Raw genomic sequence first — 144179 nt, 5'->3', positions numbered from 1 at the left:
CCATGAGTCTGAGTCACAGCCGGAGCACAAGTGGATGTTCGTAGGGTTGCCAATTTTCCCCTTTTTGGACACTAAAACTTGGAGCTGACATAGGAAGTGTTTTATTTAGATTAGACTGTTAAGAGCATGATATATTAAGACGGACAAAAGCTTCACAGCGCTTCCTCAGCCAAAACAAAAAAGAAATCATATAAACACACACACACACCGTGTGATTGGTTGGTTAGCAAATATTTAGAATTAGTTTAATTCATTCTCTTATGTTGATTGTGCACCTTTTTAGACCTTTTTTCGGCCCCTTTCTTAAATTCTTATACTGGAGACCAGTCTGTTACAGAACAGACGTTAAGGTGCTATTACTGGTTATAAATGTCTTAATGGTGTAGGACCAGAGTATTTATCAGATTGTCACACTTTTGCCTGTTTCTTGTTCTCCTGCTCTGTTTGTTTCCTTTGTCCTACCATGTGAGCCTTTAGCACATGGCTCTGCTTTTGTTTTGGTTACTGTTTCCCTCCTTGTCTCTACCTTTGCTCCACCCTCTCTTCGTGCCTCCTTTGTGGTTCTGTCCCAGGTGTTCCTTGTCAGTGTTAGTTTATAAGCCCTGTCCTGAGTCTCAGTGTTTGTCCACCATTTACATTTGTGCCTCTCCCTATGTTAGGTGTCTGTTTGAATCAACCTTTCTAGGTCTTTGTTTAGTGGACATTCCTGATCCCCTTGTTTAAAGTATCTCTGTCTAGGTTTAGCATTACCTCTCTTTATTTAGGTGTAGCTTCAGCAGTTACGTTCCTGGTTCTCTGTGTCTAGGTCTCTCTCTGTGTTTAACTTTAGCTTTCCTGGTCTCTCTGTTTAACTATAACATTCCTGTCTCTCTATTTAGGTTAGATTTATTTTCCTTGTTTGTCTCCTTTGTATTCATGTCTTGTAATAAAACTTACCCTGCATTTACCTCTTACTCCCCGAATACATATCCTGACACAGATCTGCTACAGAGAGATGTTGTTTTTTTTTTTTTTGTATAATTTTTAAAAATATAATTTGTTTTAATAATGTTCTTTTACCTTATGTATTATCTTTTATTGCACTATTTTAATAGTTTTAAATGACATGATTTATATTCTTGCTCTCTTTTCTCTCTGTTTTTCTACTGTTTCTTTTGACTCTGTAAAGCACTTTTGAATTGCCCATGTATGAAAGGTGCTCTATAAATAAACTTGCATTGTCTAGACAATAATAGTGTGTTTATTCACTTGCAGGATTCTTCTACAAGATTCTACAAGAGAATCGAAATGCCTTTTCTCTCTCACCTTATACACAGATTTACAGACAAACATGTAAACGCACAATGGAGAGGGGGGCTTGGGCAGGGGGAGAGTAGATTATAATATCAAATGTGCAAATAGTAAAGTCCAAATACATTATAGAAATCATAACATTGGAGGTGCGTAGAATAGCAGCTCATGAAGAGTAATAGTGCAATTGATTGATAGCAGCAAATTTTTATTTTTTTTTTGTTGATGTATTGAGTGTGTTACAGTTCAAAAGAATGGGGAAGGTAGTGAATAGATTTCAGCCTCCTGACAGCCTGATGGATGAAGCTGTTCAGTAGTCTTGTGGAGCAGGCTCTGAGGCTCCGGTACATTTTCCCTGAGGGCAGAAGGCTGAAGAATGAAGAATGAGTGTGAAGGGTGGGAACAGTCTTCAGGGATGCTGATGACTCTACGGATGAGGCGGGAGTGGTAGATGTCTGAAAGGGAGCACTGAGGGGTACCAGTGATCTTGCTGGCAGTGTTCACTATGCATTGAAAAGTCTTCCGGCAAGAGGCATTGCAGCCTCCGTACCAGTGATGCAGCTAGTGATGATGCTCTTAATGGTGCCCCTGTAGAATGTGTGCATGATGGTGGGTGGAACCCGTGCATTCCACAGATTGTGGAGGAGGCAGAGGCAGCTATGAGATTTCTTGGCCAGCATAATGGTGTTGTTGAGCCAGGAGAGGTCTTCAGTGATGTGCACCCCTAAGAATTTGGTGCTGCTCACCCTCTCCACTGCAGCACCAATGATGAGTGACCTCTCCTGAAGGTGACCATGATCTCTTTGGTCTTCCTAACATTCAGGAGGAGATTGTGGTCTTTTCTCCACTGCCAGTTGGCTCACTTCGTTTCTATAATCGGCATCTTCATTGTTGTTAGTGATTGGGCCCACCACTGTCATTTCATCCGCAACTTGACAAAGTGGTTGGTGCTGTAGCTTGGTGTACAGTTGTGTTTCAACAGGGTGAAGAGCAGTGGGCTGAGCACACACACTTGTGGGGCACCTGTGCTCAGCATGATGATCCTGGAGGTGTTGTTGCCAACCTGCACGCTCTGTGGCCTCCTTGTAAGAAAGTCCAGCACTCAGTTACAGACCAAGGTGTTGAGTTCCATATGTCTGAGTTTTTGTTTTATTTGATGGGGAATAATTATGTTGAATGCTGAGCTGTAATGCAAGAACAGCATCCGCACGTAGGTGTTCCTTGAGTCCAGGTGAGTGAGGGCAGGGTGGAGAGCAGCAGAGATAGCATCCTCTGTGGATCTGTTTGATCTATAGGCAAACTGAAAGAGGTCATGGGAGGGAAGGAGGATGAAGTTGATGTGTGTCATAACCAGCCCCTCAAAGCACTTCATTATAGTCATTATAGCCAGACGGGAGGGGCTTCTTTGGCACAGGTATAATGCTTGTTATTTTGAGACATGCTGGAACAACAGCTTGGTTCAAGGAGATATTGAAGATGTCAGTGAAGGCGTCCTAGAGCTCCCTGGCACAGTCCTTCAAAACACGCCCTGGTATATTGTCGGGACCAGCAGCCCTGCATGGATTTATCCTGGAGAGGGTTCTCTCCACCTTGGCTTGGTTTTCTAAGAATCTACTGCACGAACTGTTACATTGTTTGTCATGTGGTAATATAATTTATACCAAAAACAGTGATTATCTGGTTAGTCAAATTGGACTGCTATTATTTTGAACACAATTGTAAGCTGGTATTAGTGTTCACCTTACTTCGTCCCCCTGGCTATCCCATCGGCGGGATATAACTGAAATTCCACCTAAACATGTATATAACTCTGCACGATTTTAACCTAGAAAAAAAAATCAACATACTTTGATTTTTTTTTGTTTTTTTCAATCTTTCATTGCTGACATTTAGAGATATGCTTAATAAATGGGTAATCTGTTACTCAGATCACCCTTCTTAGCTATATACTCAGTGCAAAGGGAGTACAAATGGACCCGAACAAGGTTTCAGCAATTACACAATGGCCTCAACCAAAAATCATTAAAAAGCTGCAAATATTCCTGGGCTTTGCAAATTTTTACTGAAGTTTCATATGTGGTTTCAGTGGTATAACAGTTCTTCTCACCTGTCTTCTCAGAGGGAAACCCAAGTTATTGAAATGGACTCCAGAAGCCAGCACCTCCTTTGAGATGCTGAAGAAGCGTTTCACCAGTGCCATTCATTGTGGAGGTGGATGCTTCAGAAACAGGTATAGGGGCCGTACTATCCCACCGTCATGGAGAACCATCAAAATTACACCCCTGTGCTTTTTACTCTCACAAACTCAGTCCCACAGAAATGAACTATGATGTAGGTAATTGGGAGTTGCTGGCCATCAAAGCAGCTCTTGAAGAGTGGAGACACTGGCTAGAGGGCGCTCAATATCCTTTTGTTATTTTAACAGATCATTGTAACCTGGAGTATATCAAGTCTGCCAAACGACTGAACTCACGTCAAGCCAGGTGGTCCCTGTTCTTTACTAGATTCAACTTCACACTGATGTATAGACTGGGTTCCAAAAATGGGAAAGCTGATGCTTTGTCTCGTATGTTTGATAAAGAACAAAATAAACTGTCTAACCTTAACATTCTTTCTCCTTCTTGTATTGTTGCACCCAATGGGAAATAATGGAGGATATACAGAAAGCACAACACAATGACCCCCCGCCTTCAAACTGCTTACCGGGGAAGACATATGTGCCCGTAAGCATTCGCCCTGCTTTACTGCAATGGGTACACACATCCTTGAGCTCTGGTCATCCAGGTATTCAACGTACACTGTCTTTAGTACAGAATAAGTTCTGGTGGCCCACAGTAGTCCGAGATGTCACAGAGTACGTAAAGTCATGTTCAGTATGTGCCTGTAGTAAATCCTCCAATCAATGTCCTGCGGGTCTGCTGGAGCCTCTGCCTATCCCTTAGCGTCCCTGGTCTCACTTATCCATTGATTTCATTACTGATTTACCAGCATCTCAAGGAAATACCACTGTCTGTGTTATTATCGAGCGGTTCTCTAAAGCCTGTTGCTTAATTCCACTCTCTAAGCTTCCTTCTGCCTTAGAAATGGCTGAAGTCTTGTTCAGAGAAGTTTTTAAACTTTATGGCATTCCTGAGTATATTGTTTCAGATCAAGGTCCCCGGTTCACCTCAAGAGTTTGGAGGGCATTCTGTCATCTACTGAATATCTCTGTGAGTCTGACGACTGGATATCACCCACAGTCTAATGAACAAGTGGAAAGACTCAATAGAGAGGTGGGAAGGTTTTTACGATCATATTGCAGCATGATTCACAGCATGACTGGAGTCATTTTTTGCCTTGGGCAGAGTATGCTCAGAATTCATTGATCAATGCCTCCATGGGATTCAACCCTTTTCAGTGTGTTCTGGGCTACCAACCCCCCTTTTTCCCCTGGTCAGGTGGACCCTCAGACATACCAGCAGTGGACGACTGGATGCAACAGAGTGAACAGACATGGGAGTCAGCTCATGTGCACCTTCAGAGGGCTATCCGGAGACAAAAGATTCAGGCTGATTGTCGCCAGCAGGTGCATCCTACGTACCTTCCTGGGCAGGAGGTATAGCTAAGCACACATGATCTTCATCTCTGTCTACCATGTAAGAAGCTTAGTCCATGATACATAGGCCCTTTCAAAATAGTGAAACTAGTTAACCCAGTTTCCTACACACTCAAGCTACTCTCATCCTATCGTGTTTCTCCCACTTTTCATGTCTGCTGAAACCTGTCTCGCCCCCAGGCCTGATTCCCCAGCCCTTATCAACACCACCACCTTACTTTATTGTAGAAGCGATCTGGCCTATTCTGTCAATTCATTAATAGACTCAAGGCAAAGGTCTAGCCGTTTGTTTTATCTAGTGGACTGGGAGGGGTATGGCCCTGAAGAACGCAGTTGGGTGCCCGCGGAAGATATCCTTGACCCTTCTCTTATTGCAGATTTTCATCGTGCTCATCCCAATCGCCCTGCTCCCAGACCTCGGGGTCGGCCCCATCGTAGGGTCCCTTTGGCTTCTGGAGAAGCCTCTGGGAGGGGGGATTCTGTCATGTGCAATATCCAACTCAGTCACCAGAGGTCCCTGAGGTATGTTCAAGTAAAGTGTTCATAGTTATTTGCCCTCTTGTGTTTTGATCTCTGCCTGTCTTTTTGAATCTAGATTTTGGACTTTGTTTTGGAACTGTCTGTCTGTTTTTTTCTGATTACTGTTCTTGGTTTTGAACTCTTTGCTCTGTCCTTGACTTTGCTTTTTGGATTTGTGTTATTAAAGCCTGGATATGAATCCTACCAACATGTCAGCCTCACCTCATTACACTATGAAGGGAATGTGTAAGCTCTCTGTGATCAGTGGGTGTGGTACTGCCTTGGATATCAGAATTGTGTTTTAGTCTCAGAGTTCAGCATTTATTTACTTAAATACTTTCATATCTTCCGTATCACACGATACTCTTATGTACATGGATATTCCATTATGTCCATTATACAACTGGGTTTAGTCCTGAAATCATATTTAATACAGTAGTTAAAATGAATTTTATGGCACTCAAGTACTTGCACACACACACACTCACACACACACACACACAAGTTTCTAACGTGTCTTTAGCAGTTTGCACATTTTGTATGTGCTCCTGAACCATGCATCCATTATCAGAACCTGACCTCACTAATTGTTTGTGAATGTGGTTGCTATCAAATCCTCACAGCAATGTTCTGACATAGTGTAAAGTCTTCCCAGAAGAGCACAGACTGTTACCGCTGTACAGAGTTCACCCACAGTATTGGTGTCTCAGTGTTATACTGAACCCTGGTGGCCTGGATGTGTCGGTAATTCTGGACTAAACCTGTAATAAACAAGGCCACCTCTGTGTGCACGACCAATTCTGTGGAACATAAACTGATAAATATATGGACTACAAAGCATCTCATGATATTATCACTGTCATAAACATGGTTTACTGCATTTGTAAAGGTTGTTTTATCACATACTGAGCTTGTAGTGTAAAATATGAAAGTGGGGCTCATGACTGAGTTCTGAGAGTTCGCAGAGAGTCGTGACACTCCAGATGCATAGAGAGATCTGGTGAAGACAGAAACAGTGACACCTGAAAGTCTGGAGATTAACTGCTGTGATCATGGCATCTTCATAATTTTTTCCTGAAAAATATGAACTAGTAATGAAGGGTATCTTAGGTCATACTCTGTTTAGGCAATATTGAACTCTAACACTGATAAAGTATTGCCCTTTTTACTTCCACTTTTCATTAATTTTATTTAAAGGGTTTCATTTTGGTCTGAGGCTGAGTAGGCAGTTTTTAAATATCTTTTTATTACAACCTCTTGAGGACATAATAACAAGTCATAAACAATTCTGGTTATTCGGTACACATCAAGAACAGCATCTGGGAACTTTAACAACTGTCGGTGTTTTAATACTGAATCATTACATGGTCAGTGAGGATGTAAGAACACACAAAATCTCTCTGTGAAACAGCCAGTGTTTCTTTACCCATTTTAAACATGGCTGCCCCCATGTGGAATACATGCACTGTGGGGCATAAACATGTTCAAACATTTCAACAATTCAATTTCAAAATGGAAAACAATAAATAATTTTTGGAATTATTGTTTGCTGATAGTTGATAAAATGATTTTTATATTTTTCACTACAAAGTGAAACAAACAGAAGCAATGGCACAAATGCATTATTGAAATCTAGAGATTTTCTATTGGGTGCTGTGTGGGCTTTAGTTTTAATGACAGAGTGTTATGCTTCTAAACATTAAGCCCACCCCACAATTTTCTGTCACTGTCTCTTTTGTCTGTTCTCTCACTTTGTGTTGTCTCTCTCACTCCCTCTGCCAGGTTGTGAGTTGACTGAAGAACAGAATGAAGGAATCGTCCAAATAAAAAGTGAGTGTGATTCTTATCCTCCCTTCACATCAATAAAGATGTGGGCAAAAGTTTATAGTTGCACCTGCTCTTATGTTCATAAAGAAGTTCAAACATTCACCACAGAGAGACACACTTAAATGTAGCATTTTTTTCAATTTGTTTACATACAGTATAGCAATACTATAAAGATAAAATGAAATGCCTGGTAAGTTTACAACAGGCCAGAGTATTTATTTAATTATTTAATATTAGATTCATAGAATGTTTATAAATGAAACATATAATTGAAACAGGGATGCTGGAATAGTTGCTGAAACTCTCCCCAAGAGATGCCCCACTAACTCACCTCAAACCATCTCAGAGAGATAACCCACTGACTCACCTTAAAACCTCTCAGAGTGATATACCACTAACTCACCTCAATTTGTCTCAGAGAGATACTCCACTAACTCATTTCCAACCATCCTAGAGAGATACTCCACTGACTCACCTCAAACGGTCTCAGAGAGATACCCCACAGACTCACCTCGAACTGTCTCAAGGAAATTCCACACTGACTCACCTCAAACTGTCTCAGAGAGATAACCCACTGACTTAACTGAAACTGTCTCAGAGAGATTGCCAAATCACTTTATATTAGTAACAACTCAATGTGGGTAATTTCTCTCTTAGCTCAACTTGATGATAAGGATGAAGCTCAGAACGACAGTAAACACAGACTGATCAACAAAGGTGAGTCCATCACCTGTTTATAAAAGGAATGTTCACCAAACACTGAATTAAGTAATCAGAACAAAGGTTATATGGAAATAAATATATTCTGTACTCTTCTGTTAAATTTCTTAACCACAAACAACATCAATGAAGGCAATAGAGGTGAATTCTGAACATGCAGTAGCTCATTAACAAGTTGATTCTGATTGGCTTTTACCAAGGAGATCACTGTCATTTTTCTCAGTCTGCCTATAGCGGGTCTGTCTAGAAGAGGCCTATTGTCCTTCATTAGGCAGGGACCCACATGAAATGTTACATGAAACGCATGTCAGATTTAATTACACAGGACATTACCTACAAGTCTAAGTCATGCAAAAAGACTGTAATGCGAAAGAATTATATTTTATGCCTAAATTAACAACAGCCCCATTACTGAAATATTAGTGACACTTGTGTGACACATGATTTGCAGTTAGTGGCAGTCTGGCTAAACTAGGCTTGACGGGTCTTCTTCAAATATCAACTAAGCCCATTAATTAAATCCAGTTTCAGATATCTGAGATATCACCACATTAAATGTAATTTAATTCAATAAAATTTATATGTAATTCTGTTGTTTACTAAATATTTATTTCCATCACAGGTCGCCTCACTGCTTCCATGGATATTCCTCTAACTTTAGGTAATAATCTCCATTTTGATCTCTGTCTCTCTTTCTTGATCTCCTTCTCTCCATCTCTGCTGTTCACTGAATATTGATTTTTCTTTCACAGGGCAAACCGCTGCTTTGATGGATATTCCTTTTACTTTAGGCAATCATGGGCTCTCTGTTTCTTTCTTTCTCACACAATCTCTCTTTCTGAATTTGATACTGGATTTGGGGTTTTCATTAGTTGTCACTTATAATCATCAAATTTAAAGAAATAAACACTTGGAATATATCAGTCTGTGTGTAATAAATGAGTATAATATACAAGTTTCACTTTTTGAATGGAATTATTAAATCCAAATTGAATGGAATAATAAATCAACTTTTTCAAGATATTCTAATTTTATGACCTGCACCTGTATAATATACTACTACTACTGCAAAAAAAAAAAAAAAACTGTTAATTGAAGATTAAAAGAAGGATTTTATTGAGTCTGGAGTTTTCTTGCATCCTGAGTGAGGAAGAGCACCTCTAAATGGTTAATCAGCTTTTGTGATGCTCAGTGCCAGCAAATTTGTGTGACTGCGACACTACCTGCTGCGCCACCGTGCCGCCCTAAGAATGTAAGCCTGTAAGAATATTACAAAATATAAATTAAAATGAAAAAAAAATAGATGTGAATACAATAATAAAGTGACTAAAATTACCTTGGAGAAATGCTGATTTAAACAGACAGACATGTTTGTAGGCTGTTTTTGAAGGTGGAACACAGTTCGGGTTGTTAATGAAACGTCTGTGACCTGTTTTTGTCCAAACCCCACGAGCCACACAGCAGTGTTCTCCCCCTGTGTAAACAGCCCTGTTCAGAGCGCCCATTTTCAGCACCTGTTGCTTTAAATGATAATGAGCCGCTCGCTGTTCACACTGACCCCGAGCGCACAACAGTGAGGAGCGAAGAGCAGAAGCTCTGGTTTTTAGCCATTTTTGCTTGGTTCTCTCTTGGTTCTCCATTCTGGTTTTCTGAGTTTTTACTCAGTGCTCCTATTTCTCCACCACTTTGACTTTGTGCTCTCACAAATGCTTGTTTAAGACGCACACTGTAGACACAGACACTCCACTGCACACACACTGTGTATTATCTCTAAAAGCATGAAACTGAATGAAATTCTAGAGCCTATTACATGAGCCTAGGTTCATTGTGCTCAGTGCCAAGTGTGGTCTGGAGGGTTATAAAGCATGAAGTATAAAGACCCATTGGGCTGTTTAGTGGTGGAATTATATTCTCTGGAGTGATGGATGTGGTGGAGTGGTGTTTGTGATCCAGAAATAATCCTTCACCATCGGGGCCCGACCTCACTGATGTTTTGTGGGTGAATGGGGAGTAAATGATCACTTATGGTGTGTTACTTTTTGATCTGACCAAACGTTAATCACGAGAAGCATGATTCCATGCAGATGAAGACAATGCTGATGTGTTATGAACCTGTATGGGGTAAGAGGGCCACATGTGGTGTAGGTAAAAAGTGCTAATCAGAAACATGCAGGCACCAGAGTTTAAAGGTATACATATTTTATTATATACACATAATAAACAAATCCCCAACCTACCAAAAAAAAAAAGTCAAAAGAAAAAGAGAAAGAGATTACCTTAAATACTTGACTAACCAATGAGAAAAACCTTGTAAATAAAAAAGGCACTCCCTACAAACTGTGCTAAAGACAAACACATATAAACTATGGACAATATTTACAACATACTCTCAGAAATAACTGTCTCTTGGGTGATACTCTCAGGTGTACAAACAGAGTACACCTGAACATAACTGTACCATATTCTATTATAAAGGTAGTCCTGGAGATGAAATGGCAGATCTTTAGAGGTGTTTCCTAACATAATGCCTTGGGGAAAGGAAGGTCTTCGTTAATGTGCTTAAATAAAGAACCCAAGGGTGAATCCGCAGCTCTTATTCACTCAAATACACTGAAGGCACTGGAATCTTTTGCTCCCACATTTGCTACTTAGTGGCCAGTGTTCTGATTGGTCAGTGAATGGGCAGTGTCACAAAGTCTAGTTGTCACAAAGTCTAGTGAGCGATTGTATTTTTGTTTACCTCATATATTTTGAGGACATTTTGAAAATATTTGGCGGTGTGTCCTCTAAAATATATTGTGATTTGGGTTATTGTATCAAATATAATAGTCAGGGTGTGTACCATGTGCATCTATACGATAAGAACAGAAGCCATGGTGGATGTTAGTAGTGCATGTCGACATGTTGGATGTTTTATGCTTTAATCTGTATTAAAGTGCACTAAAATTCTTGGCTGAAATAAAACCTATATTTGTAATTTTAACCATATCCTTTGACCCACAATTATTTTATGATAGTTTTGATAATATGTAAAATATTGTTTTGCAAACAATTCTGTGTTTTTTGGCCAATTCTCACTAAAAAGGTATCAAAATATTTACAGTTCAGTTATTATTACAAAAAAAAGGCTTCCAACACATTACCTTCAAACACTGACTGTTGCATGATTATGTTTGTTCAAGGAAGGCCTTGCACTCTGAGCACTTCATAATATGTCACTTTATGAAAAATAAACAATGTGGTCAGTAATATCTTGAACACTGTTTTTAATAATTTCACAGTTGGAGGATGTTGGGAGTGTCTGATGTAGTACATATTGTTGTATGGATGTCACAAGCTGCTTCATCAGTGTTTACACATGTTTAAGCAGAAATGCACTGTGCAGTAAAAATGAGATTAAAACAAATTTGGAATATTTTATTTATTTAATTGTGAACACAATCCATCACATTGATGGTTACTGAACATATTCAACAACTGAAGTGATGTAATGATGAATGTGTTTGTAAATGCAGAGCCAACAGCAGAAGATTACATTTAAAGTAAAATCATGATCTGAAGCATCAAACAGGGCACAGAAACTCATTCTCTCAGCTCTACTGAGATCTCAGCTTCCACACTCTGGATCACTGGGGGCGGTGGTCTTTGCCGTCTTCATCGATCCAAACCCCTCCATCACTCTTCCTGAACTTGATCTCTTTCTTGGCGGTCACAATGACGCAGGCACCAAGGAGTACTTGATAATTCAGAGCAATGGTCTCAACGTACACCTCGCTGTCTTTTTCATCCGCAGCAAAGGCGCTGGCGAAGCCTTCCTCCAAGCTGGGACATTCCAGGTGCTCCTTTGGTGGCAGGTCGATGAAGTCGAAGCCTGTGTTAGGTTTGAACCTCTTGGTGTTACTGGAATCTGCTTTTGTCAACACATCTTCAACCTTTATCTTTTCTTTATGGTAGAAAATTTTCAGCTTCTTTCCTGTTGCATTGGCCACGGTGCTCTTTTCACTGTCAGGTGCACTGTGACAGCAGTGATGATAATGAGGATAACACACATATCGTCTAGGGCAACAGCCAAGGCGGTAGTCAGGATCACTGCTAGATTCACTGCTAGTCTCACTGCTAGCCTGAGAACCCATCTTCTCTCAGTGGATCTAAAAGTCTGTAATTAAACCATTTATTATTATTATTATTATTTTTAGAAATTTTGGGTATGGTAGTGCTAGATCGTATCATTATAATATATATATACTGTAACATATATAAGTAATGTATAATTAATATTTATAACATTATACGTGAAACAACACAATATGAAATATGTTTTATTTTGGTAAATTAATTTGGCATCAGTTCAAAATCTTTAATTTTGAAACAATATATAATGTACTGTGTTTTTTCAGTAGTGTGATACAAACCTAAATGAAACTGAAGACTATTAACACCTATACAACATCTCTCTCTATATATGTGTATACATACATATATAATTGTGGAGGGTGCTGTATATATACACAGTACTGTGTAACCATTTTAGGCAACAGAGATTATGAGATTTAAAATGCTATTTATCTGAGCAGTAAGTGTTTATTTGCTAAACAAAACAAACAAACAACAAACATTAGAATAAAACAAAATAACATTCTAGTAAGTGTGACATTCTTTCATTCATTCATTCATTCATTGTCTGTAACCCTTATCCAGTTCAGGGTCATGGTGGGGCCAGAGCCTACCCGGAATCACTGGGGGCAAGGTGGGAACACACCCTGGAGGGGGCGCCAGTCCTTCACAGTGCAACACAAACACACATTAACTTAAGTGTGAAATTCTGTGTGTGAATGTGTTTTTTCAAATAATTCCTTGTGGAATCCGTATTATTTGAGGTCATCATGCAATACCTAGATTTTCTGGTTAATAAATAATGTGTGCTGTTGATTAACAAATTCATGCAATCAAGGAGAATCTGAACAAACATTGTTCTTCAAACTCACTCTCACCTCCTACTTTACAGAACAAAAATCTCACATTTCTTATTTGTATTTTGTTATTATTATTTTGTATTTCCTTTTATTATATACATTTATACAAACACCACACCTCCTGAGAATGCATTAGTTTAAATTTAATTATCATAAGTGCCTAAGACTTATAACAGGTGAAAATTGATGAGTGACTTACTTTAACCCTTGGTCTCTTGTCTGGTCTGTTCTGGTCTCTGAAGTTGAGCAAGTGTTGCTCTAGGTGAGTAATTGCATGGATTTTATAGCAAGTTATGCTCCACCTCAGACGTCATTTGAATAATTCTTCATCTTTCTTTTGCAGTATTTTCAGTAGAAAATATTCATCCAGAGAATTTCAGCTGAATCTAAACACAGTGGAACATTGCACAATCATTCAGCGAATAATCATTCAGTGAATTATTATAAAGTGACAGCAAATTATCAAATATATCTCTTTCTGGGACCTGACTGAAATACACAAACATTTATGTGCACTTGAGGATGTAAATATGTTATTTGTGCAATTAATATTAACAAATAAATCCTGAAAGTCTTGTGCTGGTTTTGTGCAGTAAATAGGGCATGGCAGCATTTTTAAGTATTTATTTGTTATAAGAGTTTAGAAATAGCCATATATTTTTGACACAAATCATAAATGGTGTGTGTGTGTGGTGATGTGTGTGACAGGATTTGATGGTGTGTGTGAGAGCGTTTGGTGGTGCGTGTGAGAGTTTGATGGCGTGTGAAAGAGGTTTGATGGTGTGTGAAAGGGGTTTGATGATGTGTGTGAGAGGGCTTGATGGTGTGTGAAAGTGGATTGGTGGTGAGTATGAGAGAGTTTGATGGTGTGTGAGAGGGTTTGGTGGTGAGTATGAGAGGGTTTGGTGGTGTGTGTGAGAGGGTTTGGTGGTGTGTGTGAGAGGATTGATAGTAAGAAATACGTTTGAAATTTGGCCTAAACAGCCTCTCATACTTTTTGGCCTTATCTCATTGGACCTATTCTGATTGGAACATGGGTGTGCAACAGAGCTGTAACTTAGTTATTTTTATAATGTGTCATTTTTATTTTTATTCTCATTCTTGATGTACAACTGATTATCCAGAATTGACGAACATGTGTTATATGGATCTTAAGATCTGGAGAATGCACAAGTATGTCATCTATGTATGCAATTAAGAAATGGCACAGCATGTCTCTGAGCATGTCATTAATTAACACCATAAAGGGGGTGCTAGTAAGCCCAAACAGCATGAACCTACACTCATAGTGCCCCCTAGTACTGAAATATTTTAATTGTTTTATTGGACTTTTTTTTTATTCTGTCTTTTAATTCAACTGTTTCTTGTGTAAAGCACTTTGAATTGCTTTTGTATGAAAGATGCTCTATAAATAAATGTGCCTTGTCCAGTAGTAATGAAAGCTGTTTTCCACTCGTCTTCTTCTCTAATTCTAACTAAATGGTAAGCACAGCACAAGTCTACTTTGGTGAAGACGCCCCTCTTAACTGCTTCAAAGCCACCAGGAACAAAGGCTCTGGATAAGGGTATTTTCGAGATATAGCATTCTAACCCCTATAGTCTACACATGGTCTGAGACCCCATCTATCTTCTTAACAAAAAAAAACGTGATGTCATAGGAAAAGTGGAATATATACCTTGTTGTAGAGCCTCCAGTATGTACTTCTCCATCACCTGTTCCTCTGTCTGGGTTAAAAGGTAAATCCTGGCCTTAGGAAGATTAACCCCTTCTAGATCAATAACACAGTCACACAATCTATGTGGTGGCCTTTTCTTTATTAAAAATTGCCAGCAAATCCAGGTGATCATTAGGGATCTGTACTTTTATGTCAATATTGGGGCTCTCTATGGTGGTTGAACAAACAGATGTCTGAAGAAGTTTCAAACAGTTTTCAAAACAGAATGGAGATCACATAATCTCCTGAGTTTTCTCACAGTGTTAGTAGGTGGATGTAAACACTTTCCCCCAGTAGCAGCTTGGAATTCACTGGGGCAGATGGGGCATTTGGAAACACTATGTCCCGGGTTGTCACAGTACAATCACAGTGCCTCTCTCTTTTTGTGCTGTCTTGCTAGGTGTTAAATGGGAGGAGTCACACTGCATGGGTTCCACCAAGTATTCATAATTGTAATTGGAAAGACCCAGTTGAAGGTGTTTCTGTGACAGTCCCTGAACCTCAGTAAGAAGTTGGGTCAGTTGTTCCTGCTATTGGATGATCGTTCCTGGAGAGTGAGCTGATCAACCTGTTGTTGGTGCAGGTCCAAGAATTGCCCCTGAGAGCTAACGGTTCTTCGTAGAACATCCCTTTCTGCTATTTGCATGAAGTAGGATACTATGATGTTAGCAGAATCCAGACGAGACAGACATCTGCAGAGAGGATAATGAATTTAATAAGTGTACAAACTTGGAAAAGACACATGACGACAGGTACAATATTATGGAAAGGTCTGTTCTGAAGATGCCATGTAAATAGTCCGACTGAAGCCTGACACTTTTATTGGAGGGCTCAGGACTGCGTAGCTCCTCATGGCCAAATGGGGACTCCTGTGCACTTGAGTCCACAAGAGGAGCTGTGACAGGGAGAGAGGCAGGTGCAACAAAGGATGGTGTAAGAAAAAGCAATGAACAATGCCCATTATTAAAATAGTAAATAAAAAAATATAAACATAACAAACCAAATAGTTATTGGTGCAATGTTCTGTTTTAAACAAAAAAGTAAAGCAAGTCATGATAAAATTTATACGTGTCCTGGCTGAGCAGGACATAAACGCACGGAATTTTATTTAACAAAGACAGAATCAAAATAAAACATGGGTAATACATACAGACTGAATAAAACAAGACTAAACTAAACACAGTTAAACAAGGACGGACAGGGAAGAGCCATGAACCAGGGTAGACACGTAAACAGAAAGACTGAGAAACACACATCTATGCACACAACACCAGGCAAAGGAGCACTCAAACCACAGGGGTATATAAAGATAGGACAAATAAGGAACACCTGCAGACAATAATGGGACAGAGGCAGGACTAAGACGGGACAAGGGTGGAGACAGGAACAAATCAATAACAGAGCCATGTGCTCCTAGCACATGGCAAACAAAGCAACAAGACAGACAGATATCAAGTCAATGATAGACATTCTGCACGTGTTACAACAGCGTGGCTTCATAGTAAAAGAGCGTGGGTACTAGACTGGCCTGTCTGCAGTCCAGACCTGTCTCCCATTGAAAATGTGTGCCGCATTATTAAGCACAAAATACGACAATGGAGACCCTGGACTGTTGATCAACTGAAGTTGTACATCAAGCAAAAATGGGAAAGAATTCCACATACAAAGCTTGAACAATTAGTTTCCTCATTTCCCAAACACTTTTTGAGTGTTGTTAAAAGGAAAAGTGATGTAACACAGTGGTAAACATGCCACTTTCCCAACTCTTTCAGAACGTGTTGAAGGCCTCAAATTGAAAATGAGTAAATAATTGAAAAAAAAAAACAATAAAGTTTATATGTTTGAACATTAAACTTGTCTTTGTAGTGTATTCAATTGAAATTTGATGATACTTTTTGATGCTCCGTTTTATATTTCTATATTCATCTGTCATTGAAGAATGTTTTAAAATGGTGTTCTGCCCCAGTTCCAATTATTTTGGCATGTGGTCCATGCATTACATTAAACTTTTTTAGATTTACCAAATAAAATATATGTTTTGACTAAAAAAATTTGACATTTTTTGAGACTTTACAGAAATTTAGAGAACTAATTATAATAACATAGTTTTGTGTCTAATGATGAATAATAATGATGAATTTATATGTGCTAAATTGGTGTTTCTTAACTTTAGCAGTTACTTCGCATGCTCTAGTCCTGTGAAAGCATGGTTTCATTAGACATGGGAAAGTGAAGAAACACGACAAGTTGACGCAATCATGTTACAAAATTAACGCATCATACAACCCACACCTGGCACTGGGAGTGCTTCCACACCTGCAGCAGGCCACACCAGAGTCCATTAGAAGTGAACCCCAAACCCCTGATTACAGAAGGACAGTAGATCAGGCACAAGTTTGGAAAAAAAAAGTTCTAGTGTGATAAAAACATGACACACGATAAGAAAATAAGACAAATAAGACAAAGACAAAAAAGAAATGTATTTATGGTTTAGCAAATTCCTTAAATTCATTAATCATTTATTTCCACAACATTAACCACCACTTACTGAAATAATGTATTTGTATTTAAGATTTGCTATTGCTACATGAATCAATATGAATACCTCTTTGATAAGAAATCATCCAAACCATATTAATGTGCTTCATGATTTAAATATCACATTTCTATCAATTATTCTGCAGGGTGGGCCATTTATATGGATACACCTTAATACAATGAGAATGGTTGGTGATATTAACTTCCTGTTTGTGGCACATTAGTATATTGGAGGGGGGAAGCTCTTCAAGATGGGTGGTGACCATGGTGGCCATTTTGAAGTCAGCCATTCAGGGAATGTGCCAGCTTCAGTGCATAAAGAGGGAAACACATCATCCTGTAGCAATTTCGCATATCCAGTGGCCTTGAGGTTTCTATTGATGAATAATGGCCCCACTATCTTTGTACCCCATATACCACACCATATCATCAGTTTTTTTGTCCCAACAATCTTGGAGGGATCTATCTAATGTGGGTTAGTGTCAGACCAATAGCTGTGGTTGAGGTTTTTTCATTTGTGACAATTTCCATGCGTCCACATTTTGGCAAATCCAACACTGAACCAGTTTCACGAAACTTGGCAAGCAGTTTGCTAATTGTAGCATGGCAGATGGGTGGTTTCGCAGGGTGTCTAGTATTGAAATCTGCTGCAATGACCCAGTTACTGCATTTATCAGACATCAACACAATTTCTATCTGCTCATCATGTGTTAGCCTCTGGGACATGTCAATGGCTGTAAACAAAGAGAAACTTGTAAATAACTCACGAAAGAATAAAGTTACATTAAAAGCAAGCACCATTGTTTTTCTTGTGAAATTATAATAATAAGTTTGATGTGTCACATGACCCTCTTTCTATTGAAAAAACAAAAGTTGGATCCAAAATTGCCGACTTCAAAATGGCCGTCATGGTCACCACCCATCTTGAAAAAAATGTGCCACAAACAGGATGTTAATATCACCAACCATTCTCATTTTATTAAGGTGTATCCATATCAATAGCCCACCCTGTATGACATATGAAGCATTTGAAATAATCCCCTATTGGACACAATAAATATTCTTCTGATATGATTTAGAATGTGAAAATATAATTCAATATTACAGTATATAGAAATAAATTCAATTATGCAGTTGCAAACTAACATTGCCACTGTACATTTATTGTTGGTTTATTATGAGTTCTGTTGTCTTTTAAATTAGTTTTTGGTCCTGCTTTCATCACTGGAATTTTTTCTAGAAAATACAGGAGGGGACTCGAACAGTAAAGATAAAATTAAGTGCACAGAGGTCTCTTCCTAGACAGTTTTATAGTCCCAGTTTCTCCTTTGTTCACCACAGTTGGTCAGGAGAGAATCTGATAGCCCCCAAACCAGATGTTGGTGTGGTCTTCTTATCATCAAAAGACTTACAGGACCTCCAAAACATCATATATTTCAAAGGGTTATTTCAATATAAATGAGGGGGAGAGTATCGAAGGTTTGTCTGTAACTAAAGTCAATAATGACAGGGGGACAAGGAAAGTAATACAAAATGGGGTAATATCCAGTGGTGGACAAAGTAGACAAACCATGTGCTTGAGTAAAAATACAGATACTCGAGGCAAAATATTACTTCAGTAAATGTTCTCATTGTAGATCTGTACTTGAGTAAAAGTACAAAAGTATTTACCTTCAAATGTACATAAGTATTGAAATTAAAAGTACTATGACGTATTATGGCTCTAATGTCCTTTTATTATTTTTGTAGCAAGACTCACGTTTAACACACTGTAGGTGAAAAGACTCTAGTGTCACTCTTGGTTTCCCAGTCTTTTAATAGGATATCATTAATGAGTCTGACAGTGAACACAACAGAAATGGCCAAAGATTAAATACAATGAATTATGTTATATCAGCTATTACACACACCCAAGGTCACTGTTGCCTGAATATTATACCCAGTTTATGCTTCTGTGTTGAACCTATGCCATAGGCAGCGTGGCCTGACGTGCACTTCTACAAATGCAACTTTTTTACACATTTAGGGACACTAGGCAAGATTTGTGTTTTTTCTGCTCCTGTGCTTTCCCCTAGTGCAATTAACTTTTACAGCCCTTTACTGAAATTGGTAGGGAAGGAAATGGATGTTTCCCTGCCCTCCTCAAATGTTACATAGTGCAGTTTCTGCCGTGCTGACCTGATAATAGCAACAACAGAGGCTCTGTTCTCCCTACTATAAGTCAGTGAAGTATCACAATGATTTTAAAGCTGTAATTTTAAGGTAAAAATATTTCAAAGTGCTCCTTTAAGCTCTCTGTTTTGTCTACATAGTTGCAGAGCATATATTGAGCAATACTGAAACACCTGTTTTTTAAATTGCCTGTGCTTTTGTTTTCCTAACTTCTGTCTGATACTCATCTTTGTCTTGTGTACTTGTTTATCTCTCTGTACTGGATTTTGGAATATTTCTTCTGGTTTTGACCTTGCTTTACATTCATTCATTCATTCATTATCTGTAACCGCTTATCCAATTCAGGGTCGCGGTGGGTCCAGAGCCTACCTGGAATCATTGGGCACAAGGCGGGAATACACCCTGGAGGGGGCGCCAGTCCTTAACAAGGCAACACAGACACACACACACACACTCACACTCACACCTACGGACACTTTTGAGTCGCCAATCCACCTGCAACGTGTGTTTTTGGACTGTGGGAGGAAACTGGAGCACCCAGAGGAAACCCACGCGGACACGGGGAGAACACACCAACTCCTCACAGACAGTCACCCGGAGCGGGAATCGAACCCACAACCTTCAGGCCCCTGGAGCTGTGTGACTGCGACACTACCTGCTGCGCCCTTGCTTTACATATTGTTTTTAATAAACTTCTAACTGATTCTCACCCTCGGTGAGTGATTTGTGACATCTACAGATGCGTAAACCATGTATAAGAATGATTAACAGTTACTGATGACTTAATTACAGCCAAATACTAAACATAATTCATAATGTCTAAGAACTGAAAGTGATTACTTACAATCGCAAATTCACACAACCCTTGATAAAAAAAAAACTTGGTTTTAGGTAGAGAAATATTTTCACTTGTTTTGGAACGGTGATTATGTTCATCTCCTAGTAATGGTACCGCTGTGTTGCGTGGAGAGCTGTGGGGAGATTTGTTCAGACACGTTACGGTTTTATTCACACAGATTTTCATAATGTAGTGAAGTAAAAAGTAAGATATTTGACTTTGAAATGTAATGGAGTAAGAGTAAAATGTCGCCCAAAATGGAAATATTTCATTAAAGTACAGACACACGAAAAAAGTACTTAAGTACAGTAACAAATTACATTTTCTTTGTTACTGTCAACCACTCGTACTATCACAGATTATTATAATATAAAGTAAAACACAAAGAAAGGAATACCACAATAAGTATGTATGAAAACAATATTTTAAACAGTTCTGATCAAAAGGAACCAAAAACATACAGTATGTAATTTATTAATTAATCTGATGTTTTTTAAATTTATTAACAGTTATTAACAACACTTAGAAATTACGAATCCGGAAAAATTGACTGGCCCCAGCCAGTCAATGAAATATTTCATAGTTTGGTATGGACAAATCCAGTTTTTTTGTTGTTGTTGTTTATTTTTTTCATCATTCACATACATTGATTAAAAACATGAAATTATTTATAAAACTTTCCACCAGGTTTTTGTCAGGTCCTGTCACGTTTACATAAAACACTACCTAAAAAAATGTGCGATGAGCCTTAAAGGATATTACTCAGAGGGAGTGACATTATTAGACCACTGGGAATGCAGACATTGAGGAAAGTTGAATTTTATCATTAAATGTTATAATTTTAAGCTAGTTTTTTCATGTTTTTATTTATGGGGATGAGCTAAAGGGAGAGATATAAGAGCTAGAAAAGGAAGAAAAGTATTACCATATTTGTCAAATATTACATTAACATAAAATGGTAATAAAATAGGAATACTGAATTTAAAATAAAAATAAAAACACTAAACTTAACTTTTCCTACATCAAAAAATATTCAGTTATCACATCTTCAGTGCTGTCAGAATACTGTCAGCCGTATCACACAAGACATTATGATATAAAAATAACTACAATACTACAATAACCTGTTTGTAGCAATCTCAATATATATATATATATATATATATATATATATATATATATATTTTTTTTTTACAAATACATGATTGCTTTGCAGCTACTCTGTTATTATCATCCAATACACTTTACTAAATTGTTGCTTATATTGCTTATAGGAATTACAGAACCATGTTAGAAATAATCAGGGGCACTACATTAGTAAGAAAATGCTATTTGTGCCAAAAAATGTCACTATTATATAATTGTAAGCTCCCCATTGTCTAAAATCCAGATGGTAATTAATCAACAATTCTGATGTCTTTTAGAGAATACCACCTAAAGGATTTGGACGCTTAGTCAACCATTTCTTCTGAAATTAAGACAACATCTTTTACTGTTCCAGGAAAGCTTTATACTAAATGTTGAAATATTGCTGTTAAGATTATGCTATGTGTCTCACTTAGATAAGAACAAAGCATGTGTCTGTGTTTAATATGTGCAGAAGAATCAGCATGAATTTGCAAAATATCAGATTGTTGCTAAGCAAGTAATGATGTTTGCAAAACTAAGGTTTTAAACTATTTTAAACAAAGTGCATAATTGGGGCTCAAGCATGCAGTGCTGAATCATATTTGTTAGAATTGTTAGGGTTGTTTTTATTATTAATTTTATACTAAATAATTTGGCCAGACTGTATAATAAGTGGCGGCACGGTGGCGCAGCAGGTAGTGTTGCAGTCACACAGCTCCAGGGACCTGGAGGTTTGATTCCCGTTCCGGGGTCTGTGAGGATTTGGTGTGTTTTCCCTGTGTCCGCATGGGTTTCCTCCCACGGTCCATAAACACACATTGGTAGGTGGGTTGGTGACTCAAAAGTGTCCGTAGGTGTGAGTGTGTTAGTGAATGTGCGAGTGTGTGTGTTGCCCTTTGCCCATCCTTCCAGAAGTGCATTTGTGAGGTCAGAGACTGATTTTGGATGAGAAGTTCTGGCTCACAGTCTCTGCTTTAATTCATCTCAAAGGTGTTCTATCAGGTTCAGGTCAGGGCTCTGTGCAGGACTGTCAAGTTTTTCCACACCAAACTCGCTCATCAATGTCTTTATGGACCTTGCTTTGTGAACTGGTGCACAGTCATTATGGAACAGGAAGGGGCCATCTCCAAACTGTTCCCACAAAGTTGGGAGCATGAAATTGTCTAAAATCTCTTGGTGTGCTGAAGCTTTAAGAATTAATTTCACTGGAACTAAGGGGCTGAGCCCAGCTCCTGAAAAACAACACCACACCATAATCTCCCCTCCATCAATCTTTACACATGGCACAATGCAGTCAGACAAGTATGGTTCTCCTGGCAATGACCAAACCCAGACTCATCCATCTGATCACCAGACAAAGCATCGTGATTCGTCACTCCACAGAACACATCTCCACTGCTTTAGAGTCCAGTGATGGCATGCTTTACACAACTGCATCAGAAGCTTTGCATTGTTCTTGGTGATGCAAGGCAGTTGTCCGGCTGTGGAAACCCATTCCATGATGTTCCCTGTGCACTGTTCTTGAGCAAATCTGAAGGCCACATGAAGTCTGGAGGTCTGTAGCAATTGACTCTGCAGAATGTTGGCAACTTTTGTGCACTATCTGCCTCAGCATCCGCTGAATCTGCTCTGAATTGTTTTATGTGGCCTACCATTTCATGGATGAGTTGTTGTCATTCCCAATCACTTCCATTTTCTTATAATAACATATAATAAAATTTGTTAAAATCACAGGGACAGAGTTGGGGGGGGGGGGGGGGGGTTGCCACCTTCACAGGGACAGGAGTGGCGGATGCTGCCTTCACAGGAACAGGAGCGTCTGGTTTCATTGCCATCACATGGACAGGAGGGACAGAAGCGGCAGAGGAAGCCACCATCACAAGAACAGGAGTGGCAGGGTTGGCTGCCTTCACTGGAACAGGAGACTCTGGGGAGACACCTTCTGAAGCAGGGGACCCTGCAGAGACACCCTCTGAAGCAGGGGGCCCTGCGGATATGTCCTCGGGAGCAGGGGTTCCTGCAGAGACGTCCTCAGGAGCAGGCTGGGGTTCTGGTTCCTTGATCGTAGCCTAGGGCTCAGGGTCCTCTGGAGCAGCCTGGGAGAATCTTACCCTCAAAAGTTCACAAAAAGACTCCACCTTAAGATCCAGCACTCTTTCTTTAAGCAGTTGATCTGCCCACTGTAATGATTCTCCTCTGAGGAGGGATCTCACAAACATGACCTGGATCTTTATTTATTAAATCAAATGGAAGCAATATGGTAAGTGTAAGGCCAACATTTGAGAGCACACATCCCTGCATCACACAGAACCAAAAAAAAGTGCACCTGTAGCAGCAAGCTTATAGTAAATAATTACATTTCAGCAAATGCAAATTTCTAACCAACATTATGTGCAATGAACAATAAATCAGGTTAAATAACCCCCAAAAATATGCTGTACCAAAACCACAGCTTTCACAAACAGATTTCTGTACCAGAAGCTCTCATATTAAAATAATGCTTGTTGGCTTCAGCTTATTCTGAATAACTAAACATACAAATCTGCACTTATAGAAAAATAGAGTCCAATACTTCTGACTTAGAACAATATCCTGAGAATACAACTCCTCAGACAAAAAGGGCCAAAATCACAAACAACTTTCATTCAAAAACACAGAATTCTAAATATTACATTAAAAACATATAATTCCTCAGACACAAATGATGTTTGCTTTATACCAATCAACAAAAAGCCTCCATACTAAACATATATATCTAAATAAACATCTGCAGAGAGGAGAGTTTTTTACAGCATACTATAATGTTAAAGTTAACAATAACAAAGCAGCTCTCATGAAAAAAATACAAAATAGGCCACAATGACATGAGGCCAATGTGTGGTAATGCAGATGTGCTTAGCTAGTGAGTGCTAATGTGCAAGTTCATGTTTAAGAACAGGAGGTCTGCTGCACTGCGCTGTGTGGTTACAATATCTCTTGCAATTGAAAACACACTCTCTGCAGGGACACTGGTGTCAGGAAAACACAAATATTTCTTGGTCAAATTGGAAATCAGTGGAAAGATCTGCTGTGTAATGGAGCACTACAGTACTTGGTCACTTCCTTGGTCTACTCCTGTGGCATAGACAGAGACAGGGTTTTGCTGGACTCAAGCATCAGTAAACTTGTGCCCCAGAAGTTCGAACAGAGAACATGATGACAGCCTTCTTTTGGGAGCAGGGTTTTGTTCCTCTGCCTCAGTGGCTGGGGGGGTCTTTTTACCTCAATGTGTTGTGCTCTGTGTTTTCATCCTCTTCTACACTCACCTCTTGCTGTAGATAAAGACAATGGGATGAACAGAAAAAAACAAAAGCCTTACTTTTAGAAATTATTAAGACTATATTTTCATTCTTCGCAAGTTGGATTCACGAGGGGATGTGCTTAGGGTTGCAACCATCCACTTTTTGGACACTAAACGCTGTCTTTTGGCAACTGATATAGGACATGTTTTATTCAGGTTAGAGTGTTAAGACCATGATTTTTTTTTAAGACAGACAAAAGCTCCACAGCTCTCCCTAAGCCACAAAACACTATCTTCTTCTCCTCAAATGATACACTACAGCTCTGCTAAAGGGACTGGGGGAGGGCTAAAAATGCATCACATACTTTGAATTCACTTGCAAATGTTGTGGACATATGAGCATGGCCTAACCCTAACCCTATCACACACACACACACACACACATACAAACGCTCAGGCACACTCGTACCTGTGCATGCTGACACACACAGACACACACACACACACACACACACAAACATATATATATACACACAAACAAGCACAGGCTGCACAAATGCACATGCACGTGAACGTACCTACCACACCACCACTGTGTGATTCATCGATTAGTAAATATTTAGAATGAGTTGAATCCATTATTGATTATTTAGCTATTTTTTATTTTGTTGATTGTACATCATTTTTTAGATAATAATAGTGTGTTTATTCACTTGCGGGATTCTTCTACATGTTTGTTGTCCTGCTCCCACTGTCACTGCACTGGTGAACCGCCTGCTTAATAGTGACTATTAAAACTGTCACTAAGATATTGTGATGAGACCGGCAAGTGACCTCTACAGTGTAGTGCAATCTCATTTACTTAGTGTCAGCATCTTATCTAGATCAGATAAATACAGTTCCTTTGAACTAAGAAACTGTAGCACAGTTGAAGACATTGCAATAACAGCTTTGACCCCAGGATTCTACTAGGAAACAAAAAGGAGCAGGACATATTTTGGCCTCAAAAAATTATTTGTTTTACCCTTCGATTTTCCATATTCACTGCCCACTCCTTTTGTATTATTCTTCTATTATCTCTATGTAGTCTGAAGTGAATGATGTATGTTTTTGTCATTTGACAGGTTTGTAAAATTAGTTTTTAAACGTGTCTTGCCTCTTGCCTTGTCTGGACTATAGTAGTGTGTTTATTCATTTGTGGGATTCTTTTAAATGTTTGTTGTCCTGCTCCCACTGTCACTGCACTGGTGAACCGCCCGCTCCCATGAATGACAGTTAAATGTAGTGACCTCTACAGTGTAGTGCATTCTCATCTACTTAGTGTCAACATCATATCTAGAACAGATAGATGCAATTCCTTTGAACTAAGTCACTGCTTGATAAAGGGGTCAGTAAGGTAAGGTAATTTTCTTTTTTTTTTCCCTGAAGATGGAGTGGTCTCATTCTTCTCTTCCAAACTGGTTGAAGATGGAGTGGAGGTTGCAGTTTACAGGCATGCAGTGATTTTGACTGAATATGTTCAGAGGGGAGGTATTTGCACCTCCAGAAGTAATGGTTGCCCTCCACACTTGTGGAGTGGATACCCCTCCACATGATCCACATGTGTTTTTGTCTTTGTCCTTTTTAATTAATTAACAGTAAAATATTATTAGCAAATTGTGATTGTAATTTATAAATCACCATTTGTTAAATATCAGATTACAATCAGGGGAAAAATCTCCTCTCTATCCAGAGCTGCCTAAAGCAGCAGTATGAACAGGGCTGTTTAGTTGATATAAATATATAAGGTATATCCACTTTTAAAGTGACAAGCTCTTAGTATCATTAAAGTGTTTCTCTATTGTATTACAGGCATTTAGTCCTACTGGTTATAGATGTAACGGACGTGGTCGCCCCCTTGTGGAAGACCCGCTTTACAAAGCATAAACTCAGGGACCAGCAAGCATGAGTTACGTCTGAGATCTTTATTGAAAATAAATAAATAAATAAATAAATAAATACTCTGTACCCCAAATTAGCTGACTCCCCTTCCCCAGGAATGATTAGTTGTCTCCCATTTCACTCGTTACTATCTTCACAGTTCTCTAGGTGAGAGGGTCAGCACCTAACTGCTGTACGTAAACTATCACTTTCACGAATTTGTCTTGCTACTTTCTGGTGGTAAAAATGATTTATTTCTGCTTTAATAAAATGAGACCCTCCGCTGAGATTCTGCAGTCCAGAGGCTATAAATAGCTCAGTTTCAGTTTCGTTTCTCAGAGAGAGAGCTGTGGAGAGAACTCCGGGTTTGTCTTCCTTTGATTTGTGTCGGTTCAGGAAAAGAGTAAGTGTTTCTCTGCTTAATTCAGAGACTATGGGGGGAATGTGTAAACTCTCTGTGATCAGTGCGTGTGGTATTGCTTTGGAGATCAGAATTGTGTTTTAGTCTGATGAGAGTCCAGCCTTTTTTTACTTAAATACTTTCATATCTTCCGTATCACACGATACTCTTATGTACATGGATATTCCATCATGGCCATTATGTCCAATTATACAACTGGGTTTAGTCCTGAAATCATATTTTTCAGTAGTTAAGATGAATTATTCGGCACTCGAGTGCTTGCACGCGCGCATCTAATGTGTCTATTGCAGTTGTTTGCACATTTTGTTTGTGCTCCCAAACCAATCGTCCAAAATCAGAACCTGACCTCACTAATGTTTGTGAATGTGGCTGCTATCAAATCTTCACAGGAAAGTTCTAACACAGTGTAAAGTTTTCCTAGAAGAGCACAGACTGTTACTGCTGTACAGAGTTCACCCACAGTATTGGTGCCTCAGTGTTATACTGAATCCTAGTGGCCTGGATGTGTCGGTAATTCTGGACTAGACCTGTAATAAACAAGGCCACCTCTGAGTGCACGACTAATTCTGTGGAACATAAACTGATTAATACATGGACTACAAAGCATCTCATGATATTATCACTGTCATAAACATTTTTTTATTATTATTTACTGCTCCTGCATGTTCTCCTTTATCATATACTGTGAGCATATAGTGTAAAATATGAAAGTGGGGCACATGACTGAGTTCTGAGTTTGCAGAGAGTCGTGACACTCCAGACGCATGGAGAGATCTGTCGAAGACAGAAACAGTTGACACCTGAAAGTCTGGAGATTAACTGCTGTGATTATGGCACCTTCGTCATATTTTCTGCTGCTCCTGGTGACCCACAGTGTGTCCACTCTTCAGAAAGGTAACTTTAATTGTTGACTAACTGTAAAATACATTGAGGGAGGTTGGGACACCATAGCACTTTTGGGCTAAATCCTCTTTAATGAAGAGATAATTCGCCAATCTGTTGTTTAAATGGTGAAGCTGTTACTTTTAAGCACTTTTACAAGCTTTTTAAGGTGGAATGTCAAGTTTGTTTAAGAGGCTTTATTTTCATTTTAGCTGTGTACGAGTACACAATAAAACAGCACTCCTTCGGGACCTTTGTATGACACAGAACACCAGCAAGAAAATGAAATAAAATATAGAGGACAAAGGGCATTTAAGAAACACCAAAAACTGTGTGTGTCTGAAGGTGTGTCCGTTAACTTAGACTTTGGGAGTTGTGGAGTTACTAGTTGGAACAGAGTTGTTGCACAGTTTAACAGTGAGGACTCACTGAACAGTAATTTGGAGGGTCTGGAATAGATATTTGAATAGGAACTACAGAGGGAGTTGAAGATTACAATAGGACATTTTTATTTCTTCAACAGATTTAATAAGATAAAAGTCCTCTGGTTAATAATGTATTACCTTTCATTAATGTTTACAGATATTGTCAACCTGTGTTTGGTCTAGTCTCCTCAGTGAGACATAACACCACTGTCTAGTTTGTGAGACACCTTCAAAGAGAGAACAACACACATATTCATGTTCTTGAAGTAATTATTTTACTCTTAATCCCACAGAGAGACCCTCGCTGTACTACATCCACACTGTTCACTTTAGTCCTGTACAAATGACCAGTGATGACCTCCAGTTCCCTGAGGAAGAAGGAGAGAAGATGGGTTTAGAACAGGCACAAGGGTCCTGGGGGAGAGGAACAGAAGTGAAAAGAGAGAAACCCACATTTCTCCAGGAATCTGATGTTTTCCTCCACCTGCTGGAGATCAGCTATAATGGTCAGTCGTCCATTCAGCTTTTTAGACAAATCAACAGCACTGTAAACCTCCAGTAGCAATAGCATAGGTCACATTAACATCACAATTAATGTCTAAAAGTGTCTAGAAACTACTTATAATGTGAGAATTCAGCTGCTCAATAGGTATAACAGTAATAGATACATTTAAATATATTGTGATTGCTGCACAATAATAAGTGGAATAAATATGAATACAAGGAATATGAATGTATATGTCAAGGCAATCAATATATGTATTAATATATGTATACAAATATTATATATAGACATATTTAGCAAGGTATGAGACACTACTTATTTAGGTCATTTTTTTACATACAAAGGTGAGCATAAGGTCATCCTGCCCATTGTTAAGTGTGGCCTTCAGAGGTATAAAGACTTTCAGCATTGAGTTGTTCACCAGTGGAACTGTGTTCTCTGGAATGATGGACCTCCATCCAACCCCTTTGGGATGAACTAGAGTGCCAGAACTACTACTACTTCAGTCAGTCTACTACTACTTACTACAGTTTCAGTCAGGGCAGAGTTTTACATTGGATGCCCTTCCTGACACAACCCTCCCTGTTTATCTGAGCTTGTGAGACCAACGCTACAATGTGATGCATTCCAGTGGCTAGTCACACACACTCACACCCATGAACAATTTTGGGTCGTCAATCCACCTACCAACATGTGTTTTGTTTTTTTTTGTGGACACTGGGAGAACACACTAAACCCCTCACAGACAGTCACCCGGAGCGGGACTCGAACCCACAATCCCAGGACCTTGGTGCTGTGTGACTGCGAAACTACCTACTTTGCCAATGTGCCTCGCTAGCTAGACTGCCAAAACTAATCATCCAATAATAATTTGTGGCTGAATGCCATCAAATTCTCACAACAAGGATCCAATATCTAGTTTCTCAACTTATACGTTTTTGGGCATAAAGTGGATTTATTTTTCCATTCGCTGTCTAACGCTTATCTGAATCTGGGTAGAAGACAGCAGTCGGAGTAAAGAAAACTAGACCTCCCTCTCCCTAGCCACCTCTTCCAGCTCTTCTGATGGATACAGAGGTGCTCCCAGGCCAGTCGAGACATATAATCTCTCCAGTTTGTTCTGGGGCTGCCCTATGGTCTCCCCCCAGTAGGACATGCCCGTAACACCTCACTAGGGAGGGGTCCAGAAGGTGTATGGATCAGACGCCCAGACCACCTCAATGGGCTCCAGCCGGTTGACTGGACTCCTCACCCTATTTCTGAGGGAGAGTCCAGACACCTTGTGGAGGAAACTCATTTCACCCACTTGTACCCGCGATCTCATTCTTTCTGTCTTTACACAGAGCTCATGACAAAAAGTGAGGGTTGGGACGTAGCTGTGAGAGCTTTGCTTTTTGTCTCAGCTCTCTCTTAAGTAAGTAACTCCTATCTACTAACCAGCAGCAGTTGCTCTAAGACTGCAAGGGAAGCTCAGCTTCCCCTAAAATGTAAGAAAATAAGTGATCAAATATTTACTGTTGTGTGTACACGTCATTGAATAACTATGCGCTACAACGCGCTCAACTTTTGTTCAGAATCAGCTTATTATCACTAGTAAAGACGCGGCTTTCCTCTCAATCATTCCGGCAGCTTCACAGTGCTTTAAACAGTGTGGATGCTCAATAGCGAAGCAGCAAAACGAAACGAGTCATTGGATAAATGCTGGGCTTTGTCCCGCCCATCGGACCTTCAGCATCTCTGGGGGTTTATGGGGCAGTGGGCTGGCCTCGGCTGGCCTGGACGCTCAGCTTCTGCCTGATGATTGGATGATCTGTCTGAGGCTGAATCCCTTTTTGATTGACAGCGAAATGAGCGAATCAGCGATCCATGGGAGCACAGGCAGACACACTTCACATGGGCCAAGGCCGTTTAAGCAGCCTAGCTCTGCTGGCCATTGAGAGGACACTATTCAAGTTCCTGGAAAAGACCATTCACAGATCATTTTCTTAAAAAGGAACGGAAGGTAGAATTTACATATAATTAAACTGACACATTTTATGATGTAGGCCGAAATTGAGCTTCCCCTCCTTGAAAGACCAGCATCTGCCACTGCTACTGACGCTGCTCTGGTCAAAGTGTAGAGTGTAAATGTGTAAAAGGTTGTAAAGGTGTTGTTTCTGTGTGTTTCAGATACTCATCACTATGAGAAGAGGTGTCTCTGTGAGACTGAGAGATCCTCCAATGGAGATGTGATGGTACTGAAGAGTTTGATAGAATACAGACACAACAGAAAGGTCCTCCTTTACTTTAACGCTGTGGACAGTGTTCAGTGTGTGGTTCTGGATGATGAGATTCCCCAGTATAAATCTCCAAGCCTCTGTGAAATCACCAAGGATTATTTGGTGCAGAAATGTCTAGAGAAGCTCTTGGAAGACTGGGATTTTTACAATGAGAAGAAGACTGAAGGGGAAGCTTGGAGTTCTGAAGATGTGCTCATTATTGTAAGCAGATGTCTTATCTCGTATTTTGTTTATCGGGATTTCAGGAACTGGCAACGAAGACGACATACCAGAGAATTTTCAGCTAGTGTTTTTGATACTGATCTAATCTGGGACCACATCACTGGATGGATTAATTCCATTATTTATGGCTTTAAGAGAAAGTTACGAAGAATTAAAACAAAAACAGTGCAATTTCCTCAGAAAGATGTTCATGGAGAATACTTTAATGGTGAGACCTTCTTTTTCTTCTTAGTAATTTCAGTATTAAAGCAGCAGTCAGACATTTTCTCTAGCTGTTTGTCTTCACATTGTATGTATTGAATGTATCAGGCGCAGTATCATTGTATCGGGGGCTGTTTATTAATATAAACAGAGTAAAGGATTAAATTGGGTTTATAAGAAGTTCCTGAGTAGAGTCGCTGCTCCTTCGCGTTGAGAGAAGTCAGTTGAGGTGGTTTGGGCATCTGATCAAGATGCCTCCTGGACGCCTCCCAATGGAGGTATACCAGGCACGTCCAACTGAAAGGAGGCCCCGGGGTAGACCCAGGACACGCTGGAGGGATTATTTCTCCCGGCTGGCCTGGGAACGCCTTGGGATCCCCCAGGAGGAATTGGTGAATGTTGCGAGGGACAGAGACATCTGGGCTTCTTTGCTCGCCCTGTTGCCACCGCGACCCTGAAATGGAAAAGCGGAAAAGAAGATGAGATGGGATGAGAATTTGGTCTGAGGCTGAGTATTCTAAAATGTATTTATTACATGCTCTTAAAGACAAATACATTCTGGTTATTCTATACACACCAATAACAAGATCTGGGTACTTAAACAAATGTTGGTGTTTTAATACTGAATCATAACTTGGTCAGTGGAAGATGATGTCAAAGTAGAACACGAGGATGTAAGAACACACAAAAACTCTTGGGCTGCCCCCATGTGGAAGACCTGCATTGTGGGGCATAAACATGTTCAAACATTTCAATAATAAAGTTTGAAAATTTTAAAACGGAAGACAATAATTATTGATCTTTGGAATTCGTGCTTGCTGTTAGTTGATACAATGATTTACTGCTCCTTTAATTTAATAATGTTATTTTATATATTTGTTATTTTTATTTATTTATTTGCTAAATAAAATGAATGAATCACTCTGTAAAGTTATTTTCCACTACAGAGTGAAACAAACAGAAGCAATGGCACAAATGTATTATTGAAACCTACAGATTGTCTATTGGGTGCTATAGTTTTAATGACAAAGTGTTATGCTTATAAACATTAAGCCCATCCCACAATTTTCTGTTTCTGTTCATCTCTCTGTTCTGTCACTGTTCTCTCTCTCCCAGTTTTTGAGATTACTGAAGAGCAGAATGAAGGAATCATCCAAATAAAAAGTGAGTGTGATTCTCCTCATCCCTTCAAATCTATACAGATGTGGGCAAAAGTTTATAGTTGCCCCTGCTCTTATTTTCATAACTGAGTAAACATATTGTAAGTAAACAGCTGCCCCACTAACTCATTTCAAACGGTCTCAGAGAAACCCCAATGCTTCACCTCAAACTATCTCAGAGAGATACCCCACTGACTCACCTGAAACTGTCTCAAAGTGATACTCCACTGACTCACCTCAAACTGTCTCAGAAAGAAACCTCACTGACTCACCTCAAACCGTGTCAGAGAGACATCCCCACTGACTCACCTCAAACTGTCTTAGAGAGATATTCCACTGACTCACCTCAAACTGTCTCAGAGAGATACCTGACTTACTCACCTCAAACCGTCTCAGAGAGAAAGCCCACTGACTCACTTCAAACTGTCTCAGAGATACCCCATTGACTCACCTCAAACACTCTCAGAGAGAAGCTCTCCTGACTCACCTCAAACTGTCTCAGAGAGATACCCCACTGACTCATCTCAAACCGTCTCAGAGTAATACCCCACTGACTCACTTCAAACTGTTTCAGAGAGATACCCCACTGACTCACCTCAAACTGTCTCAGAGAAATACCCCACTGACTCACTTCAAACTGTCTCAGAAAGATAGCCCACTGACTCATCTGAAACTGTCTCAGAGAGATATCCCTGACTAACCTCAAACCATCTCAGAGAGATACCCCACTGACTCACCTCTATCTGTCTCAGAGAGATACCCCACTGACTCACTTCAAACTGTCTCAGAGAGATATCCCACTGACTCACCTGAAACTGTCTCAGAGAGATATCCCTCTGACTAACCTCAAACCGTCTCAGAGAGATACCCCACTGACTCACCTCAAACTGTCTCAGAGAAATCCCCCTCTGATTCACTTCAAACTGTCTCAGAAAGATAGCCCACTGACTCACCTGAAACTGTCTCAGAGAGATATCCCTGACTAACCTCAAACCATCTCAGAGAGATACCCCACTGACTCACCTCAAACTGTCTCAGAGAAATCCCCCTCTGATTCACTTCAAACTGTCTCAGAAAGATAGCCCACTGACTCATCTGAAACTGTCTCAGAGAGATATCCCTGACTAACCTCAAACCATCTCAGAGAGATATCCCACTGACTCACATCTATCTGTCTCAGAGAGATACCCCACTGACTCACTTCAAACTGTCTCAGAGAGATATCCCACTGACTCACCTGAAACTGTCTCAGAGCGATATCCCTCTGACTAACCTCAAACCGTCTCAGAGAGATACCCCACTGACTCACCTCAAACTGTCTCAGAGAAATCCCCCTCTGATTCACTTCAAACTGTCTCAGAAAGATAGCCCACTGACTCACCTGAAACTGTCTCAGAAAGATATCCCTCTGACTAACCTCAAACCGTCTCAGAGAGATACCCCACTGACTCACCTCAAACTGTCTCAGAGAAATCCCCCTCTGATTCACTTCAAACTGTCTCAGAAAGATAGCCCACTGACTCACCTGAAACTGTCTCAGAGAGATATCCCTGACTAACCTCAAACCATCTCAGAGAGATACCCCACTGACTCACCTCAAACTGTCTCAGAGAAATCCCCCTCTGATTCACTTCAAACTGTCTCAGAAAGATAGCCCACTGACTCATCTGAAACTGTCTCAGAGAGATATCCCTGACTAACCTCAAACCATCTCAGAGAGATACCCCACTGACTCACCTCTATCTGTCTCAGAGAGATACCCCACTGACTCACTTCAAACTGTCTCAGAGAGATATCCCACTGACTCACCTGAAACTGTCTCAGAGCGATATCCCTCTGACTAACCTCAAACCGTCTCAGAGAGATACCCCACTGACTCACCTCAAACTGTCTCAGAGAAATCCCCCTCTGATTCACTTCAAACTGTCTCAGAAAGATAGCCCACTGACTCACCTGAAACTGTCTCAGAAAGATATCCCTCTGACTAACCTCAAACCGTCTCAGAGAGATACCAACACACTTTTTATTTGTAACAACTAATATTAAAATGTGGGTAATTTTAATATTTTTAACATCATATTTACCTCTGATGTTGAATGTTTATTGTTTTATTACAGGACGACTTGCTGCTTCAATGGATATTCCTCTGACTTTGGGTAATGTTGATCTCTCTAAACCAGGGATGGGCAATTTCATATTAGTATTATTTATTATTCATAAATATAAATGAAATATCAGACTCATTTTATTATATGAATGTTTATGGGTGAATTTTAATTTGTATTTTTTTTTCTTTTGCTTGGTGAATCGCAGTCACACAAAACAAATCAACACAAAACAACACAAATCGTTAACGGTTTACGTGTGACGTCTTAAACCAGACTAGTGGTTAGATCACACTGGTGTGATTGGTGACTCTATAGTAGTACTCAATGGCAAATGTGACGAATGAATATCTGTTAAATAGACTTGGCTTAGTGTGCCATCTAGTGGACTCAGATGAATGCAGGATTTTGCAGGAAAAAGGTGAAATCAATGTGGTTTTAGGACCATATTTTAAATACTTAGAATGCTGGATAAAACAGCCTAATGGGCCGTATATGGCCCACAGGCTGCAGTTTGCCCAACACTTCTCTAAACTCATCATCCATTTCTCAGCTTCACTTACCAAAGTCTGTAGTCCATGTGCGGCTCTGTAGGACAGGTATAATTTGAGTTGTGTTTCAGACGCAGCACAACTGAAGCTAGATAAACACTGATAGTAAAAATATTTACATATACATCTTGTAGATGAAGATTAGTGCAATGTTAGGATTCCCACTGGCGTAGTGTGGAGTTCCTACCTGAGCTGAGAACCAAACTTGGTGTATTTTCTCTTTCTCTCTTAGCTGAACTTGATGATGATGAAGATGATGCTCAGAACCTCAGTAAACACAGACTGATCAACAAAGGTTAGTCCATCACCTGTTTATAAAAGGAATGTTCACCAAACACTGAATTAAGTAATCAGAACAAAGGTTATACGTAAGTGAGTACTCTGCTGTTAAATTTCTTAACCACACAAACAAACAATATCAATGAAGGCAATAATGGTGAATTAAGAATATGCATTTGCTAATTAACATATCGATTCTGATTGACTTTTACCCAGGACATGTTTTAACCCTCAGTAATATTAGTTAGTCTGCCTATAGCGGGTCTGTCTAGAAGGGGCCTTATGTCCTTCATTAGGCAGGGACCCACATGAAATGTTAAATGAATCATTTCAGTTTTAATTACCCAGAACGTTACCCACAAGTCTAAGTCAATCACAAGGACTCTAATGAGAAAGATTTTTATTTTGTACCTGAATTATCAATAGCCCCATTACTGAAATTTTAGTGATGCTTGTGTCACACATGATTTGCAGTTAGTGGCGGTCAGGCTAATTTAGGTTTATTTAAATTAGTTCTTTAAATAAGAACTAAGCCCATTAATTAACTCCAGTTTCAAATCCTGTTGTTCACTAAATATTTATTTCCATTTATTTCCACAGGACGCCTCGCTGCTTCCATGGATATTCCTATAACTTTAGGTAATAATGGTTTCTCCATCTCTCTCTCTCTCTCTCTCTCTCTCTCTCTCTCTCTCCATCACCCTATCTCTGTGTCTTTCTTTCATTCTTTCTGACTCTCCACCTTTCCATCTCTGCTGTTCACTAAATATTGTGGCATCGGCCACTATGTGGATTAGGTGGGCTACATACACCGTCACTACCCATAAACACCTGGGTTGTAAATAGTCATGTTTTATTGTAATAATTGTTTAAGTGTTTCAATTTATGTAGTAGTTTATGTGGGTCTTGTGCATCGTCTTTTTGGCTTTCATTCTGTGTTGTTGTATGTGGTTAATTTGAATAATTATGTGACTTACCATTTTCGTGTTGTGGTAATGTTTTGGTGTTGTCAGCCACTCTGGCTGTGTAAGAAAAGTGTTTTATTGCAGTGCAATACGTGTTATGTTATTCACTGAAAGAGGAATAAACGACAGTTCTGCGTTATGCTGAATCCTTCTAAGCCTCCTTCCTCGTCCAGCACGCCACAATTGGTGTCAGAAGTGGTTCTCCGGAGCGAGTTGGAAAGAATCATGGAGGAGATCGAACGGATGCGGAGGGAGATGGAAGGTGCCCGTCGGAAGAGCGGCAAAAAGTCCCAGAGGAGCTGTGACGGGCCGGACGGTGCCAGCTTGCTTCTCTCCGACCAGCGAATGACGCCGGCAGATACGAGCGCAGCCACGAGCCCACCAGGGGCTGAGAACACGTTGAGGACAGAATTTATGCTGGGAGCGGACGCCGCTACGAGCCCGCTGTGAGGGTCGCAGTGGCTCCCGGTGGTGAAATTCTACCCTCTAAGTTTTCTTCAAGAGTTGTCGGGCAAAGTGGACACTATATCAGATGTTGCTTCGGCAAGACTTCGATAAGGCCCTTATAGATACGGGCTCATCTGTGTCTCTGGTTCAACCTAGGTTGCTTACCGAGGCCTTTGGTGAGCTTTCTGATGTAACGTACGAGCATGTTGAATTGGCCACGGTTACCGGCGAGTGTATTAGGCTGCTGGGGCGCAGAAATATCACCATCATTTTTCACACACGTTTTGGGTTGGGCAGATTAAGGACCCGTGCATTTTGGGGTCGGATTTTTTGAGGCGTGTTGGGGCCGTCATCGACTTCGAGCGTGGGACTTTGTTGCTAAATGGGCGTTCTGTTGAGGTTTGTGATGAAAATTTAACGTGCGAACAAGTGCTTGTGGAATCAGGCGTAGCGGACATGAATGGTACGCCTGGGGGGGCAATTTCTGTGGGAAGCCTCAGTCCATTACATGAATTGTGGCAACATAGCAGCCAGGGGCTGTTTGAACCGCAAAAACGCTGGCTTTGGGACCTGTTAGATCGATTTAAGGGTGTGTTAGCTGCTTCGGAAAGGGACTGCACCAGAATGGGGCTTTCTACCCATTCAATTGACACTGGAGATGCTCTACTGGTCCGGCTCAGATCGCACCGTCTCCCATTTTCAAAGCGTGTAGTAGCGGAGCAACAAATTCGTGAAATGGCGGCCGCTGGCGTCATCGAGCCATTGAGTAGTTGGTGGACCGCGCCCGTAGTTCTCACAAAGAAAAAAGACGGAAATTGGAGGTTTTGGAGGAAACTGCCATTTAAATGCTGTTACCGGGGGGGACTCGTACCCTCTCCCGCGCATTGACGATACATTGTAACAATTATCTGGGTCTGCATGGTTCAGTTCGTTGGATCTGCGCAGTGGTTATTGGCAGGTACCGTTAGCAGACTCAGATAGGGAGAAAACTGCGTTTACAATTGGCACTGAGTTGTGGCAATTCACTGTTCTTCCGTTCGGGCTTTGTAATTCGCCGGCCACATTCGAGCATCTGATGGAGCGTGTTTTAACCGGGGTTCCGAAAAACAAGTGCGTGGTGTATTTGGATGATGTTTTGGTCCATGCGCCCGATTTCGAGAACGCCCTGTCCAATTGGGAGTTAGTTTGGAACATAATCGGGAAAGCGAACCTAAAATTTAACCCGGACAAGTGTAATTTTCTGCAGCAGTGCGTGGCTTTTCTCGGGCACATTGTGAGCATCGGGGCATAGAAACCGACCCGAGAAAGACAGAGGTAGTTCGTGAATGGCCATCTCCATGTAATGTAAAACAGGTATGCAGTTTTCTTGGTTTCGCATCCTACTACCGCCGTTTGTTAAGGGGTTTGTGGACATTGCGGCCCCGTTGCACCAACCAGTGGAGGCATTAAGTTTCGATGGTCCAATGATGCCGAACGGGCATTTTGTGCACTAAAGCAACGGTTATGCAGCGCTCCAATTCTGGCATACCCTAGACTAGACGAGCGTTTCATTGTGGACACGGACGCGAGTGACCATGGGTTAGGGGCCGTGTTGTCACAAATTCAGGACGGGGACGAACGTGTAATCTCATACTTCAGCCGGCGCTTAGACAAGGCAGAGAGTAACTACTGCGTCACGCGGTGGGAATTGTTGGCTGTGGTAACAGGCTTGGACCATTTCCGGCCATATGTGTATGGGGTCCCATTTTTTCGGACTGCAAGTACTGTTGGCGTGTTGAGGAAAAATCTGTCGAGATCGGACAGTGTGCGGTGGTCACACCCACTGTTTCCAAACATACTGGATTGGCATGTGTGCCCGTTGAAACATTCAGTGAAGCGCAAATGGCGGACCGGGAGATCGCGTGGGCGTTTCACGGGCTAGAGTCATCTAATCAGCCGGATTGGACCGCCGTGCTGCCGTTTGGCCCTGTGGCTAAGGCACTGTGGTCCAATTGGGACAGTTTAAAGCTGGTGCGGGGCGTTTTGTGTCGCGTCTGGGAAGACCCGTCTAATGGGCATAGAATTACACAAACTGTGGTTCCGCGAGCTCTGCGAGATACGGATTTACGGGCTGTTCATGGTTCACCCGGATCTGGACCTTTTGGAATAACAAAGACTATAAAGTGTTTGCGGCAATGTTTCTACTGGCCCGGCTGCCGCTCAGATGTGGAACTTTACGTGCACTGTTGGGATGTTTGTGCGGCAAAGAAAGGACCATTGAGACAAGCGCGGGCACCACTTCAACCATTGTATTCTGGTGACTGGGTCCCTTTCCATTGACCGACTTGGGTAACCGCTATATTCAGGTGCAATACGTGTTATGTTATTCACTGAAAGAGGAATAAACGACAGTTCTGCATTATGCTGAATCCTTCTAAGCCTCCTTCCTTGTCCAGCATGCCACAATATTGATTTTTCTTTTACAGGACGACCTGCTACTTCGATGGATATTCCTCTAACTTTAGGTAATAATGGTCTCTTTATCTCTCTCTCTCTCTCTCTCTCTCTCTCTCTCCATCATCCTATCTCCATTTTGCTCTCTGTATCTTTCTTTTATTCTTACTTACTCTCCACTGTTCCATCTCTGCTGTTCACTAAATATTGATTTTTCTTTTACAGGACGACTCGCTGCTTCGATGGATATTCCTCTAACTTTAGGTAATCATGGGCTCTCTCTCTCTCTGCTTTCTCTCTGTCTCTTTCTCACTGTATATTTTTTTTCTCTCTCTCTGCTTTCTCTGTCTTTTTCTCTCTCTCTCTCTCTGCCATCTCTCAGTCTCTCTCTCTCTCTCTCTGCTGTTCACTAAATGTTTACTTTCTTTTCACAGATCGACTTGCTGCTTCTATGGATATTCCTCCAACTTTGGGTAAAGAAGTTTGTTTATAAATATATATAATCATATTAGCTAAGGACTGGGGCCCCATCCAGTGTGTGTCCCGCCTTGTGTCATATGATGAGAAACAGATTAAAAATGTGTCCTTTTGTTAGTGCTGCGTTTGTGCTGCAAAAACCATCGTTTGTGCTGGTACTGTTTTTGAAGAATTAGACATTATATCTTATTATCAGGGATGCACATAAGTGGTGCGCATGCGTGGTCAAAATTATCGATGCGCAACGTGAATTGCAATGTGAAGCGTGTTTTGCGCACCATTATGTTTGGCGTTTTTGGGCCACGATAACATAGGTGGGCTCCAGAGAGTAGTTAGCTTATTTGATAACTAGCGCTAGCTTATTTTTTTTTTTTACTGGTTTTAAGATTCCCACCGATTTATCAGCATGTCCAAGAAACAAGCTACATTAAGTAATTACTTTGGTATTCCACCACCTCCAAAGAAATGCCAGACTGAGACTGAAGGTAAAAAAAAAGTATTCGCGGAAAAATGGCTGCAGGAGGTAGCATGGCTCCAAACAGATGATGACTGCACAGAAATGTGGTGTAAATAATGCCGTGAAAATCCCAGTCTCGTGGATAAAAGCAGTGCCTTTTATATAGGAACAAAAAAGCACGAGAAGAGTAAAGAGCACATGAAAATACTGCAAACTATAGATAACAGGCTCAGCCTTGATCAGAAATCCAGTCAACCCCTGGACAGGTGGCAGGATAAACTCAGTGAAGAACAGCGTCAAGCACTTTGTAATATTTTTCTGTTGGCCTTTCACAAAGCAAAGCATGCACGTCCCATGCGTTCATATGAGGAGGATATTGTGCTTTTTAAAAGGCTTGGAGTGAACGTCGGCAGTGCATATCATTCCCGAGAAGGGGGAGCCCACATCCTTCAGTGCATTGCACAGTCAATCAGTTCAGAACTGAATGAAAAACTGAAAGCGGCCGAATTCTGGGGTGTGCTTTTTGATGGATCAGAAGACATAACAAAACTGGAGCAGGAAATTGTGTACATTGTGTCTGTGTCTAACAACAGAAAGATTACCTCAGATTTCCTTGGATTAATTAATCTGGGTGTGAACCGAACAGCACAGGACATAGTGACTGGACTTATGCAGCTCTTCCATGCTTGTGGTTTAGGTGATGAAAGGAAGAAGAAGCTGGAAAATATGTGCTGAGAATGGCATTGCCTTTGTCAAACTAGGGAAATTTCACAATATTAGATGGTCTGCATGGAGACAAGAGACTTTGTTGAAAATATGGAGGCTATTACCTGCCATTCAAATTCATGTGGCTACAAGTGATGACAGTGACCTAAAACATATAGGCACAGAGCGTTTTCAGTGTTTTCTAGCCAACATGCTTGACACTGGAAAGATTTTGCACTTCACATCTCTCAAGTTCCAGCAAGAGAAGCTGACTATTGGTGAATGCAAAGATGAGCTCATGGTAGCTATTGGACAGCTGACACTACTACTTGACAATGAAGGCGAGTACAGGAAAGAAGCTGTTTCCAATGCTGATGCTGACAGGGACAAGACTGATGTATTGAGAGGTTTAATTCAAGAGATTGAAAGCAGATATGAATCACTCAAATCATGCGATCAATTTGTAGTATTTCATCCTTCAACTTGGCCTCAAGAAATGCAGCAGCTCCACAGTTTTGGTAACAAAACACTGAGTAACATGCTCCAGAAATATGAGGCCAGCTTGTCTGTTGACAGAGATGCCACTCTAAGAGAATGGCTGCGTTTAAAGCAGTCAGGGAAGCGTTTGGCAGCCTCCTCTGTGTATGACTTGATCAACATAGTGAAGATGAGCAATCCAGATAGTTACTCCAACATTCACAAAGTCATTCTGTTGTCCCTTACACTGCCATTGAGCAGTGCGGCATGTGAGAGGGGACTTTCACATCTCCATATGATAAAAAATAAGTACAGATCCCACCTATCAGACTTACGACTCTCATCACTGATGCACATCCTCTTGTCTAGGATCACAACAGAGACATTTGACCCAAAGGCAGCTGTTGATTTATGGATGCACACAGCTCATCGTAGGCTAAATCAGGGAGAAAGATGTCAGCCCTCATCATCATCCACCATGTATGAAAGGGAGGAAGAGGGTGATGAGAGCAGTCAGGAGGGTAGTGACGATGAATGCTTGTAGTATTTCCTGAATTGTAAAATGTGAGCACCAAGCAACATCTTTAGGTGCTCCTTTGAGAACTAGACCAAAAATGTTATGTGCACCCCTGCTTATTACCTGTTACGTAAGGCAGCCCCTCATTAGTGGCCAAATCATGCCAAAATGGTCTCATTCGTTCGTGCCTCGTTTGTGCTGGTTTGTGTCGTTAAAATAAACGCTAGTTCCATTTTCCTTCTTGAGTTGTTTAGCTATAAAGTTACAATGAGTGACGTCACTCAGCTCCTCATCAATGTCCAAATCCCTCCAAACTGGTCTCATTCGTTAGTGCCTCGTTTGTGCTGGTTTGCGCCATTAAAATAAATATTTGTGCTCTTTTAATTAAGGAATATTTCTATACGATATATCGCCGTACACCCAGGCCAGCCTGGGGTTTAAGCCCTTCCTGGTGACTGTCTGTGAGGATGTAGAAGTTAGAATAGGGATGTATACAAACACATGAGAACATAGCATGCCAACTAACAAGAGAGCTGATAAAAACCTTACTTGAACGTTTGGATTCCAAATATGTATAGCAGTTCCACCGGAAAAGTGAATGGTGGTTGTTGTCTCATTTCTCCCATTGTTACCACCCAGTCTAGGGTTGAGCCGTAACAGAATGAGGTGTGTGTTGGAATTAATGTATGAGAAAGGAATAACTGTAACAGAGATGTGAAAGTGAAAAAAAGGACACAAACGGAAACACAGAATGTATAATGAATAGAATATATATATTGTAGATATGATATTTACAATGACCCAAACACCAATGAACTTCACGATGGCCTTATGCCGACTAAAATAACAAACAAACACCCCTCCTAACTGACTCACAAATAGCTCTAACGTTCTGAAGTGAAAACAAAAGGAAACAAAAGACAATACCTTACCGTACTCCCTATCTATACACAAAAACACACACAAAACCCACTCCCAAAACAAACGGCAGCCAACCCTACTCTGGTGAAATATATACACAGTGTTTAGAATACTTTACAAACAACAAACCTAACGTTAGTATTCAAAAAGGGGCAAAAACAAACTCGTAGTCCAACTAGAATATTCATTCATTCATTCATTCATTCATTATCTGTAACCGCTTATCCAATTTAGGGTCGCAGGGGGGTCCAGAGCCTACCTGGAATCATTGGGCGCAAGGCGGCAATACACCCTGGAGGGGGCGCCAGTCCTTCACAGGGCAACACTCACTCACACACTCATACCTACGGACACTTTTGAGTCGCCAATCCACCTTCAACGTGTGTTTTTTGGACTGTGGGAGGAAACCGGAGCACCCGGAGGAAACCCACGCGGACACAGGGAGAACACACCAACTCCTCACAGACAGTCACCTGGAGCGGGAATCGAACCCACAACCTCCAGGCCCCTGGAGCTGTGTGACTGCGACACTACCTGCTGCACCACCGTGCCGCCCCCAACTAGAATATCACAAAGTCAAAACCAGGAAAACACAGAATTCAGTGTACACAACACAAACCACAGAGCACAAAACACGGCTGACTAGCAGCGTACACACAGACGTATTTATGATTCCCGCCGAGTTGCGTAGACGAAACGGTGAAAGCCACAACACATGGACTGGATGGTGGACCAGACGATGAACAAATACATGAACTGGAATCTGGAATGAACTCTAGACGGGTGAACAAACACACGGACAGGAACAGATTGCAGAACCTAGAATTTTACAGAGACTGGGAGAGAGAGAGAATAAAAAAACCTACACAGTACAGCGTAACACAGTGTTAAATGTTCCTCGATAAATCCTAGTTTTCTCCTCAAAACATTATGACCCGATAGGCTTAAAAGCGAGATAACTCATCATCATAACACCATCAAAACGAAGGTTCATTGTCTCTCTCATCCACACTGTCAGCACGGCGATCACGTGGCAAATGAAGCAGTCACGTAATAAATCACAAAAAAATCCATATGCAGTTACGAACAAAAGTTGAAAAACAGTATAAATAAGAGAAGCATTGAACAAAAAACAATGTACAAAAATATGTTGGAAGCTGATGGGGGAAGCTGGGTGATGTTTAAAAATACTTAAATATACATATCACCCAATTAAAAGCGCAAATTTTTTACAGCAAAAAATAAAACAGCACAAAAGTTGCAATAAGGAATGAGACCACTCTGGTGCGAATTGGGTGTTGATGAGGGGCTGAGTGACGTCATTCATTAACATTTTATAGCTAAATAACTCAAGAATGAAAATGGCACGAACGTTTCTTTTAATGGCACAAACCAGCACAAACGAGGCACTAACGAATGAGACCACTGAGGCGTGATTTGGACGTTGATGAGGGGCTGAGTGAGGTCACCAGCTCAAGCAGATACTTCTTAGCCTATAACTCAAAAAGTAAATGTTATATTTTTATAACATATATTTTAACGGCACAAACCAGTACAAACGCAGCTCTAACGAATGAAGTCAGTTTGGAGCGATTTGGACGTTGATGAGGGACTGAGTGACGTCACTCATTGAAACTTTATAGCTAAATAACTCAAGAATGAAAATGGCACGAACGTTTCTTTTAACGGCACAAACCAGCACAAACGAGGCACTAATGAATGAGACCACTGAGGCGTGATTTGGCCACTAATGAGAGGCTGCCTTATATAACAGGTAATAAGATATATTGTCTTATTCTTCAGAAACGGTACCAGCACAAACGATGATTTTTGGGCCACAAACGCAGCACTAACAAAAGGACACGTTTTCATTTTGTTTCTCATCATATGAGGGGCCAGCTTCACGGAGGTCCTTGACCTTCTGGGTAGGATCTAGACCCACCGCAACCCTGAGCTGTATAAGGGTTACAGACAATGAATGAATGAATGATATTAACTAAAGGGCTAATACACATTAAGGTGCACAAGTGTTTTTTTCATATTTACTCGTTCCTTTTCACTAAATATTCAATTGTTATATTTTTTTGGAGAGATTCACTGCTTCAATATTCCAATGTTGGGTACTGTTTCTTTTTTTTCTTTAATATTCTCTTTAATATGTTTGTAGACACCTCATAATGAGTGAATTCCTCTTGTTTAAGGGTATTACCTCTATGTATTATCTCTAAAAGCATGAAAATGATTGAGACTCTAGAGCCAATGCACATGAGCCTAGGGTCACAAGTGTGGTCTGGAGGGTTATAAAGCATGAGGTATAAAGACCCCCGCCACCAACATTGGGCTGTTTAGTGGTGGAATTATATTCTATATTCTGGAGTGATGGATGAAGTGGGTTGGTGTTTGTGATCCAGAAATAATCCTTCACCATGGGGGCCTGACCTCACTGATGTTTTTGTGGCTGAATGGTATCAAATCGTAACAGGAATGTAGTATAAATCTACTGTAAATACTTACCTGTAAATAGACTTTTCTATTGTAAAAAGACAAAAAATCATGATGACTGTCCTTCATTTTAAAAGAAATCCTGGGCAATCAGGCGTTCACTAACTTTTGGACATTGGATATGTTTCAAAGTAGTGGACAATGTGGATCAGTCTTCATTCTTGTTGTTTTTCAGCTGTCGATGATTATGATGAAGGTCAGAACCACAGTGAAGACAGACTGAAAGCTGCAGGTGGGCTTGTCTCTCTCCACACAATTCAAATGTTCATTAAAGGTGCAGTCAGTGATTTTACAATAACAAATATCAATTTATGAAAGTGATTATTTAATATTTTAAATTATTTCTGTGAAGTATAACTCACAAGATTAGACTTTTTCATATAGCCCCTGAATGAACCAGTTTCTGCTCCACACACTGGGTCTCCCACAAGATTAAGATTTTAGCAGATTTGAGTGTGTACAATAATTTGGAAACTACTTTCATATTAAAGTACATTTACAATGGTATCCTAATGTTAGCCCTGAGATTAACATTTAAGATATTAATGTGTTTATATTGTTTCTAATCTGAAATGAAAATCCTATACATTATGATGTTTTATACACAAATCAGCCATAGCATTATGACCACCTCATTTATTCTACACTCACTGTTCATTCACTCAGCTCCACTGACCACAGCCGCACGTTGTAGTTCAACAGCTAGAGGCTGTAGTCCATCCATTATTTTCCCCTTTCACTCTGTTCTTCAAATGGTCAGGACACCCAAAGAGCAGGTGTGATGTGGTGGTGGATCATTCTCAGCGCTGCAGTGACACTGACGTGGTGGTGGTGTGTTAGTGTGTGTTGTGCTGGTGCAGTGCTGCTGAAGATTTAAAACCCACAGCCATCACTGATGAAGGACTAGAGGATGACCAACACACACTAACACACCGCCACCACGTCAGTGTCACTGCAGCACTGAGAATAATCCACCCACATCTCACCTGCTCTGTGGGGGTCCTGAGCACTGAAGAACAGGGTGAAAAAGGGATCAAAATGTATGCAGAGTAACATGTGGACTACAGTCTGTACCAGTAGACCTACAAAGTGCTGCTGTGTGGACAGTGAGTGTAGAAACAAGGAGGTGGTCATAATGTTACAGTTGATCAGTGTATAATATTATGTTATTAACTAATGAGTGAAAATATATACTGAATTTTTTTTAACTATTTCCACGGTAGTGTAGTTTGAGTTAAAGGGTCATGCTTTTTTATTATAACTTTACATCCATATATTTGTATTAACAGATTTACAGTAATACCCTAATCTCATAGGAAATGTGTTTTTTGTTGTTTTTTTTAGGAAGGAGGAAGCTTATGAACATCTCAATGCCAAATCTGGGTAACACTCTTCTCTCCTTCTCTAGAAACACACTTTGGGGTAAATCTGTGTTACGTATAAATTATTAAAATGTTTTATATGTAATTATTTTGGGAGTAAAATAAACAAACTTTGGAGTAAATCTGTATTAAATTTAGTGAAACTTCTCTGAAGTAGTCTCTACTTAAATTAATTTTCCGGCCAAATCTAACACACACGCACACACAAACACACACACACACACACACACACACACACACACACACACAAAACCCTGTACTACCTGAGTTCATTCATTCATATTCTGTTATTGCTCCAGAACCTACCTGACATTACTGGGGACTCACACAGTCACTCACACCTGTGGACAGTTTCACACACTCACCCAGTCACTCACACACTCACATCTGTGGACAGTTTCACACAGTCACTCACACCTGTGGACAGTTTCACACACTCACCCAGTCACTCACACACTCACATCTGTGGACAGTTTCACACAGTCACTCACACCTGTGGACAGTTTCACACACTCACCCAGTCACTCACACACTCACATCTGTGGACAGTTTCACACAGTCACTCACACCTGTAGACTTATATGCACTGTCAGTCTAGCTACCAAAAGAAAAGGTTCATCGTCTAGCCCCCTAAGAAAAGCCAAACAGACACAGTGAGAATACACAGCACTCCTCAAAGATCGTGACTCGATGTGAGGATTAAAACCAGGACCCTGAGACTGTGGAGCTGTGTGTTAGTGAAACCACCTGGAGTGCCACTGTGCCTCCCACCAGCTGAGTTAGATAATGATTCACTGAAGGCCACAGTATACTTCCTTTGTGAGAGTTGCACAAAAGCCGAAAGTGCACAAAATCATATGCTTTCTGCAATTTAATTTTTCCTGTCGACCAATCATAGGCTTTGTCAGGTAGTGTCTTTGTCCCTGGAGTTTGCCCAGTGGCCATGTGTCCGACATTGTGAACGAAGCCTCTGCACTGTCTGTGGATATTTGTTATTTCCACAATTACGTCACACTGTTCGCTGAAGCCTGGTGAACAACGTCTCCACAGAAGCAGGCTGAGTCCTGTATTGATTAAATGAGCTGGTGATCTGTATCAGGTTTTGGACACAGTATCGACAGAGCAGCAGCTCTCCAGAAATATAAAGAGACTGAACTTTAGCTGCACCATCTTGGTTATTAATTTCCACTGGTACAAGACCAGGCCTGTCTCTCTGAACAGAGACAGAGCTTTAAACCCGCAACTAAAAACACAGGATCAACTTTTACATCACTCTTCATATCTGACAGAAATCTTAATAAGAGTTTGTAGCATTCGACTCCATCAGCGCTGAAGAGTTACTGTGTTAAACTAGTTCTGTTCACTACTCCACAGGGACAGTGTGTGAAATAATGTTGTTTATTTGTGCACTGTAAGAACCGACAGTGATCTGAGATTTAACAGCTGCCTCTTTAAACACTGTCTGTGATGTTTCTGATGATGAAATGGAGTGTGTCTGTGTGTGTTGCAGTGCTGGAGAAAAACATCTCCTCTGATTCTCAGTAAGACACTTCCAGCAAAATTCCCCAAATGTTCTGCCACAGATCAGCGTCAATGTGGAAGAAGCAGAAGATCCTTACCATATGTATCCTCACAAACACACACATACATAAGCGTACACACACACACACACCTGTTAAAGTCCAGTTGTGTTAACTAAAGGTACGTAGAGAAGATGTACTCTTGCTGGTACCACTACAGTGACAATTTATTTCTGAGTTTAAAACACAAATCTGTGATGGTGTAAGCTTTATTAAACATCGGATTTCCAGTATTGTGACTAAAGAACTGGACTCTATTTTGTAAATATAAACACTTTCATCATTTGATGATTGCCACACACAGAAAAGGAGGATTGGAGACATGTTCCCCATTTTGTTACATCACATTTCCTTTGACTGACACTGTTTATGTGTTTGGGAACTGAGGAGACTAATCGCTGCAGTTCTGTAAGTGGAGTCCATTCTCTTGTTACAAGACTCCAGCTGCTCCAAAGTCTGTGCTCTCCTTTGTCTGTTTCTCCTCTTCATGTTGAAGACAGGACAGAGATAAAGACAGCACTGATAACACTGTTGTAGCGCCTGCAGAATGAGGCCTGGCAGTGTCCTGCTGAGTGATGGCATTTTAATTTGTCTTCATTTGGTTGATATATAGTTTACACTTAGATTAAGAATATGTTACTTATTATTTCTCATTGCTTTCTTGAGTTTTGATTTTATTTTCTCTTAAATTGGAGTTATTTAATAATTGCCTACTATAGCACCCTAGATTATCGTAAATGAACAGATTGTTTTATTTACTACTCTGACCTTTCTGTGTAAGCAGTTTGTGCATGAAACATCTATTGAGTTGTAGTCTATTATGGTATTATGTTATTAGAGTCTATTATATTAGCCACTGTGGATATCATTTCATTTAGAGTTAATACATATATGCATTTATCAGACCCACTGTTCACAGTTTATGTCAAACCTTGGATTCCCCAGGAAAAGACATCACACTGGTGGTAGATTCTGTGTCCAAATCCCAATAAATGCCTCCACAACAATATTTTCCCACATGCATAAGTCTGCCAGGACTTAGACTTCTACATCTTTGGCTCGTAAGAGTCTGGACTGTTCCTTTCTTCTTTGGCACAGAACTCAACGTCTGCTTTTCGAACTCAAACATGGACTCACGTGATCACTGCACAGGTTTCCACTGTGTTCTGGTCCGTCTGACATCAGCTCAGGTCCAGAGAACTCTGTAGAATTTGAATCTGATGGTTTTCACCTTGTGTAACAAAGTGTCATGTTGCATTTCTCAAACTATTTTAAGTGAAACAGCAGCATGATGAATTCCTATTCAGTGCAGTCTGAGGGCTTAAAGGTCATTCACCATCACATGCACATTTTTAACTGATTGATTGACAATCCTCTCACCAAGTTTGGTGTTATCTGCAACCCCATTTTCACTGAAGTAACTGAGCTTCTGGTGGAGGCTCCTTTTATACCTTTTATATTCTTCTGCTTATAGTGGGATGGTTCAAAATAGTGGAACATGAATATTCTGTAAAATATTCACTTGTTTGGCCTCTGTCTGAACTTCTAATGTGTTGCATGTGTTATTATTTGTACAAGATTTAAGGTTAAAAATTTGCTGTACTTTTAGGGTAAAAATAAAGTACTGCCAGAATTTTGCTGAGTTTTTATCCAGATGTTTTATAAAGCTACATTCTTTTTATATTTCTACAGAATTTTTACAATGGAAGCTGTCATGTTTATATAATGTCTTCTGTCTGTTTATGTATAAATGTAGATTATTATGTCTTTCTTCTGTGTATTCCTTATTCCCATTCTATTATAAATGTACATTACATTCTCTTCTCCAAAGGAGAGGGGATATCTGTAATCTTTCATTATAGATCCGTGCACAATAAAAGAACATAATAAAAGTCCTGAAGACGGTGCATATGGAATCTACACAATTTTAAAATCTACAATTATAATACAATACAGTACAATTATCTTTCCTAATTAAAGGCATTAATATGTACCACAGTGACAGCAAAAGTTACCGCCACAGTGGCAGTTTTTCTGAGTCTACACAGCAAATTCACCAGTGTTAAATCAACACTATTACTGTTGTAAAGTTAGACACATATATTCATTAGAAACGCACGAGAATATTTAATGAAGGTTAACTAAGCATTAGTTAAGCATTTGTAGTCCTTAGGTACCGTTTTGTAACCCTTATTATACACAATGTCCCTGAATTCCCTTACACACACTTATATAATAAACATTAGCTAAGAATCACTTACGTATACAATGGTGTGAAAAAGTGTAGGTTTGGATTTTTTTTTCTCCCTTAATAATAGAAACCTTCATTTAAAAACTGCATTTTGTGTTTACTTGTGTTGTCTTTGACTAATATTTAAACTTGTTTGATGATCTGAAACATTTAAGAATGACAAACATACAAAGAAAATAAGAAATCATGACAAGGGCAAACACTTTTGCACACCACTGTATGTAGTCCTTAATAATGTATAAGTATTGTTTATTAAGGGGAATGTGCAGTCAGATTTACAATAAGAGTCACAAACAACATTAAGTGATTATTATTTATGGTTAAGTAATAAATTAAAACAATAACTCGTTACTGTAGTTTCTTAAGAAGGTGATTTGATTGATGATGGAAACCCTAACACTAACCTTAAATACATGCAGTGGGTGATGTTTCAGTTAGTTAATGATTAACTGAGACTTATCATTTTTACTGTTAAGATAGTTGTAAATATTTTTAATTAATGTTTAATTGGGACATTATTAATTTGGTAATATTTATTCATGCTAAACTAGTGTCAAATACTAAATAGTTGAAACATTACCTACCCATTTAGTAATGTTTATAGTACTTTTAGAAATATACTGTTATGTAAAACAACAGGTTTTTGATTATATCATTAGTTAATGATTACATAAGGCATTACTTAAGCTTTAATTAACATTTAATATTTTTCTAAGTAATGTTAATGTTTAATTAATGTTTAATTGAGACATTATTTCATTATTTAGTCATGCTTAATAACATCTTAACTAGTGTCAATTAATAATTAGTTCAGACATTACTTACCAGTTTAGTAATGTTTATTACTGTGGTAAGTACTGTTAATTAATGCACCCTCGTTGTAAAATTTTACAGTAAGGTAAAGGAACCTAAGGCAGATCTTTAGAGGTTTTTCCTAACATAATGCCTTGGGGAAAGGAAGGTCTTGGTTTAATGTGCTTAAATAAAGAACCCAAGGGTGAATCCGCAGCTCTTATTCACTCAGATACACTGAAGGCACTGGAATCTTTTGCTCCCACATTGTGAGCAATTGTATTTTTATAATTTTTTTACCTCATTATATATTTTGGGGACAGTTTGAAAATATCTGTATACTGGGGTGTGTGGGTGGGGGTGTCCGTTTGTGTACTTTATGATCATTTGGATAATATGTCAAATATTATTTTTGCAAACAATTCTGTGTTTTTGTCCAATTCCCACAAAACAACATAGTATCAAAATATTTACAGGTGTACAAGTTCAGTTATTATAAGGGGAAAAAAGGCTTCCAACATATTACCTTCAAGCACTGACTGTTGAATGATTATTCTTGTTCAAGAATTTCATAATATGTCACTTTACGTAAATTAGACATATGTTGTCAATAATATATTGAAAACATATATATCCTGTTTTAATCATTTCACAGTTGGAGGATGTTGGGAGTGTCTGATGTAGTACATATTGTTGTATGGACGTCACAAGCTGCTTCATCAGTGTTTACATATGTTTAAGCAGAAATGCACTGTGCTGTAAAAAAGAGATTAAAACAAATTTGGAATATTTTATTTAATTAATTGTGAACACAATCCATCACATTGATGTTTACTGAACATATTCAACAACTGAAGTGCTGTAATGATGAATGTGTTTGTAAATGCAGAGCCAACAGCAGAAGATTACATTTAAAGTAAAATAAAACAGGGCACAGAAACTCATTCTCTCAGCCCTACTGAGATGTCAGCTTCCAGACTCTGGATCACTGGGGGCGGTGGTCTTGGTCGTCTTCATCCATCCAAACCCCTCCATCACTCTTTCTGAACTTGATCTCATTCTTGGCGGTCACAATGCAGATGGTCTTGATGTACACCTCGCTGTCTTGTTCATCTGCAGCAAACACACTGGCGAAGCCTTCCTCCAAGCAGGGACATTCCAGGGGCTCCTTTGGTGGCAGGTCGATGAAGTCGAAGTCTGCACCAGGTTTAAACCTCTTGGTGTCACTGGAATCTGCTTTTGTCAACACATCTTCAACCTTTATCTTTTCTTTATGTTAGACATTTCTCAGCTTCTTTCCTGTTGCATTGGCCACGGTGCTCTTAGCACTGCCAGGTGCAATGGAATAACAATAATGATGTACAGGATAACACACATATGGTCTAGGGAGACATGGGTTAGGGGGACATGGTCTAGGGCAACAGCCAAGGCGATAGTTAGGCTCACTGCTAGACACACTGATAGACTCTTCTTCTCTCAGTGGATCCTGAAATTAAACATTTGTTTTTAGACATGTTGGGCATGGAAGTGTTCGATTTAATCATTACATCATATAATATATATATATATATATATATATATATATATATATATATATGTGTGGAAAATACACTTTTTTATCTGTTGTAAACCCCATAGCCTTTGGAATAGCACATGATTAGATGAATCTCTGATCATACTCATTATCTTCAAAACATTTTACCACCTTGTGTTATGATGCTAGATGTGTTTCTTTCTTTTACCAAATTGTTCAACAAAAGGTATTAATCATACCCTCTAGCACTGTGCAATATAAAAGCTAAACATTCGTACTTGTTGGCTGTCCACACATTACGTCTAAAATCTATAGAGCATGTGGTAACCCGTCTGTTGATTGGCCTTAAAATCATAACATATGAACCTTTCATCTGAAAATTCCCTTTTTAAAGGTTCCATAAAACATTCATGCAAAATTTCTGAAATCACTTTGGCACCACAGTTTTTACAAAGACTTGCATGACACTGATGCTTTTTGGAACCATTACTCTGATCCTGCACCGTGTGGCATTTAGGACAGTAGAATCTAGTTTTGCACAAAGAATGTTCTGCATTCAATCGATCAATGCTTTATGTTTATCATAACAATACTGTGATCTACTTAGTTTTTGTCAGGACATACGTTGCAATGGAAATCACATTTGTGATGTTTCATATTGTTAAATCCTGTGGAATATTAAGGGCAGACATATAATAAAGATTTTAAGATACCTAGCACCTCTTTAAGATCTTTCATTTCATAATAATGGTTTTCATGCAAGAACAAGTTTTGTCATGGGGCATCTTGGTGTTCTGAAAAATGTGCACCCATTTTTGTTAGCGTTTTGGTACAACACAACGATTTTGCAGTTCAAATGTTGCTCAAAACACACAATGTAAGCCAAGCTAACAATTTAATTTGAGGACAATCCTACGTCATGTTGCATTTGCCTCATTATTGATTCTACTAGAGAATTATTTTTATCGGGATTCAAAATTTGGGAAACCAGGGTTTGTCTTTAATTTGAAAAACATACAGATGTTTCATCTTTTTCTGAACAAATTCTGTGTTGAAAACACCTGATAGCTTTTCCCTTCCAACACCACCCTGAGGAGTGTGCACAATATGAATTACTAGTTGTAAATTTTCATCGGAAATGATTTCCAGTTTACTCTGAAGTCAGTTGTTTACCTGAATATGTAATTAAGCTAATCACCTAGAATTTCAACATGTACAACATGTCCCGCACTCTGTCTCACTTCATCGTTAGAAACACCCAGCATTTAATTTAAAATCTCAAGACCATTGTTGTAATATTCAGCAAAACTATCAACATTACCTACTGTAGTAAGGAAGTTTACCCTTTTTCTAATTTCTGTGGTATTGAATCTTTCTAAGCGATTTAAAATATGTCAAAACCATTCCCCATTTGTGCACCATCATTGTTAGGTGGAGGAAGAGAAAAGTTATTCAGATCATCCTCTTTTAGCATTAGGTGATGGAAAATGAGGAGAAAATATATTCAAATCATCCTCTCTTTCAACACTAGGTGATGGGTCGCTACTCAGCTCATTATAATACATAAAGGAATTGCAATCATCATCATTATCAGGACTGGTCGATGAAATTTGTGAGACTTAAGTTTAACGGGTTACAGTTTAATCTCAAAAGACTGGTTTAGTTCAAAGAAAAAATCTTGAAATTTCATTTTTTAGGGTATTGAGGGGGATTGGGTATATTGATTTAAGGTAGGGAGATGCTACAGATTAAAAGTTTGAGGTCTGTTGAGAGTCATGAGGTACTGTCAAACTGTAATTAAGGTGGTTCACAACATCTAGTAGGAAAGGGTTTAACTGGATAGTTGGATCTAGTGGACTGTTTTGTAACCTTGATAGACTTTGGTTTAGTAGACTGAAAACATCATGCAGAGTTTCAGGTGTAATTTCTAGTGTACTGTTAGGAGGTGCTACAGATTCAAAGTTTGAGCTCTGTTCATGTTGGTTCACAGTGTCTAATAGAAATGGATTCAGAGTTGTACACTTATTGTGTTAGTTTGGAGAAGTTTGTAATCTTGATAGACTTTGATCTAGTTCATAGACTAGCTGATTATGAGTGTTAATTATAACTTTTGAAAAAGGACTGATGTTAGACTTCTTAGATTCATTATTTAAAAGCTCGCTGTAGGGGCATTTCTGTGCCATTTCATCCAAGTAATACTATAAATTACAAAGTTTTGTAAATGAGGACAAAGTAGAATTGCATTCTTGAGTCACAAATCAATGTTTTTTCACAGATACCAGTTATCTTAAAAGGTATCAACCTCTTAGTGGATTCAGGGATTCAAGGAAACATTTTTTGCCATTCGCATCACATATGGTACATTGTGTTCTCAAGGTCCCATTTTTACCCAAAAAGCAATGCTGAATGAATAAAGTTATATATTAATATTGTTATATACATATAAATATAGAATACATAAGGTAATTGTGAGCACCTGCTCCAAGTGCTGCACCTGTAATCTATATTAAATTGTTCTCTCTTCATGTTTTTATTTCTTTCAAAATGCTTATTTCGCCAAAATTAAAAATTCTATGTTCTCATAAATGTATAATTATGTTTAAACATTCAATTTAAGCCTAATTACTTATATTCACTCAATAATTTTTAGAAATTAATTTAGAACAACTTTGTGTAATGCATGCAAATTACAAATATTCAAGCAAAACATAGGATTGACAGGTGGTACTTTGCAACTTTGATTTGATATTATAGGTGGTACTTGGTCTTGGTGCTTCTCCTTCATTCACTTTAAATGAACGGAGCCTTGGCCAGAAGGAGTTGATGTCATCAGGTGGTACCCACCATTCATTGGGTGTTTCGACCCTTAACCACGACACCCTCCTGTTGCTGGTGGTGGGTCGGCAGTGGTGGCCAAGTCACTGCCCAACTCCTCCTCCTGGCCTCCAGCTTAACCACTCTCGTACTCCATAGCCAGCAAGAGGCTCTTTCTGCTGCCTCACCCATCTTAAAAGAGCTACTGTTTTTTTCTCCTTCCCTGTCATTCCAATGGCTGTGAGGTTTCTCCACACTGACTGAGCTGAAAATCGACCAAGAACAGCCATGCCTGCCATCCTTTCCCCCTACAGTCATGCAGAAGGTCTTGGTATTTGGTGCTCTTCCTTTCAAACGCCTGTTCACACCCCTCTTCCTGTGGGACTGTAAGTTCTATGAGGATGATCTTTTTTGCCTCTTCAGACCAAAGTACCACATCCAGCTTCAGGGTTGTCTGGACAATCTGGGGAAACTTCGGCCTTCCTCCCAGGTCGACACTCATTTTCAAACGATTGGGCCATTAGTAGCAGACTGGTTCTTCGTGTTGCTGTGGTTGGTGGGTCTTCCCCCTCCCTTACTTACTGGACTGACGTTGTTTTCCAGATTGGTTCATGTTTCTTCTTCCTCTCCTGCTCTGGGATATTAGCAAGTGTGATGAGCACTTTGTCATTGAGCCACTTGTACCTTCCTTGGGTGAGTGCTGTTTTACAACCAGACAAGATGTGTGCCATGGTGCCCCTCTTCCCACAAAGCTTGCACAATGGGTCCTCTCTTATGCCCCATTTGTGCAAGTTTGCTGGCGTTGGGAGTGTGTCATACCCTGATCTCAGCAGGAAAGAGATATGGAATGGCTCCAGTCTCCATATTTCCTCTTGGGGAAGTCCCATTTGGTCCAGGCTCCTTGGGAAGCTAGCTGCCCTTGATCTTCGTCCTTCCTGCTCCATGTTCTGAACCTCCTCCTGTATCATGGCTCTTCTGTCACTAGTTCCTGCTTTCCTCCACTGTTGGAAATAGGAGATTTCAAGACCCTGTCTTCATGTGCATGGTGCTCCAATGGTGTTGCGTAACTTCAGCATGCTCTTGGCTTGTGCAACAGATGAGTCAGCTGCCCACTTGCGCCCTGACTTTGTAATCACGCCTGCATTTCTGACTTCTTCATACTGGGAGTCTGTCTTAAATATTTTAAATAAATCCTATAAAGACATGTTTTAGACCACGATTAACAAAAAAAATAAAATAAAATTCTGAGAATCACTGCATATAAGCATAGCACAAAAGATAAGGAAATTTTGTTTGCAAATTATTTCTTTGTTGTAACAATGCTTCTTTGCAATAAATCTAATACTGTTGGAGCCTGTTAATTTCCCTTTTAAATGTTGCCATGTTGCCTCATTTGTAAGGAACATGCATTTGTGGGATGAGCCCATGAAAAATTTGCAAAAACATTCCCTGCCAATGCCAAAGAGCTTATTCTGCCATTGACTTGTTTGGTGTGTGGTGACTGGATGATTGAAGTTTGAAAAAACAAGATGTATTGGCAATTTAACAACTTATTCATTTAACAAACAGGAGCCTCAGTAGTGTGGAAGTAAAACACACAGCCACAACAGTCTGGCACCTCCTACTTATGCTGGTCACACACTGCTGTGGGATGGCATCCCATTCTTCCACCAGCATTTGTCACAAACTTTTTCAAATTTTTCATGGGTGCAACCCACATACTCAGCTCTACTGCTCATCCCACAAATGCATGTTCCTTACAAATGTGGCACCATTTAAAAGGGAAATTAACAAGCTTTCCAATGGTGTACGATGTATTGCCCATAAGCATGGTTACAACAAAGAAATAATATACCAAACACAAATTACTTCTGTGCTATGATCCTGAGTTTTTGCGAGCAGTTTTGGCACAAAGCTCTTGCGTGGGTGGATTTTCTCAGGGTTGCGTTCCCATAGGCTAATGAAGTGTTTGTATTCCGGCTTTGGGATGTGCAGAATGTGCAGATTAACATGCATATGAACACTTACATTGCTGAATAGCTGATATTTATTTAATTTCATTTACTTTTCTCTTTCATTATATTTAAACAGATTTTTGCTTGTTATTTTTGCTTGAACTGCATACTCTTAGGTTATTTTTACTTTTGTAATTTCACCTGTTCTTGTTTATTAATATTAATAATGATTATTATTAATAATGATTAATGATTCTTTAATAATTGTCATAATCGCACAAAAGCAAAAAATTACAGTGGACTATGCAGAAGTTTCGTACAACTTTATTACATTTCTATTCATTAAAGGAGCAGGAACATTGTCTCTCACACTCCTTACTGTCTGTTTGTCATGTTTCTCTTTTCTCTGACCTCCTGTAACACACAACGCACATATGATTTTTTTTAAAAACAGATTAATTCTGATCATCACATAAAGATTTGGGCGTTTAAATCATCTAACTGTGATTGTGGAAAAGGCTCAATAAGTTAGTACACATGTTTCTGAACAGGAGCTCAAACACTCATAGATAATATTTTACAAATAAACAGAAGTAAATGTATATTTATAAGGCAAAGGCGATTGCTCTAAGACTGCAAGGGAAGCTCAGCTTCCCCTAAAATGTCAAAATATAAGTGATCAAATATATACTGTTGTGTGTACATGTCATTGAATAAATATGCACTACAACACGCTCAACTTTTGTTCAGAATCAGCTTATCACTGGTAAAGATGCGGCTTTCCTCTCAATCATTCCCTCAGCTTCACAGTGATTTAAACAGCGTCCACAGAGTTCAATAGCGAAGCAGCGAAATGAGATGAGCCATTGGATAAATGCTGGGTTTAGTCCCGCCCATCGGACGCTCAGCGTCTCTGGGGGTCTATGGGGCAGTGGGCTGGCCTCGGCTGGCCCGGACGCTCAGCTTCTGCATGATGATTGGATGATCTGTCTGAGGCTGAATCCCTTTTTGATTGATAGTGAAATGAACAAATCAGCGATCCTTGGAGCATTACATTTTCATTCTGTTCTGAGTTGAACCGGACACTTTCTTAAACCTCTTAGCAGCATTTTCTTTCTTAAAAATGACTAGCGACAAATCGAGCTTCTATTTCTGGTGGGTTTTTTTGTAGCTGCTTCTGTTTGGAGACTGACTTCTATCACTCTTTCTGACTTCTATTGCACTTTCTGACCAGCAGGTGCTGCTGAGCCCCTCCACCGTCACAAAGCACTCACAGGCGGACACACTTCACATGGGCCAAGGCCGTTTAAGCAGCCTAGCTCTGCTGGACATTGAGAGGACACTAGTCAAGTCCCTGGAAAAGACGCCTTGTTGGTACGACAGGGTCACAGATCATTTTCTTGAAAAGAAACGGAGGGTAGAATTTACGTATAAATAAACCGACACATTTTATGATGTAGGCCGAAATTGAGCTTCCCCTCCTTGAAAGACCAGCATCCGCCACTGGCCGTATTATATGACCACCTCCACTCATCAGAGATGTTTTCACCATTCCAAATCACCTGAATATTAATCACACCTGTTTCTCCTTTGTGCTCATTAGACAGAGTATTCAAATACATCGTTGGTTAATGTTATTGCCAAGTATTGCCCTTTCCTTATATAAAACACTTTTCTTTTCTATGTTTCTATTTTTTTTTTTTTTTGCTTGCCGGTGTTTTGCTCTTTTTGCCTGCTTCATTTTTAGGGTTCAAGCACTACAGTGCGTAGAACCCTATTGTTTTTGTTACGGTTTTTCGTATTATTATTCTTTTTCCCTTTTCTCCTGTAAAAGTCATTGTGTGGAAGAGACTGTAGGTCATACAGACTCCCCACTTGGAGGGTAGATGTAGTTTGTGTTCGTCTCAGAGGACAACAAAAATTACACTGATTGGCCTAATGGTGGCGCTATAGCAAAGTGAAACGCGTTTAGGTTAATATCTCCTACACCGTGAGGTGTAGAGACAAACATCTTTTTTCCCCTGATTCCGTGGGTCCTGACAAATCAAATATGTGTGAGTAAAAATTTCAATTTTCCAACGTTATTTTCACGCTAATTTGCATAATTTGCAAAACCTACTTTTGCGAACTAGTCCGGGGATTTTTGTCCAATTCTCTTGAGCTTGGTGCCAAGATGTTCGCAGGAGTCTGATGGTCAATAATTATCAAAAAAACGTTGAAATTTCGATTCAACATGGCCGCCATATGCAAATTAACCTCTTCGGTTTATCATATGCTTTACTTATAAATTTATAACAATTTCATACTTTACTCAAACGTGTTCATATTTCACATTCTACTTCCAGATTTGACTGTGAGGTAGCATGTCAAAGGAGGAGCCAATATTCATATAGGGGGCGCTGTAAATGCTACAAGTTTATATCTCAGCATCCAAAAGGCAGATCGGACCGCCGTTTGGCATGCTGCTTCTGTGGGCAAGGCTATAAGTGGACAATTAAGGACAATTTGATTCGGGCAAATTTGTGATTGTCATCAGCCAATCAGATGTCAGCAGATGTTTGACAACCTTAACAAGGTCCAATCATCATGGGATTTGAATGGTATGTCCTTGGTGGCACAAAAAGTTGCATAAAAATTTTGTAACGATAACCACTAGGGAGCACTATATCAAGAAAATATGATATATCTCAGAGAAAATTAAGCATATCGACACAGTTTACTTCTCTGTATACTCTGCAGAGGGCCTCACAACTTTGTAGTTGCAAGTGTCAAAAAAATGCATCGTATTTTCTCAATCACCAGTTGTTTAAAATTGAATCTTTTCGAATTAGTCAGTGGAATTTCGCTCTATTCCCAAACAATTAACTTTGTTAGAATCTGCAGAGTCTGTACCTCAATAATTATCAAAACAAGGTCAACATTTGGACAAACTGTTGTTGTAATAAATTAATTAATCGAAGTGTGTGGAGCTTTAAACATTCTTTCAGCTGTAACGCAAACAAATTAAGCCCAATCAAGACCAAATTTGACAAACCTATGTATGGCCTTACTATGAAGAAGAATATACATAATGACTCCAATCCACCAAAAGGGGGTGCTACAATTGGACAACAACTGATTAAATGGGCTTTTTTGTGTTACAGCACCATCTAGGATTGCAGTGGCACTACAATTTAATCATGTCATCTGATCCTCATACTGATCAAGCATGTGCAGTTTTTGAAAAATGCATTGTATTTTCTCAATCACCAGTTGTTCGAAATTAAGTCTTTTTAAATTAGTCCATGGAATGTCGCTGTATTCCCAAACAATTGACCTTGTTGGAATATGCAGAGTCTGTAGGTAAATAATTATCAAAAAAAGTTCAACATTTGGACAAATAGTTGTTGTAATATATCAATTAATCGAAGTGTGTGGAGCTTTAAACATTCTTTGAGCTATAACTCAAAGAAACTGAGTCCAGTCCAGACCAAATTTGACATAGATATGTAGGGCCTATCTCTGAAGAAGCATGACCAATATGACTCAAATCCACCAAAAGGGGGCGCTACAATTGGACAATAACTAATTAAATTGGCTTTTTTGTGATATAGCACCATCTAGGATTGCAGTGGCACCACAATTTAATCATGTCATCTGATCCTCATAATGAACAAGTATGTGAAGTTTTGAAATTTTTGGGGAAAGCATTTTTGAGTTCTAGTTGCATTTGTGATTTCTAAAATTCATGCTGGATCTCTTTTATTGGGAGGGGCCTGTAAGCCACATAGTGATGAATGTTCAACATTTTATTGATAATCATTATAGGTCAGGTCTTTAGGATTCGGCTGATATGTCCATATTAGTCCACATATGTCCATGTTAGGAAAATATCCATAGAGTAGTTACTCCCTAACATGAAAGATTGTAACTGCTTAGCAACACCATGTTACAGTAATAAATTCTTTCACCACCAGATAGAACTACAAAACTAAATATTTTTTGTTGATCTATATGGAGATTAAGATCCTTTTCACCTGCACACATCAATGGTCATACCATATGAATATGAATATTTATCATAATTAAAAATGATAAAGTCACCCATACCTCATCAAGTGGCAATTTACCCTCACTCAGTACATCAGAAAAAAACAAAACATAAAAAAAAGGTATTTCCTGATTGGTTATGATCATCAAATTAAAAGAAATAAACACTTGAGATATATCAGTCTGTGTGTAATAAATGAGTATAATATACAATTTTAACTGTTTGAATGTTATTACTGAAATAAATCAACTTTTGATGATATTCTAATTTATCAACATCAACCGTGCATAACATCATCAAAAGATTCAGAGAATCTGGAACAATTGCTGTGCGTAAGGGTCAAGACCGTAAAACTCTACTGGATGCTCGTGATCTCCGGGCCCTTAAACCTCACTGCACCTCAAACAGGAATGCCACTGTCATGGAAATAACAGAATGGGCTCAGGAATACTTCCAGAAAGCATTTTTAGTGAACACAATCCACCGTGCCATCCACCATTGCCAGCTGAAACTATACAGTGCAAAGAGAAAGCCATTTCTAAGCAAGCTCCACAAGCTCAGATGTTTGCACTGGGCCAGGGGTCAGATGAGTTACAATTTTAAGTTCTTTATGGAACACTGGGACGCCATGTCATCCGGACCAGAGAGGACAAGGATAACCCAAGTTGTTATCAACGCTCCGTTCAGAAGCCTGCATCACTGATGGTATGGGGTTGCATGAGTGCTTGTGGCATGGGCAGGTTGCATGTCTGGAAAGGCACCATTAATGCAGAGAACTATGTTCAGTTGTCCTAACTCCATTAGACCTGCTTTATGATAAAACACAGTGATATTTGTTTGGTGTGATGAGATCAGATTCATCTGGACTATTGTATGCATTTGGGGGTGCTATGGAGCTCCTGACCCCCAAACCCATGCTCTATAAAAATTATATATTTTTATTATAAAGTGTGAGGCCTTTGTCAAATTTCATTTTCTGTTTTTGACTTTTGAAAATGCATCAAAAATGCATGATTTATATAAAAATGTATAAATATATATATTTATATCCAATTCCTTAATATATAATTAAATTTTTTTTTTCATGATTTTCATTACGTCTTCTAAAACATACAAGAGAATGGTGACGCTTGTGATTATACATACAAATAAAGAAATAAAGTAATAAACATATGAACTGTCCTTTTATTTTCAACAGTTGTGTCCTTGTTACCATTAAAAAGTACAGTTTAGAGAGATTAATTTATCATGATAACAAAAGATAACTCGAGCGATGCTTACAGATTAAACTGTTTAATATCCTACAGAGGGCAAACCAAAACCATAAACAGTCTGAAATCAAGCATACAGATACAAACAGAACTAGAGCCGCTAGCGGCTATCTGCGAGTTCAAGCATTAGCTGGCTTAATATGGCAGTCAAGTCAAATCTGACAACTCCTGTACTATGAATTGATTGGGAGAGGATGTACTGATATTTGTGGCTATGGCAAAATTGTTAGACATTGAGCCAAGTAGGTATGTGCAGTGTCAGATTATTTGTAATAAGTGCTTGTGTTTGTGACGCGTGTTCTACAGTCACTGGGGTGTGTTTGTTTCTGGTGATGTGTGTGATGTCAGAGGGCCTTTGTGTGATGTATGTAATGTGTGAGCAGTGCTTTTAAAATCGGACAGACTCCTTCAGAATAGTAATATTGTATATTACTATATACAATATATACTATAAACTTGTATATTACAGGTGCTGATCATAAAATTAGAATAGTGATGGGAATTTCGGCTCTTTTTTTAAAATAAACAAATACTCCAAAGTGTAAAACAGCAGCATTCAATGGTAGTGATTAAAACAACCACAACTGTCAACAAACATTTAACATTTTCTTCAACTATTTTTTGGAAGGCAGATTGGCATTCAGGAAAACCAAGTGTCTCAGCTTGTAGGGTTGGAGGGTTGGAGCGTGCTTGTTGTTCTCTGATTAGTTGAATGACAAGCCTTAGAAAAAAATGGCTCGATATTAGACGGGAACCGGCTCTCATCGTTCACTTACAAGAGCCGGCTCTTTGAACCGGTTCATTCGCGACCGACACATCACTAACTTAGAAGTCTTTGCTATTTTACACTGGGTAACACCATTCTGGTATTGCTGCACTATCTGTCTGCGCAACAATGGTGGAATTGGTGATCCTCTTACCATCTTGGCTTCAGAGAGACACTGACACTCTGAGAAGCTCATTTTATACCCAATCATGTTGTCAATTGACCTAATTAGTGTTAATTGGTCTTCCAGCTGTTCGTTATATGCTCAATTTCCTTTTTCCAGCCACTTACTGCTACTTGTCCCTTTTTGGGATTTGTTGACACTGAAAGTTTGAATCAACATATTTTTCCTTTAAAATGTGATATTTACAGATTAAACTTTTGATCTGTCATCTATGTTCTATTACGTATAAAATATTAACATCATTGCATTCAGTTTTTATTCACAATTCGTTTAATGTCCCAACTTTTTTGGAATCCAGTTTGTAATAGGCAGATATCCAGAGGTGCATTTCTGCCACTCATTGTACAGCATGTGTGACCTGGGAGAACTATCCTCAGCGATGAATGGTGTGCATACAGGGGTGTACTCACCTCTCATGGGTACACACACTTCCCTGTTAAGCACATTCGCTGGTTTGACTAAGAGACGACAGGACAGAGGCCCGGCTAAAAAATCATCTCTCTGTAATAGAGTGTAAACCGTCATAAATATGGTCCTTGGACATTTTAAAAAAGTATCCATTTTAAGCAATGATATCTCTACCCATCATTAAGTACTCTAAATGTGAACATTTGTTTTATTGTTTTCATTTTCATTTAGTGAAATTAAATAATTGTTGCACTTGTTTAAATGTTCAAAACTAATTACACAGACAGGGATATCTAGTAGACAATTACCAAATGTGTGTTATTTTGGAATGTGGATATTATTATATTTAAATACATATCAATATATATAATGGGGAAACTATATTGGTCTTATTCAATTTTAAGAATTTTGGTTATGATTGTTATTAATCAGCCTTGAGAGAGTAATATTAATGAGAATGATATTCTCTAATCTAACTACTTTTTCTGAGTTCTTTCAAGATCTTTTAGATTAATGCAGGTGAAACCCATCTGTAAAGCTTGAATTCTAATTAAGTTAAGGTAACCTCATATATATACATATAACCCAACAAAACTACCCAACTGCTGGGTTGAGTGAGAAAAAAAACCCCAGCAATTTTAGTGCGTGTGATTAATATTCAGGTGATTTGGAATGGTGAAATGATCTCTGATAAGAGGTGGTCATGTGATACTGCTGAGGATTCTGTGAATAACATCTTTTATGTTCATTTTCAGTGAGAGTCCAGAGAGCCATCAGATGATCCTAGGATGAGCCCTAGCCCTTGAACATGATAAGTGAAGTCACCACGTGACGTAGTTTTGGGAGCTAGACCACGCCCCAATTACCTCTCCACAGCTCTATTTATACCACTTCACTCTCACTCCTTCCGCGTGTCGAACATCCACTCGCAATCTATCAGCTGAAGCCGAACCCGAAGTCATTTCATGACTTCTAGACAAGGAGGCCTCAGATGGTTTCATGATTGGCCCCTTCTCTAGGCCATTCTCTTCCTTCCGCATCAACCCCATCGGTATTGCCACCCGAAAGTATTCAGGCAAAAAACGCCTCATCATAGACCTCTCGGCTCCCCACTGCTCCTCCGTGCCATCCATCTATAGTCTCAACCCCAGCACGGATTTTTCCCTCTCCTATACTTGCGTCAAGGACGCTATTGCACTCATCAAGATCATAGGACACGGCGCCTGGTTGGCCAAGGCGGACATTGTCTCCACCTTTAAAATCCTCCCACTTCATCCCGATTTCTGGCACGTTTTTGGTGTGCACTGGCGAGGCTCATATTACTTTGCAGTCCGACTGACCTTCGGTTGTAAGAGCAGCCCCAAGATTTTTGACTCCTTTGCCGAGGCCCCGTCTTGGATATTGCTGAACGTCTATCACCTGCCCTACGTCATCCACCTCCTCGACGACTTCCTGTTGCTCGACATCCCTTCCTACCCGCCAGCACACTGCATTACGCAACTCGACTCCGCCTTCCGCCGCCTAGGTGTTCCCCGCTTGTAAATCCAAGCTGAACTTCTGGCTCCTCCTTGTCCACCACTGGAATGGCATCTCATTCTTCTACAACAATCCTTTTCCAATCCCGAAGACCCCTCCATATTTAGGGATGCCGCTCCTTCTACAGGTTTCGGCGGCTAATATGATGGTCACTGGTTCGCATCCCAGTGGCCCTCAGAACTCTCCTCCTTCTCAATCAAAGCAGATGACTCAATCGCGTTGCGTGAGTTGTACACCATCGTGGCCGATTTTTTAAAGGCTACTCACATCCCTGGCCATTAAAATCCAATAGCTGATTCACTCTCTCGTTTTCAATTTCAAAGATTCAGAGCATTGGCACCTCAATCAGACCTCCATCCCACGCAGACGCCTCCATTTTCAGAAATCATCTTCCCACTTCATCCTGGCTCTGCCATCTTTCAATCATCTCGCAAGACCTCATCCTCCAGGCTGTAGCACCCAACACCCTCTCTACATACTGGACTGGCTGGCTAACCTTCAGACGTTTCCATGCTTTGACTTCCAAACCACAACCTCATTCATCACTTTTGCCAGCTTACACTTCTGGTCATCAACCATCAAAGTCTACCTAGCAGCCATAATTTTTTTCCACAAACTCATCCACGGTTCTCCACATCCCTATTCCCACCACCATCACCCAGCTCCTCCAAGGCATCAAAAGGAACGAACCCAGTTTTCACCCCCGACGCCAGCCTATTACTTCATACATCTTCGCATGTTGCCTCTAGCCTTCTTTGGCTTCCTCCGCTGCTCCGAATTCACAGCATCTTCTTCATCCTACAATCCTTCATACCACCCCAGTCTTACAGATCTTCAAATCTTCGACGTCACCACTCGCCATTGGTTCCACCTCCATCTCCGTTGCATCCTTTCTCTCAGTGGTTTCAATCCCGCTTACTTCTCTGCTCAATCCTTTAGGATTGGTGCGGCTTCCTCAGCCTCCAACCAAGGAATTCCCGACCACACTGTCCAAGTCCTCGTCCGCTGGTCCTCACAAGCCTACCACAGATTCATCCGTGCCCACGCCCACGATCTGCTCGCGGCCCATGAACAATTGGCAACCGTCTAATTTTTGGGGGCACGGCTTTTATGCACACGCCTCCGAGCCAACTCAAACTCCAGCCGAAACCTCCTGAGTTCGCACCCCCCCCTTCTCCGAATCTTCTCTGGGCATGGTCTATGCTAGTAAAAAGAACATTAAATAGGAGACGAGAAATACTGGAACCAAAATATTTTATTCACAAACCTTTTTTTTGAAAATGCACCACAGAGATTACCATGTTTTAGCAGCGAGTTAGACACAGGGTGGTCTTCTTTCAGCCTTCGTTAAGGCGCCTGTTTAAATATAAAGCTGCTCCAACTATCAGCTTCACCTCCGCTATAAAGTTATTTTTTACCAGCTCTGGGATTGAGGTCAGTAACAAGAGCACAACAGATAACAATACGACAATTTACAGTTATGAAAGAGGCTTGTTTATCATTTAGGGAAACAGAGGAGGATCTGAGAGTTATTTAACCTTAATATTATCTGTGTTCAGGTTAGTGATCGACCAATATATCGGCCGATTAATCTGGCCTATTTTTGGCATTTTTTATATAATCGGCATCGGTTGATATATTAGTGAAAGAGGCCGATATTTACATGATGCACACAAGCAATGCTGTGGGCAGCTCCGTCATTCTGGCTGTTAGAGCGCCCCTTTCATCCATTTTGTAACCCTACAGACAGACATTGAGCACAAGTACAGGAGTACAAGCCTCCAACCTGTAGCTGCATGCCGTCTCATCAGAGAAAACCACATTAATGATTTCTTCAGCACTCACTATTTGTTACTGGCTGCTTTTTGTAACATACACTCAGTTATAGCAATGTGCACCCAAGGAGGGACAAACACGCAGCAGAGCAGATGTTTTCAGCGCCTAACAGACCCAGACACTGCGAGAAAGTGTCTCCAGGGTTCTACTTTCATCAGGTAAAATTTGGAGTTGATACCTCCTACTGATTTGAAGTTACTGAAGCTGGAGCAGACAGTGGACAGATGGCCTCTCCAAGTGTCTCTTTAGACTCCCATCTGTCCATAAGGACAATGATTAATTATGATTTCTGATGTTTACACTTGTTTCTCACCAGGTACAGTGTCCCATTAAATGACTGACGTGTTAAAAGGCGAGAGCTGCACTGATTGGCTGTAGAGCAAGGCAACCTCCCACACCCCCTGCTGCATGTAAATGTCCTCAGTGGGGAAATGTAACTAGTAAAAGACATCTAAGCTTTGAAACATGTTTATTGACTTGATTATTGTTTGCACTTTGTTGAGTTTGTCCCTCCTCCTTGGGTGCACATTGCCATAACTCTGCCCGATTGGTCTATAGATTTGACTACAGCTACGCGACAATAGGTGTGAGATGGATCCACGGAAATCATATTTTATTTTTTGAAAATATGTGCTATTTTTTTCAGCCAGTACTCGACACAATCATGAGGATTACTCACGAACAACTTGACAGAGAGACTCAGATTTAGTCTCGTTTTGAAGGGGACTATCTAAGGTGCCAACTATGTGTGACCCGTTTCTCTTCAGGCTTCAAGAAGCTGCGGTTTTGTTATTGATGAGGAAGAAACCTGAAGTTTGGAATATCTTATTTTTTAGGCTTTAATACCTTAGTCCTACATTTTAGCGTATATCCTCATGATCCCGAGAGTCTGCCCGTTCGTTTAGTGTATGATATGTACACATCGACTCAAATGAAAAATCTGCAAAAAATACTTATCGAGAGGGATTATATATAAAATGACTAAATCAATGAAAATCTGTGACTTTAAGATTTAATTTGGTACATTAACTGTCGACTTTGGACATGTAGTACTTGAGATATACTGATGGATATAACAATGAGTGATTTTTTATTTTATTTTTTTTATAGGTGCCACCGACCAATGAGTGTAATAAGAGGCTAAATAATGCTGGGTTTCTAGGTTACAACTATCCACTCAGTCATTTATGATGCAGATTATTGAGTGTACGTTACAAAGAGCAGCCAGTAACAAATAGTGAGAACTGAAGAAGAGAAAATATATCATACCATTTTCTCTGATGAGACCACATGCAGCTACAGGTTGGAGGTTTGTACTCCTGTACTTGTGCTCAATGATGTCTGTCTGTAAGATGGCAAAATGAACACAAGGGGCGCTCTAACAGCCAGAATGACGTAGCTGCCTACAGCATTGCTTGTGTGCATTGTGTAAATATCGGCAGATGTTTGGCATTTTTATATCGGCCGATATTTACACAATGCACACAGGCAATGCTGTAGGCAGCTAATCGGTTGATCACTACATATATGCACCACCCATAGCAGTGTTTCTGTAGTGTAGAATGTAAAATTCCAAATGATTTTGTTTAGGACACAGTGTCTCTAATGTTACTGTTAATCAAATGCAGTGTTTGCAAAAAGTTTAAGAACCACTGTATTAAAGCAAAGCTTAGGAAATCCCAAGCTCTAAAAACGGAGAAGGCGCTTACACCAACATGAACATATAAACAATATAAAGTTGGTCAGCAGTGTCCCCAACTCAGTCTTAAGCATATTTTTTACATTGAATGTGCCCCAATACAGTAATTAAATCAAAATCTCTGAAGGTAATCCCTTTCTCTGTGCTACCGCTTCTGTTCTAGTGATGGGAATTTCAGCTTTTTGGGGAGCCGGCTTTCGGCTCCTAAATGGCTCTTTGTCTTACCCCTTATTTCCACTGGTACAGAACAATATTACCTACATTTTACATGACTGTATGGACAAAACATTATTGTTCAATATTAAAAATAATAAATAGTGTTGCAATGGCCAATTGTTTTTATGGCTGTCTTGTAATAACTCAGTGATTTCACTCACACATTGAATTGTATAAATAACTGGATTTTTATTTAAACACCTTAATAAAAAAGACACTTGTAAACTCTGAAATATAGCCAATGGAACCCAAAAGGTAGGTATTACAAAATAGTTTATTAAAATAATAATCATCCATTTCTGGGAAATAAAATAAACAACAACTCTGCAAAGTGCAAAACAGCAGCATTCAACGGTAGTAATTAAAACAACCGCAACTGTCAACAAACATTTAACTGATTTAACATTTTCTTCAACTATTTTTTGGAAGGCAGATTGTCATTCAGGAAAACCAAGTGTCTCAGCTCGGAGGTTTGGAGGGTTGGAGCTTGCTTGTTGTTCTCTGATTGGCTGAATGACAAGCCTTAGACAAAAATGGCTCGGTCTTAGACGGGAACCGGCTCTCATCGTTCACTTACCAGAGCCGGCTCTTTGAACCGGTTCGTTCGCGACCGACACATCACTATTCTGTTCTAGTTGAACACAATGATGTTTCTGGACAGAACTCTGTTGAGTAAAACTCTTCCCACACTCTGAACAGTGATACGGTTTCACCCCTGTGTGAGTGCGCTGGTGTCTTTGGAGACTACACTGTTCAGTAAAACTCTTCCTACAATCTGAACAGTGATATGGTTTTTCTCCTGTGTGAATGCGCTGGTGAGTTTTGAGACTACCCTGTGTAGTAAAACTCTTCTCACACACTGAACAGTGATACGGTTTCTCTCCTGTGTGAATGCGCTGGTGTCTTTGGAGACTACACTGTTCAGTAAAACTCTTCTCACACTCTGAACAGTGATATGGTTTCTCTCCTGTGTGAATGTGGTGGTGAGTTTTGAGACTACCCTGTGTAGTAAAACTCTTTCTACACTCTGAACAGTGATACGGTTTCTCTCCTGTGTGAATGCGCTGGTGTACTTGCAGAGTATTCCAGCGGGCAAAACTCAACCCACACTCTGAACAGTGATATGGTTTCTCTCCTGTGTGAATTCGTTGGTGTCTTTGGAGACTACCCTGTTCAGTAAAACTCTTCCCACACTCTGAACAGTGATACGGTTTCTCTCCTGTGTGAATGCGCTGGTGTCTTTGGAGATTACACTGTTCAGTAAAACTCTTCCCACACTCTGAACAGTGATACGGTTTCACTCCTGTGTGAATGCGCTGGTGTACTTGCAGAGTATTCCAGTGGGCAAAACTCAACCCACACTCTGAACAGTGATACGGTTTCTCTCCTGTGTGAATTCGTTGGTGTCTTTGGAGACTACCCTGTTCAGTAAAACTCTTCCCACACTCTGAACAGTGATATGGTTTCTCTCCTGTGTGAATGCGTTGGTGAGTTTTGAGACTACCCTGTGTAGTAAAACTCTTCCCACACTCTGAACAGTGATACGGTTTCTCTCCTGTGTGAATGCGCTGGTGTCTCTGGAGACTACACTGTTCAGTAAAACTCTTCCCACACTCTGAACAGTGATATGGTTTCTCTCCTGTGTGAATGCGCTGGTGTACTTGCAGAGTATTCCAGTGGGCAAAACTCAACCCACACTCTGAACAGTGATACGGTTTCTCTCCTGTGTGAATTCGTTGGTGTCTTTGGAGATTACTCTGTTCAGTAAAACTCTTCCCACACCCTGAACAGTGATATGGTTTCTCTCCTGTGTGAATGCGCTGGTGTATTAGTAGACTATCTTGTCGAGTAAAAGTCTTTCCACACTCTGAACAGTAATACAATTTCTCTCCTGTGTGAATACGCTTGTGTATTTGGAGACTACCCTGTGTAGTAAAACTCTTCCCACACTCTGAACAGTGATATGGTTTCTCTCCTGTGTGAACGCGTTGGTGAGTTTTGAGACTACCCTGTGTAGTAAAACTCTTCCTACACTCTGAACAGTGATATGGTTTTTCTCCTGTGTGAATGCGCTGGTGAGTTTTGAGATTACCCTGGTGAGTAAAACTCTTCCCACACTCTGCACAATCAAAAGTTTCCTGTTTGTGTTTATTTCTCCGAGTTTTTCTGCCAGATGTGCGAGTGTGGGGATTAGCCACGGATGTTTCCTGAGAACTGGAGCTTCTGCTCTCCATATTTTCACATATGATCCCTTCTGATCTCAACATTGTTTTATATTCCACTTGGAAATGTGTCCTGATGCGCCTGTGGGAAAACTGTAGAACTTTCTTGGACAACAGGAGCCAGAGAAACTATCCAAAGAGACGTTCTTCTGTTCTGGAAGACAACAAAGAAACAAAGATAAATGATTTAAAATCCATCCTCCTCGGACTCTCTATTGGTGACCAATATTCTCATGCATTTGTAGTCAGTTCCACCTTAGGCAATATAAGATTATTATTTTTCTATTTTGAATGTTCTGAATGACTTGGTTCTTCCCAAAATTTATTCCTTCTGCTCTGACCAATCTTTTCCTGTCGCTTTTACCTCAGCAGCACCCACTTAGTGCTAAGACACAGAATTCTGGGCTGCTTTTTTCTTGTGAAAACACCAACTGTAAAAAAGTGCTTCAAAATAAATAAACACTCATATTTCAACCACTCTCGCCATCTTATTTCTTTTGGGGTCATTCTGCTCTGCATTAAAAGCTAAAGATCCAGAGAGAGAGAAAAAAAATAGACGAGGGGAGTGCTTAACTTCAGCAGCCAATGAACGTCTAGATCCCAACACAGTCAAAACTAAAGAGCGGGAAACTTCTGGAGGCAAAAGCGACACTGAAAAAAGCCGGAATGACAGCAAATACGGATTCTTCAAGGGTATTAAACTCAAAAACAGAAATATTCTCATTACAAACCTGTTTTCATATATTTCAATATTAATGACTGTTTCTCAATTATACAACGTCAGTAATAGGTTATGGATTCTGCTTTTTGGTTCTCAGAACTTTATATAGCGTCAAATTAGGTTCTAAAGTCTCTGATTTTTATCTTCAGTAAAACATGGTATAAACACTGGAGTCAAGCCAGCCTCCACTTGGAAAAGCTTGGTCAAGCCAGCCCCCACTTAGTTTTGGTGGAACTTCGTATTCGAGAGGGGGTTGGATCTCTGCGTGGCGACTGGCGAGCGGAAATGGCTTCCCACACTCTGAACAGTGATACGGTTTCTCTCCTGTGTGAATACGCTTGTGTATTTGGAGACTACCCTGTGTAGTAAAACTCTTCCCACACTCTGAACAGTGATATGGTTTCTCTCCTGTGTGAACGCGTTGGTGAGTTTTGAGACTACCCTGTGTAGTAAAACTCTTCCTACACTCTGAACAGTGATATGGTTTTTCTCCTGTGTGAATGCGCTGGTGAGTTTTGAGATTACCCTGGTGAGTAAAACTCTTCCCACACTCTGCACAATTGGTTGAAAAGTTATTAAAAAATAAATTTAAAAATTCATTAAAAAAAGATTTTTCCATCCATCAATCATTTTATTGATAAAATAAATCATGTGCATGATTTCAAACACAATGTACACTTTATGTTAAAAAATAAAGGCTTAACATTTAAAAGAACAGATTCCTCAAACAGAATTACAGTTAGAACTTTAACATTCTCTTTAAATAAAGCTTTCTGCTTCACTACTTCTCACAGTCTCTGGTTTTCTTCACTGTGTCCACAGTCCTCACTACCTGACCCCTCCTGGGTGAATCAGATCAGACAGACAGACAGAGTGAGAGACAGACTGAGAGTGAGAGACTGAGTGAGTGAGTTAGAGTGTGTGTGTGTGTGAGTGAGAGACAGAGAGAGAGAGAGAGAGAGAGAGAGAGGGAGAGAGAGAGAGAGACCTAAATTCTGAATTTAACTGTTAATGAGAGGTCAGTATGAAAACACATTTGGTGTGCATTCTTCCCCATCACTCCAAGTATCTAACACGGCCAATCTGATGTTTATAAACACAGTGAAAACGAAGCTATTGAAGATTGTTACCTGTTGTTAGCGGCGACAGGAAAGTACGTATTTAATCGTATTTAAGCAAATTAGACTGAAAGACGATGGTGTGCGGTGCTGTAGACAGAGTGTAGAAACGAATACACTTTGTTGCGATGTCAAAAACGGTCTGTTTTTTTAGCTATTGAAAGGAAAAGAAGCATATATCAATTGCACCGGAGCGTCCATAAAAACAGTGTGCATTGTTCTCCGTGTCCGTACCATTCAGAATATGTAACCCTGTGTCAGATATAACCTTAGTTTGAAAAGTTATTGACGCCGGAAAACCGAATATCGAAAAGAAAACTAACTTTACCGTGGTGGTATAAACGGCGTGTGAAAGTCTCTCTCTGATCTTTATCTTCAGTAAAACACGGTATAAACGGTGTGTAAAAGTCTCTCTCTGATCTTTATCTTCAGTAAAACACGGTATAAACGGCGTGTGAAAGTCTCTCTCTGATCTTTATCTTCAGTAAAACACGGTATAAACGGCGTGTGAAATTCTCTCTCTGATCTTTATCTTCAGTAAAACACGGTATAAACGGCGTGTGAAAGTCTCTCTCTGGTCTTTATCTTCAGTAAAACACGGTATAAACGGCGTGTGAAAGTCTCTCTCTGGTCTTTATCTTCAGTAAAACACGGTATAAACGGCGTGTGAAAGTCTCTCTCTGGTCTTTATCTTCAGTAAAACACGGTATAAACGGCGTGTGAAAGTCTCTCTCTGGTCTTTATCTTCAGTAAAACACGGTATAAACGGCGTGTGAAAGTCTCTCTCTGGTCTTTATCTTCAGTAAAACACGGTATAAACGGCGTGTGAAAGTCTCTCTCTGGTCTTTATCTTCAGTAAAACACGGTATAAACGGCGTGTGAAAGTCTCTCTCTGGTCTTTATCTTCAGTAAAACACGGTATAAACGGCGTGTGAAAGTCTCTCTCTGGTCTTTATCTTCAGTAAAACACGGTATAAACGGCGTGTGAAAGTCTCTCTCTGGTCTTTATCTTCAGTAAAACACGGTATAAACGGCGTGTGAAAGTCTCTCTGATCATTTTCTTCAGTAAAACACGGTATAAACGGCGTGTGAAAGTCTCTCTCTGGTCTTTATCTTCAGTAAAACACGGTATAAACGGCGTGTGAAAGTCTCTCTCTGGTCTTTATCTTCAGTAAAACACGGTATAAACGGCGTGTGAAAGTCTCTCTGGTCTTTATCTTCAGTAAAACACGGTATAAACGGTGTGTAAAAGTCTCTCTGGTCTTTATCTTCAGTAAAACACGGTATAAACGGTGTGTAAAAGTCTCTCTCTGATCTTTATCTTCAGTAAAACACGGTATAAACGGCGTGTGAAAGTCTCTCTGGTCTTTATCTTCAGTAAAACACGGTATAAACGGCGTGTGAAAGTCTCTCTGGTCTTTATCTTCAGTAAAACACGGTATAAACGGCGTGTGAAAGTCTCTCTCTGGTCTTTATCTTCAGTAAAACACGGTATAAACGGCGTGTGAAAGTCTCTCTGGTCTTTATCTTCAGTAAAACACGGTATAAACGGCGTGTGAAAGTCTCTCTCTGGTCTTTATCTTCAGTAAAACACGGTATAAACGGCGTGTGAAAGTCTCTCTGGTCTTTATCTTCAGTAAAACACGGTATAAACGGCGTGTGAAAGTCTCTCTCTGGTCTTTATCTTCAGTAAAACACGGTATAAACGGTGTGTAAAAGTCTCTCTCTGGTCTTTATCTTCAGTAAAACACGGTATAAACGGTGTGTGAAAGTCTCTCTGGTCTTTATCTTCAGTAAAACACGGTATAAACGGCGTGTGAAAGTCTCTCTCTGGTCTTTATCTTCAGTAAAACACGGTATAAACGGCGTGTGAAAGTCTCTCTCTGGTCTTTATCTTCAGTAAAACACGGTATAAACGGCGTGTGAAAGTCTCTCTCTGGTCTTTATCTTCAGTAAAACACGGTATAAACGGCGTGTGAAAGTCTCTCTGGTCTTTATCTTCAGTAAAACACGGTATAAACGGCGTGTGAAAGTCTCTCTCTGGTCTTTATCTTCAGTAAAACACGGTATAAACGGCGTGTAAAAGTCTCTCTCTGGTCTTTATCTTCAGTAAAACACGGTATAAACGGCGTGTAAAAGTCTCTCTCTGGTCTTTATCTTCAGTAAAACACGGTATAAACGGTGTGTAAAAGTCTCTCTCTGATCTTTATCTTCAGTAAAACACGGTATAAACGGCGTGTGAAAGTCTCTCTCTGGTCTTTATCTTCAGTAAAACACGGTATAAACGGTGTGTAAAAGTCTCTCTCTGGTCTTTATCTTCAGTAAAACACGGTATAAACGGCGTGTGAAAGTCTCTCTCTGGTCTTTATCTTCAGTAAAACACGGTATAAACGGTGTGTAAAAGTCTCTCTCTGATCTTTATCTTCAGTAAAACACGGTATAAACGGCGTGTGAAAGTCTCTCTCTGGTCTTTATCTTCAGTAAAACACGGTATAAACGGCGTGTAAAAGTCTCTCTCTGGTCTTTATCTTCAGTAAAACACGGTATAAACGGCGTGTAAAAGTCTCTCTCTGGTCTTTATCTTCAGTAAAACACGGTATAAACGGTGTGTAAAAGTCTCTCTCTGATCTTTATCTTCAGTAAAACACGGTATAAACGGCGTGTGAAAGTCTCTCTCTGGTCTTTATCTTCAGTAAAACACGGTATAAACGGCGTGTGAAAGTCTCTCTCTGGTCTTTATCTTCAGTAAAACACGGTATAAACGGCGTAAAAGTCTCTCTCTGATCTTTATCTTCAGTAAAACACGGTATAAACGGCGTGTAAAAGTCTCTCTGGTCTTTATCTTCAGTAAAAACGGTATAAACGGTGTGTGAAAGCTGTACACAGTAAGAACATTTACCTTCAGTAAAAACAGGTCCTGATTTCTCTCCAACACGCTGCTCTCACGAAGTTGCGACGCGTCTGATCCCAGAGCAAACACTTGGAGAAGTGCACCCTGCAGGTCGGACGACGTAAAGACCGCCTTTATCACGTCCAAAGACAGCCAGTTCAAGTGAGAAGGATATCTCTGCAGGCCGGAGGCAGCTCCAAGTGGGTGCTACAGTATAGAACGCTATAGAACGCCATTGGGATCTAAACGTGTGAACACATGCGCGTTAACACGTTATAAAAAATTTGCGTGTTAACACGTAAAACTTTGTCGTGATAACGTGACCAAAAATGACACGTTTACACGCTTAAGGTTTTCACCAATGGGAGGACTCAAATCCGGCCGTACTTACATATTCATGATATGCTCTAAAGCTTTTCATAATTCTATATCAAACAAACATCACACTGTGTGTGTGACACATACCGAGGTGTAATTCATTCACATTGATAAATTATGTGCATTCCTTTAATAGCATACTGCTAAACAATACGATGTTAATACAAACCTATAGTGAAATTAATTTTCCAGATCCTCCTCTTTCTGTAAACATATATAACATATTTAAAGTTTAAAGATACATTAACTTACTCATGTTTTATTTAATTATGTGTATCTACTTCTATATATACATTAAAACCGTGAGAGGATAAATCTTCAAAATGGAAAAAAAATCTGATTTAAAAAAGGGCTTTTATCAGCAGTGGTGTTTGAAGTGAGGGGTTTATATATATATATATATATGTTGTTTCAGCAATACACCAGTAGGTGGCAGTAAAGTATGATTCACGAAATACACAAACTGAACGTTCATAACGTGTTAACACGAAATTATACGCTACGTGTTAACACGGAGAATCCAACACGTTTAGAGACCAACGGCGTTCCATAGAACGCTATTACGTTAACACGTAAAATTTTGTCGTATTAACGTGACCAAAAATGACACGTGTACACGCTTCTTAAAGTTTCCGCCAATGGGAGGCCTCAAATCCGGGCATACTTAGATATTCATGATAGGACTTACATCACACATTACAGCTGACAACGAAACACAAAACCTATGTGAACGTAGCTCCTACGTTTCATCTTAATTATTCATAACATATTGAGCTAAGCGTTACCTATGGCTACGTCCAGCCCACGTCTTCAGACAGGGGGATAACGTAAGATTAATATTCCCTAAAAGGGAGGAGCCAACAAAAAAGCAGGAGTGAACCAGGAGGACAGGTAGAAGGACTCCAATGTGCTTAGGAAAAACGGCTTTCCTAACTTTCTTTGGAACTGCAACCATACTTTTGGAGAATGCACAACACTGGCACAAACGGATGACATAGATGCTATTGAAGCAATACTTGTGAGGTAAGTGATCATTTAACTCTGTGTTTAGATAACGTTAGTTCAATGCTCTAGGTTTTTTTTTATATACAAGCATTCATTCATTGATTCGGGTGTTACGCTTGCTTGTTTTATTTTGTTTAGAATGGAAATGATGGCGACAAGCGTCCGATGGGCCACAGGAGGACTCGTTGAGCCTCAGTTAGCAGATGAAATGCTAGGTTTAACTGAGGCTTTTGTTCAAGAATATGGTCAGCAACAACAATTAGCAGGTATGTTTGCGCACTGTACTCGACTACTGAAGTGTTTACAGTTGTTTTTAATGTGTAAAGGCGGTTCAATCTACAGTGTTACTATGGAGCGGTCAATGCCAGCGGCCAGTTATGCCTGACAATCAAGTTGCCTGGGGGCTAACTGTGGAACGTTCAGTGACCGCTGAAAATAGGGGTTATCCCTCAGTCCCTAGTACTGCCTTCTAAATCAGCTGACAACATAGTTATTATCAGCACCATCCTGGTGTTCGAGTTTTGCAACTCAAAGATTTGTGCTGCTTGGTGGCTCAATTTTATTGTTTTAATGTATTTATCTTTATTTATTATATATATTTTTTACAATCTGGGCTTACTTGAATTTGCTTGAATGCTATGCTTACAAATGGAATTGGTAAAAAAATATATATAGGTCTTGTTATGAAGTTTTACTATGCAACAATATGGCCTGTTAATATCAGAATGTATAGGCTTTTTACTGATACTGTACTAATTTATATTCAGGTTTCAGTGAATTATTGTGATTTCACCTGTTAACAATACTAGAATATATCTGTTCCAATATATTGACCTTCATTTGTGTCTTGGTGGTGTGTTATTTATAAAAAATAATAATAATAAAAAAAAGCTGTTCATAGAAAATAAATGGGCTTTCAAGAATTTCAACACACTGATTTTGACTAATTGCCATATCTTTTTTTTTTTGTTTGTTTCTTTTGTACAGCAGCTTCCATTAGTTATCATGCTCCACGTGTGTGGGGACAAAGAGGACCTCCACGTTGCTCCATCACCCAGGAACAACTGCAGCTTTTATTATCTTTCAATTTCAGGATACAGCAAATTACAGATATACTGGGTGTCTCAAGATGTACTGTTAAGCGATGCCTTAGGTAATTATCCATGTTTTTGTGGGGGGAAATGATAAAAACTGAAAAATAGTGTAAACTAAAACTGACGCAAACAAAATGTAAGAGTATAAAAAAGTTTTGGATCAGACTGTGTTTTTGCACTCGTTACCCCAGTAATTATACAACATTGTTGGGATTGCTCTCATAATGTTCAGAAATAGACATTTCTTACAGAAACATAGAGCATTTTAATTCTTACCAGTGTAGCTCTTCCTTTAGAGATGTTACATTTAAAGCCACAATGTGGTCAGTGTAGTTTCCTATACCATCAGAATACTCTTGAAAAGGAATGGCAACATTACTAAATAGTAAATGCTGTGCCGTCCCACCTCAGGTTCATATTGTCTGCCATGAAATAAATCAAAGGAAATGAAAGAAGCACACGTTTTTGTTTTTGTTTTTATAGAAACCGTATTTAAAGCATTCTCCATTCTGTCCCAAATCTGCACTGTCAGATAGAAATGAAAAGTGCCCTTTAAGTGATCTTCTATTCGTTCTTTCACAGAATGTTCAGTTTGTCTCTTCGTGCCTGCTATACAAACATGTCTGATGCAGAGTTGGATGAAAGAGTTTGCCAGGTGGTCTCTCACAATGATGAACTTGGTCCAGAGGCAGTATGAGCGCGCCTTTATGGAGGCGTAATCGTACAAAGGCAGCGTGTTCGGCAAAGTATGTTTAGGACAAATCCAGAAGGGGTTGCACACAGGGCCATGTCATCCAGACTGCACAGGCGAATGTACAGAGTAGCAGGGCCAAATTCCTTATGGCATATGGATGGTAATCACAAGCTGATTAAGTGAGTAATAAAGCAAGTTAATTTTACATACATGTAGGAAAAATGGGACGTCTTTCAATAATTGATGAAAAATGAAAAACCTTTATTACAGCAAGCAGTAGCAAGATACAATAATGTACCGTGTAAACAACGGAGCTGGACTGAACATTGAGTAGTAGAAAAACACAGCATATATAGTTTGACAATACCGCCTTCCCCTAAGCTCCTCCTGAAGGATGTGAGGTAAGTTGTGTCTGAATAGTCCATTTGTAAATACCACTCAAGTTCTAACTCAGACTCAGTAATAGAATTGTTGTAATAAAAAGGAACATGTGTGTTCTTTCATAGTTTTAATGTCTTCCATATTCATTTACAATGTAGAGGGGAAAAAAGGAAAATCATTGAATGTGTCCAAACTTTTGATGTGTACTGTACATTCACAATATGTGGAAAATGTCCCAAAACAAAGGAAAACCTCTCTGAGTTGGTGTGTCCATACATTTGAATGCTACTCTATATGTAGCTAAAGTGACCAAAATTGTCCCTTTGGTATGCAATGAAATGTTTCTGCAAACATTTATACAAATATTCTAATGTGTCTCACCATCAAATTTTTTGAGCCACAAACAAAACATGGTACAATCATAAAACATTAGTATTTTATGGTTTTTGAATCGATATGTACAGTTATCATAAAATGATTTAAAAAATTTGCCTCATAGGAATAAATGGCAGAATGCTGGTAAATTTCAAACCAATGAGGTCACATTGGTACAGTTAGTGCAATTATTGAAAGTATTATTTATCTGTGAAAGTACAACAGGTAAAATATTGTTACATTCCATTTTTAGGTGGAGAATAGTTATACATGGGGGAATTGATGGATTTAGCAGACTGGTCACATTCTTGAAAGCATCTGACAACAACAGAAGCAACGCTGTCATGGAGGAGTTTGTTCAGGCAATTGATCAGTATGGTGTGCTTTCAAGAATCCGCTGTGACCAAGGTGGAGAGAACAATGCCGTGTGTCTTTTTATGGACGTGTTTCAAGGTTCTGCCAGGGGTAGTGCTTTGAGAGGAAGGAGTACCCACAATCAGAGAAACGAGAGACTTTGGCGAGATGTTTGGAGAGGCACTACAAATGTGTACCATTCTCTCTTTACGGTTTTGGAATCTGATGGCATAATAGACTGCAATAATGAAATGCACCTTTGGGCTCTCCACTATGTCTACTTCCTCGGATTAATCGGGATTTACGTCTTTTCACTAATCAGTGGAATCATCATTGTCTGAGGACTGCACCGTACACGTCTCCATATCAGCTGTTTGTCCGTGGCTGTCTCTGCCAACAGGCCCAGAATCTAACTGGGATCCAGGGAGTTTTTGGTGCAGATGAGCAGCCAGCATCCAGCATCTGCTTTCAATTGGCCAGAGAGGGTTGAAGTTCCTGTGAATCTGCATGTTCTAGATAGTGTGGTGGAAAAATCATGACAGAAAATAAGACACTCTCTGAGTCTCTGAGTCGGCATCAAGTAAGACAGCATTTATTAATTAACGTGAGAGAGGGACGTGCGCGCAACGCTGTTTTTCACCTCTCTGCTGACCATTTTTGATCAGTGTCTTTTTATACATGGAAAACCCTTTGAAGTACACCATCTGTTCGCTCTTTTACATTTCAGTCATCTTTCGCTGTATCCTGTTCCCAAAACTCAGAGATTCCCACCATTTGTTTCCCCCATCTCCTGTATTTCTAACACCTTTCCAGACGTGGCCTGTGCCTCCCCCTCTATCTCCTTGGTCTGGAGACAAAGGGAGGTGTCAATATGTTATTTGAAACACACACACACACACACAAGTCTGCGGTCTCACACAGAGAATTAGGAATAAAACAATTTCAGTTTACACAAACATGCGTGGCCATTGCTGATTAAATATCTCTATTGATTATGAATCATTTATATAAACAAATTTCCATCACAATTGTGAGCGGTTTGAGGAACTTCAGCGACGAGTTGATCCCTTGGGAGGACAAAGAGACTGTCTTGGAGTGGACATACTGAAAGAAGTCCTTCGATTTTTTTATTCGATTTAATTTTGTTGCTGTGAGGGTTTAGCTATGGGTGTGAGTAAAGTGAGCATGTGTGTGAAAGGTGCTGTATAAATAAAGATTATTTTTATTGTTATTATTCCTCCTTTGTTTGTTGTGGCTTTACTAAATTTTAGAGAGAAACCTTGGTTTGGACCTTTTTATTATTATTTAAGTGTGGACCTAAATGGATATGATTCTCATAATAAAAGGTGTAAAGCAATGTGTCTCTTCTGGAATCGGGGGACCATTTGTCATATTTAGCATACGAACAAGCAAATCTAGAAGTGCTGCAAAGGTTTTCACTGTAGGACAAGGTAGGTAATCAATTTAAAGTGATTGAGATCGGCAACCATCACAGTAAGAGGGTATTTTCGGTGTATGAATGGTGTGATCTTCTATTACTCGGGGTTCAGTCCAGCTCCATTTCATCTGTGGTACATTAATGTTTATTGATCCTGTTTATTGTAATAATGATTTACCATGTTCATGGATTTGGAGACACGTACAGTATTTGCTGCAACTGTGCAAAAATAAATGTAAGTGTAACACTGGATCGCACTAACTTCACCTTTAGTGCGGGGAAGTGGGAACCTCCAGGCCTAGAGGTTGCATGAAGTGTAGTTAGCATTTAGCACTCAGGAGTGGGCCACACGAGGGCTGGTTTATTTACTACACTAACCATACATAGCCAGATCACACGGTTGCTACTCATTCCGTTCATACTTAGAGGAAAAGTACAGCATGGAGCTTCTTAATAGTGTTACTGAATTTATAGAAAGTCTACACTAAGATTACAATTATTACGATTATCTTGCACTATTGTTTACACTTGTACATCCATTATCCTACCTCCAAATCAGGTTATTGTCTTCAGTCAGTGTCCCATTTTCTCATGTATGTCTATCAGTGAGCTGCTTGTATTGTGTGTTCTGCACTTGTCTTCTGTTTGTTTACTTTCATATATGTATATACTTAGTTTAGTTGAATTTAGTCTATTTTTTTACATGTTACTGCAGCTTGGAGAGGAGAGTAACATAATTCCAATCTTCTGTATGCCCTGTACATATGCAGAATTGACAATAAAACTTGACTTGAAAGATGGAGGGGTGGAGCCTAATTTTGCTGTATGTACTCTCTCCAGGGAGAGACCCCTGTATATATGCACACATATAAATAAAGGAGTTGCCCTCTCTTAATCGGACAGCGTAGCTGTAACCGTTACACAAGGATATATGTTTATTTTTTCCTGGAGCTGTGGATTTTACTGGATGTGACAAATGAACACAGGTCGGTGCTGGGGAGCTGACATGATTAGGCAACATTTTAATACTTATGAAGCAGTAGCTAGAGCAAAATTAAATGATAATAAAAGTGAGCATCTTTGGATAGGAGAGGGTGATCCAGTGAATCTAGATATTGATGTTAAGGAACCTTAATCATTTCCAATAGTAGATGTAGTGAAAGGAACTGGAACATAAAAGAGCAAGAAATACAAACAGAGTTAGAGAAATGGAAGATAGCTAATTATTAAAATAGAATCCAAGTAATTAAAATTTTTATCCTATCTAAAATATTATTTCTAGCTACTGTCTTCCCACCAGATAACAAATGTATAATTAGATTAAACAAGATATGTGTACGTTTTATTTGGGACACCAGCAGAGAGGTCACAACACAAGCAGATTTATATAAACCAACAGAAATGGGAGGTCTGGGGGCAATTGAATTAGGAAGGAAATTAAGAATTGTTTTTTTGTAAAAACATGACTCAGGCTATTACTAGAAATGCAACATAGATTGGAGAACTAAATAGTTGGAATAAAAAGAGGGGTAGAGCAATGCAAAAACACCCCCATTTTTTTAATTGACATATGGGGATTTCATAGAAAATGATAAAGATCTTAATATAGATTGGGAACACTCATCAAATAAAGCAATATATAAAATAATACAAAAAATTGATTATGGAGAATTTTACAATTTTATGCACTTGACCCAAAGTGAAGCGAAGGTGTGTGTGTGAGGAACATCTGGTTGAAAGATATGACTGAACATGTAAGAGATGTGATATGGCTTGTAGCTGTTGGTAGGTTACCAGTTAAATGTATTGTAAAGTGGAGTTGTTATGTGACAACTAAAACATGTCCTGTGGTCAATTGTAATGAAGATGAAAAAGTTGAACATCTCCTCCACTGTACACACAAAAAATAAAAATACATCTGGAACAAATTGAAGGAGATTGGTTTGGAATTTGATATTAATATTAAAAGTATAAATTATGGGATTTTTAATGAGTCCTTTTCTAAAGGGGATGTTAATTTATTTTAGTTAATTGTATGCATTATTTATAGTCATATTTAGAAAATGCATTGTAAAATGATAATTGAGCAATGTGAGATTCCTGCATGAACTGTTTTTAGACAGATTATTTGTAAAATGAAAAGACTTCGGACTATTGATTGAAGATGTTTCCCTGGACTCTGCTGAATTTTTAATTGGTAAAGTTATGTGTATTACGTATGTATACATGTATATGAACGTGATGTGATGATTTTCCTTTAATAAAGTTTTTTTAAAAAGAGAGCTGCCGACATGAGCACATGGACAAATCAGTGGCTTATGGGGCTTCTGAGAACATAGAGGGAACAAGCACTGGCTCAACGAACTTCACAAGCACCTGAACTTCAGGTAATTTATTTCTGAACTATGTGAATACAGTGCTAACTTAATGTAAATGCTATATGTTGACCAAGACTGAATATATTTAACAGATCCAAAGCTGACCTCTAGTCTACCCAGAGATATTCATTTACACCAGTATGTGTTCTGCGTTTAGCCCAACAGCATTTGAGAGCAGAGTCATCTTGCAGCACTTCACTATAAACTACCACATGGACAGACCGTTCCGGACAAAACCTAGTGGAAGCTAGCAGTACGTTTTGAACTTGATTGATTGTGTTAATTGTAAATAAGTAAATATTATAAATGTATCTTTCATAAATGTTTTATTTCCTAAAATATATAAGTAATGTTAAGCAAGTGTAAACAGAGTGGAATAAACTTGTGTAAAAACAATAACGATATAAACTAGGTAAAATGGTGAGGATTTATTATAAATTTATTATATTTTCCCCACCATGTGCTCTCTTAGCACATAGCTCTGATTGTTATTGTCCATGTCTCCGCCCTTGTCCCGCCTTTGTTCCGCCTCCTTGTCTGTCATCCTCGTTATTTGTCTCAGGTGTGTCTTGTCTGTGTCATGTATTTAAGTTCCCTTGTCTCACTTCTTGTTTGTCGGTCATTCGTTTCATTCCTACTGTTCCTCTTCCAATGTTGCTGTGTCATGTTACCCATACCGGTCTGTCTGTCTCAGTCGTTTCCTTTGTCATGTTATTAAGTCTGTTTGTCTTGTTTGCTCTAGCCCTCTGTGTTTAGTTTCTGATTTAGCACTGTGTTTATGTTTAGCTATCTGTGTTTGTTTAGCTTTCTAGGTCTCTGTTAAGTATTTCTGTTTAGATCTCTAATCTGTCTGTCTTTCCCGTTTGCTTTAGTTCTCAGTTTTTGGATTAGTCTGTCTGTCTCTGCTGTTTCTTGTTTCGTTTCCCAGGTTATGTTGCTACCCAGTCTGTCTGTCACCTTAGTATTGTTTTGTTCCATATTCTGGTTATCTCTCAAGTCTGTCTGTCCCATTTACCCTGTTTTGCCTCCGTCTCCAGTTTAGCCTGCTTAGCTCCCTGTGTGTTGTCTTTCTGTTAAAGTCTCTTTTGTTGTATTTTGTGAATAAAATACTGTGTTTTAGCAAGTGCTTCCGCCTCCGTCAGTCCGCCATCCGTGATTCCTGACAGAATGACCGACCCACTAAAGGACGCAGCTACCACGGCCATGTCACCGGATAAAGCCATTAAAATAGCAGAGGATTTACTGGCCATAAGGGTGGGCGCTCAACCTGCTATTTTGCAATCCTTCCTGGGTGTACCTGCAGAATTTGAAGGAGGTCCCAACTGTAAGGGATTTATACTGCAGTGTAAAAATTATTTTGAATGTTTGACCTGTCCAACTCCTCCTGAATTTATCCAGGTCATGTTTGCTAAATTTCTCCTTGGAGAGGCGTTACGGTGGGCAGAAAAATTAATTAAGGAAAAGGCCCAGGATCTTACAGTAGAGACATTTTTAGAACTCTTAAACGAGAGATTCTCCCGTTCTGCTCCCATGAATTACCCCCTCAGGTCCAGGGATGTTTTTTTGGGTGGGGGGGGGGGGGGGTGGGGGGTTGAGGGTAGGGGCTGTTAGCCTCAAACCGCTTGACATGGGAGGTGAGGCTAACAGGGGCGCATCTCTGGGGTAAGTACGGTTGAAGTCCCTCAAGAGTGCACCCATCAGTCCCCCTAAACTCCACAATAACCCCAGCATGTGCCCAGCGAGCAGCACAAGCACGTCTCCGCTCCTGTTCCTGAGATGGCGGTGAACCCCACTGCTCTGTCCCCGTGAAGGCGGCTTCCACGGCCGCTCCTGTCCCCGTGAAGGCGGCTTCCACGGCCGCTCCTGTCCCCGTGAAGGCGGCGAACCCAGCTGCTCCTGCTCCTGAGAAGGCGGCATCCACCACTCCTGCTCCAGAGAAAGCGGCGTCCCCTGCCGCTCCTGTCCCTGTGAAGGCGGCCACCCAGGCCGCTCCTGTCCCTGTGAAGGCGGCCACCCAGGTCGCTCCTCTCCCTGAGAAGGCGGGCTTTCTCAGCCGCTACTGCTACAGAGAAGGCCGCGTCCCCCGCCTCGTCTGTGCCTGCGAAGGCGGCGGCCCCCACCGCTTCTGCACCCGCGACTGTGGCCCCGGCCGCTTCTGCACCCGTGACTGTGGCCCCGGCCGCTTCTGCACCCGTGACTGTGGCCCCGGCCGCTTCTGCACCCGTGACTGTGGCCCCGGCCACTTCAGTTCGTGTCCATAGGTCGGCCACAAGGGCTTCGAGGCCGATCCCCAGAGTTGTGCCCAGACTGGCTTCTCGGACATCCCCACAGACTTTGGCCAGTCCTGGGCACCTCCCTGTTTTTATTCCCCTGTCTGTCCCTGTCCTGGTTCCTGTCCCTATCCTAGTCCCTATACCCGTGTCTGCCTTTGTCTCTGTTCCCATCCCTGTCACTGTGTTCGTGTCTGTCCCTGTAAACGTCCTGGTCCCTGTTCCCCTGCCAAGTCTGGTCGAGTCCCCATTTCAGTCCAGTGTCTTGTCTCCTGTCTCGTTACCTCTCTCTCCTCCAGTCCAGTCCCAGCACCCAGTCTCAGTCCAGTCACCTGTTCAGTCCCAGTACCCAGTCCTGTCTCCATTCCAGTCCCTAGTCTTTAATCATGTCCAGTCCCCATATCCACCCAGTATCCAACCCAATGTCCAACACCCTGTCCTGTCACATGCACCTGTCCAATCTTCTGTCTCTGGTTCTGTCCTGTCCTCCGTCTTGTCTCCCGTTCCTAATCCTGTCATGTCTCCCTTACCTACATCTGTTCTGTCTCAGTCCACGTCCAGAGTTCAAGCCCAGTCTCCTGTCTTGTATCCTGCCCTGTCTCAAGTTCAGTCCCAGTATTTGGCCTCAGTCCCGTCATCTGTCCTGTCTCCCATCCAGTCCCCGTTCCCATCCAGTGTCCTGTCCAATGTCAAGCACCCTGTCCAGTTACCTGCTCCTGTCCAGTCTCATGTGTCCACACCCATCCTGTCTAGTCCTTTCCAGCCCCAAGTTTCTTCTCCTGTTTCCACCCTTTGTCAGTCTCCTGTCCTGTCCTGAGTCCAGTTTCCGGTCCTGTCAAGGTTATGTTGCTACCCAGTCTTTCAGTCTGTCTGTCTCCAGCTTTCACCTTAGTATTGTTTCGTTCCATATTCTGGTTATCTCTCAAGTCTGTCTGTCCCATTTACCCTGTTTTGCCTCCGTGTCCAGTTTAGCCTGCTTAGCTTCCTGTGTGTTGTCTTTCTGTTAAAGTCTCTTTTGTTATATTTTGTGAATAAAATAGTGTTTTGGTGAGTGCATCCACCTCCGTCAGTCCGCCATTCGTGATTGCTGACACCTGGATAAAGCTGAACTGTCAGTGCCCTCAGATCCACCACACTTGTCTGATGAATGAGTATGTAGTTAAATAGATCACAGATGAAACCACAATAGTCTAATGTTGTATGTCATACGCTCATCATAGAGAGTCATACTGATATTTTATATTTAAATTTCATATAGACCTTTATTGTTCTCCCCGTGTCTGCGTGGGTTTCCTCCGGGTGCTCCAGTTTCCTCCCACAGTCCAAAAACACACGTTGGTAGGTGGATTGGCGACTCAAAAGTGTACGTAGGTGTGAATGTGTGTGTGTCTGTGTTGCCCTGTGAAGGACTGGCGCCCCCTCCAGGGTGTATTCCGGCCTTGCGCCTAATGATTCCAGGTAGGCTCTGGACCCACCGTGACCCTGAATTGGATAAGCCTTTACAGATAATGAATGAATGAATAGACCTTTATTTCTAGAAATGCGTTAGTGCTTATTGCTCCATATCCTCTCTGTCACACTCCTTCTAGTGCACTCTCTCCGTCCTATGCCTCTCCTATTACCTGACCAGCTTTGCTTGACACTAGTGAAGGCCCTTCATAACTCAGACCTATATCAGACTGTAACATGAAAAAAAAACAGTAGACAACTCAGAGCCGGTTGCTGATCAGATCATAAACCTTAGTGTTCAGATGTAGGATTCAACAGGAATTTTAGTGGCTGCAGGTAGGAAGAGAGTGTGGTGGGCTCTATGTGAAGCTCTAATGGATTGGCATAAGATATCTTACATCTTATCTTGTGTATGATTATTATTAATGAGTTGTTACCGCAGACTTTCTCCAATCTTCTTGAATTTACTAAAATAATTACAAACAATTATAGAGAATACAAATAATTAGGCCTCAAACTTAATGCTTTAAACACAATTATATGTTTATGGGAACATACAAAATTTTGGGTAATTAAGCATTTTTAAATGCTGTTAATTTCCATTGATGCCAACATCAGCCAAAGTGTTTTCCTTTAGAGTACTTCGCAGGCTTGGTCTCAGCTAAGCTGTTTCTTGTTTCTGCTTTGTCCTTTCTGTAATAAAATCATGAGGCTAAACCTGGACAAAGAGAGACCTAAACAGTCTAAATTGTACAGACAAAGAGAGGGACAAAGACTGACTAGAGATAAAAACAGACAAAACAGAAAACTAAATGAGCACCAAGAAGGAAAAAACTAACAGACCAGAGAGAGAAAAAGACAAACTGAGCACACGAAGCACAGGAAACAGACAGGCATACAAAGGGGAAGAGAAACAGACTAGCAAGACAACGGCATAGAAGGTTAAGTGAGGGAACGGGAAAGAGGAATGTCCAACAAAAAAAGTGCAGACACAAAGGAACTTAAATACACACACCTAAAACAGATAAAGAGGGGACAGGATTACAAAGGGGACACTGACAAGAGGGTTTAGCCAAGGTGGGACTATAGGGCAGAGACAACAACAACAAAGAGCCATGTGCTACATGAGTTTACACAGCATTATGCATACAGCTGGTGGTTGTAAACATTGATTTGTTTAAAACATTTGGAACAATGTTGAGCAACGGCTGTAAGATCTGAATTATGACGTAACGTATACAAAGAGAAGAACATATTCCTCATTTGAGTGATCATCACCTTCAGTTTCCTTTTCTTCCTTGTCATCTGTTCCCCAATCAACGCTGTCAATTTTGGAAGTATGTAACTTTAGCAATCATGGTAAACCTACATTTATTTTTACACAACAGCTGAAAACACTGGACGTGTCTCCAAATCCATTAAAGTGGTAAATCATTATTATAGTAAACAGGATCAATGAACATGTGCTGGACTGAAACCTGAGTAATTGAAGATCACACCATTCACTGAAAATACCCTCTTACACTGTAAAAAAACTTGCTTTAATTGGTAACAAGTAATTCAATTAAGTTTATCCAAATTAATTTTTAATTTTTTTTAAAGGTTAAACTTAAAAAATTAAGTTGGATAAACTTAATTGAATTACTTGTTACCAATTGAAGCAATTCAATTAAGTTGGATCAACTGTTTTCTTTTTAGAGTGTACACACAAGCTCCTGTGAAGAATGTGATGTCAGTTGTGTTGGAGTGCAGTTCGTATGGAATCACCATCTCAGTTCTAACTGTGTTAACTTCATGTGTTGACTAGTTCCTGTGATGGGAAAATGCATCTAACATTGTAACGAGATAATAATGATGATAATCCACCAATTTACTCTATAATGATTGTTATACACAGATATATCACGATAAATGTGTGGAAGTATAGAACATGTTGTGCTTAAGCTCATGACCATAAAGTGCTTATTACATTATGTACTTAGGACATGACCCTGGAGTGGGGAGGGAAAGTGTTTAACATTAGTGTATAACACTTCTGTAGCTAAATTAGAGAACTAAACAAATATGTATAGCATAAGATGCCAGATTAGGAGTGTCTGGGTTTTGAGCAATGAGACATGATGTAATATTGTCTGAATGGTACATATGACCATTGGTGTACGTGCCTATATTTCCTGCCACAAATGTCTGAATGAACTAGATATTGGAATGAATACTTGACTCTATGTCTTTGTCCTTCTGATTTCTCCTCGGGCCTGAGAATCATTTTGGAACTGTTCAACAATTGCTGTAACAGTTCCCTTTGACTGTGATGGTTGCTGATCACTCACTAACACAATCCCTTTAAGATGACAATCTACTTTGTCCCACAGTGAAAACCTTTGCAGCTCTTCCTGCTTGTTTTGTTCATATGCTAAATACGACAAATGGTCCCCCTGTTTCAGAAGAGACACACTGGTTTACAGCTTTTATTATGATAATCATGTCCATTTAGGTCCATACTTCAATAATAATACAAAAGTTCAAACCAGGGTTTCTCGCCAAAATTTACCAAAGTCACAACAAACAAAGGAGCTAAGGTGCTTAGAAATGGCTTCCTCTTTGCACTGTAGAGTTTCAGCTGGCAACGGCGGATGGCACGGCGGATTGTGTTCACTGACAATGCTTTCTGGAAGTATTCCTGGGCCCATTCTGTTATTTCCTTGACAATGGCATCCCTGTTTGGGGTGCAGTGACATTTAAGGGCCCGGAAATCACGAGCATCCAGTAGAGTTTTACGGCCATGACCCTTACGCACAGCAATTATTCTAGATTCCCTGAATCTTTTGATGATGTTATGCATGGTTGATGATGATAACTTAAAAGTCTTTGCTATTTTACGCTGGGTAACACCATTCTGGTATTGCTGCACCATCTTTCTGCACAACAATGGTGGAATTGGTGATCCTCTTACCATCTTGGCTTCAGAGAGACACTGACACTTTGAGAACCTCTTTTTATACCCAATCATGTTGTCAATTGACCTAATTAGTGTTAATTGGTCTTCCAGCTGTCCGTTATATGCTCAGTTTCCTTTTTCCAGACACTTATTGCTACTTGTCCCAACTTTTTTGAGATTTGTTGACACTGTGAAATTTTGAATCAACATATTTTTCCTTTAAAATGTTACATTTTCTCAGATTAAACGTTTGATCTGTCATCTATGTTTTATTACGAATAAAATATTGACATTTGCCGTCTCCACATCATTGCATTCAGTTTTTATTCACAATTTGTTTAGTGTCCCAACTTTTTTGGAATTCGGATTGTATATGAAACAACAATAAAATGATACTTACAGACTGTTCCTGATGTCACTGATCTTATGGTCATCCATTGTCAGGTTTATTTATGCATTGACTGCAAATACAAAACAGACCAAGTTTAGAGGAATATACAAAAATAAAAATACACACACTATGGAAGTGATGACCAAAAACAGTGCGATTACAAATGTGTAAGTAATCACAAATTACAAAAGACAAGAAATAATGTGCAGTGTGCAGAGTAATTACTGCTAATACAGACATTAGACTGTTGTTAACTCTTTTATACATTTACATATAGTACAGTGATCTAGCAGTCTGTCAGACACTGAACAAATTACTGTGTAAATGGTTATATGTGAAAGGAATTTGAGCAAGTCCATTGATTCAGTTCAAAAGAACCTAAATAAACTATTGTAAGATGGGTATGTGGGTCCTATTACTAGGGAAGGACATGTATAATGTTACTCTATCTTATGTTGTTCAATGTGCACGGTATAAAGATTAGTAACTTGAGTCAATATAGAGTCAAACTCTCTGTTTCTGTTGGATATTTCTGTCACGCTGGTTGCTGCAGCGGTAGTAAACAGCCGTGTGGTCGGTCTTCTGCAGCGTTGTGACTGATAGCAATTGACATTAGTCGTTGTTTATCTTTATGGCCTTAGTCAGCACTCAGTAGGTGCACCATCACTTTAAAGATGTGGTATGTATTAATCATAACTCTTATCAGTGTGTAGTCTGATTCTAGCACTGTCTGATGGACATACAGACTGCCCCTTATTTACACTGTAACACAACTCTCAACTGTTGGTGGGAACTGGAACAGAACTTATGCTGTCATCTTGAATCTGGAAATCACTACCCACCCGGCAGTTTATGTAAAACTGACATTTATATTGTAATATCTACCTCAAAAACGTATATATTGTATTGCTGTCTATTCTGCCATCCATGTAAATGTGTAAATATACGCTCTGCTGCTTGGGAAGGCTGTAAACGAGTTGTCATTACACTCACGTATAATGACAATTGTATGACAATTGTACATAATATTCTACTTCATATGCTCATCATAGACAGTCATACTGACGTTTTATATTTAAATGCTCTAGAAATACCTTTGTGTCCGTTTAAGATCATTATTTTTAAAACATTATCTGCTCATATGTCACTCCTAGTTGATTTGTGTAGTGTATAATACACATTGCTAAGATCTAAGAAAATACAAACCTCTGAACCAGTGCTGAGGTATCCTCACAGTTGAAGGATGGACATAAACAGCTGCTGATTTGTTCTTCAATCTTCTCCATTTCAAAGACTAAAATTTTACATGCTGCTTTTCTGTTGGGGACAGTTTTGCATGAAATGTTTTGTTTATGTGGACCAATCATTCATTCATTCATTTTCTGTAACCATTATCCAGTTCAGGGTCACGGTGGGTCCAGAGCCTACCTGGAATCATTGGGCTCAAGGCAGGAATACACCCTGGAGGGGGCGCCAGTCCTTCACAGGGCAACACACACACACATTCACTCACACCTACGGACACTTTTTGAGTCGCCAATCCACCTACCAACGTGTGTTTTTTGGAGCGTGGGAGGAAACCGGAGCACCCGGAGGAAACCCACGCAGACACAGGGAGAACACACCACACTCCTCACCCGGAGCGGGACTTGAACCCACAATCCCTGGTAGAGGTTGTCGGATCGATCCAAATATGGATAATATCGATACCAACGCTAGTATTGATCAATACTTGTGTAAAAACATCAATACTCAAGCTTTTTATCTCTCCCGCTGCTCTCCCGCTCAGCGCAGAGCAGCACATGCACACCCCCACCCCCTTTAGATGTAGCGCGCGCACCGCCCCGCCCCCACTCCCATCTCACCTTACCAAGAGTCTTTTTTTTAACTTCAGTTTTAAAGCAGTGTTCCTTTAAAAGCTCAGAGTTGCTATGGAACCCACGGGACAAACCTTTGATGAATTCCAATGTCTGATTAAAAGCTGTCCAATAACTTCTATGACTTTCTTGCCATCATAAACCCTTCAAAAACTTAATATCACCAAGATATATCCACTTCCGGTTTTGATATGATGTCTCAAGTAATCTGCCTACAATTACTTCCTGGTTTGAAGTTTGCACTAGTCCTTCACAATTTATGTCCACTGTTACATGCCAGAAAGGCTGTCTGTTTACTTTCTCTCCCCTCCCACTTTGTCTTGCTCTCTTAATCCTGTCCACTTGCAGGTGATCATCAGCAGTCCCTGTATATGACCAGTGAGATGTGCTGTCTGAATATTAAACATATAGTTTCTATCCCATATCACCCAGAATCCCAAGGGGCTCTAGAACGTTTCCATCATGGCTACCAAGGTACAGGAAGCAGCCAATCAGGAGCAAGAGAGGCTCCAATCGTATCCAATCGGTAGTAAAGGTAGGTCTTCTAAACTCTGGTTAAAAACCTGTGGCGCCAAATGACACACGCGTCTTCTTCTTCCCCCCTTTCTTCTCTGCTCGACTCTTCACCTCAAGGCTCCAGACACTTGGGGTGCTTTCTCTTTTAGCCTTTTTCAAGGCAAAAGAGTAGACCCAGGGTTTTTGAAATGACTCTGCAGGCTCCTCTGCAGGCATCAGACTCATGGCTTTCTTAAACAGTCTTGGGCCCTTAAAGCATGGTCCAGGTAAAAAGTACAGATTAAGAAAAGCTATAGTTTAACTCTAGCAAAATTTCAATGCCACACCCAGAGCCTGAAGGAAACCTTAGACCTCTGACCCTCAAAAGGACGACAAAGCCTCTGGACCAGCAACGACGAAGAAGACGGCCGCACGCACCCTCAGAATGACCTTCTGAGATGAGGCCCTAGGAGAGACCTGCTTGGACTGTCTCTCTCTGACAAGGCGGCAGATCAGCGACGACAAAGAATCCCCACAGAGAACTTCAGAATGCCACCAGCTCCGATGGCTGCTTCGGAAAGCCTTGGGAGAAAAGAAACGCCCGCGGCTGCAACCTACAAGGCCTGCGTCTGCAATTCTCCAGGAAGTCGTGCCGTAAGGCACCGTCCATGCTCCCTGTCCATCTCCGGATACGTAAGGTCACATGGTCTCATGTCTCTCATGGCTCATGGGTTGGTACTGAAAGTTTGCTGGGATAAACAATAGCCTTTCTTAGAACTTAGGGTAATAATTATCATAGAGAAATTCCCTCATATATTAATCTCCCTGTTCCCTCATGTATCGCTGTAATCCATTTCATTATATGAATGTATAATCAATATTCATTATTCTATTTTACAATTAATAAACTAGTTATGTGATAAAAAACAATCATTGGTTATTTGTTTGTGTGTGCACCTTTCTTGGAATTATAGAATGGAATTATAACTTCTAGTTCGGATTCAATTTCAGAGTCAAGAACCCACGGCGGGTCAATGAGCATAATTCCGCTGTATAATATGTGAAGATGATCTTCTTGTCTAAGCTAAAATGAAGACAGGTAAGGACACTAAACATTAGTTAATGGCTCCCAAACATGGAGCTTAGCAAAAGGAATTAAATAATTAATTATTAATAAAATAATAATTATCATTCACTTCACTATGTAGTGCTTATGCCACTGCAACATGTGCATACTATTTCCGTTACACCATCTCAAGTTTCCCAGAGAACAAAAAAATATGCTTGGGCAGATAAAACATTTATACAATTATATACAAGGTATTATCTTGTATTATCCTATTGAATGTTAATACATTGTTACACAAACTATTCTAGTTATTATAGATTAATTAACATTCTTTTAACTTGAGAAAGGAATTGGTCTTTGTGATTTCGAAATGCACATTAATTCGTGAAATCAATTAATGTTAGTATATATTCACCTGAGAATAACAGAAGATAAACATTAATAAAACATTACAAAATGCATAACCGGATTCAGAAGAGCATACATGTCCAAGAAAACTCTTTTTTTGGGACAGCGATAAAAGAGTTCAACATCTCATTCACAATCTCATTCCTGAAAGACATCTGCCGATGTTCTGATATGGTCGAGACCGAAAGTCTCCTCACGTGGTGAGTTTTATGACTCAGTTCCCAGGGTTCTGTTTCATTGTCTTTTGGGTCTAATGGCGTTTCTTGTCATCATAAAACTTGACAAAAACCACTCAATGTCATTATGGACCCTTCTGTGTCAGTCTCAGGGTCACTAAAAAGTGTTCTGCTTGGCCTTCTGGCCATCAAACATGCTATGTGTGTGCTTGGGTCTTTCAGCAGCACACTCTGTGGAATGTGAGGTCTTGATAAAGAAAGTCTGAATCTTAAAGTTTTTCCATTTCTTGATCTAGATCCAGAGTCTTAAAAAGGTTCAGCATACCTGGGCCTTCCTCAACTACAATGTGTAAATTACATGTTTCATAGTTTTCATAATTAAGCTTTAACAAAACCAGTTTGATTTAAAAAAAATAATAATAATAATACAACGTGGGCTATGAATAAACTGTAGTCAATTATGTCTCTAAGTGAAGGGCTGGGGCAGCGTTCTTTTTTTCCAGGGAGGGAATGTGATCTCCAGTATATTTTTGCGATATCTATAAAAACAAAGCCCAGTTTCAGCTACTTACTGAAAGTAAGCGAAGGCTAGAGAAAGTAAGCAAAAGCTAGACCTCTGTTCCTTCTCCATAACTGTCACAGTTGAAGGAGGATGAGGAGGTGGACGTACACGCAAGGAAGATTTATTAAAACAAAACCAAGGCAAACACAACAAACAGAAAACAAACAGGAGCAGGGAGGCAAGAAAACAAACAAGAACTCAGAGTAACATAACACACAACTCGGACAGGAACATAACTGTGAACTGGTGGTATTGTGCAAGGCAACAGACAAAGAAACACATCTACACACAAGAACGGACAAGGGAACACTGAAACAAAGGGACTATATATACATAGAGCACTGACAAGGAACACCTGGGGACAATAACAAGAGGGCAGGACTACAAAAGAGACTCTGACAAGAGGGTGGGGCTAAGGTGGGACTAGGGCCGAGACAGGAAGAATAAACAGAGCCATGTGCTAAATGAGCACATGGTTAGGAAAACAAACACAGGACGTGACAGATGCCCCCTCCAAAATGCACAACTCTTGGGGCGCGTAAACCTAGAACCCCCAGGAGCTGGCGCAGGAGAGGAGCAAGGAAAACAAGACAAGAAACCAACTGGAGACAGGACTCAGGACAGGACAGGAACAGACACAGGAAATGGAGCTGGGGACTTGACAGGACCGGAAACAAGAGACTCGACACGGGACAGGACAGGAGACGGGACTAAGGACTGGAACAAACTAGACAGGACAGGGGTAGAAACACAAGACTTGGCAGGTGACGGGTTGCACATTGGACTGGAATTGAGACAGAACAGACGCATTAAACTGAGACAAGACTGGGGACAGAACAGGACTACAGACAGAAGGCTGGACAGGAGCAGGTGACTGAACAGGGTGCTTGACATTGGACAGGACACTGGATGGGAACGAGGACTGGACAGGACACAGGACAGGTGACAGGACTAAGGCTTGAGACAGGACGGGTGACTGAACTTGAGACAGGGCAGTTGAAAGGACAGAGGGTTGAAGTGGGGACTGCACTGGACACTGGACAGAGGATTGAAACAGGGACTGGACAGGAGAAGAGACAGGTGACAAGACAGTAGACTGAAATGGGGATTGGACTGACTTAACAGGGCACTGGACAGGACTTGGAAAGGGAACAGTGACCAGGACATTTACGGGGACAGACACAAACACAGTGACAAGGACAGGAACAGAGACAAAGGCAGACACAGGTACAGGGACGTGGATAGAGACAGGAGCCAGGACAGGAACAGACAGGGGAACCAAAATAACAGGAGGGTACCCAGGACTGGCAAAAGTCTGTGGGGAAGCCTGAGGTACCAGCCTGGGCACAGTTCTACAGTCACGAGTGCAGAAGCGGCTGGGCCCACAGTCACGGGTGCAGAAGCGGTCGGGCCCACAGTCACGGGTGCAGAAGCGGCCGGGCCCACAGTCATGAGTGCAGAAGCGGCCGGGCCCACAGTCACGGGTGCAAAAGCGGCCGGGGCCACAGTCACGGGTGCAGAAGCGGCCGGGGCCACAGTCACGGGTGCAGAAGCGGCCGGGGCCACAGTCACGGGTGCAGAAGCGGCCGGGAACGGTGCTAGCACAGGAACAGAAGCGGCTGTTCACGGGGACAGGAGCGGCAGAGGAAGCCACCTTCATGGGGACAGGTGCAGCGGGTGACATCTTCACAGGGACAGGAGTGGCTGGGTTCGCCGCCTTCAGAGGGACAGAAGCGGCTGGAGGCGGTGAGCACTCTGGAGCAGCAGCGTTAAGCCATCCTGCAGCGACGTCCTCAGGGACAGGGGATCCTGCAGCGACGTCCACGGAGGCAGGGGGACTTGCGATGACATCCACGGAGGCGGGGCTTGTGCTGCACCCAGGGCACGTGCTGCTCAAGAGACAGGTGCTGGAGCTGTTGAGGGTTCAAGTGGTCCAATGGGCGCATTCATGAGGAAATTCATGAAGTCCCTTGACCAAGGATCCTCATGAATTACGCCCCTGTTAGCCTCACCTCTTCTACCCTGAGTTTCATGTAAACTTTACATACTACATCACCAACAATTCCAATAGCAACTCTACAGTGCATTTCCCCAAGTAATCTGTGCTCTCCTTGTCCACAACCACTGACTATACCTTTCAGCTGTTACTGATAACTCCTTCACAGCTGCCCTTAGTTTCTGGCCCCTGATGCCGAACTGAACGAGCAGGGATGTGGTAGACTTGGCAGACAAATCCTCTAACACCTATTTCTATCTGTCTTACCTTTAACACCAAGCACTGGTACTGTGTGTAGACTTGCTGGCAACCGGTCTGATCTGGCAACCCGTTTGGCTGTTCCTGTACCCGTTTAGAAGAAGCTGTTTTGATCGCTCGGGTTTTCCTGTTTACTCGTTTCTACTGTTACGTCTGTATTTATATCTGTTTTTATAACCTACTAACCATCCATAGATCTAGATTGTCTCTACAGGAATATTTATTAAAGAGGCACTAAAACTGCCACCGGACCCTGGAGTAATGTTCTTGGTGTAAGTTACTAAAATCAACTAAAAGCGGTAAGTACCTGCAATTCCATGGCTACTACTGGCTGTTTTGCCTGCTCAGAGTGTGGCATGTTTAGTTTAACCCCCTTTTCCACCTCTAGCAACAAAGATAGTGGTTGTGTTTGTACTAAGTGTCAGCTAGTTAGCTCTCTGGTGGATAAAGTGGACCAGCTAGAAGTGTGCATCCGGAGCTTATTATTGTCAAGGGATAAACAGTGAGATTCAGTGTTAGCAACTCCGGGTGCCTTAGGGAGAGTTAGCACCCCCACGACTCTCGCGTTAGAGCCCTTACAGCGGGGTGAATGGGTGACGTCTCGGCGTCATAGCTGGAAAGCTAAGGCTGATGCTAACGCTGAGGCCAAAGCTAGCCCACCGGGACACCACGCTCCTCTGATTTGCGTGTCAAACAGGTTTGCCCCGCTCAGCGAAGCACCCGCTGAGGAGCTTGTTAAGAGTGCTCTGGTTATAGGAGACTCTATTGTTCGACACGTGAAATTAGCTACTTCTTTAGGGGCGCCGGCAGTAACAGTTAGCTGTTTATCAGGAGCCAGAGCGCCGGATATTAGTGGCAACCTTAGACTGTTAGCTAATAGGAGATATTCGAGGGTAGGCATTCATGTAGGGGCCAATGATATTCGTCTGCGGCAGTCTGAGGTAACTATGGGTAATATTACAGAGGTGATTAAACTGGCCCAGACGATGTCCGATGCCGTAATCTGCTCTGGTCCCATACCAATGCTGCATGGTGACGAAGCTTACAGCAGACTTTGGGCGTTAAACTGCTGGATGTCCAAGTGGTGTTCCAAAAATCAAGTGGGCTTTATAGACAATTGGTTACGTTTTGAGGGCAAGCCTGGTCTTATAGGTAGGGATGGTATCCACCCCACGTGGGAGGGTGCTGCCTTACTTTCTTGCAGCATAGCACATAGTCTTTTAGTTAGTCAGCAGAGTAGTGTAGAAAGCTGCTGACAATCCAGAGCCGGGACCAGGCCGCAGACAGACAGGCTAAACCAACCGTCTGCGAACTGTCTTGAGGCGTCACCCAGGTTCAACTCTATTGAGACTGTGTCTTTCCCCCGAACTAAATGTAAAAGTAGAAAAACAAAATCAGCCTGTTTCAGCAACCTAATCAATATTAAATCATACACAACACCTAGCAGCAACACCTCAGAACTAAACTTTGGGTTACTCAACATTAGAGTAACATAATGTTGAGTAACATAAGATTACTTAACTCAAAAGCACTCATCGTAAATGATATTATAAGTGATCATAAATTCAATGTTTTCTGTCTCACGGAAACAAGGGTTAGACCAAATGAATATTCAGCACTAAATGAAGCCACCCCCCTAGACTATAATTATGCACATAGCCCAAGAATATCAGGCAAATGAGGTGGAGTATGTGTAATTTATCAAAATATCCTAGAAATTAGTCTTAAACAATGTGACACCTTCTCTTCTTTTGAGGTTCTCTCCACTACTATTACAAATTTGGTCACAAAAAAGGACGCATTTTTATTATGCAACATTTACAGACCACCAGGGCCTTACTTAGAATTTCTGAAAGAATTCAGTGATTTTGCTACAAACCTAGCGGTCTGCAATCATAAAGTTATAATTGTAGGAGATTTCAATATCCATTTTGAGAAGGAAAGTGACCCACTAAAAAGGCATTTACCTCAATCTTAGACTCTATTTGTCACGGGGACGTGAAGAGTGAACTTACGGAGGCGGACACACTCGCTACAACACAGATGATTTATTATATAGATAACACAACAAATGAACTTGACGAGAAACACGAAATAACATTACTTAGAAACCTAGAAAAGAGCAAGAAACAACACTACAGGACTGGGGCATGAAACAGGCAGGAGACCGAACAAGAAACGAGAAACGGGCTAGAGAAACGCAAACTACAATAACAATACAATACAAACGAGTAGGAATGACTACGGCACGACTTTACAGGGAGAAGGAAGGAAACAATACAATAACAATATAAACGAGTGAGAACGAGGACGAAAACAATACAATAACATCAACAATGACCAATCACAGGAAGTGAGGGAAGAGGACTTAAATACACGAACTAACAAGAGACACCTGACACAGATAATGAGGGAAAATGACAAAGAGGCGGAACAAAGGTGGAGCTAGGGTGGAACGAGGGCGGAGATAGGAACAACAACAAACAGACAGAGCCACATGGAAGGGGAAAACAAACAAGAAAGTGCCAGGATGTGACACTATTGGTATTACTCAAAATGTAACAGGGCCTACACACTACTGCAGTCACACTTTAGACTTAGTTCTGACACTAGGTCTTAACATTGACAAAATAATATCTTACCGCAATCCTCAGCAATCTCCGATCATTACTTAATTTCATATGAGCTACGTCTTAGCCATAATATATGTAAGAACCCTTGTTATTCTACAAGGCATATAATAAAACCATCTACCGCCTTACAATTTATAGAAAACCTCACAGAACTATCAACCCCAGTTCCAACTCCATCAGACCCAATGGACCTAGATGTATTAACTGATTACCTAGAAAATACCTGTCGATCTACTTTAGAAAAGGTAGCACCACTTAAACATAAAAGTATAAGACAGAAAAAGCTCGCACCATGGTATAATGATAAGACCCGTACTTTGAAACAAACATTATGAAAACTAGAGCGGAAATGGCAATCAACCAAGCTTGAAGTGTTCCATTCTGCCTGGAAGGACAGCCTTATAGAGTATAGAAATGCCCCAACTAAAGCTTGCTCAGCATATTTGGCCTCGCTGATCTCCAATAATAAAAATAATCCGAGAGCACTGTTTAGTGTGTTTTCTAGAATTACAAAAAAATCAAGCAGGTTCCGAACAACTAATTCCAGCAACTCTCACCAGGAAAGGTTTTATGGACTTTTTTAATAATAAAATTGAGAATATTAGACAACAAACTCAAGCCACAGGATTAAATCCATCCTGGCTGCCACCCAATGTAAATTATATAAAATATAATGTAACTGTAAAAGAAAGACTTGAAACCTTTTACCCACTCCCACAATTAGAATTGTACACTTGATGCAATTCCCACAAAATTGCTCATAGTAGTACTACCAGCTGTTATCAATCCTTATAGTATCGATAGACTTATAGACTATAGTAAACTCACCCCTTAGCCTAGGCCATGTACCCAAAGCTTTTAAACTAGCAGTTATTAAACCTATGATCAAGAAACCAAATCTTGATGCTAGTACACTGTCTAATTAAAGGCCTATTTCAAATTTGCCATTTCTGTCCAAGATCTTAGAAAAAGCCATGGCCCAACAACTTAGTTCATATCTACATAAGAATCATATATATGAAAAATTCCAATCTGGATTCAGGCAACATCATAGGATAGAGACAGCTATAGTCAAGATAACAAATGATCTTCTTCTTGCCTCTGATCAAGGCCACGTATCCCTGTTGGTGCTTCTTGACCTAAGCGCAGCCTTCGATACAATAGACCACAATATTTTCCTAGAAAGGTTAGAAAACATGGCTGGAATCACAGGGACAGCCCTATTATGGTTCAAATCTTACTTAACGGAATGTTACCTATTCATAAAAGTAAACAATCTAAATTCAAATTATTCTAAAGTAAGATTTGGAATTCCACAAGGCTCTATTTTAGGACCATTGTTGTTTACATTATACATGTTACCGCTAGGCACAGTTATAAGAAACCATGACATTAACTTTCACTGTTACGCAGACGACATGCAATTGTTTATTTCAGCCAAGCCCGATGACAAACACAGATTAAAGAAAATAGAGGACTGTCTAAAAGACGTGAAAGGCTGGATGTTGCGTAACTTCCTCCTTCTAAACAGCAACAAAACAGAGGTCCTGCTTTTGGGTCTAAAAGTGGCAAGAAATAAATTATCAGATTTAATTTTAAATCTCGCTGACTTTCCAGTTAAATCTGATTCAGCAGCAAAAAATCTTGGTGTCATAATTGACCCGGATTTATCATTTGATCAACACATAGGCAGTATCACTAGGACAGCTTTTTTGCATCTTCGCAATATTGCTAAGATTAGAAATGCCTTATCCCTCCAGGATGCAGAAACATTAGTACATGCCTTTATTACTTCAAGGCTTGACTACTGTAACGCACTGCTGTCAGGATGCACCAGCAGCAATTTAAGAAAACTTCAACTAGTTCAAAATGCTGCAGCCAGGGTCTTCACTAAAACTCGAAAATTTGAACATATCAGCCCAGTTCTATCATCTCTTCATTGGCTGCCTGTTAAATTCCGCATTGACTACAAAATTTTGTTATTAACATATAAAGCTCTACATGGGCTTGCTCCTGAATACCTTCAAGATACAATTTCCTATTATGAGCCTCCACGTTCACTCAGATCACAGACTACTGGATTTTTAATTGTTCCCAGAATTCAGAAGGCCTCAGCTGGGGGAAGAGCCTTTTCTTATAAAGCCCCCAAACTCTGGAATGATCTTCCAGAAAATGTTCGGGACTCTTCAAATGTAGGCTAAAAACTCATTTGGTAGCTAATGCTCCCCCATAGATAAAGGCGGCAGATCCGGGGGGTGCATGGACACAGGGAATTATAGTAAACTGAGACGTTGGTGCTGTCGTCCCGCCTCTTCTCGCGATCACTCAGGCTTGTTGACGGTGGAGCGGAGGGATGCCAGTGTTTCAGGATGCTCCCGTGTCTGTGTGTCCTTCTGGTTCTCTCCTTTTAGTTAAAGCTGTCATAGTCAGATCTGCCGGAGTCGTTAGCCACACTCTGGAAATTTTCATATTTTCTACTTTACAAACACAAAACAGTTCAAAACTAATTCCATCCCTTTACATCTTTCCGAGTAAACGACTGCCCACCTGTCTGTCTGGACACTGATGGATGACTGTCGAGATCCTCCTCCACGCTTCAGATCAGCTGCCCACACTCCTGCAACCACCAAGTGCCTTGAAGCTGGCCCTACACTGAAGTTCTCACGGACTACTAACTATTATCACCAGTAGATTGACCAGAGGAGGATGGGTCACCGCTTGTGAGCCTTGGTACCTCCCAAGGTTTCTTCCTCACCTGGGGGAGTTTTTCCTTGCCACTGTCACCCCTGGCTTGCTCACTTGAGGGTTTTACAATTTGTTTTTACATTTCATGTCAAATCTTGTCTTACTGGAATTCTGTGAAGCCGCTTTGTGACAACATCAGTTGTGAAAAGCGCTATATAAATAAATTTGATTTGATTTACATGTGCCTGCCACCCGCGTTCCCTCACCTCAGCTGCCAAGTCCGCCTACTTCAGCTTCTTCCTTTCGAATGCTTCATCCACTTCATCCTCAAATGGACCCGTTGACTCTATGAAATAAACTATTCGTTTGCTTTCAGAGTAGAGCACTGTGTCTGGCCTCAATGTAGTTAACACATTTGTTTTGTGTGATGTGATCAATGACCAAATATCTCATCAGCTTCATCCGGACTATTGTCTGCATTTGGGGGCGCTAAGGAGCTCCTGATCCACCCCCAAACATATGCTCTAGGAAAATTATAATATTTGTTATAAGAAGTGTGAGGCCTGTGTCAAATTTTATTTTCAGTTTTTGACCTTTGGAAATGTCATATTTCACTGTGCATTGTGCATTATTTATATTTATATCTAATTCTTAAAATATAAATAAAAATGTATTTTCATGGTTTTCATTAAACCGTCTTCTAAAACGTACAAAGGAGAAAGTGGTGATGCTTGTGATTATCCACACAAAAAAGGAAAAGAAAGGAAACATATGAACTGTCATTTTATTTTCAATAGTTGTTTCCTTGCTACCATTAAAACGTACATTTTAGAGAGATTAATTTGTCATATCAAAAGATAACTGGAGTGATGCTTGCAGATTAAATATAAACTCCGTAATATCCTATAGAGGGCAAAACAAAACCATAAACAGAGCAGTCTTAAGTCAAGCCAAAAATACAAACAAACAAGAAAACAGATCCAAAGGGCAAATTCAAAAATAAAAACGGAAGCAGGCAAAAAGATCAAATACTCTGTCTAATGAGCACAAATGAGAAACAGGTGGGATTAATATTCAGGTGATTAGGAACTGTGAAAAGATCTCTGATAAGTGGAGGTGGTCATGTGATACTGCTGAGGATTCTGGGAATTGGAGTTCTCCAGTGAAGCAGGCTGATTTCTCTCAGCAGGAGGTGCTGAGTGTCCTCTGTCCCTGTATCCCGTACCATTCTTCATGTTCATTTTCAGTGAGAGTCCATAGAGCCATCAGATGATAACAGGATGAGAATTTTTAGAGCAAGATGCACGTTATTATAATGTTTGTACATTGTAAAACATTTTACATGATTTAATGATTCCTTTATTAGTCCCACAGTGGGGAAATTCAGAATACAGCAACAAAGTTAACTGCTACTTGCAAATGAGCAGTTTCATTACAGCAAAGCTTAAAACACCCCAAGCTTTAAAAACTGAATAGGCGCTTACACCAGCAGTTGTATATAAACAATGTACAGTTGGTCTCCAGTGTCTCCACTGCACACTTATTGTGCCGCAGTGATAAGCACGCTTGGTCATCATAGCGATTAGAAGGAAAACATGTGCTGAGGTCCTTGCAACCCAGCCCCATTTCTCAGTTTTAAGGATATTTTTTTATATTGAATGTGCCCCAATGCAGTATTTAAATCAAAATCTCTGGAGGTAATCCCTCACTCAATGCTACAGCTTCTGTTCTGGGTGAACACTGATGTTTCTGGACGGAACTCTTCCCACACTCTGAACAATGATACGGTTTCTCTCCTGTGTGAATGCGCTGGTGTTTTTTGAGATTACCTAGTTCAGTAAAACTTTTCCCACACTCTGAACAGTGATACGGTTTCTCTCCTGTGTGAATGCGCTGGTGTATTTGGAGCTTACCCTGTCGAATAAAACTCTTCCCACACTCTGAACATTGATAAGGTTTCTCTCCTGTGTGAATGCGCTGGTGTGTTTTGAGACTACCCAGTTCAGTAAAATTCTTCCCACACTCTGAACAGTGATACGGTTTCTCTCCTGTGTGAATGCGCTGGTGTGTTTTGAGACTACCCAGTTGAGTAAAACCCTTCCCACACTCTGAACAGTGATACGGTTTCTCTCCTGTGTGAATGCGCTGGTGTATTTGGAGCTTATCCTGTCGAGTAAAACTCTTCCCACACTCTGAACAATGATACGTTTTCTCTCCTGTGTGAAGGCGCTGGTGTTTTTTGAGATTACCTAGTTCAGTAAAACTCTTCCCACACTCTGAACAGTGATACGGTTTCTCTCCTGTGTGAATGCGCTGGTGTATTTGGAGATTACTCTGTCGAGTAAAACTCTTCCCACACTCTGAACAGTGATACGGTTTCTCTCCTGTGTGAAGGCGCTGGTGTTTTTTGAGATTACCTATTTCAGTAAAACTCTTCCCACACTCTGAACAGTGATACGGTTTCTCTCCTGTGTGAATGTGCTGGTGTGTTTTCAGAAGACCCTTTTGAGTAAAACTCTTCCCACACTCTGAACAGTGATACGGTTTCTCTCCTGTGTGAACGCGCTGGTGTATTTTGAGATTACCCAGTACAGTAAAACTCATCCCACACTCTGAACAGTGATACGGTTTCTCCCCTGTGTGAAGGCGCTGGTGTGTTTGGAGACTATTCTGCTGAGTAAAACTCATCCCACACTCTGAACAGTGATATGGTTTCTCTCCTGTGTGAATGCGCTGGTGTGTTTGCAGATGATCCTGTCGAGTAAAACTCTTCCCACACTCTGAACAGTGATACGGTTTCTCTCCTGTGTGAATGCGCTGGTGTGTTTGCAGACGATTCTGTCGAGTAAAACTCTTCCCACACTCTGAACAGTGATACGGTTTCTCTCCTGTGTGAATGCGCTGGTGTGTTTGCAGACGATCCTGTTGAGTAAAACTCTTCCCACACTCTGAACAGTGAAACATTTTCTCTCCTGTGTGACTGTGCTGGTGTACTCTGAGAGAGCTCTGTTTAGTAAAACTCTTCCCACAGTCTGCACAATCATAAGTTTCCCGTTAATTTTTATTTGATTTTCTGCCAGATCTGTGAGTGTGGGCAGTATCCAAGGATGTTTCCTGAGAACTGGAGTTTCTGTCCTCCATATCTTCACATATGATCCCTCCTGATCTCAACATTGTGTTATATTCCACTTGGAAATATTTCTTAATGCCCTTGTGGAAAAAACATAGAACTGTCGTGGAGAAAAGGAGCCAGAGAAAATATCCAAAGAGACGTTCTTCTGTTCTGAAAACAACAAAGAAACAAAGAGAAATTATTTAAATTTACTCTCCCCTGACTCACTATTGGTGACCAATATTCTCCCAGATTTGTAGTCAGTTTCACCTTAAGTAATGTAACAAACAGCAAAAAATAAGTCAGTGTTGTCATCTTATGGTGCAGGAATAGAGCAACATCCCTCTTTTGCTTGTTCTTTTCCCATGACCAGAAGGAATATTGTAGATGGAGGAGGGATAACAAAATGCACAATATTTACAGGAATATCCTTATGTAAACAGTTATCTTTGCTTGTTTTTCTCTACTGGCTTCCAGAGGAAGATGGATTTCCCTTTTTGACTTGGTTCTTCCCAAGGTTTCTTCCTTCTGCTTTGACCAATCTTTTCCTGTCACTTTTGCCTCAGCAGCACCCACTTGATGCTAAGACCCAGAATTCTGTGTAGCTTCTTTGTAAAAGAAAAAAAAATGTAAAAAGTGCTTTATAAATACAAAAAAATACTGATAGCTTTCCAGTAACATGTCAATTATGTCTCTCATTATGCCAATCAGCTGCAAAGTTATGTGAGTGTGCACCCAATGAGTCGTATTCACAAAAGCGCATTCACAATTCAGCGCAGAGACAGACCGTGCGAGCAAAAACACATGAGGATTATACCTCAAATAAAAAAATATAAAAACAGCTAAAATGAAACACAGAAACCAAAGAAGAAAATATTTTATGGTGTTTAAGAGGTATTATATATACATATGCTAATTTGGCTGTTTCTAATTGTTATTTATATTATAAAACTTTTTTTCTTTATTTGTATTATCCTTTTTTATTTACACTTGTTAAATATCTGTTTCTTTGTATGTTTTTATAGGGAAGATTCTGGATCAGATGAAGAGTGGGAACCTTCAGTTGAAACAAAGGAGACATTCATTCACTCTTAGGTCCCCAACCCCCACTGTTTTCACGCCTGATTTGCAACCAACTGGTCCTTCTACCCCCACCTTAACAGTGGCAAAGAGAAAGGCAAGAGGAAGATCACACTGCAGATGTTCCTGTTTGTTTTCAGAGGACAACAAGGAAAGTGGGTGCTTCAGCTCGTGTTTTGGAGCCAAATCTGAATTCCTTGAATTTCCCCTGGGGATCAATAAAGTATCTATCTATCTATCTATCTAAATGAAGACATGTGGCATGACATCACAGACATAGATGAAAAACCCAATTTCCCAAAATTTCTACCAAAGAGACCACCAGGACCACAACTCAAACTGTCCATGTCTTACTCCCCACTGCAGCTGTTTCAGTTGTTTTTCAGCACGTTAGTTGTGCAAACACTTGTGCAAAACACAAACAAGTTTGCAGAGAAGTCAGCTGCAGCCTGAAAGTTTTACTCATTCATTTCAACTAATTATATTCATGGGCTTGGTAAAAGCAAAAAACATAATAGATTACTGGTCCCAAAACCACATTAACAGGCTTCCATACCCTGCCTCCGTTATGACCAGCAAGAGGTTTCTTCCCATTTCCAGCAATCTACATCTGTCTGATCCTTAGAAAGATGAGGAAAACAACACCAAAAAAGGAACACCAGAGTACGACAAGGTCTTCAAAATCAAACCACTGTATTTAGACATTCTTTCAGTGTGTCTTACTTTTCTCCACCACAAGAGAAATTGACCAGCAATTGACGAGTGAATGGTGGCTTCCAAAGCAAAAAGTGGACTGAAACCCACTAAATGGGGCTACAAACTGTTCTTTCTTGCAGACTCAGAAACTGGGTACACATGGAAATTTTTTTTTGTGTACGAAGGAAAGAACACACAGGGTTCAGGAAAAAGACTTGGCTATGACTCAGTCAAAACACTGCTTGACTATTCAGTTCTGGGCAGTGGGTACAAGGTATACATGGACAGCTTTTACACAAGCTCCACCCTTTTTGCTGACCTCCTGCAAGAAAATACTCTTGCATGTGGGACCATTCACACCAAATGGCAAGGCTTTCTGAAAAACAAAAATAAATGCCTTTCCAAAGAGAGACAAGAGAGGAACCATCCTCTGGTGCAGAAAAGAAAAGCTGCTCTATGTCAAGTGGATGGACACAAAGGAGATGGATGTGTGTTCCACCATGCATGAGGCATACGAAGGTGAAACGGTGAAGAGGCGAGTGAAAGATGAATGAGGCATGTGGAGTACTGCTAATGTTCCAGTTCCTGCACCAATCAAAGATTACAATAAGCACATGGGTGGTGTTGATCTGTCAGATGCCCTCATTGGCTTATTACAACGTCCAAAAATGGTACAAGACATTCTTTTTCCATTTTATTGATATTGCCATTGTGAATAGCTTTATCGTGCATCAGCAAATGGCGAAAATAAATTAACAGGTGTCTCTCACACAAAGTGTTCAGGGAACCACTACTGCTGAACTTGACAACATTTTGAAGAAGTCGTCAGATGTTGCTGGACCTTCAGGTCAGTCAGAACAAGAAGAGCCCACTGCAGGCCCCTCGGCCCAGCCAGCCAAAGATGAAAAGTGTATCCCTGCATTGTTTTCAACAGATGCTACAGAGGGAAGAAAGAGATGTGAACTTTGCAAAAAAGGACAGCAAGTGAAGACACCTATGTTCCGCAAAAAATGTAAAGTGCCAAAGCTCAATTGTTTCTAAAAGTGGCATGATGATATGTAATTGCTACATATCCGTTGCAATTTTTTAATTTCATGCAGGACTGTAAATAGTTATTTACATAGTTATTGTAAATATTTATAATGAGACTTCTCTAAATAAATAAAGTAAAAGAGAAAATTTTATCACTTGCATCTTTTTTTATTTAAAACTGATTGTTCTTAGTTAGGCACCAGAATAAAATATCAGAATAAAACTAAGTAATCTGAATAAAATAAAGCACAAAAGACTTTTTTTTCCTGATAAAAGGACACTTGGACATGTGAAAAAGACCAAAAAAGCCACTTGGAAATGTATATGGTTTGTCAAGCAAAGCAATGAAATACATTATAATATATTGACATCAAGTGTAGATAATAAATATATATATGCATTTATTTCTGCAATAAAACTAGTTATTTTCATTTTGGAGAGGTTGGCCACTTTAGGGACTCCAAAGGTACACTCTGAAAGGCCACCTGCTTACTGTCTACTCCAGCTCGAATAAATTCAAATCAATAGGAAGTATCAACTCCAAATGGTACATGGTGAAACAAAAAATAAGAAGGGGGGGGGTCTCTGCTGACCTTTATCATCAATAAAAATCTGTATAAACTGAGTTTAAAAGTCTCTCTGAAATGTGAAATGTATCTTCAATAAAACACGGTATAAACGGTGTGTAAAAGTCTCTCTATGATCTTTATCTTCAGTAAAACACGATATAAACGGGGTGTGAAAGCTGTACACAGTAAGAACATTTACCTTCAGTAAAACAGGTCCTGATTTCTCTCCAACACACAGCTCTCGTGAAGGTCCGACGTGTCTGATCTCAGAGTAAACACTTGGAGAAGTGCACCCTGCAAGTCGGACGACGCAGAAACCGCCCTATATCACGCCCAAACACAGCCAGTTCAAGTGGGGGCTCCACCCTCAAGATACGATTGGCTGGAGTTTAAGAATAGCTGGTCTCTGATTGGACAGTCCCCACAGAGACAGTGTCCTCAGTCCAATAGGAGCCTTTTCCACTGGAGAACACAAACAGTAAGAGGTAAGAGCTAAGAGAGTCTTTATTAGTGATGGGAATTTCGGCTCTTTTTGGGGAGCCGGCTCTTTTGGCTCGGCTCTTCTCTTTCGGCTCCTAAATGGCTCTTTGTTTTACCAATTATTTCCGCTGGTACAGAACAATATTACCTACATATTACATGACTATATGGACAAAATATTATTGTTCAATATTAAAAATAATAAATAGTGTTGCAATGAACATTTGTTTTATGGCTGTCTTGTAATAACTCACTGATTGCACTCACACATTCAATTGTATAAATAACTGGATTGTTATTTAAAGACCTTAATAAAATATCACTTGTAAACTCTGAAATACAGCCAATGGAACCCAAAAGGTAGGTATTACAAAATAGCTTATTAAATTAAATAATCATCCATTTTTGGGAAATAAAATAAACAACAACTCTGCAAAGTGCAAAACAGCAGCATTCAACGGTAGCGATTAAAACAACAACTGTCAACAAACATTTAACTGATTTAACATTTTCTTCAACTATTTTTTGGAAGGCAGATTGGCATTCAGGAAAACCAAGTGTCTCAGCTCGGAGGTTTGGAGGGTTGGAACTTGCTTGTTGTTCTCTGATTGGTTGAATTACAAGCCTTAGAAAAAAATGGCTCGGTCTTAGACGGGAACCGGCTCTCATCGTTCACTTACAAGAGCCGGCTCTTTGAACCGGTTCGTTCGCGACCGACACATCACTAGTCTTTATTGTCATTATACGTGAGTATAACGACAACTCGTTTACAGCCCTCCCAAGCAGCAGAGCGTTTATTTACACATTTACACGGACGGCATAATAGACAGCAATATAATATATAAGTCTTTGAGGTAGATATTACAATATAAATGTCAGTTTTACATAAACTGCGGGGTGGGTAGTGATTTCCAGATTCAAGATAACAGCATATGTTCTGTTCCAGTTCCCACCAACAGTTGAGAGTTGTGTTACTGTGTAAATAAGGGGCAGTCTGTATGTCCATCAGACAGTGCTAGAATCAGACTACACACTGATAAGAGTTACGATTAATAAATACCACTGCTTTAAAGTGACGGTGCACTTACTGAGTGCTGACTAAGGCTGTAAAGATAAACAACAACTAATGTCAATTACTATCAGTCACAACGCTGCAGAAGACACACGGTTGTTTACTGCCGTTGCAGCAACCAGCGTGACAGAAATATCCAACAGAAACAGAAAGTTTGACTCTATATTGACTCAGGTTACTAATCTTTATACCATACACAGATAGAGTAACATTACACATGTCCTTCCCTAGTAACAGGGCCCACGAACCCACCTTACAATACTTTATTTAGGTTCTTTTGGACTGAGTTAACAACAGTCTAATGCCTGTATTAGCAGTAATTACTTTGCACACTGCACGTTATTTCTTGTCTTTTGTAATTTGTGATTACTTACACATTTTTAATCGCACTGATTTTGGTCATCACCTCCATAGTGTGTGTATTTTTATTTTTGTATGTTCCTCTAACATTGGTTTGTTTTGTATTTGCAATCAATGCATAAATAAACCTGACAACGGATGACCATAAGATCAGTGACCTCAGGAAAAGTCTGTAAGTATCATTTTAGTGTTGTTTCATATAAATATAAATATGACTATCAATGTCCCACAGTGACAGCTTTTCTTTTTTCATCATGTCTTTTTTGTTGTGCTTGTGCTAAGTCGTTATTTACACTGTTTACCCTCTCATTAAAATAAAACATTATAAAATATGAATTTCCCTAAAGCACTTTGTGTATGAAAGGTGCTGTACAAATAAAGATTATTTTTATTGTTATTGTTCCTCCTTTGTTTGTTGTGGCTTTACTACATTTTGGAAAGAAACCCTGGTTTGGACCTTTGTATTATTATTGAAATATGGACCTAAATGGACATGATTATCATAATAAAAGGTGCAATCAAGTGTGTCTCTTCTGGAATAGGGGGACCATTTGTCGTATTTAGCATATGAACAAAACAAGCAGGAAGAGCTGCAAAGGTTTTCACTGTAGGACAAGGTAGGTAATCAATTTAAAGGGAATGTGATAGTGAGTGATCAGCAACCATCACAGTCAAAGGGAACTAGTCAAGACATGAAGTTAACACAGTTAGAACTGAGGTGGTGATTCCATATGAACTGCACTCAAACACAACTGACATCACATTGTTCACATTAGCTCAGGTGTAAGAGGGTTTTTTCAGTGTATGAATGGTGTGATCTATTAATCAAGATTCAGTCCAGCTCCACTGGATCTGTGGTACATTCATGTTTATTGGTCCTGTTTATTGTAATAATGATTTATTACAAGGACAGACCAGGCCGCACAAAACCTGGTGGAAGCTAGCAGTAAGTTTTGAACTTGATTGATTAATGCGTTATTTGTAAAAAAAAAGTTGTTGTGCCTTTTCCTGGGGTGTTGTGTTGTGGGTGATGATGAAGAATCTCTGCCAGACACTGTCTAGAGTTTAAATACAGTTTTTATTTCACTTAAGAACAGCATCTTATCAGCCATAAGGAATTATCTCTCCCACTATCTCTCTGTGTCTCTCTCCATATCTTTAGTCATCTCTCCCTGTCTCTCTAGTCATCTCTCTCTCTCTAGTCTATATGGTCCTTTACCCTTCCAAATATGGTCACTTTGTAACTGAAGAAGTCAGTCTACATTTTAACATTCAAAAGCAGAGAGAGAGAGAAAGATTGATAGTTTCTTGTCCTTACTGGTAGCTTATGCTAAACGTTTCCTTCTTCGGGACACAGACACATAATGTACATATAAACTCAAAAAGAGAAACATTTTTTAATGGTGCTCTTAATATCATATGTGCATAAAATACACATCATAATTTCCTCCTTTCAAGACTCGTTTAGAGTCTCGTAAATTTAAAAGTAACACATACATGTTTATAGTTATAACAAATTAATGATATACCCTACACATACCGTATTTTCCGCACTATAAGGCGCACCGGATTATAAGGCGCACCTTCATTGAATGACCTATTTTAAAACTTTGTCCATATATAAGGCGCACCGGATTATAAGGCGCATACAATAGACGCTACAGTAGAGGCTGGGGGTTACGTTATGCATCAATTAGATGGAGCTGCGCTAAAGGGAATGTCCACAAAACAGTCAGATAGGTCAGTTCAACTTTATTAATAGATTACAACCCAGCGTAGTTTAAGGTAAAACATGTAGTGCAATGTTAATATACCCCACATAGTGGGGGGGGGGGGACTTTTCCTCGATTCAATAATAATAATAATCACAATATAGTAACACTCGAAATAGTGCAAAGCGATAACAATATATCAATAACTCAACGTTGCTCAAACGTTAAAATCACACAACACACAAAATAAACACGTAAAGCTCACTTTACTAAGTTATTCCCGTGTTCTTCTGCGTGACTAATCACCTTGAGTTTAAACTCTGCGTCATATGCGTGTCTCTTAATAGGAGCCATTTTGGGGTCTTTACATAAAAAACAAATGGAAATGAAATATATATACCGGTATATATCCAGCATGCACCGCGTGCGGAAGAAAATGAAGTAGGCGGCTGCTTACCGTAGTTGCGAGACCTGTTGTGGCTCAGTATTGGTCCATATATAAGGCGCACCGGATTATAAGGCGCACTGTTGGCTTTTGAGATAATTTGAGTTTTTTAGGTGCGCCTTATAGTGCGGAAAATACGGTAGTTCCTAAGTAGACTTAAGTAAATGTATATAGTGTATTTTTGTAGCTTCAGAAATTACTCTACTACTATTCACATCATGCTCTCTATTTAACACAGGCTTCTGAGTTATGTTTACTTCTTTTGCAATTGAAAAGATGTTACTTCTGGAGTTGGGGTTACTTTTACAACATTCATAGGTGATATTGTTATTGTTTCCTTTATAAAGGTTGTAGTAGATTCAGATGTACTAGAAGCAGAATTTATCATCGGTAGTGTAATAACATTCATCTCCTTTAATGGCATAGTTAAAGTAGTAACCTGATTTGTTGCATTATTTCCTTTAATTATTTCTGGAGCTAATGTGATCAGCTTCATTTGTGTTTTATTAACCTTCAGAGTAGTTGATATAGTATATTGGTCCTGAACTCCTTTAGCAGCTGTATAAACTTCTATACGACTCAAGTCGTCTTTTTTCCTAACTATAACTGTACGAGTTATAACTGTACCCTTCTCTCCACACAATATGTACAAGTGTATTCCCCTTGGTCCTCCCATGTAACATTATGCAAAAGAACTGAACAATCATCTCTAACTTTGAACCATCTAAAGGCATTAAACAAAAGATACTTTCTCTGGTCACGAAGCAAATGATCAACTTCAGGTCCTGTTAACACCACATCCTCACCTCGACTACTTTCCCACTTAGGGGGACTAATACTCCCTGTATTAAATCTTTCACATTTACAGGTAAGGTGAACGGTTTTACCTAATTTAACTCTAATTATATCACCTTCAAAGGTGATGACGTTGTTGAAATCAACACTAGTGTAGTTACATGTGATCCATTTACCCCCTCAGTAACATTCAACACTGGAAAAGTGATATTCCCTAAAATTTCATTCTCTTTAGTCCTCGTATCGTTTAGGTCTAACCTTGTTCCGAACTGGTCTTGGACTCCTTTGTTGGTCCAAGTCTCTGAACTGTTCTGAAGGGGAATTGTTGTTGTACTCATTGTACTCATTCTGGGAGATCTGGCAACCCGTTTGGCTGTTTCTGTACCCGTTTGGAAGCTGTTTTGATCGCTCAGGTTTTCCTGTTTACTCGTTTCCATTGTTATTTCTATATTTATATCTGTTTTTATAACCTACTAACCATCCATAGATCTATCTTTTAGATTGTCTCTGCAGGAATATTCATTACAGAGGCACTAAAACTGCCACCGGACCCTGGAGTAACGTTCTTGGTGTAAGTTACTAAAATCCACTAAAAGCGGTAAGTACCTGCAATTCCATGGCTACTACTGGCTGTTTTACCTGCTCAGAGTGTGGCATGTTTAGTTTAACCCCCTTTTCCACATCTAGCGATAAAGATAGTGGTTGTATTTGCACTAAGTGTCAGCTAGTTAGCTCTCTGGTGGATAAAGTGGACCAGTTAGAAGTGCGCATCGGGAGCTTATTATTGTTGAGGGATAAACAGCGAGATTCAGTGTTAGCAACTCCGGGTGCCTTAGGGAGAGTTAGCACCCCCACGACTCCGGCGTTAGAGCCCTCACAGCGGGGTGAATGGGTGACGTCTCGGCGTCATAGCCGGAAAGCTAAGGCTGATGCTAACGCTGAGGCCAAAGTTAGCCCACCGGGACACCACGCTCCTCCGATTCGCGTGTCAAACAGGTTTGCCCTGCTCAGCGAAGCACCCGCTGAGGAGCCTGTTAAGAGTGCTCTGGTTATAGGAGACTCTATTGTTCGACACGTGAAATTAGCTACTCCTTTAGGGGCGCCGGCAGTAACAGTTAGCTGTTTATCGGGAGCCAGAGCGCCGGATATTAGTGGCAACCTTAGACTGTTAGCTAATAGGAGATATTCGAGGGTAGTCATTCATGTAGGGGCCAATGATATTCGTCTGCGGCAGTCTGAGGTAACTAAGGGTAATATTACAGAGGTGATTAAACTGGCCCAGACGATGTCCGATGCCGTAATCTGCTCTGGCCCCATACCAATGCGGCGTGGCGACGAAGCTTACAGCAGACTTTGGGCGTTAAACTGCTGGATGTCCAAGTGGTGTTCCGAAAATCAAGTGGGCTTTATAGACAATTGGTTACGTTTTGAGGGCAAGCCTGGTCTTATAGGTAGGGATGGTATCCACCCCACGCGGGAGGGTGCTGCCTTACTTTCTTGCAGCATAGCACATAGTCTTTTAGTTAGTCAGCAGAGTAGTGTAGATAGCTGCTGACAATCCAGAGCCGGGACCAGGCCGCAGACAGACAGGCTAAACCGACCGTCTGCGAACTGTCTTGAGGCGTCACCCAGGTTCAACTGTATTGAGACTGTCTTTTTCCCCCGAACTAAATGTAAAAGTAGAAAAACAAAATCAGCCTGTTTCAGCAACCTAATCAATATTAAATCATACACAACACCTAGCAGCAACACCTCAGAACTAAAATTTGGGTTACTCAACATAAAATCACTAAACTCAAAAGCACTCATCGTAAATGATATTATAAGTGATCATAAATTCAATGTTTTTTGTCTCACGGAAACGTGGGTTAGACCAAATGAATATTTAGCACTAAATGAAGCCACCCCCCTAGGCTATAATTATGCACATAGCCCAAGAATATCAGGCAAAGGAGGTGGAGTATGTGTAATTTACCAAAATACCCTAGAAATTAGTCTTAAACAATGTGACACCTTCTCTTCTTTTGAGGTTCTCTCCACTATTATTACAAATCCGGTCACAAAAAAGGACGCATTTTTATTATGCAACATTTACAGACCACCAGGGCCTTACTTAGAATTTCTGAAAGAATTCAGCGATTTTGCTACAAACCTAGCGGTGTGCAATCATAAAGTTATAATTGTAGGAGATTTCAATATCCATTTTGAGAAGGAAAGTGACCCACTAAAAAAGGCATTTACCTCAATCTTAGACTCTATTGGTATTACTCAAAATGTAACAGGGCCTACACACTACTGCAGCCACACTTTAGACTTAGTTCTGACACTAGGTCTTAACATTGACAAAATTAATATCTTACCGCAATCCTCAGCAATCTCCGATCATTACTTAATTTCATATGAGCTACGTTTTAGCCATAATATATGTAAGAACCCTCGCTATTCTACCAGGCGTATAATAAAACCATCTACCGCCCTACAATTTATAGAAAACCTACCAGAACTATCGACCCCAGTTCCAACTCCATCAGACCCAATGGACCTAGATGTACTAACTGATTACCTAGAAAATACCTGTCGATCTACTTTAGAAAAGGTAGCACCACTTAAACATAAAAGTACAAGACAGAAAAAGCTCGCACCATGGTATAATGATAAGACCCGTACTTTAAAACAAACATTACGAAAACTAGAGCGGATATGGCGATCAACCAAGCTTGAAGTGTTCTATTCTGCCTGGAAGGACAGCCTTATAGAGTATAGAAATGCCCTCACTAAAGCTCGCTCAGCATATCTGGCCTCGCTGATCTCCCATAATAAAAATAATCCGAGAGCACTGTTTAGTGTGTTTTCTAGAATTACAAAAAATCAAGCAGGTTCTGAACAACTAATTCCAGCAACTTTCACCAGTAAAGATTTTATGGACTTTTTTAATAATAAAATTGAGAATATTAGACAACAAACTCAAGCCACAGGATCAAATCCATCCTGGCTGCCACCCGATGTGAATGATATAAAACATAATATAACTGTAAAAGAAAGACTTGAAACCTTTTACCCACTCCCACAATTAGAACTAGAGAAGATTATCACTTCCGCAAATTGTACAACTTGCACACTTGATGCAATTCCCACAAAATTGCTCAAAGAAGTACTACCAGCTATTATTGATCCTCTTTTAACTATAGTAAACTCATCGCTTAGTCTGGGCCATGTACCCAAAGCTTTTAAACTAGCAGTTATTAAACCTATGATCAAGAAACCAAATCTTGATGCTAGTACACTGTCTAATTACAGGCCTATTTCTAATTTGCGATTTCTGTCCAAGATCTTAGAAAAAGCCGTGGCCCAACAACTTAGTTCATATCTACATAAGAATCATATATATGAAAAATTCCAATCTGGATTCAGGCAACATCATAGTACAGAGACAGCTCTAGTCAAGATAACAAATGATCTTCTTTTTGCCTCTGATCAAGGCCACGTATCCCTGTTGGTGCTTCTTGACCTAAGCGCAGCCTTCGATACAATAGACCACAATATTCTCATAGAAAGGTTAGAAAACATGGTTGGAATCACAGGGACAGCCCTATTATGGTTCAAATCTTACTTAACGGAACGTTATCAATTCGTAAGAGTTAAACAATCTTAATTCAAATTATTCTAAAGTAAGATTTGGAATTCCACAAGGCTCTATTTTAGGACCATTATTATTTACATTATACATGTTACCGCCTGGCACAGTTATAAGAAACCATGACATTAACTTTCACTGTTACGCAGACGACACACAATTGTATATTTCAGCCAAGCCCGATAACAAACACAGATTAAAAAAAATAGAGGACTGTGTAAAAGACGTGAAAGGCTGGATGTTGCGTAACTTCCTCCTTCTAAACAGCAACAAAACAGAGGTCCTGCTTTTGGGTCCAAAAGTGGCAAGAAATAAATTATCAGATTTAATTTTAAATCTCGCTGACTTTCCAGTTAAACCTGGTTCAGCAGCAAAAAATCTTGGTGTCATAATTGACCCGGATTTATCATTTGATCAACACATAGGCAGTATCACTAGGACAGCTTTTTTGCATCTTCGCAATATTGCTAAGATCAGAAATGTCTTATCCCTTCAGGACGCAGAAACATTAGTACATGCCTTTATTACTTCAAGGCTTGACTACTGTAACACACTACTGTCAGGATGCACCAGCAGCAATTTAAGAAACCTTCAACTAGTTCAAAATGCTGCAGCTAGGGTCCTCACTAAAACTAGAAAATTTGAACATATCAGCCCAGTTTTATCATCACTTCATTGGCTGCCTGTTAAATTCCGCATTGACTACAAAATTTTGTTATTAACATATAAAGCTCTACATGGGCTTGCTCCTGAATATCTTCAAGATACAATTTCCTATTATGAGCCTCCACGTTCACTCAGATCACAGAATACTGGATTTTTAATTGTTCCCAGAATTCAGAAGGCCTCAGCTGGGGGAAGAGCCTTTTCTTATAAAGCCCCCAAACTCTGGAATGATCTTCCAGAAAATGTTCGGGACTCAGACACAGTCGCAATCTTCAAATCTAGGCTAAAAACACATTTGTTTAGTTTATCTTTTGGTAGCTAATGCTCCCCCATAGATAAAGGCGGCAGATCTGGGGGGTCCATGGACACAGGGAATTATAGTAAACTGAGACGCTGGTGCTGTCGTCCCGCCGCTTCTCGCGATCACTCAGGTTTGTTGACGGTGGAGCGGAGGGATGCCAGTGTTTCAGGATGCTCCCGTGTCTGTGTGTCCTCCTGGTTCTCTCCTTTTAGTTAAAGCTGTCATAGTCAGATCTGCCGGAGTCATTAGCCACACTCTGGAAATTTTCATATTTTCTACTTTACAAACACAAAACAGTTCAAAACTAATTCCATCCCTTTACATCTTTCCGAGTAAACGACTGCCCACCTGTTTGTCTGGACACTGATGGATGACTGTCGAGACCCTCCTCCACGCTTCAGACCAGCTGCCCACGCTCCAGCAACCACCAAGTGCCTTGAAGCTGTCCCTACACTGAAGTTCTCATGGACTACTAACTATCATCACCAGTAGATTGACCAGAGGAGGATGGGTCACCCCTTGTGAGCCTTGGTTCCTCCCAAGGTTTCTTCCTCAGCTGGGGGAGTTTTTCCTTGCCACTGTCGCCCCTGGCTTGCTCACTTGAGGGTTTATATTTGTTTTTACATTTCATGTCAAATCTTTGTCTTACTGGAATTCTGTGAAGCTGATTTGTGACAACATCAGTTGTGAAAAGCGCTATATAAATAAATTTGATTTGATTTGATTTGATTTGAATTACTGCTCTCTGGAATAGGACCTGCTGTTTCAGGGACGTCATTGTCTTCAAACTTTTTGTCTTGTTTACAGATTGCTGCGTCATTTCTGGCATTCTCAGAAATGTACAGAGTCATCAGCATCATCCAAACCAGGGACAGTCTCCTCTTCAGAATTTTGCAATCCATTGCTGAAATCCATTTTAAACCCGTGTGCTGACAGATTTTAACAATCTGATTTTTCAAACACCATTCATTTTCCAAACACCTCATATTTTTTGCTAATTAATTTCACTGTTTAATCCACGAACTCTTTCCCATTATCTGAGGATATCCGATCTGGAAGTCATAACCTGCTTATGACTTCTCTACAACAAAACTTGGAAACAGATTGTGCATCTTTACCCTTAGTTGGACAAGCCTCAGGCCATCATGAAAATCTATCCACATATACTTTTTACCTTTCTTACCTTTTTTGAGTGTCCATTTTTTTATTTATTTCAGAATTCCATTCAAAAAGTGAAACTTGTATATTATACTCATTCATTACACACAGACTGATATAGTTCAAGTGGCTATTTCTTTTAATCTGATAATAACAACAGACAACTAATGAAAACCCCAAGTTCAGAAAACCCCAAATTTAATTTGCCAACTTCAGAGAAATCAAACATTAATATGAAATATCAATTTACACCACTATTTCCCCCCATTTTTAGTAATTAAACCCTCTTTAAACTTGTCTATATTTAAGCAAGAATTGCTTAACTCTGCAAAGAAAGAAAACATAAACCCATATAAACTCAAAAGCACTCCTATAAGGGATAACTGTCACTGAATGTTTTTTCAACATAACCTATTTCCCAAGTGCACACTTCACCTAAAAACAGCAAAGATCACAACACTAAACCCCAATTAAACCCCAGCTTAATCAGAACAAACCTTGCTCAAAGTAATAAACTCACAGTTTACAACTCTTAATGGAAATACAAACCTAATAAGTATATTATCTTAAATGAACTGCATGAGTCAACCTGTTGCCAAATTTTAATAAGCACTTATTAATAAGCTATGTCATATAGACTCTCATATGCCCATACACAACTGTATATAGTCTATTAATATACAGTTGTGCAAATGTTTATTTAATCCCCTCCAAGTTTCACCACATGGCAATCCTCTCCATATAAGACCATCACCCAGTTCCACCGGCCAAAAACAATTACCCCAAACAATGTGCCTCTATTTTACCAAACTATTGAATTCAAAGAGAACACAAACAAATTACTGCTTCACAAACTCACTCACACCCACATATTTTTGTTTCTTAATTACCCAAAATTTTGTATGTTCTCATGAACGTATAAGTCTTTTTACAGCATTAAGTTTGAGGCCTGATTATTTGTATTCTCTATAAATTTTGTAATTATTTTAGAAAATTCATGAAGATTGGAGAAAGTCTGGGGTAACAACTCATTAATTATAATCATACACAAGAGAAGACATAAAATATCTTATGCCAATCCATTAGAGCTTCACATAGGGCCCCCCACTCTCTCTTCCTACTGGCAGCCACCAAATTTCCTGTTGAATCCTACACCTCAACATTAAGGTTGCTGTTGTCATTTATGATCTGATCAGCAACCGGCTCTCCTTCATTACTACAGTTACTCATTGAGCCCAGCCCATGAGTACCCAAACCAGTCATTGTATCACTAACTCTTCACAGGTCATCAGGTAGGCACCTCCTCTTGTCATTGTTTTGCTGAATTAAGCCCATAACACCTCCAGAAATGTCAACAGTGAAGTCTGGCATCCCAGACCCACCCCCCTCCAAGCCTTACAGTCTAATCTTACCCTTTACCATCCACAACCATAACTCAACAGTGGCCTCCCTGGTGACTAAGGCTGTACCTAGCCCCACTGGCACTGTTATTGCATGCTCAGTGCCACCAGTTTCATGTTAACTTTACATACTACATCACCAACAATTCCAATAGCAGCTCTACAGTGCATTTCCGCAAGTAATCTGTGCTCTCCTTGTCCACAACCACTGACTATACCTTCCAGCTGTTACTGATAACTCCTTCACAGCTGCCCTTAGTTTCTGGCCCCTGATGGCGAACTGCACGAGCAGGGATGTGGTAGACTTGGCAGACACATCCTCTAACACCTATTTCCATCTGTCTTACATGTGCCTGCCACCCGCGTTCCCTCACCTCAGCCGCCAAGTCCATGTACTTCAGCTTCTTCCTTTCGAATGCTTCATCCACTGCAACCTCAAATGGACCCGTTAACTCTATGAAATGAACTTGCTTTCAGAGTAGAGCACTGTGTCTGGCCTCAATGTAGTTAACACATTTGTTTGGTGTGATGTGATCAATGACCAAATATCTCATCAGCTTCATCCGGACTATTGAAGCTCCTGATCCACCCCCAAACATATGCTCTAGGAAAATTATAATATTTGTTATAAGAAGTGTGAGGCCTATGTCAAATTTTATTTTCAGTTTTTGACCTTTGGAAATGTCATATTTCACTGTGCATTGTGCATTATTTATATTTATATCTAATTCTTAAAATATAAATAAAAATGTATTTTCATGGTTTTCATTAAACCGTCTTCTAAAACGTACAAAGGAGAGAGTGGTGATGCTTGTGATTATCCACACAAAAAAGGAAACATATAAACTGTCATTTTATTTTCAATAGTTGTTTCCTAGCTACCATTAAAACATACATTTTAGAGAGATTAATTTGTCATATCAAAAGATAACTGGAGTGATGCTTGCAGATTAAATATAAACTCCGTAATATCCTATAGAGAGCAAAACAAAACCATAAACAGAGCAGTCTTAAGTCAAGCCAAAAATACAAACAAACAAGCAAACAGATCCAAAGGGCAAATCCAAAAATAAAAACGGAAGCAGGCAAAAAGATCAAATACTCTGTCTAATGAGCACAAATGAGAAACAGGTGTGATTAATATTCAGGTGATTAGGAACTGTGAAAAGATCTCTGATAAGTGGAGGTGGTCATGTGATACTGCTGAGGATTCTGGGAATTGGAGTTCTCCAGTGAAGCAGGCTGATTTCTCTCAGCAGGAGGTGCTGAGTGTCCTCTGTCCCTGTATCCCGTACCATTCTTCATGTTCATTTTCAGTGAGAGTCCATAGAGCCATCAGATGATCACAGGATGAGAATTTTTAGAGCAAGATGCACGTTATTATAATGTTTGTACATTGTAAAACATTTTACATGGTGTAAAAGTTAATTGATTGAATGATTCCTTTATTAGTCCCACAGTGGGGAAATTCAGAATACAACAACAAAGTAATCTACTCATTTAAAAGTAGCAGTCACATTACAGCAAAGCTTAAAACACCCCAAGCTTTAAAAACTGAGAAGGCGCTTACACAAGCAGTTGTATATAAACAATTTACAGTTGGTCTCCAGTGTCTCCACTGCACACTTATTGTGCCGCAGTGATAAGCACGCTTGGTCATCATAGCGATTAGAAGGAAAACATGTGCTGAGGTCCCTGCAGCCCAGCCCCATGGCTCCATTGCTCAGTTTTAAGGATATTTTTTTACATTGAATGTGCCCCAATGCAGTATTTAAATCAAAATCTCTGGAGGTAATCCCTCACTCAATGCTACAGCTTCTGTTCTGGGTGAACACTGATGTTTCTGGACAGGACTCTTCCCACACTCTGAACAGTGATACGGTTTCTCTCCTGTGTGAATGCGCTGGTGTTTTTTGAGACTACCCAGTTCAGTAAAACTCTTCCCACACTCTGAACAGTGATACGGTTTCTCTCCTGTGTGAATGCGCTGGTGTTTTTTGAGACTACCCAGTTCAGTAAAACTCTTCCCACACTCTGAACAGTGATACGGTTTCTCTCCTGTGTGAATGCGCTGGTGTCTTTGGAGATGATCCTGTCGAGTAAAACTCTTCCCACACTCTGAACAGTGATACGGTTTCTCTCCTGTGTGAATGCGTTGGTGTTTTTTGAGACTACCCAGTTCAGTAAAACTCTTCCCACACTCTGAACAGTGATACGGTTTCTCTCCTGTGTGAATGTGCTGGTGTATTTGGAGACTATTCTGGTGATTAAAACTCTTCCCACACTCTGAACAGTGATACGGTTTCTCTCCTGTGTGAATGCGCTGGTGTATTTGGAGACTATTCTGGTGATTAAAACTCTTCCCACACTCTGAACAGTGATACTGTTTCTCTCCTGTGTGAATGCGCTGGTGTATTTTGAGATTACCCAGTACAGTAAAACTCTTCCCACACTCTGAACAGTGATACGGTTTCTCTCCTGTGTGAATGCGCTGGTGATTTTTGAGACTACCCAGTTCAGTAAAACTCTTCCCACACTCTGAACAGTGATACGGTTTCTCTCCTGTGTGAATGCGCTGGTGTCTTTTGAGATTACCCAGTTCAGTAAAACTCTTCCCACACTCTGAACAGTGATACGGTTTCTCTCCTGTGTGAATGCACTGGTGTTTTTTGAGACTACCCAGTCCAGTAAAACTCATCCCACACTCTGAACAGTGATACGGTTTCTCTCCTGTGTGAATGCGCTGGTGTATTTGGAGACCATTCTGTTGAGTAAAACTCTTCCCACACTCTGAACAGTGATACGGCTTCTCTCCTGTGTGAATGTGCTGGTGTCTTTTGAGACTACCCTGTTGAGTAAAACTCTTCCCACACTCTGAACAGTGATACGGCTTCTCTCCTGTGTGAATGTGCTGGTGTGTTTGCAGACGATTCTGTTGAGTAAAACTCTTCCCACACTCTGAACAGTGATACGTTTTCTCTCCTGTGTGAAGGTACTGGTGTTTTTTGAGATTACCTACTTCAGTAAAACTCTTCCCACACTCTGAACAGTGATACGTTTTCTCTCCTGTGTGAAGGTACTGGTGTTTTTTGAGATTACCTACTTCAGTAAAACTCTTCCCACACTCTGAACAGTGATACGGTTTCTCTCCTGTGTGAATGCGCTGGTGTGTTTGCAGACGATCCTGTCGAGTAAAACTCTTCCCACACTCTGAACAGTAAAACATTTTCTCTCCTGTGTCAATGTGCTGGTGTATTTGGAGCCTATCCTGTCGAGTAAAACTCATCCCACACTCTGAACAGTGATACGGTTTCTCTCCTGTGTGAATGCGCTGGTGTCTTTGGAGATGATCCTGTCGAGTAAAACTCTTCCCACACTCTGAACAGTGATACGGTTTCTCTCCTGTGTGAATGCGCTGGTGTGTTTGCAGACGATTCTGTTGAGTAAAGCTCTTCCCACACTCTGAACAGTGAAACATTTTCTCTCCTGTGTGACTGCGCTGGTGTACTCTGAGAGAGCTCTGTTTAGTAAAACTCTTCCCACAGTCTGCACAATCATAAGTTTCCCGTTCATTTTTATTTGATTTTCTGCCAGATATGTGAGTGTGGGGAGTATCCAAGGATGTTTCCTGAGAACTGGAGTTTCTGTCCTCCATATCTTCACATATGATCCCTCCTGATCTCAAAATTGTGTTATATTCCACTTGGAAATATTTCTTAATGCCCTTGTGGAAAAAACGTAGAACTGTCGTGGAGAAAAGGAGCCAGAGAAAATATCCAAAGAGACGTTCTTCTGTTCTGAAAACACCAAAGAAACAAAGAGAAATTATTTAAATTTACTCTCTCCTGACTCTCTGTTGGTGACCAATATTCTTCTAGATTTGTAGTCAGTTTCACCTTAAGTAATGTAACAAACAGCAAAAAATAAGTCAGTGTTGTCATCTTATGGTGCAGGAATAGAGCAACATCCCTCTTTCATATTTTTCAACATTGTAAATGTTCGCTTGTTATATCCCCATGACCAGAAGGAATATTGTGGGTGGAGGAGGAATAACAAAATGCACAATATTTACAGGAATCTCCTTATGTAAACAGTTCTCTTTGCTTGTTTTTCTCTACTGGCTTCCAGAGGAAGATGGATTTCCCTTTTTGACTTGGTTCTTCCCAAGGTTTCTTCCTTCTGCTTTGACCAATTTTTTCCTGTCACTTTTGCCTCAGCAGCACCCACTTGATGCTAAGACCCAGAATTCTGTGTAGCTTCTTTGTAAAAGAAAAAAAAAATGTAAAAATTGCTTTATAAATACAAAAAAATACTGATAGCTTTCTAGTAACATGTCAATTATGTCTCTCATTATGCCAATCAGCTGCAAAGTTATGGGAGTGCGCACCCAATGAGTCGTATTCACAAAAGCGCATACACAATTCAGCGCAGAGACAGACCGTGCGAGCAAAAACACATGAGGATTATATCTCAAATAAAAAAATATAAAAACAGCTAAAATGAAACACAGAAACCAAAGAAGAAAATATCTTATGGTGTTGAAGAGGTATTATATATACATATGCTAATTTTGGCTGTTTCTAATTGTTATTTATATTATAAAACTTTTTTTCTTTATTTGTATTATCCTTTTTTATTTACACTTGTTAAATATCTGTTTCTTTGTATGTTTTTATAGGGAAGATTCTGGATCAGATGAAGAGTGGGAACCTCCAGTTGCAACAAAGGAGACATTCATTCACTCTTAGGTCCCCAACCCCCACTCGATCCAGGCCCACCACCCCCACTGTTTTCACGCCTGATTTGCAACCAACTGGTCCTTCTACCCCCACCTTAACAGTGGCAAAGAGAAAGGCAAGAGGAAGATCACACTGCAGATGTTCCTGTTTGTTTTCAGAGGACAACAAGGAAAGTGGGTGCTTCAGCTCGTGTTTTGGAGCCAAATCTGAATTCCTTGAATTTCCCCTGGGGATCAATAAAGTATCTATCTATCTATCTATCTATCTAAATGAAGACATGTGGCATGACATCACAGACATAGATGAAAAACCCAATTTCCCAAAATTTCTACCAAAGAGACCACCAGGACCACAACTCAAACTGTCCATGTCTTACTCCCCACTGCAGCTGTTTCAGTTGTTTTTCAGCACGTTAGTTGTGCAAACACTTGTGCAAAACACAAACAAGTTTGCAGAGAAGTCAGCTGCAGCCTGAAAGTTTTACTCATTCATTTCAACTAATTATATTCATGGGCTTGGTAAAAGCAAAAAACATAATAGATTACTGGTCCCAAAACCACATTAACAGGCTTCCATACCCTGCCTCCGTTATGACCAGCAAGAGGTTTCTTCCCATTTCCAGCAATCTACATCTGTCTGATCCTTAGAAAGATGAGGAAAACAACACCAAAAAAAGGAACACCAGAGTACGACAAGGTCTTCAAAATCAAACCACTGTATTTAGACATTCTTTCAGTGTGTCTTACTTTTCTCCACCACAAGAGAAATTGACCAGCAATTGACGAGTGAATGGTGGCTTCCAAAGCAAAAAGTGGACTGAAACCCACTAAATGGGGCTACAAACTGTTCTTTCTTGCAGACTCAGAAACTGGGTACACATGGAATTTTTTTGTGTGTATGAAGGAAAGAACACACAGCATTCAGGAAAAGGACTTGGCTATGACTCAGTCAAAACACTGCTTGACTATTCAGTTCTGGGCAGTGGGTACAAGGTATACATGGACAGCTTTTACACAAGCTCCACCCTTTTTGCTGACCTCCTGCAAGAAAATACTCTTGCATGTGGGACCATTCACACCAAATGGCAAGGCTTTCCGAAAAACAAAAATAAATGCCTTTCCAAAGAGAGACAAGAGAGGAACCATCCTCTGCTGCAGAAAAGAAAAGCTGCTCTATGTCAAGTGGATAGACACAAAGGAGATGGATGTGTGTTCCACCATGCATGAGGCATACGAAGGTGAAACGGTGAAGAGGCGAGTGAAAGATGAATGAGGCATGTGGAGTACTGCTAATGTTCCAGTTCCTGCACCAATCAAAGATTACAATAAGCACATGGGTGGTGTTGATCTGTCAGCTGCCCTCATTGGCTTATTACAACGTCCAAAAATGGTACAAGACATTCTTTTTCCATTTTATTGATATTGCCATTGTGAATAGCTTCATCGTGCATCAGCAAATGGCGAAAATAAATTAACAGGTGTGTCTCTCACACAAAGTGTTCAGGGAACCACTACTGCTTGAACTTGACAACATTTTGAAGAAGTCGTCAGATGTTGCTGGACCTTCAGGTCAGTCAGAACAAGAAGAGCCCACTGCAGGCCCCTCGGCCCAGCCAGCCAAAGATGAAAAGTGTATCCCTGCATTGTTTTCAACAGATGCTACAGAGGGAAGAAAGATATAACTTTGCAAAGAAGGACAGCAAGTGAAGACACCTGTGTACTGCAAAAAATGTAAAGTGCCAAAGCTCAATTGTTTCTAAAAGTGGCATGATGATATGTAAATACTACATATCTGTTGCAATTTTTTAATTTCATGCAGGACTGTAAATAGTTATTTACATAGTTATTGTAAATATTTATAATGAGACTTCTCTAAATAAATAAAGTAAAAGAGAAAATTTTATCACTTGCATCTTTTTTTATTTAAAACTGATTGTTCTTAGTTAGGCACCAGAATAAAATATCAGAATAAAACTAAGTAATCTGAATAAAATAAAGCACAAAAGACGTTTTTTTCCTGATAAAAGGACACTTGGACATGTGAAAAAGACCAAAAAAGCCACTTGGAAATGTATATGGTTTGTCAAGCAAAGCAATGAAATACATTATAATATATTGACATCAAGTGTAGATAATAAATATATATATGCATTTTTTTCTGCAATAAAACTAGTTATTTTTATTTTGGAGAGGTTGGCCACTTTAGGGACTCCAAAGGTACACTCTGAAAGGCCACCTGCTTACTGTCTACTCCAGCTCGAATAAATTCAAATCAATAGGAAGTATCAACTCCAAATGGTACATGGTGAAACAAAAAATAAGAAGGGGGGGGGTCTCTGCTGACCTTTATCATCAATAAAAATCTGTATAAACTGAGTTTAAAAGTCTCTCTGAAATGTGAAATGTATCTTCAATAAAACACGGTACAAATGGTGTGTAAATGTCTCTCTGATCTTTATCTTTAAAACACGATATAAACTGTGTAAAAGTCTCTCTTTATCTTCAATAAAACACGGTATAAACGGCGTGTAAAAGTCTCTCTATGATCTTTATCTTCAGTAAAACACGATATAAACGGGGTGTGAAAGCTGTACACAGTAAGAACATTTACCTTCAGTAAAACAGGTCCTGATTTCTCTCCAACACACAGCTCTCGTGAAGGTCCGACGTGTCTGATCTCAGAGTAAACACTTGGAGAAGTGCACCCTGCAAGTCGGACGACGCAGAAACCGCCCTGTATCACGCCCAAACACAGCCAGTTCAAGTGGGGGCTCCACCCTCAAGATACGATTGGCTGGAGTTTAAGAATAGCTGGTCTCTGATTGGACAGTCCCCACAGAGACAGTGTCCTCAGTCCAATAGGAGCCTTTTCCACTGGAGAACACACACAGTAAGAGGTAAGAGCTAAGAGAGTCTTTATTAGTGATGGGAATTTCGGCTCTTTTTGGGGAGCCGGCTCTTTTGGCTCGGCTCTTCTCTTTCGGCTCCTAAATGGCTCTTTGTTTTACCAATTATTTCCGCTGGTACAGAACAATATTACCTACATATTACATGACTATATGGACAAAATATTATTGTTCAATATTAAAAATAATAAATAGTGTTGCAATGAACATTTGTTTTATGGCTGTCTTGTAATAACTCACTGATTGCACTCACACATTCAATTGTATAAATAACTGGATTGTTATTTAAAGACCTTAATAAAATATCACTTGTAAACTCTGAAATACAGCCAATGGAACCCAAAAGGTAGGTATTACAAAAAGGCTTATTAAATTAAATAATCATCCATTTTTGGGAAATAAAATAAACAACAACTCTGCAAAGTGCAAAACAGCAGCATTCAACGGTAGCGATTAAAACAACAACTGTCAACAAACATTTAACTGATTTAACATTTTCTTCAACTATTTTTTGGAAGGCAGATTGGCATTCAGGAAAACCAAGAGTCTCAGCTCGGAGGTTTGGAGGGTTGGAACTTGCTTGTTGTTCTCTGATTGGTTGAATCACAAGCCTTAGAAAAAAATGGCTCGGTCATAGACGGGAACCGGCTCTCTTCGTTCACTTACAAGAGCCGGCTCTTTGAACCGGTTCGTTCGCGACCGACACATCACTAGTCTTTATTGTCATTATACGTGAGTATAACGACAACTCGTTTACAGCCCTCCCAAGCAGCAGAGCGTTTATTTACACATTTACACGGACGGCATAATAGACAGCAATATAATATATAAGTCTTTGAGGTAGATATTACAATATAAATGTCAGTTTTACATAAACTGCGGGGTGGGTAGTGATTTCCAGATTCAAGATAACAGCATATGTTCTGTTCCAGTTCCCACCAACAGTTGAGAGTTGTGTTACTGTGTAAATAAGGGGCAGTCTGTATGTCCATCAGACAGTGCTAGAATCAGACTACACACTGATAAGAGTTACGGTTAATAAATACCACTGCTTTAAAGTGACGGTGCACTTACTGAGTGCTGACTAAGGCTGTAAAGATAAACAACAACTAATGTCAATTGCTATCAGTCACAATGCTGCAGAAGACACACGGTTGTTTACTGCTGCTGCAGCAACCAGCGTGACAGAAATATCCAACAGAAACAGAAAGTTTGACTCTATATTGACTCAGGTTACTAATCTTTATACCATACACAGATAGAGTAACATTACACATGTCCTTCCCTAGTAACAGGACCCACGAACCCACCTTACAATACTTTATTTAGGTTCTTTTGGACTGAGTTAACAACAGTCTAATGTCTGTATTAGCAGTAATTACTTTGGACACTGCACGTTATTTCTTGTCTTTTGTAATTTGTGATTACTTACACATTTTTAATCGCACTGTTTTTGGTCATTACCTCCATAGTGTGTGTATTTTTATTTTTGTATGTTCCTCTAACATTGGTTTGTTTTGTATTTGCAATCAATGCATAAATAAACCTGACAACGGATGACCATAAGATCAGTGACCTCAGGAAAAGTCTGTAAGTATAATTTTATTGTTGTTTCAAATAAATATAAATATAACTACCAATGTTCCACAGTGACAGCTTTTCTTTTTTCATCATGTCTTTTTTGTTGTGCTTGTGCTAAGTCATTATTTACACTGTTTACCCTTTCATTAAAATAAAACATTATAAAATATGAATTTCCCTAAAGCACTTTGTGTATGAAAGGTGCTGTACAAATAAAGATTATTTTTATTGTTATTATTCCTCCTTTGTTTGTTGCGGCTTTACTACATTTTGGAAAGAAACCCTGGTTTGGACCTTTGTATTATTATTGAAATATGGACCTAAATGGACATGATTATCATAATAAAAGGTGCAAACCTGGAATAGGGGGACAATTTGTCGTATTTAGCATATGAACAAAACAAGCAGGAAGAGCTGCAAAGGTTTTCACTGTAGGACAAGGTAGGTAATCAATTTAAAGGGAATGTGATAGTGAGTGATCAGCAACCATCACAATCAAAGGGAACTAGTCAAGACATGAAGTTAACACAGTTAGAACTGAGGTGGTGATTCCATATGAACTGCACTCAAACACAACTGACATCACATTGTTCACATTAGCTCAGGTGTAAGAGGGTTTTTCAGTGTATGAATGGTGTGATCTATTAATCAAGATTCAGTCCAGCTCCACTGGATCTGTGGTACATTCATGTTTATTGGTCCTGTTTATTGTAATAATGATTTATTACAAGGACAGACCAGGCCGCACAAAACCTGGTGGAAGCTAGCAGTAAGTTTTGAACTTGATTGATTAATGCGTTATTTGTAAAAAAAAAGTTGTTGTGCCTTTTCCTGGGGTGTTGTGTTGTGGGTGATGATGAAGAATCTCTGCCAGACACTGTCTAGAGTTTAAATACAGTTTTTATTTCACTTAAGAACAGCATCTTATCAGCCATAAGGGCTAGGAGAGAATCCACCAATTCCATTTATCTCTAATCATCTCTCCCACTATCTCTCTGTGTCTCTCTCCATATATTTAGTCATCGCTCCCTGTCTCTCTAGTCATCTCTCTCTCTCTAGTCTATATGGTCCTTTACCCTTCCAAATATGGTCACTTTGTCGCTGAAGAAGTCAGTCTATATTTTCACATTCAAAAGCAGAGAAAGAGAGACAAAGATTGATAGTTTCCTGTCCTTACTGGTAGCTTATGCTAAACGTTTCCTTCTTCGGGACACAGACACATAACGTACATATAAACTCAAAAAGAGAAACATTTTTTAATGCTGCTCTTAATATCATATGTGCATAAAATACACATCATAATTTCCTCCTTTCAAGACTCGTTTAGAGTCTCGTAAATTTAAAAGTAACACATACATGTTTATAGTTATAACAAATTAATGATATACCCTACACATAGTTCCTAAGTAGACTTAAGTAAATGTATATAGTGTATTTTTGTAGCTTCAGAAATTACTCTACTACTATTCACATCATGCTCTCTATTTAACACAGGCTTCTGAGTTATGTTTACTTCCTTTTGCAATTGAAAAGATGTTACTTCTGGAGTTGGGGTTACTTTTACAACATTCATAGGTGATATTGTTATTGTTTCCTTTATAAAGGTTGTAGTAGATTCAGATGTACTAGAAGCAGAATTTATCATCGGTAGTGTAATAACATTCATCTCCTTTAATGGCATAGTTAAAGTAGTAACCTGATTTGTTGCATTATTTCCTTTAATTATTTCTGGAGCTAATGTGATCAGCTTCATTTGTGTTTTATTAACCTTCAGAGTAGTTGATATAGTATATTGGTCCTGAACTCCTTTAGCAGCTGTATAAACTTCTATACGACTCAAGTCGTATTTTTTCCTAACTATAACTGTACGAGTTATAACTGTACCCTTCTCTCTACACAATAAGTACAAGTGTATTCCCCTTGGTCCTCCCATGTAACATTATGCACAAGAACTGAACAATCATCTCTAACTTTGAACCATCTAAAGGCATTAAACAAAAGATACTTTCTCTGGTCACGAAGCAAATGATCAACTTCAGGTCCTGTTAACACCACATCCTCACCTCGACTACTTTCCCACTTAGGGGGACTAATACTCCCTGTATTAAATCTTTCACATTTACAGGTAAGGTGAACGGTTTTACCTAATTTAACTCTAATTATATCACCTTCAAAGGTGATGATGTTGTTGAAATCAATACTAGTGTATACTCCTACTTTGCTTTTACAAGCTCTACGGCACCTCCTCTTTTTTTTGCTTGTCTGAAACTTATGTGGATATTCTTTTATTTAAGTTAGTTAGTTGTAAGACATATGCCTGCATTTCATCTTCTAAAATGGCTAAGCCTGGACACTTTCCACTTGTACGCAAATACGGTGTTGGCTTTTGTCTGCCCGTCATCAACTCATGAGGAGTCAATCACCCATTAATGCTAATGGCAGTGCTGCAATCCTTTTTAAACCCGTGTGCTGACAGATTTTAACAATCTGATTTTTCAAACACCATTCATTTTCCAAACACCGCATATTTTTTGCTAATTAATTTCACTGTTTAATCCATGAACTCTTTCCCATTATCTGAGGATATCCGATCTAGAAGTCCCCACCTGCTTACGACTTCTCTACAACAAAACTTGGAAACAGATTGTGCATCTTTACCCTTAGTTGGACAAGCCTCAGGCCATCATGAAAATCTATCCACATATACTTTTTACCTTCAAAAATTTTTATTTATTTCAGAATTCCATTCAAAAAGTAAAACTTGTATATTATACTCATTCATTACACACAGACTGATATATTTCAAGTGGTTATTTATTTTAATCTGATAATAATAACAGACAACTAATGAAAACCCCAAGTTCAGAAAACCCCAAATTTAATTTGCCAACTTCAGAGAAATCAAACATTAATATGAAATATCAATTTACACCACTATTTCCCCCCATTTTTAGTAATTAAACCCTCTTTAAACTTGTCTATATTTAAGCAAGAATTGCTTAACTCTGCAGAGAAAGAAAACACAAACCCATATAAACTCAAAAGCACTCCTATAAGGGATAACTGTCACTGAATGTTTTTTCAACATAACCTATTTCCCAAGTGCACACTTCACCTCAAAACAGCAAAGATCACAACACTAAACTCCCAATTAAACCCCAGCTTAATCAGAACAAACCTTGCTCAAAGTAATAACCTCACAGTTTACAACTCTTAATGGAAATACAAACCTAATAAGTATATTATCTTAAATGAACTGCATGAGTCAACCTGTTGCCAAATTTTAATAAGCACTTATTAATAAGCTATGTCATATAGACTCTCATAGGCCCATACACAACTGTATATAGTCTATTAATATACAGTTGTGCAAATGTTTATTTAATCCCCTCCAAGTTTCACCACATGGCAATCCTCTCCATATAAGACCATTACCCAGTTCCACCGGCCAAAAACAATTACCCCAAACAATGTGCCTCTATTTTACCAAACTATTGAATTCAAAGAGAAAACAAACAAATTACTGCTTCACAAACTCACTCACACCCACATATTTTTGTTTCTTACTTACCCAAAATTTTGTATGTTCTCATGAACGTATAAGTCTGTTTACAGCATTAAGTTTGAGGCCTGATTATTTGTATTCTCTATACATTTTGTAATTATTTTAGAAAATTCATGAAGATTGGAGAAAGTCTGTGGTAACAACTCATTAATTATAATCGTACACAAGAGAAGAATAAAATATCTTATGCCAATCCATTAGAGCTTCACATAGGGCCCCCCACTCTCTCTTCCTACTGGCAGCCACCAAATTTCCTGTTGAATCCTACACCTCAACATTAAGGTTGCTGTTGTCATTTATGATCTGATCAGCAACCGGCTCTCCTTCATTACTACGGTTACTCATTGAGCCCAGCCCATGAGTACCCAAACCAGTCATTGTATCACTAACTCTTCACAGGTCATCAGGTAGGCACCTCCTCTTGTCAGTGTTTTGCTGAATTAAGCCCATAACACCTCCAGAAATGTCAACAGTGAAGTCTGGCATCCCAGACCCACCCCCCTCCAAGCCTTACAGTCTAATCTTACCCTTTACCATCCACAACCATAACTCAACAGTGGCCTCCCTGGTGACTAAGGCTGTACCTAGCCCCACTGGCACTGTTATTGCATGCTCAGTGCCACCAGTTTCATGTTAACTTTACATACTACATCACCAACAATTCCAATAGCAGCTCTACAGTGCATTTCGGCAAGTAATCTGTGCTCTCCTTGTCCACAACCACTGACTATACCTTCCAGCTGTTACTGATAACTCCTTCACAGCTGCCCTTAGTTTCTGGCCCCTGATGGCGAACTGCACGAGCAGGGATGTGGTAGACTTGGCAGACAAATCCTCTAACACCTATTTCCATCTGTCTTACATGTGCCTGCCACCCGCGTTCCCTCACCTCAGCCGCCAAGTCCGTGTACTTCAGCTTCTTCCTTTCGAATGCTTCATCCACTGCAACCTCAAATGGACCCGTTAACTCTATGAAATAAACTATTCGTTTCCTTTCAGAGTAGAGCACTGTGTCTGGCCTCAATGTAGTTAATACATTTGTTTGGTGTGATGTGATCAATGACCAAATATCTCATCAGCTTCATCCGGACTATTGAAGCTCCTGATCCACCCCCAAACATATTCTCTAGGAAAATTATAATATTTGTTATAAGAAGTGTGAGGCCTATGTCAAATTTTATTTTCAGTTTTTGACCTTTGGAAATGTCATATTTCACTGTGCATTGTGCATTATTTATATTTATATCTAATTCTTAAAATATAAATAAAAATGTATTTTCATGGTTTTCATTAAACCGTCTTCTAAAACGTACAAAGGAGAGAGTGGTGATGCTTGTGATTATCCACACAAAAAAGGAAAAAAAAGGAAACATATGAACTGTCATTTTATTTTCAATAGTTGTTTCCTTGCTACCATTAAAACATACATTTTAGAGAGATTAATTTGTCATATCAAAAGATAACTGGAGTGATGCTTGCAGATTAAATATAAACTCCGTAATATCCTATAGAGGGCAAAACAAAACCATAAACAGAGCAGTCTTAAGTCAAGCCAAAAATACAAACAAACAAGAAAACAGATCCAAAGGGCAAATCCAAAAATAAAAACGGAAGCAGGCAAAAAGATAAAATACTCTGTCTAATGAGCACAAATGAGAAACAGGTGTGATTAATATTCATGTGATTAGGAACTGTGAAAAGATCTCTGATAAGTGGAGGTGGTCATGTGATACTGCTGAGGATTCTGGGAATTGGAGTTCCCCAGTGAAGCAGGCTGATTTCTCTCAGCAGGAGGTGCTGAGTGTCCTCTGTCCCTGTATCCCGTACCATTCTTCATGTTCATTTTCAGTGAGAGTCCATAGAGCCATCAGATGATCACAGGATGAGAATTTTTAGAGCAAGATGCACGTTATTATAATGTTTGTACATTCTAAAACATTTTACATGGTGTAAAAGTTAATTGATTGAATGATTCCTTTATTAGTCCCACAGTGGGGAAATTCAGAATACAACAACAAAGTAATCTACTCATTTACAAGTAGCAGTTTCATTACAGCAAAGCTTAAAACACCCCAAGCTTTAAAAACTGAGAAGGCGCTTACACAAGCAGTTGTATATAAACAATGTACAGTTGGTCTCCAGTGTCTCCACTGCACACTTATTGTGCCGCAGTGATAAGCACGCTTGGTCATCATAGCGATTAGAAGGAAAACGTGCTGAGGTCCCTGCAGCCCAGCCCCATGGCTCCATTGCTCAGTTTTAAGGATATTTTTTACATTGAATATGCCCCAATGCAGTATTTAAATCAAAATCTCTGGAGGTAATCCCTCACTCAATGCTACAGCTTCTGTTCTGGGTGAACACTGATGTTTCTGGACAGAACTCTTCCCACACTCTGAACAGTGATACGTTTTCTCTCCTGTGTGAAGGCGCTGGTGTGTTTTGAGACTACCCAGTTCAGTAAAACTCTTCCCACACTCTGAACAGTGATACGGTTTCTCTCCTGTGTGAATACGCTGGTGTTTTTTGAGATTGCCCAGTTCAGTAAAACTCTTCCCACACTCTGAACAGTGATACGGTTTCTCTCCTGTGTGAATGCGCTGGTGTGTTTGGAGCCTATCCTGTCGAGTAAAACTCTTCCCACACTCTGAACAGTGATACGGTTTCTCTCCTGTGTGAATTCGCTGGTGTATTTGGAGCTTACTCTGTTCAGTAAAACTCTTTCCACACTCTGAACAGTGATACGGTTTCTCTCCTGTGTGAATTCGCTGGTGTATTTGGAGCCTATCCTGTCGAGTAAAACTCTTCCCACACTCTGAACAGTGATACGGTTTCTCTCCTGTGTGAAGGCGCTGATGTATTTGGAGACTATTCTGCTGAGTAAAACTCTTCCCACACTCTGAACAGTGATACGGTTTCTCTCCTGTGTGAATGCGCTGGTGTTTTTTGAGACTACCCAGTTCAGTAAAACTCTTCCCACACTCTGAACAGTGATATGGTTTCTCTCCTGTGTGAATGCGCTGGTGTTTTTTGAGACTACCCAGTTCAGTAAAACTCTTCCCACACTCTGAACAGTGATACGGTTTCTCTCCTGTGTGAATACGCTGGTGTGTTTTGAGATTACCCAGTTCAGTAAAATTCTTCCCACACTCTGAACAGTGATACGGTTTCTCTCCTGTGTGAATGCGCTGGTGTGTTTTGAGACTACCCAGTTCAGTAAAATTCTTCCCACACTCTGAACAGTGATACGGCTTCTCTCCTGTGTGAATGCGCTGGTGTGTTTGCAGATGATCCTGTCGAGTAAAACTCTTCCCACACTCTGAACAGTGATACGGTTTCTCTCCTGTGTGAAGGTGCTGGTGTGTTTTGAGACTACCCAGTTCAGTAAAACTCTTCCCACACTCTGAACAGTGATACGGCTTCTCTCCTGTGTGAATACGCTGGTGTGTTTTGAAATTGCCTAGTTCAGTAAAACTCTTCCCACACTCTGAACAGTGATACGGTTTCTCTCCTGTGTGAATGAGCTGGTGTCTTTGGAGATGACTCTGTTGAGTAAAACTCTTCCCACACTCTGAACAGTGATACGGTTTCTCTCCTGTGTGAAGGCGCTGGTGTTTTTTGAGATTACTTACTCCAGTAAAACTCTTCCCACACTCTAAACAGTGATACGGTTTCTCTCCTGTGTGAATGCGCTGGTGTCTTTGGAGACTCTTCTGCTGAGTAAAACTCATCCCACACTCTGAACAGTGATACGGTTTCTCCCCTGTGTGAAGGCGCTGATGTATTTGGAGACTATTCTGGTAATTAAAACTCTTCCCACACTCTGAACAGTGATACGGTTTCTCTCCTGTGTGAATGCGCTGGTGTGTTTTGAGATTACCTACTTCAGTAAAGCTCTTCCCACACTCTGAACACTGATACGGTTTCTCTCCTGTGTGAATGCGCTGGTGTGTTTGCAGATGATCCTGTCGAGTAAAACTCTTCCCACACTCTGAACAGTGATACGGTTTCTCTCCTGTGTGAATTCGCTGGTGTATTTGGAGCTTACTCTGTTGAGTAAAACTCTTTCCACACTCTGAACAGTGATACGGTTTCTCTCCTGTGTGAATGCGCTGGTGTCTTTGGAGACTCTTCTGCTGAGTAAAACTCATCCCACACTCTGAACAGTGATACGGTTTCTCCCCTGTGTGAAGGCGCTGATGTATTTGGAGACTATTCTGGTGATTAAAACTCTTCCCACACTCTGAACAGTGATACGGTTTCTCTCCTGTGTGAATGCGCTGGTGTGTTTTGAGATTACCTACTTCAGTAAAGCTCTTCCCACACTCTGAACAGTGATACGGTTTCTCTCCTGTGTGAATGCGCTGGTGTGTTTGCAGATGATCCTGTCGAGTAAAACTCTTCCCACACTCTGAACAGTGATACGGTTTCTCTCCTGTGTGAATATGCTGGTGTATTTGGAGACTCTTCTGCTGAGTAAAACTCATCCCACACTCTGAACAGTGATACGGTTTCTCCCCTGTGTGAAGGCGCTGATGTATTTGGAGACTATTCTGGTGATTAAAACTCTTCCCACACTCTGAACAGTGATACGGTTTCTCTCCTGTGTGAATGCGCTGGTGTGTTTTGAGATTACCTACTTCAGTAAAGCTCTTCCCACACTCTGAACAGTGATACGGTTTCTCTCCTGTGTGAATGCGCTGGTGTGTTTGCAGATGATCCTGTCGAGTAAAACTCTTCCCACACTCTGAACAGTGATACGGTTTCTCTCCTGTGTGAATATGCTGGTGTGTTTGCAGACGATTCTGTCGAGTAAAACTCTTCCCACACTCTGAACAGTGAAACATTTTCTCTCCTGTGTGACTGCGCTGGTGTACTCTGAGAGAGCTCTGTTTAGTAAAACTCTTCCCACAGTCTGCACAATCATAAGTTTCCCGTTTATTTTTATTTGATTTTCTGCCAGATATGTGAGTGTGGGCAGTATCCAAGGATGTTTCCTGAGAACTGGAGTTTCTGTCCTCCATATCTTCACATATGATCCCTCCTGATCTCAACATTGTGTTATATTCCACTTGGAAATATTTCTTAATGCCCTTGTGGAAAAAACGTAGAACTGTCGTGGAGAAACGGAGCCAGAGAAAATATCCAAAGAGACGTTCTTCTGTTCTGAAAACACCAAAGAAACAAAGAGAAATTATTTAAATTTACTCTCCCCTGACTCTCTGTTGGTGACCAATATTCTTCTAGATTTGTAGTCAGTTTCACCTTAAGTAATGTAACAAACAGCAAAAATAAGTCAGTGTTGTCATCTTATGGTGCAGGAATAGAGCAACATCCCTCTTTCATATTTTTCAACATTGTAAATGTTCGCTTGTTATATCCCCATGACCAGAAGGAATATTGTGGGTGGAGGAGGAATAACAAAATGCACAATATTTACAGGAATCTCCTTATGTAAACAGTTCTCTTTGCTTGTTTTTCTCTACTGGCTTCCAGAGGAAGATGGATTTCCCTTTTTGACTTGGTTCTTCCCAAGGTTTCTTCCTTCTGCTTTGACCAATCTTTTCCTGTCACTTTTGCCTCAGCAGCACCCACTTGATGCTAAGACCCAGAATTCTGTGTAGCTTCTTTGTAAAAGAAAAAAAATGTAAAAAGTGCTTTATAAATACAAAAAAATACTGATAGCTTTCCAGTAACATGTCAATTATGTCTCTCATTATGCCAATCAGCTGCAAAGTTATGGGAGTGCGCACCCAATGAGTCGTATTCACAAAAGCGCATTCACAATTCAGCGCAGAGACAGACCGTGCGAGCAAAAACACATGAGGATTATATCTCAAATAAAAAAATATAAAAACAGCTAAAATGAAACACAGAAACCAAAGAAGAAAATATCTTATGGTGTTGAAGAGGTATTATATATATATGCTAATTTTGGCTGTTTCTAATTGTTATTTATATTATAAAACTTTTTTTCTTTATTTGTATTATCCTTTTTTATTTACACTTGTTAAATATCTGTTTATTTGTATGTTTTTATAGGGAAGATTCTGGATCAGATGAAGAGTGGGAACCTTCAGTTGAAACAAAGGAGACATTCATTCACTCTTAGGTCCCCAACCCCCACTCGATCCAGGCCCACCACCCCCACTGTTTTCACGCCTGATTTGCAACCAACTGGTCCTTCTACCCCCACCTTAACAGTGGCAAAGAGAAAGGCAAGAGGAAGATCACACTGCAGATGTTCCTGTTTGTTTTCAGAGGACAACAAGGAAAGTGGGTGCTTCAGCTCGTGTTTTGGAGCCAAATCTGAATTCCTTGAATTTCCCCTGGGGATCAATAAAGTATCTATCTATCTATCTAAATGAAGACATGTGGCATGACATCACAGACATAGATGAAAAGCCCAATTTCCCAAAATTTCTACCAAAGCGACCACCAGGACCACAACTCAAACTGTCCATGTCTTACTCCCCACTGCAGCTGTTTCAGTTGTTTTTCAGCACGTTAGTTGTGCAAACACTTGTGCAAAACACAAACAAGTTTGCAGAGAAGTCAGCTGCAGTCTGAAAGTTTTACTCATTCATTTCAACTAATTATATTCATGGGCTTGGTAAAAGCAAAAAACATAATAGATTACTGGTCCCAAAACCACATTAACAGGCTTCCATACCCTGCCTCCGTTATGACCAGCAAGAGGTTTCTTCCCATTTCCAGCAATCTACATCTGTCTGATCCTTAGAAAGATGAGGAAAACAACACCAAAAAAAGGAACACCAGAGTACGACAAGGTCTTCAAAATCAAACCACTGTATTTAGACATTCTTTCAGTGTGTCTTACTTTTCTCCACCACAAGAGAAATTGACCAGCAATTGACGAGTGAATGGTGGCTTCCAAAGCAAAAAGTGGACTGAAACCCACTAAATGGGGCTACAAACTGTTCTTTCTTGCAGACTCAGAAACTGGGTACACATGGAATTTTTTTTTGTGTACGAAGGAAAGAACACACAGCGTTCAGGAAAAGGACTTGGCTATGACTCAGTCAAAACACTGCTTGACTATTCAGTTCTGGGCAGTGGGTACAAGGTATACATGGACAGCTTTTACACAAGCTCCACCCTTTTTGCTGACCTCCTGCAAGAAAATACTCTTGCATGTGGGACCATTCACACCAAATGGCAAGGCTTTCCGAAAAACAAAAATAAATGCCTTTCCAAAGAGAGACAAGAGAGGAACCATCCTCTGGTGCAGAAAAGAAAAGCTGCTCTATGTCAAGTGGATGGACACAAAGGAGATGGATGTGTGTTCCACCATGCATGAGGCATACGAAGGTGAAACGGTGAAGAGGCGAGTGAAAGATGAATGAGGCATGTGGAGTACTGCTAATGTTCCAGTTCCTGCACCAATCAAAGATTACAATAAGCACATGGGTGGTGTTGATCTGTCAGATGCCCTCATTGGCTATTACAACGTCCAAAAATGGTACAAGACATTCTTTTTCCATTTTATTGATATTGCCATTGTGAATAGTTTCATCGTGCATCAGCAAATGGCGAAAATAAATTAACAGGTGTGTCTCTCACACAAAGTGTTCAGGGAACCACTACTGCTTGAACTTGACAACATTTTGAAGAAGTCGTCAGATGTTGCTGGACCTTCAGGTCAGTCAGAACAAGAAGAGCCCACTGCAGGCCCCTCGGCCCAGCCAGCCAAAGATGAAAAGTGTATCCCTGCATTGTTTTCAACAGATGCTACAGAGGGAAGAAAGATATAACTTTGCAAAGAAGGACAGCAAGTGAAGACACCTGTGTACTGCAAAAAATGTAAAGTGCCAAAGCTCAATTGTTTCTAAAAGTGGCATGATGATATGTAAATACTACATATCTGTTGCAATTTTTTAATTTCATGCAGGACTGTAAATAGTTATTACATAGTTATTGTAAATATTTATAATGAGACTTCTCTAAATAAATAAAGTAAAAGATAAAAAGTTAGGCACCAGAATAAAATATCAGAATAAAACTAAGTAATCTGAATAAAATAAAGCACAAAAGACGTTTTTTTTCCTGATAAAAGGACACTAGGAAATGTATATGGTTTGTCAAGCAAAGCAATGAAATACATTATAATATATTGACATCAAGTGTAGATAATAAATATGCAAGTTTTTTTCTGCAATAAAACTAGTTATTTTCATTTTGGAGAGGTTGGCCACTTTAGGGACTCCAAAGGTACACTCTGAAAGGCCACCTGCTTACTGTCTACTCCAGCTCGAATAAATTCAAATCAATAGGAAGTATCAACTCCAAATGGTACATGGTGAAACAAAAAATAAGAAGGGGGGGGGTCTCTGCTGACCTTTATCATCAATAAAAATCTGTATAAACTGAGTTTAAAAGTCTCTCTGAAATGTGAAATGTATCTTCATTAAAACACGGTATAAATGGTGTGTAAATGTCTCTCTGATCTTTATCTTTAAAACACGATATAAACTGTGTAAAAGTCTCTCTTTATCTTCAATAAAACACGATATAAACGGGGTGTGAAAGCTGTACACAGTAAGAACATTTACCTTCAGTAAAACAGGTCCTGATTTCTCTCCAACACACAGCTCTCGTGAAGGTCCGACGTGTCTGATCTCAGAGTAAACACTTGGAGAAGTGCACCCTGCAAGTCGGACGACGCAGAAACCGCCCTATATCGCGCCCAAAGACAGCCAGTTCAAGTGGGGGCTCCACCCTCAAGATACGATTGGCTGGAGTTTAAAAATAGCTGGTCTCTGATTGGACAGTCCCCACAGAGACAGTGTCCTCAGTCCAATAGGAGCCTTTTCCACTGGAGAACACACACAGTAAGAGGTAAGAGCTAAGAGAGTCTTTATTAGTGATGGGAATGTCGGCTCTTTTTGGGGAACCGGCTCT

General features: G+C 40.0%; 4 protein-coding genes and 1 long non-coding RNA gene across 6 annotated transcripts; 2 read left to right on the top strand and 3 right to left on the bottom strand.

Moving 5' to 3' along the window:
• Positions 1–26861: 26861 nt before the first annotated feature.
• LOC136694116 (uncharacterized) lies at positions 26862–50296 on the top strand. Of its 2 annotated transcripts, none has more exons than XM_066667502.1 (14): positions 26862–26918; positions 27679–27830; positions 28537–28749; positions 30918–31457; positions 32567–32614; positions 34728–34766; positions 35499–35561; positions 36146–36184; positions 39423–39461; positions 39616–39654; positions 39825–39863; positions 45622–45678; positions 46791–46829; positions 48339–50296. In XM_066667502.1, exons 2-14 carry the CDS (start codon positions 27767–27769, stop codon positions 48371–48373), a joined length of 1254 nt encoding a protein of 417 aa, XP_066523599.1. In that variant the 5' UTR covers positions 26862–26918; positions 27679–27766; the 3' UTR covers positions 48374–50296. The 2 variants fall into 2 exon arrangements, with proteins under 2 accessions (XP_066523599.1, XP_066523598.1); XM_066667501.1 differs by having other exon boundaries at positions 46791–46868.
• Positions 50297–70269: 19973 nt separating this feature from the next.
• LOC136694888 (zinc finger protein 420-like) lies at positions 70270–76874 on the bottom strand. The gene is made up of 2 exons (XM_066668716.1): positions 76661–76874; positions 70270–72076 (listed from the first exon to the last, which is right to left on the bottom strand). Exon 2 carries the CDS (start codon positions 71965–71967, stop codon positions 70270–70272), a length of 1698 nt encoding a protein of 565 aa, XP_066524813.1. The 5' UTR covers positions 71968–72076; positions 76661–76874.
• Positions 76875–77924: 1050 nt separating this feature from the next.
• LOC136694124 (uncharacterized) lies at positions 77925–79207 on the top strand. The gene is made up of 3 exons (XR_010802148.1): positions 77925–78052; positions 78173–78300; positions 79022–79207. It is a non-coding gene; the product is annotated as an uncharacterized lncRNA (long non-coding RNA).
• Positions 79208–104739: 25532 nt separating this feature from the next.
• LOC136694118 (zinc finger protein 585B-like) lies at positions 104740–110747 on the bottom strand. The gene is made up of 2 exons (XM_066667503.1): positions 110644–110747; positions 104740–107238 (listed from the first exon to the last, which is right to left on the bottom strand). The coding sequence occupies exon 2, from the start codon at positions 106917–106919 to the stop codon at positions 105633–105635; it is 1287 nt and encodes a 428-aa protein (XP_066523600.1). The 5' UTR covers positions 106920–107238; positions 110644–110747; the 3' UTR covers positions 104740–105632.
• Positions 110748–123529: 12782 nt separating this feature from the next.
• LOC136694887 (zinc finger protein 850-like) lies at positions 123530–143962 on the bottom strand. Its single transcript, XM_066668715.1, has 3 exons — positions 143831–143962; positions 137565–140423; positions 123530–126264 (listed from the first exon to the last, which is right to left on the bottom strand). The coding sequence occupies exons 2-3, from the start codon at positions 140312–140314 to the stop codon at positions 124239–124241; spliced, it is 4776 nt and encodes a 1591-aa protein (XP_066524812.1). The 5' UTR covers positions 140315–140423; positions 143831–143962; the 3' UTR covers positions 123530–124238.
• Between the last annotated feature and the right edge of the window lie 217 nt (positions 143963–144179).

This window comes from Hoplias malabaricus, chromosome 4, assembly GCF_029633855.1.
Source record: "Hoplias malabaricus isolate fHopMal1 chromosome 4, fHopMal1.hap1, whole genome shotgun sequence".
Classification (NCBI taxonomy): domain Eukaryota; kingdom Metazoa; phylum Chordata; class Actinopteri; order Characiformes; family Erythrinidae; genus Hoplias; species Hoplias malabaricus.
Note: the sequence above shows the minus strand (reverse complement) of the source record. Positions and strands in the feature narration are given on the sequence as shown.

Bases quoted from the DNA above. Each gene is read 5' to 3' on its own strand.
- LOC136694118 (XM_066667503.1), bottom strand. From the start codon at position 106,919: ATGTTTCACTGTTCAGAGTGTGGGAAGAGTTTTACTCAACAGGATCGT.
- LOC136694887 (XM_066668715.1), bottom strand. From the start codon at position 140,314: ATGTTGAGATCAGGAGGGATCATATGTGAAGATATGGAGGACAGAAAC. The intron at 126,265-137,564 runs GATTTAAATACT...TGGTGTTTTCAG, and splicing joins GGATTACCTCCAGAGATTTT to AACAGAAGAACGTCTCTTTG.
- LOC136694888 (XM_066668716.1), bottom strand. From the start codon at position 71,967: ATGTTGAGATCAGAAGGGATCATATGTGAAAATATGGAGAGCAGAAGC.
- LOC136694116 (XM_066667501.1), top strand. From the start codon at position 27,767: ATGGCACCTTCGTCATATTTTCTGCTGCTCCTGGTGACCCACAGTGTG. The intron at 36,185-39,422 runs GTAATAATGGTT...TTTCTTTTACAG, and splicing joins GGATATTCCTATAACTTTAG to GACGACCTGCTACTTCGATG. The intron at 39,462-39,615 runs GTAATAATGGTC...TTTCTTTTACAG, and splicing joins GGATATTCCTCTAACTTTAG to GACGACTCGCTGCTTCGATG.